Genomic DNA, 144,179 nt, shown 5'->3' with positions numbered 1-144,179 from the left:
ATCACAGTCCAGTCACATGCATACATTCACACACATTCATACCAGATATTGCTGATAATGGAGTCTCACACGCAACCTATTCGAGCCTCCATCACCAGCAAGATGACATCATCATTTTAAAGGAAAAACAGTTCCTTGTTTTTTGGACTGGATTGACTCGCTGCAATCCTTTTAGCCTCAGGACTTCTCATGTGATCAATGTCCCATATAAGTGAATTTCTCCCAAGCCCATTATAATCATGGAGAAAAATACTTTGCAACTGTTTTCAGTAAGAATGTTTTATAGCGCTTTAAAGTTCAATCTCTCAGGCCTGGATTAAAGAGCTGATTTGTTAAATCAGGAACTCACAAAATACCAAAATATCACCACCGGTGGATCACTCCTCTCAGATGTTCTTATTTCAGTGCACTGTAACAAAAGCAAAAACAAACGTAACCAATAAAATACTCATATAATAACAAATACTGGGGCCCGTTAGAAACATGTCCAAGCATAAAACCACATTTCTCTCTCTTAGAGAAAGAAAACAATCCAAACCTCACTGATAAAATCAACCTAGTGTTAAGCAAAACCCAAAATCAACCAAAACTTCACCAGAAAGTTTTTCTCCGTCCCGGGACAATATTGTGTAGGCATACAGGTACCGTAACTTCTTTTGCACTGACGAAAAACATGTTGGACTTATTTCAGTCAATAGTGGACACTAGTTGCACACAAATGTTTTGCTTTGGTAGAAACTTAAACAACTGAGTTAAATCAACACAACCTTTTCATTTTCAGTTAACCTGTGCATTTTGAGTTCATAAAACACGATTAAAACATTTTCAGATGGAGTAAGTTGAGCTCCTGGAATATTTTAATTCTTCACAATTCTGTCATTTTATTTCAACACTATTCAATAACTTTTATCCAAATTCTACTTGGTCCCTTAAATACTACATGTTGTCTTCATATTGCCTACGGTTCAACAAAGTCTAAATTCTGGTTACCATAAAAATTGAATGGGTCTACAACAACTACCATCCTCCTATCTTTATCCTGATTGCAGGAGGGCTGGGAAATAACCCTGGAGTGATAGGTTACGAGGCAGGGTGCACCCCGAACAGGTCACCAGTCTATCACATAGAAACAAACAACCATTTACACTTACATTCACAGATAATTTAGAGTCATCAATTAACCTAGCTCTAAGAGCTGCATGACTTTTCACTGTGGCAGGAAACCAGAATACCCAGAGAGAAACCACTGCAAACTAACCAGACTGTGGACTTGCACCCAGGACCTTCTTACTGTGGAGCAACAGCACTCACCAGCATGCCAACAATGTAGGAAATACAGGGAAGCTATGATTTCCTGTTGAATTTTGTACAGATCTTTAAAGCCTGAGGCAATTGTGTTAAATACACGTGGGATGCTTACGTAAATCCAAGGGCTGGCCCCCTTTTCTTCTTTTTATTTTTTAGTGTGTTCCTCCTTCAATTAAATCTCAATCACAAAAATGTGGTGCTCCGAAATAAGGCTCACACCGTTAATTCATCATTTTCACTCTGTACCACTGCTCCTTATCAGGCTGTGTGAAGCACAGTAAACAATTCAGTCGAGGCCTTGAGCCATAAACAGACATCACTCACAGACATTGTTTTCATAACCAAACTGCTTTAGACCCTGTCCCCTAAATCTACACAAATGCCCTCTGGGTGACATGAAATGCATTTAACCAATAAACAATCAATGGCTTCTTTGTGTTGTTGTAACAAATTCTGTATTTGGACGTTTGTGTGCAGCATTTTGCGTATCAGCATAGCATTTGTTAGTAAAGCATTCTTCATTGCATCAGCGTGTGTGTATCACTCTTCACTGCACAAACATGTGTATGTGTGTGTGTGTGTGTGTGTGTGTGTGTGGATCACTTCTCCGTGAATTGAATCAGCATTTCGATTTGTGTGCGTGTGAGTGTGTCATTTCTCAGTCAATCAACGAGTGCATATGTGTTCATATGTGGGTTTCTCTTGCTTCTGAGTCAGTGTATGTAGATGTGTGTGTCTGTGTGTGTGTTTGTGTTCATCACTTTCCTGTTCTGGTGTTCTGGGTAAACCATGGCCTGAAGCGTGCTCTGGGGTCCTGCCTCCCCCTTTTCAGTCCGTTTGGGTCCATTGGTGCTGCTGCCCAAAGTTCTGTCCATACTGGTTCTGGCCCCAATTGAGGCAGTCCTTTTCTCCAGTGTCCTGTATCTTCTCCTTAACTTGACCCTTTTTGCTTCTGCAGCTCCTTCAGGGTTTGCTCCTGGTGTTGGAGCTTCTCGTCAGGTTTGACAACCTCCTGCTCCAGCAAGCTCCGGCCTGATTTCAAGTCCTGTATCTGGGACTCTAAGCCTGACTGATGGGTTTGATTAGCAGCCAGCTCCTCCTGAGCCATGCTCAGTTTCTGCTCTGATGTCTCGAGCTCTCACTGAGGGCAAAAGCCTCAGAGTCTTTTCCGTACACGTCAGATTGAAGTTTATTGATGTTTTCCTTGCTTTGCTCCACGGCCTTCTGCTGTTCGGCTCTTCTCAGAGGTCAGCTCCTGACCGAGCCCCGACACCTGTGCCTTCAGCTTATGTTCTTCTGGTGCTTTTGTCCAATCTGAGGTGCCTCCTGACCTCAGTTACTCCTCATGTCTCTGGCACGCCCTTTTTGCTGCCTGATCATCTGTGTTGGTCCGTCACTGTCCTGCACAGGTTTAATGCAGAGTTGTTAAGGTCAGCCTTCTTTTGCTCGGCCTCACTTTTCATCTGGGCTTAATAGGCGTCTCGTCGCAGCTCTGTCAGCTGAAGCTGTCTGGAAATCTCCCCCGTGTAGTGAAACGGGCCTTGGATTTAAAGTTCTCCGTCTCCGCTGCATGAGATCTTTCCTGCAGCACTGTTGACATTTTCAGGTTGTTGTTGTGGGTCCAGCTGCTGTAGCATTTGGCCAGGGTCACATCAAAGATGGTAGAAGGGAGAGCAAAGATGGTAGAGGGGAGAGCAGGAGTCCAGGTCAGCCTCGGCTTTCCGGGCCGACAAAGCAGCCTGTAATTAAGCATAAAGAGAAAAAACAAAAACAAAACAAAAACAGACGAACAGGAAAATGATGTTGTTTTGGCTGTGTTATTCAGAGAGGGGCCAGGCCCTGTGTCAGCCTTCTCCCCCCCTTTTTTTTGTTTTTTCTCACTATATAATCAAGTCATAACCCACCAAGTTGACAGGACAACACAGGTACATGTTAAAATTCTTAAGATCATGTTTAATAACTCAAAAAAGGAATTTTATTTCATTCAGTAATCACTTGTATTAATCAATCAGAGGAAAACATGTCACAATTTGACTCTTTTAACCACTAAATTTGTTGTTTCATCACTGGTTTGTGATTTACCAGTGTCTGTCTTTTTGAAGTCAAGTTGTTGTCCTGCAACCCAGAGAGTTTATTTGTTAGTAGTAGATAAACTTTATCATTTAACAACAGGTGTATGTTAAGTTTCACTGCTTTAACCTTGCTGGAAAATCTTCACATGTTCATGAATGTAAGCTGTTTCTTCATTGCGTGTATGTGCGTTTGTGGGTGGGTTATTTTAACTTTTTCTCAAACAAGGCATTTCTCTAATTGTGTGTGTTTTTAATTTTGTTTCCCAAATTTTGATTTCCCACCTTAAATAACAGCATTCCATGTCTTCAGCCAGGAATTAGAGCTTGCTTGTGAGATTCAGGGACACATGGTGCCAAAAACAATTCAGTGAAAAACTTGCCTGAAAATTTCCAGTGATGGTAACCGATAACTGGAGGAGAAGATGTCCTTTAAGCTTCTTTTTCGGTTATGGACAAAGTGAGAGGTTAAGCTGTAAAATTTTGAGCCAGAGCTTGGCCTGTGTGTCGTCCCAATTTTGTTAATCTATCCTTTTGCTGCTGTACTCAGGTTTCCAGGTTGAGAGAAATCCACCTGTATTAAGAGACTAAAACATTCATTTACTATTTTTCTTACAACATCCATTTGGTTCATCTGCCTAGATTTTACTCTCTCTCTCTTGGTGCATAGTTCACACAGTCAGGCAGTTGCCTTTTATGGGCATGCAAATTTCCGGTCACTCACCCCCAGCAGCTGCAATGCCGTCTCTCCTATAGAGATTGAAAATGTGACGTCATTCAAGGGTAAAACAGCAAAGAATTCTGGGAACTCGTGGCAAGAGGTACTAGCGCACGCAGGCTTGCAATTGAAATCAGTTACACAGCGATAAAAAGAAACACAAAAAACTGTCAAGAAGCTGTTGTATTATTAACTGCAATAGCCGGTCGCATGACAGCCATGAAGCCGACGGGTAAAGAGATCGTTTTTTTTTTATCGGATTACGTCGTTGAAGAGAAATTATTCGAGCCATGTTTCCGAAGTAAAAAGAGGCGACAGATGGCCTGGATTGCAGCCATTCAAAGACCAAATATAACGTCCCAGAACACTCCAGCTCACAGGTTAGTCTGCTCCAAACATTTCCACAGTGGTCAGTGTTTTGTAGTAGTTAATAGTCATTTTTCATAACATAATTGGTGATATAGGTTACAAGCAAGTCTGGCGCTGAACAGAAATTGTGGCGCTATGCTATCACTAATTGCCCAGTACGATTACAGCATACAATATTATTGTCACTGCTACATTTCTGTAATGCGAACCAGAAATTATTTCCACTACTAATTAATTACCGTTGAGCTCAAAGGTCCTATTAATAAACGGTTAACGAATGTGTATTTATGAAGACGATTTGTGAGACTGGTAAACTTATGATACGTATGATGGTCTTTCGTTCTACACGGTGCATTTCATGGTCCTGTACCCATCCGTCGGTAAACTGTACCTGGGCTTGTTGCAGTGACCTGAAGTTACTAAACTTCATGAGTGTATGCACTCACTCCAAGAACCGTATGATTATAAATATGAGCGCGGTGAAAGTTGGGCAGCACGCTAACGTATGTTGTCCACTCTGTGTGCTCGTAAGGGTCTAACCCTTTCACTCCTTTGATTTTTTCCTCGTATCTTTTCTTTGACTTTTCATCAAGTCCGTCTTTGTACGGTCCGGCATTGTTCTCCTTCGTTTTGTACATAACTTTTTTGGGGGGCAAAGAAAAAGCAAGAAGGTATTGGAACCGAAGAATGAACGTTTTGCGGTGCTGCAAATGCTTGCATTTGATGCGGTACTTGGATTGTTTTGCCACGAGTTACCGGCATGCAATGCGCGAAAGTCACGTGGTCTGTCAATCTCTATATGAAAACCCAGCCAAACATTAAACATTCACCATAGTCATTCAAAACTTTATTTGTAATATTATAATCAGCAAAATCAGCGTTTTAATTACAGGCATGTATCATTGTTTGCAAATCATACTTATAAAACTCAATAACACGCTAAACAGGAAGTCCTCTGTGGGCTTCAAAGCAGCCACCTCATTTGCATGTTCACACAAAATAGCTCGCAGCGCTGCAGCGCGCTGTCGTCACACACACAGCCTCGTTTCACACTCAACTCTCTATCTTATTTTACAAAGACGTCTTATATTTACAATCACTCTCAGGCCTGACAGTTTTAGCGCCTACACAATTTTGACAAATTTAAGATAACGGGTCCAACCGAAGAAAGTCCAACTTTTTTGTAATCAATTAACCAGTATCAGCCTCTAACTGTATCTGGCCTCATCTCTAGAGTCCCTAACTCAATTTAAAGTGTCCAAAAAAGCGCAGATAAGGAGCCTCTAACTCCTAGCTTGTTCCAGGATGCCCTGTACCCCACAGTCAAGCCAACTGAACTAACCCTGTTCGCCGACAGGTCAAGGTCGCGCGTCCGCAGCCAGGAGGGAGCGTAACCTCCGGGCTATGCGCCTCTTAGTGGCCTCTAACCACCGTTCTCACAAAATTTATAATACTTTTAAACCGCCGTCAACCCTCTAAAACAAGAGTATGACTGACGCAGATGCAACGTTATGGACAATGGAGCCTCTAACTCTCAACATGGCCAACACAGATGCAATCCTTTAGACCAATGGAGCCTCTAACTCACAAAATGACCAATTCCCTATCAAACTACCTGAGCCTCTAACTCAGTATTATTTTCCTTTATCTTGAGCCTCTAACTCAGTATTATTTTCCTTTACCTTGAGCCTCTAACTCAGTATTGTAACTTATAAGCTTATTTCAAGTTTCAAAACTCATGAGATTTTTCATCAAAATCAAAACAGGCCTTCACCAGTAATTTCAGTGAGTAGACTTTTAATTTATACAGTCCAATTTGGCACAGTTTGGATTTACATTCAACAGGTTGTGCCTCACCTTTAAATGTGCCGGCTTGCCCACTCACGTCAGACCACTGGCTCGTGCCTGCCCGTTCAACCACCTCGGACCGTCCAAACCTCCAAAACTTCCATCCCAATACCACAGGACGAGCCCCCAAAACTGTTACGGATTCAAATATTGGGGATGGATACAAGAGGAAAACCCAAAATAACCACACTGGTCCGGCCGGGTCAAGTCAAACGATGATTTAATGAACACACGCGTGGGAGATGGACACCATACAGCAGACAGCATCAGATCTCAAAATGGTGGAGCCTTGATCAAACTCTTATAGCCTCTAGTGGCCCCCACCTAATCATAAAAGCCTAAACATTCACATTCTTTCTCACACAGCGCCTAAGCTACGACCTTGGCTCCCTGTTTATCTGCTCCTGATGAGATGGGGCAGTATGCTCTGTTCTCTTCTAATCAGACAAATAAGGCGATGACTTTCTGCGAACAGTATTTCTTATAACTCAGCAGTATAATGCATCATAAAACAATATCATTCATTCACAATAAATCAGCAGTCTAATGTAATGCAAATCAGTTTACCAAATGTAATAGTTATCACCTTCTTCTAATTCAGGAGCATAATGCAAACTAAAACTACATAATAATTCACAATCTTTAGTTAGGGGTCTAACATGGCATAAAATAATATCATAATCCGACACCTTCTTCCCTTACCGGCAGAAAAGTGCTAAAATACCGTCACTCCGCGCACTGTGTTGTGCAGAAGTGATTATCAACGGTGGACTCGAACCACCGTTCCCTGTGATGGACCGGTGTTTTTGCAATTACTCTGGCAGACAACTGCTTTTCTTTTGCACAACACCGGAACCGAACACAAGCCTGGGGACTCGAACCCCAGGATTTTCCCTCCGGAGACTCGAACTCCGGAGCAACAAGCACTTCACCGCTCGGCCAGACAAAAAAACTCCTCATAACTGTATACAAAGTTAGCTACAACTCACCCATCTGCAGCAGTCCCCTCAAAATCGATGATCTCGGTAGTAACTGAAACACACGGCTCCGTGACTCCTCCATTTCCTTTGCTTCAACAGCTGGTAGGACAAAGGTACCTTTTTCCTCAGGGGTGATCAGCCCGTCCACGGAACCGTAGTTCAGCGACCACACGGACCATCCCATCCTTGTCGCCATTTTGTTGTGGAAGTTTTCCACTTAAATAAAGCCTGCAGACGAGCGGTGAGCGGTAGCTAACATTCTTTAATCAAAGCACACAAAGACAACATACAACCAAGCTTGATGAAGAGCCTACATGATCACGGGGCAGGGTCTGCAGAATCTCCCTGAGCCTAGCATGGCTCTCAGTTAAATACCTTCTCCAGGAACAAAAGGCAGTACACAGCTGTTTCACACCTTAAGGTTCACACTCCCTTGCCACTTCCCAGAGTCCTCGAAGAGACAAAAGACTGGTCCTCTGGAGTTCCTGTTTCCCCCAACATCCTTACTACACCCCCTACCATTTGTCTTAAGTATGAGTGTCAGACATGTTAAAATCCAGTGGCACCAAGGCATTACAATAACATAATGTGATTAATACCTAGGTAAAAGAAATTCCTATACAATGTTGATGTCCAATTCTGGTGAAAATAAACCAGAATGAAGGACTTGTCACGCCTTCGCTGGCAGACCCGTGGAGTGGAGAGAGTGTGGACAGTGGCTCAGAGTAAAGCACTCCAAGGGGTCATTAACACCGCTCAAAGGATCACTGGCTGCCCTCTCCCCACACTGGAAGATCTACATAATACGCGCTGTATTAAAAAAGCTCAGAACATAATAAAAGATACCTCACACTCCCTGTTTGAACGGTTGCCCCCGGGCAGACAGTACAGAGCAATCAGTGTAATGACAAATGGACTCAAACACAGCTTTTACCCAACCGCAATAACATGTCTGAATGCTGCTTCTGAAAAAACCACACCACTTTTGTAATGATCTTGCATTGACAATCCAACACAATGGGCAGCACATTGAACACATTTTATGAGTGGTCAGAAACTTGTAAATAACTCATGAAAGAATAACGTTGATACCAAGCACACCATTGTTTTTCTTGTGACATTACCAATAAGTTTGATGTGTCACATGGGCCTCTTCCTATTGAAAAAAACTAAAGTTGTATCCAAGATGGCTGACTTCTAAATGGCCACCATCCATCTTGAGGAGTTTGCCCCCTCACATACGAGGTGGACAACCTCCTAATTGCAAAACCATGAAAGCACCTACTGTAAGACCTGGAGAAGAGTTTCATTCCAAGGATCTAGTGTGGAAACTCACTCCCCCCTAACACAAAGCCTATTAACTTTCTTAGGAAGACGCAAGTTTGCAGATACACCATACTGCCAAAAGCATTTGCTGGTCTGTCTTCCCACTCATATGAACTTGAGTGACATCTTATTCTTGATCCATAGGGTTTAATATTAATTTAACTCCCCTGGGAAGGCTTGCCATATTGTTTAGGAATGTGTTTAGGGGAATTTTTGAGCAGTCTTGTAGAAGCGTTCTTTTCACTAGATTTACGGGGGAAAGCCCAACTGAGAATCACCCCCACATAATAATCCCCCCCTCCACCAAACTTTAGATTTGACACAATGAGAAAGGGAGAGATTGATCGTTAAGACACAGAGCAAAGAACGACTGCATTCCAGCGTTCTTGTAGATCATCACCTTCACAACCAGAGAACTAAACTGGTGCCTCAATTTTGATTTGATTTTAATCTCAGAACTCTAAAAAGAAAAAAGGCATCACCCAAATGAGCTGATATTTTATATTTTTATTTAGCTATCCTAAACTCTTCTGCAAAAAAATAAGCCCATTTGGCAGGCCTAGTGTCAAAACCTGTTTTTTTCATGGTTGGCTGTGTGGCAGGAAGGCAGGAAAATGGATCCAAAACGCAGGACTCTCAGAGACGGACTTAAACTGAAAACGCAGCTTTATTGCTGAAAAACCTTCAAAAATAAGACTCACAAGAACAGAACAAAAACGCTGAACAGAGGTGCTGGAATACTGGAACACGACAAACACACAGCATGGAGAAAGTACGACGCGACAGAGAGCACAGGAAAACACAGGGCTTATATACATAGGAAAGTAATCAGGGACTGAGAAACAGGAGGGAGACACAGCTGGGAGAAATTAGGTCACCGAGACAAGGGAGAAGTAAAACTGAACACACTGACATGAGACATGAACTTTCAAAGTAAAACAGGAAACCAGAAACAATTCACAAAGATGCAGACTGAGAAACATGGACTTTACACAGAGGGACACACGAGCAGAGAAGACTAAGCACAGAACTAAACCTATACTAAACATGAGGGCAAGAGAACAAAGCCTAAACCAGAATAATTATGATAAATGTCAAGAGATTTATTCTAAAAAACACTTCTTCAGTTGAGAGTCTAAGAGTGAAGACACACACACGCTGCAGATTTTACTTGCAAGGGCTCACATGAGAGTGGGGGCCCTGTGATCAGTGCTCTGTTCTTGCACTTGTCTTTATTTATACACAAGAAAAATGAAAACATTTGTTCAGTGGAATGTTGATACGTGAGCATGTGCGTATGTGATTGTGTGTGTGTGTGTGTGTGTGTGTGTGTGTGTGCGAGGTCAGAATTGGGGAAGATTCAGATAGAAATATCAGAACACGTTTTATAAAGAACAATCAGTTCTAAGCAAGGAAAAGGTCATCATGCAATATTCTATGACATGTAAATTTATATCACTAAAAGCTTATACTGACTACTCAGTACAATTTTCCATTGACAATAATCAACACAGGATAGCTAAAGAATCAGAACATAAATATAATGAACATAATCTAGAAAAACACCAAAATAAAAGAAACCGAAAAAGCTGGGTCAAAATGACCCAGAACCGTGACAGTTTTCTTCTTATTTATAATTTACTTGAACAATGAGTGACATGGATGTTCCTAAACAATTCTGGTAAAAAAATAAACCAGAATCACATGTCTAGTGTCAACAACATGCATAGCCATTGACCCCTCAAAACTTTATTTTTCTTACTTATGATTAACTAGAGTGATATTTGTTGCCAGTGTGCACTCATTGGTCCACAATCTCTTCATACCTGCTGTCATAGAGCTGTAAACATAAACATAATATCACTGCAGGCTACAGTATGTTCTTTTGGATTTCGAAAGAGGGGAATCTCTAGGACAATTGGAAAATCGTGTCCTCAATTGATACTTAAGTGCATTATTATTTTTTCTGGACTATATAGTAAAGTGTAAATTCCCAGAAACCGATCCTGTGGGAGGAGCAAAGGTCTGCTCATTAAAGCAGGCCTGAAACTTTCCTTCAGATGAATCTGTGCTGGTTAACTGAATCAGTAATGGAGCTGACTGATTCAGCTCCGATACTTCTGCCGATACTTCTTGGCTTTCTTGCTTGTCTGGTCGGAGGGCTGTACCTTATCTGAGTGTTCAGACAGCAGTTTGACTCCTGCTGAACTCTTAACAGACATTTAAAAGGTGTTTGACTGTTGCACAACCTAAGGCAAACAGAAAAAAAGTTTGTTGCTTTCTGCTTTTTTTTGTATTCTGTTGCTTTTGCCAATAAAAATACACTCTGAGTTTCAGTCTGTCGTCACTGTCTTCATTTGGGTCCACGCTCGCTCCACTCCACGGGTCTGCCACCGAAGGCGTGACAAGTCCTTCATTCTGGTTTATTTTCACCAGAATTGGACATCAACATCACATGCTGTTCTAGTAAATTATAACTAAGAGGTAAACAGGTTTTAACACTGTTTACTTAACAAGGACAGAGTTTTTTTCTGGACTATTTAGTGAACGATTCCCAGAAACCCATCCTGCATGCTGGGGGAGGAGCAAAGGTCTGTTCATTAAAGCAGGCCTGAAACTTTCCTTCACATGAATCTGTGCTGGTTAACTGAATCAGTCATGGAGCTGCTGCTGCCGATACTTCTTGGCTTTCTTGCTTGTCTGGTCGGAGGGCTGTACCTTCTCGGAGTGTTCAGACAGCGGCGACCAGGAGAACCCCCCCTCGATAAAGGGCTCCTTCCTTGGTTGGGTCATGTCTTAGAGTTTCGCAGGAACACCTTGAAGTTCCTAGAGAGAATGGAGAAGAAGCACGGTGAAATATTTACAGTACAGCTGGGAGGGTTTTATATTACATTTGTCCAGGACCCTTTTTCATTTGGGGGGTTCATTAAGGAGAGTCGGGACAAACTGGACGTTCGAAAGGCTGCTCTGCATCTGGCGCACAGAGTGTTTGGATATAAAGCTGTTGAAGGGGGGCCCAGTATTCTCCGCATTTCAAGCAACAAGCATCTGAAGGGGGAAGGTCTGCAAGAACTGACCCAATCTTTTATGAGTAATTTGCAGAACATGATGTTGCACAACATTGGATCAGCTGCAGAGGACAGGACCTGGAAAGAAGATGGACTGTTCAGGTACAGCTACAATGTTGTTTTCAGAGCTGGATATTTGGCCTTGTTTGGCAATGTGCCACCCAAGTCAGAACAAAGTGAGGAGAAAGCCAAAGAAAAAGACAGAGCTGAATCAGAAGCTTTGTTTCAGGAGTTTCGTAAATATGACCAGCTCTTCCCCAGACTGGCGTATGGGGTCCTCCCACCGATGGAAAAGTTGTCTGCAGAGAGGTTGAAGGCATACTTCTGGGATGTTCTGTCAATACTGAAAATGAAAACCAAGGACAATATCAGTGGCTGGGTGTGGGACATACAGCAGGGTAAAGAGGAGATGGGTATCGATATGTCAATGATAAACAGATACATGCTTGTGCTTCTTTGGGCCTCTCAGAGCAATATAGGGCCTTCTTCATTCTGGCTGCTCCTCTTCCTCATGAAACACCCAGAAGCCATGAAAGCAGTGAAGGAAGAGGTGGATAAAGTTCTGAAAGAATCTGGCCAGGAGGTCCGGCCTGGTGGTCCTTTGGTCTACCTGACCCGTGAAATGCTGTTGAAAACACAGATCCTGGACAGTGCTGTCGAAGAGAACCTCCGACTCACTGCTGCACCCCTCCTCACCAGGGCAGTGATAAAGGACATGACCTTCAAGATGGCTGATGGGCGAGAATATTTACTTCGCAAGGGTGACAGAATTGCAATCTTTCCTTTCAGTTCTGTCCAACATGATCCAGAGATCCATCCCGAGCCGCACTCATTCAAATATGACCGCTTCCTGAATCCAGACGGGACCAAGAAAACTGATTTTTACAAAGCAGGAAAGAAGGTAAAATATTACACCATGCCCTGGGGATCTGGGGTCTCCATGTGCCCTGGCCGTTTCTTTGCCACCAATGAGCTGAAACAGTTTGTTTTCCTCATGTTGGTCTATTTTGAGTTTGAGCTGATGAATCCTGATGAGAAGATTCCTGAAACTGACCTCAGTCGATACGGATTTGGAACGATGCAACCTGTCAGAGATGTCCAGTTCAGATTCAGACTCAGATATTAAGCCAATCAGATAAAAATAAAACTGATTTTCTTTTTCTTTGGATCAATATGGTTTGATGAGCACATTATAGAAACTATGGAAGCAGATTTAAATCTAAAGTTTTTGACGTGTTGGTCAACTGTAACAATTCAATATGCAAATGCACTGATATTCTAGACATGTATATGTATATTGAACACAGTCTGATCATAACTCTTCTTCTTTAAGTAATTTGCAAATCAGCAATCAGATTAAACACATTAGAAATGATATTGATGGGCATTTTTTAAGATAACAACAATTATGATTATTGGTTATTAAGCCAATCAGATAAAAACAAAAGTCTTATCTTTAAACACCTTTTTTTTGTATAATTCTTTTGATGATACATGGAGACTTATAAAATGAAGCATGGGAACACATGTATTGCAGATTTTCTGTTACATTTTCCATATGCAAATTAAGTAGAATTTTTCTGAAAATCAGTGCCAGCCGTCCATCTCCTTCTATTTATCCAGATTTTTGAATTTTCTGTGATTCTGCTTCTGCACACTTTGTTACTCTGTGAATAAACAAGTCTTTAATTGTATTAAGTCTACATGTGTATTATATTTGTACTGGTCTCATTACATATGTATATCTGTTCATTTAGTCTGGTTTGTTGAGGTTAGCAAAGAGTTTCATATGGAGTTCTCTGGTGGGAAGCCTCCGGAACTGACCTCAGCACAGTTGTTTTTCATAGTATATGCATGGCTTTTTGGTTTTCTTTGATTTGATTTGTTATATTTGTTATTTCTAGGGCTTTGTATCTTCTTCAGTTTTACCCATTGCCATGCAGAACTGCACACATCTGCAAGCCACATGGTCTGTTTTGTCATTTGCATTATCTATAACTGAACTGACTCCTCCCAGGTGCCAGCTTCTTTATTTTGATAGTGCAGCAGTCAAGAGGGGAGTGAGAACAGGGAAAGACACACAGCAAAGGGCCAACATTGAGCTGTATAGAATAAGGTCACCTGCTCAGCCAGTGGGGTTTAATCTCAGAATTCAAAACAATAAAGTCATGACCAAACCTTTTTTATCTCTTGTGCAGAAAATGACCCAAATTGAAACTTGTTTTCTTAATAGAATGAACTAGAACAACAGCTGATGTCAATGTCCAACTCATTGCATACATATGCAATTACAAGGAGAGCATCCCATAATAAGAATAAAAAAAATTAAGTAATAAATATAAAATAATGTATTTATGATGATTCAATTTGTACAATATTTAAACCGTAGAGATACAATAATTTTACAGCTGAAAAATCATCATTTTGTTATATTTGAAATATAAATCTAATATAATCTGTATTTTCTTTCAAATACAGTGTGTGTGTGTGTGTGTGTGTGTGTGTGTGTGTGTGTGTGTTTGAATATCGTAATTATAGTAAGAGCTACAAACATCTGACACCCTTACCCAGTTAGCTAGCGGCTAATGACTACCACTACTTCTGTAGTTAATAAAAGGACAAGTAATGTTTTGTTGCCCTGTCGCTCAGTGCACATACAACAATGCTCATTTGTTTCAATTCATCAGTTGCCACAAGAGAATTTAACCACGTGGACATAACAAACGAATACTCCTGTGGGCTATAGACTATAGTGTACTCTTTACACCCTACCTCCTGGTTTTTGTTGCATCAGCCATCTCCCAATCAATTTTTGTGTTTCTTCGACAGCTCCGCACTGCCCAGGTAGCAAAAAAGGCACCAAGCCTGTTCCTGGCTCGCAACCACTTACGCAAGCCAGATCCTTTCATTTAGCAAAGTTGTGATTAATAGTTTAATGTTATTGTTGAGGCAGGACTCTACACACACATTTAAAAAAAGGCTCAAGAAAAGGGCACCCATCAGGAAAGGGGCAGATGCTCAAGCCCCTGCCGGCCCCCCTGCACGTGTCTGGTAGATAGTCGAGACAGTCTGCTGAAGTTCAAAAATGATTGACTGGCTTTGCATGTTTTTACATATTTGATAAAGATTTCATTTCATTTTCTTTTGCACTGATGAATCTGTGTTATTAAAAATGTCTTAACTGTTTTCATTAGTGGTGAGATTGAACTTTCCTGATGAGAGCACCAAAGGGATCGAGAAAACACGTGAAAGATAAAAATCGAAGTGGTGCAACATCGGGTCAAGGTCACAGAGTTCAGGGGGAATTGCACTCTCGGAGTGTTTTTGTTGGTTTTGCTAAATGAACCTTACAAAAGATGGTTCACAGCATCGGTCATAGACCAAAGAACACTAAAGGCAAAGGCAAACTAAAACATGTCTGGCTTACTCCAATTAGACTAAGAAACTGTCATGTTTTGGCCTAAAAGAGCATCACTGAGCTGAACCACAGAAGACAAACTCCTTGTTTTTTTTCTCCCCAGGCTGTCCTAGAGATTATCCATGTGTGCGTGTTTTATGGTTGTAAAAAAAATCTGACCCTGATTTGCATTTGAAATCAGACTTGCCTTGTGTGAATGACCTTGAAATCATTTCTGTTCATGATTAATTTGTGTTTGAATGTCAAAATCCTTCTTATTATAACCTTCTAAGTTATTAATCAGGCAAATGCATTTATTCTTACTGTTTATCTGCAACTTCAGCAAAATTCACAAGAGCATTTTTGTAACTGAGGTTTCATCACTAAAGTGGTGAGCCAGCCATTCTGTGAATGGAATTTTTAAACCTGTCAAGTATGAACAATAAAATAACTGCCAAAAGTTTCTAATTGTATTTTTATTTTTAAACTGGAGTACGTATTTAAACTCCTGACATTCATTTTAAAATAAATTAAATATAAAATTGCATATATTAGTTTTCATTTGCATCATTCTTCTAAGATTCTGTGTTTTTGTACAATTTATCGTTTATTTTAAAAACATCGGGAATGTGGGAATCTGCTGCCATCTATTGGATTTTGTTGTAGGGAACAAGTAAAAGAATCCATGTCACTGAGTTGACTGAAGTCAGCCTATAACTTTGTTTTTGTTTGTTTTGGTTTTTTGAGTTTTACAGGCTCACATAAAACTCCAAAATCTGACATTTACAAAAAAACATTTATTTTGGAAAAAACAAAAAGCAAAAACTTGTAATGTACATAGAAAATTGAACTAAAAATTGAAACTGACTACAATATACATGAATCGTCTCAATTTCTAAGTGTACATGTCACATCAATTACGGAAAAATAATTATACAAAAAAGAACATTCACAATAATAATTAATAACCAATAATCATAATTGTTGTTATCTTAAACAATGCCCATCAATATCATTTCTAACTGGATTTAATCTGATTGCTGATCTGCAAATTACTTAAAGAAGAAGAGTTATGATCAGAATGTGTTCAATATACATATACATGTCTAGAATATCAGTGCATTTGCATATTGAATTGTTACAGTTGACCAACACGTCAAAAACTTTAGATTTAAATCTGCTTCCATAATTTCCATAATGTGCTCATCAAACCATCTTGATCGAAAGGAAAAGAAAATCACAGTTTTGTTTTCATCTGATTGGCTTAATATCTGAGTCTGAATCTGAACAGGACATCTCTGACAGGTTGCATCGTTCCAAAGCCGTATCGACTGAGGTCAATTTCAGGTATCTTCACATCCGGATTTTTCAGCTCAAACTCAAAATAGACCAACATGAGGAAAACAAACTGTTTCAGCTCATTGGTGGCAAAGAAACGGCCAGGGCACATGGAGACCCCAGATCCCCAGGGCATGGTGTAATATTTTACCTTCTTTCCTGCTTTGTAAAAATCAGTTTTCCTGGTCCCGTCTGGATTCAGGAAGCGGTCATATTTGAATGAGTGCGGCTCAGGATGGATCTCTGGGTCATGGTGGACAGAACTGAAAGGAAAGATTGCAATTCTGTCACCCTTGCGAAGTAAATATTCTCGCCCATCAGCCATCTTGAAGGTCATGTCCTTTATCACTGCCCTGGTGAGGAGGGGTGCAGCAGTGAGTCGGAGGGTCTCTTCGACAGCACTGTCCAGGATCGGTGTTTTCAACAGCATTTCACGGGTCAGGTTGACCATAGGACCACCAGGCCGGACCTCCTGTCCAGATTCTTTCAGAACTTTATCCACCTCTTCCTTCACTGCTTTCATGGCTTCTGGCTGTTTCATGAGGAAGAGGAGCAGCCAGAATGAAGAAGGCCCTGTGTTGCCCTGAGAGGCCCAAAGAAGCACAAGCATGTATCTGTTTATCATTGACATATCGATGCCCATCTCCTCTTTACCTTGCTGTATGTCCCACACCCAGCCACTGATATTGTCCTTGGTTTTCATTTTCAGTATTGACAGAACATCCCAGAAGTATGCCTTCAACCTCTCTGCAGACAACTTTTCCATCGGTGGGAGGACCCCATACGCCAGTCTGGGGAAGAGCTGGTCATATTTACGAAACTCCTGAAACAAAGCTTCTGATTCAGCTCTGTCTTTTTCTTTAGCTTTCTCCTCACTTTGTTCTGACTTGGGTGGCACATTGCCAAACAAGGCCAAATATCCAGCTCTGAAAACAACATTGTAGCTGTACCTGAACAGTCCATCTTCTTTCCAGGCCCTGTCCTCTGCAGCTGATCCAATGTTGTGCAACATCATGTTCTGCAAATTACTCATAAAAGATTGGGTCAGTTCTTGCAGACCTTCCCCCTTCAGATGCTTGTTGCTGGAATTGTGGAGAACACTGTGCCCCCCTTCAACAGCTTTGTATCCAAACACTCTGTACACCAGATGCACTGCAAATTTTCGAAAGTCCAGTTTGTCCCGACTCTCCTTAATGAACCCCCCAAATGAAAAAGGGTCCTGGACAAATGTAATATAAAACCCTCCCAGCTGTACTGTAAATATTTCACCGTGCTTCTTCTCCATTCTCTCTAGGAACTTCAAGGTGTTCCTGCGAAACTCTAAGACATGACCTATCCAAGGAAGGAGCCCTTTATCGAGGGGGGGTTCTCCTGGTCGCCGCTGTCTGAACACTCCGAGAAGGTACAGCCCTCCGACCAGACAAGCAAGAAAGCCAAGAAGTATCGGCAGCAGCAGCTCCATGGCTGATTCAGTTAACCAGCACAGATTCATCTGAAGGAAAGTTTCAGGTCTGCTTTAATGAGCAGACCTTTGCTCCTCCCCTCTGACAAGCCCAATGGGTTTCAGCTTTCCTGGAACTGATTAATATAAATAGTCCTGGAAAAAAAGCAAAGGTCTCATGAATACAAGCAACAATTCACATTGTGTTCAATCAACAATGTACTTTCACGTAAGAATAATTTTCATCTTAATTGCTTATAATTACCGTTATGCAATCCGATAACATTCAAACATCCTTAAAATCAAGACCAACAACCCGTAAATGGCCTTTGAAGTGTCAAATTTCTCTGGAACTGAGTTGTTCAAACAGTTAACATCCGGCATGCAGCAGAATTCCATTCTCATCCGTTTATTCCCCGACGAAAGATCGGACGTATCGAGGCCAGCTTCATTACAGACTGAATGTTTCATAGCACCAAAGAAAGAAAGAAAGAAAGAAAAACTGCAGATTTCTCAAGGCAAGCAAAACATGCCAATACTCAGAAACTGTTTTGTCCAAAAGGGAAACTATTGAGCTGAAACATGTAGGAAGGACGCGTTTTACAGATTTTCCTGGAGATTATACATGTTCTAGTTTTATGGTCGCGATAACTCGAAAGAAAAAAGAAAAAAAGTGGATTTCGGCCTGCATTTGAAATCTCGCATGCATTGTGTGACTGACCCTGAAACCCATTACCGATCATAAATGATTTGAGATTTGTCCTTGAACGTTAAACTCTATTAATTTAATTGCACGCTGATCTACTGAACTCAGTGGGAAGGTGGCGCCATCTACTGAACTTTTGTTTTAATGGCGAACAATAAAAAGAATCAGCATCATTGAGTACTTGACTGTTTTTCAGCTTGCCATTTATTTTATTTTTATTTTATTTTTTAAAAGAAAACAGCACAGGTGTTAAACTAAACATCAACACAAGTGAAAATGTGGCTTAGAAGCAGGGTATGCTGCTATATCAACTGTTTAAAGTAGCATATATGAACTGTATGTGAACTACATTAATTGTCTGCCATTAAACACAACTGTGCACATTTCTGTGTTACACTCTTCAACCGAAATTAATTTTATTAAAATAATCAAAAAAATATTGATTATTTGCTTGCTTCCTACTTCCCTGCTGGTCTTATGTTGTGGACTGTCTCATCTTTGCACAGCCTGAAGCTTGGTTTTTTTTTTTTCCTGCTCTATAGATCAGTGTGAGTTGCTCTCTGAGTATTCTGGCTAAACTCACCTCTGGGTAATCTGGTGATCTGTCCACTGTCTGAGTTTGCTCATGCTCCTCAGTACTGTCATGTGCTGTAACTTTTTATAGCTACATATTACAACCTACGACTGGGTATGAAAAAGCTTATTTTTCCTGTTATTGCCAAATAACTGTTAGAACAGCTTTCCAGTCTGAGTGTACTCTGTAGTTTCTTAAAACTGATATAGTTGTTATTGATTTGCAGCCGACCACTTCCTTCCTTACCCTATTTTTTTTCCTATTGACTTATTGTTTTGGTTTAAACTGTAACATACTTACCCTGTATTTCAGTGTACTTAGCATTGCGCAAAAAGAAACTTTATGTACGAAGGTGTGCAAGTGTATGAAATTGTTCAAATAAGTTCTTGAAATTCTTTAACACTTCTTTTGGCTTATAATAAAATATCTCCAGGATTAAATGGTCTGGCCCAGGGGCGATTTTAGCCCAGTTTTGGAGGTGCTTCAGCATCCCCAAAATGAATCAAAGCACCCCCAAAGATGTCTTACTTTTTTTGAAAATATTTGCTGTTTGTGGGACACACTACTAAAAGTATAAAAAGCATACAGTACTTAATTGAGATGGAACATTTTAACAGCAAAAGTATAGATAACCCCTCCCCCCTCCCAAAATGGTTTGTTCCAGCTCGGCTCTCTCCTACTTGCTTTAGCGCCGTTGCTGCCAGAGCGATGGTGGCTGAGACGCAGCGGAGCAGAGGTGGAAGTGCCTGGCTTAAAACAAGACATATTAGCTGCATTTAACTTTCAGTTACTCTTTATATAGTTAGGTAGGAGTCAGACCATGTTTCTTTTTAACTGAAAAACATTACACCAGGTAACCTGCTGTGTTGAAAATAGGGCTGCCACGATTAGTCGACTAGTCACGATTACGTCGACTATCAAAATCATCGACGACTGATTTAATAGTCGACGCGTCGTTTGAAGCTTTGTAAGATCACAAAAGACGCACGAACAAGTAGTAGAATTTAAGAGTGTAATAACGGACTGAAACAGAAGATGGCAGCACTGCATGTACAAGGATGCCAGCTGCCGTTAAACCCGAAGAAGAAGAAGGAGCTGTGTCCCAGAATTCATAGCGCAGCCCAGCTCAGTTTCCAACAATGGCAGCAGCTAGTTAGTTTTAATATTACTCTTATTATTCTTTCTGGGTCACAAAATAAACGTTTAGCATATTTTCAGGCGAGAATGTAGCTGTGTAAACCTCAAATATCTGCTCAGTTTATCAAGACACCTCATATTTTCAAAAGCGCTCCGACGTTTTCGGAGACGTCTGTTACCCACTAGCTTGATAGCTAGCCGAGGGCAAGGCTCTCTAGAGCCCGTGAGAACACCAGACTCCGGCAAATCGTTTTCAAACCCACTGCGGTCTTTCGCTACTCAGGTTAAACATATATAAGTCACTTAGATAACTTAAAAATGTTATTGTTTGGCTTTTTTTAGTATTTTATTTGTTCCTGAGTAAATCGGTTAGGCTGAGATTAAAGTTATAGTTTTTACACAGCTGAATAAATGTCAAGCAGACAACTGATTATCAGAAGTGTGAGATGCTCGAGAATATACTCCGGTGTCCCGTTATATTTTAGATAACAATGAGTTTATTAAACTTCACCGAAACAATCTGCAAATTTCATTCAAATTTAATAAAAGAAAAGCGTGGAAGCTGTCCCAAGGAAGCTGTCCCACTCAGACCCATAGTCAGTAGCATAAACTCAGCCACTTATAACATTGCAAAACACCTTGCTACCATCCTTGCTCTTCTCGTGGGGAACACCCCACACCACATCAAGAACTCCACCGACTTCACTGACAAGGTCCAGAAACTTACCCTGGATCCAGATGAAACTATGGTGTCCTTTGATGTAGTCTCTCTCTTCACTTGCATACCCACCACGGAGGCCGTGGAGACTGTCAGAAAACGACTACAAGAAGACAGCTCCTTGGAGGACAGGACCAACTTCACACCCGATCAGATTTGCACACTGTTAGACCTCTGCCTTACCACAACATACTTCAAATACAACGAAGGCTATTACAGACAAAAACATGGCTGTGCCATGGGCTCCCCCGTGTCACCTATTGTAGCCAACCTTTACGTGGAGGAAGTGGAAAGGAAGGCTCTTGGCTCTTTCAAAGGAAGAGTACCCAGCCACTGGTACAGATATGTAGACGACACCTGGGTCAAAATCAAGACACAAGAAGTGGAATCCTTCACTGCGCACATCAACGCTGTGAACAAAAACATCAAGTTCACCAGGGAAGACACAAAGGACGACTGTTTGCCTTTCCTGGACTGCGCTGTGCACATTGAAGAGAATGGCAACCTCAACATCGAAGTTTACCGGAAGCCCACACACACAGACCAGTACCTCCTGTTTGACTCCCATCACCCTCTGGAACACAAACTTGGAGTAATTAGGACCCTACACCACCGGGCAGAACATGTTCCCTCTAAGCCTGAAGGGAAAAAGAAGGAACACACACATGTAAAGGAAGCACTCAAAACGTGCGGCTATCCTAAATGGGCATTCTTAAAGTCAACAAAGAGGCACAGAAAAGAAGATCAGACACCAGCGAGGGAGGATATGAAGGACAAATGCAACAACATTGTCATCCCCTATGTAGCCGGTGTATCAGAAAAACTCAGGAGGGTTTTCTCCAAGCATGACATCCCGGTGCATTTCAGACCTAGCAACACGCTCAGACAAAAACTGGTTCACCCGAAAGACAAAACGCCAAAACACAGACTTAACAATGTGGTGTATGCCGTACAGTGCAGCGAGGAATGCTCAGACCTCTACATTGGAGAGACCAAACAGCCACTTCACAAGCGCATGGCACAACACAGAAGAGCCACCTCCACAGGACAAGACTCAGCTGTCCATCTGCATCTTAAGGATAAAGGACACTCTTTCGAGGATGCCAATGTTCACATTTTGGACAGAGAGGACAGATGGTTTGAAAGAGGAGTGAAAGAAGCCATCTATGTCCACTGTGAGCGACCATCTTTGAACAGAGGCGGTGGTTTACGACACCAACTCTCTGCCATCTATAATCCAGTTTTGAGATCCCTTCCCAGACGCCTTAACGCCCACTCACACCCTGGGCCATCTGACCTCAGGAATTCGCATGTTAAGGTGGGGCCAGGTTTCACAATGAACTCACCCGAAACTCTGGCTGATTGGGACCCACACCCAGTTCCACACCTTGGCTCAGGCGATTAGAGGATCATCAGGGGGTCCTTTTGTCCCTCTGTGGGGGGACACTCCCACTAGGTTTATATCTGGGACTCCCCACCATTTGACCTTAGAACTGAAGAAGCTTCTCGGATGAGAGGTGAAACGTCTTCAAGTAACTTAAACTACGATGACCTGGATGACTGAGAACCTTCACAGACAAATTTAATAAACTATCATCTTGTCTTTATTTTTAGTTAGCACATACCTTAAACACTTAGAGCTGTAAGCTAATGATAGTTATATGAGAGCAGATGCATGCTGGTGCAATAAGCTGTACGCTGTATATCCAATGGATGCATGATCTGATTAGTCGACTAATTGCAAAAATAATCGGTGACTAGTCGACTATCAAAAAAATCGTTTGTGGCAGCCCTAGTTGAAAACGTGTTTTCCGACAATGTTTGCTCTGTAGTAAAATTAGCGATATTTGACTGCCCTGTTGATCTCATTGAAATGTATACAGCCTATTTAAAATCTAAAACTTAACATTGTCCGTAGCCTGCTGTTGTTACCACTGTCCTGTTTGAAATGTAATGAGAGAAACTGGTTATTTTGCCATATGTGCATGTGCCGATATTGAACCCAAGGTACTAACTAGCTAACTGACTGGATGCCCATTAACCTTATAACTCCTATTGTGTGTGTGTGTGTGTGTGTGTGTGTGTGTACAGATTGTCAGTCCAAAGAGGGAGAGAGGAAAGAGGGGAACGTGAGGACAAAGTACAAGATCAGGAAGTACCAGGTAAGAAAACAGACAGGGAGTATTAACAGGCAAAACAGTAACTGTTTAACTGGCAAAGAAAAAGAAAGACAAACAACTCATACAATCTGGAAGTTGTGTTCTCCCTATATTAAAGCTGCTATACAGAATCTGCAAAACAAACTGGGTTGTCAGCCCTGGCACTGCATTACCATATAGAGCTTCAGTCAGAGGAAGTCACGGTTGCCAAAGATTTTATAAAGCTCAAGAGTGAGGCTGGTGCCATTCCAGATATGTTAACATTGTACAATCTTCTGGATAATCAGATCTTCCCCAAACTGAAAACTGTTATTCAGGTTGCCCTAACAAACCCAGTTAGCAGCTGTAGCTGTGAAAGGTCTTTTAGTGTCTTGAGTCAGCTCCATACCTGGCTGAGAAGGACCATGGGTCAAAGCAGACTCCAGCACCTGGCTGTGATGTCAGTTGAGAAAGAGATGCGTGAGAGACTTGACCACCAAAATGTGATAGACAGATTTACCAACCTCAAGGTGAGGCGACATAGGTTAAAAGAAAAGAAAAAATCTGCAGAGCCATAGTAGTATCTGCAGTAAAGATATTTTCATACATTGTATACATTGTACCAAAGGCCAAGTGTCTCCATTTTCTAATAATATTTTGTATATTTCAAGGACCCTTCTATTTTTGGTGTATTTTTTATGTATCTGTATTGTATTATACATACACTTTAGAAGTGAATCTCTGTCCAAAAAATGCACACAGTTTACTTTTTACTCACTATGAGCATCATTTATCATTTTTCCCCAGTAATTAAGGTTAGGATATGTATATTTTTTTAATTCCAATCCATTCTTCTTTGGCAGCATTTTAATAACCTTGATCAGATTTGATGGTTTTGTTACAGACTTTTCAAAAAAGTGTTTTGCTATTCTTTCAAAAAATGTGGGGATTAAATTGTGTTAAAATGTACAAAACAGTGATGTCATGTTTTGTGACGAGGACCCAGGCACAGAGAGACTTGATGAATTTAAGAAACTTATGATTTAATAAAGAAATTTGCAGACTTGCACAGAGAGGGTAAAATTATGATGACTGATAATGGAGATGAAGACAACAGACGATGAGGACAGGGAGGAACAGGGGTTTAAATGCACCAAGGAGGTAGTCAGACAGAACTCGGGACAACTGGAGGCATTTAGGGATGCAGGGACTGACAGAGACGGGGAAGAAGTCTCATTGTGATGAGTAAAGTTTACCTTGCCTGGATGGGCTGCTCTCTGGGTGCTCAGCACCCCCAAAGCTCTGATCCTAGAATCGCCCCTGCCTTAAAGCAGGTAAGAGGGAGTCCTCTTCAGTTCGGTGGAAGTGTCTTTACGTGCTTTTTAAAGTGTAGCTCATCTTAACTCTCGAGTTGTTGCTTTTCTACATTTTTCTCCCACACCACACGGAAAGGCCTCGCAGCTGAATAAAAATTCTTCCCTTTCAAAATATATAATATTTAAATATAATACTACTTAAAAGTGTTGCGTCATATCAGGCACAGTTGTTTAATGTTAGGTCTGTGAAAGATAGGTCTAGTCCATGCCCTTCATCTGTCATCTCTGAAGTTTTCATGTCCTGTTAATAGCGACTCTCGGACCTCTTTCGTGGGAACGACTTTTAAAGCCTGATTTTGGAAAACATTTTTGTGTGAGGCACAGCCTGATACTTCCTGACATGTTTCTCTATGCGTTTTATTGGTTTCTATCAGCACTGAATTAGCTTGCATGCTGTACTGCTACACGGCCAACAAACGGTTGAACTCAGTCGACCTCGTTCTTGTTTCAGGTGAGATGTCTTCTTATGAGGAGAGTGAGTCCAAATTCTGGCGAAAGGCAAAGGAGAATCCATTTGTCCCAGTCGGTGAGTACATATTATGACAAGGACAAATAAAATATGTGCTCACAAACACAAAAGTTTAAGTTTTGGGGTTTATTGAGTGAGTTTTTTAGAGGATTTGTGGGATATGTTGCTGTCTTATTTTTGTTTTAATGACTTTTGCTTTTTGCAAGGATGGCTGGATTTGTTGCTATTGTTGGCTACAGGCTGATGAAAATGAAAGAGGCGTGGAGATACAAAAATGTCGGTGCACCTGATTTACATGCGTGTAGCTGCCCAAGGCTTTGTGGTGGGAGCAATGACTGTTGGTGAGTCATCTTTCAGTTCTTACTGCCAAACTGCAACCAGTTCTTTATTTTGGATTTGTGGTTTGAACCTGAAATCATAATACTATAAACACGGGTTTTTCCCATGCTTCTTTTGTTTTGTTGTTGTTTTCAGGTGTCCTGTTCTCCATGTACAGAGAGTACTTTGCAAAGCCTATTGAACAAGAACAGAAAGGAACCCAACCCAAGTGAACATGGCCTCTTGGACTCATATTTTATGTCCCTTAGTATTGCCTCATATTAAGGTGTGCACAAGATTTGTTTCACAGATGTCCTGATGAGAAAACAATCTATATAGCCATTATTTTGAAACTGTGTGGAGACAAAGGCTTTAATTCTGTAGCTTTTATGCAGTTTCATTGCATATGCCAGCTGTACTGTAAATATTTCACCATGCTTCTTCTCCATTCTCTCTAGGAACTTCAAGGTGTTCCTGCGAAACTCTAAGACATGATCTATCCGAGGAAGGAGCCCTTTGTCGAGGGGGGGTTCTCCTGGTCGCTGCTGTCTGAACACTCCGAGAAGGTATAGCCCTCCGACCAGACAAGCAAGAAAGCCAAGAAGTATCGGCAGCAGCAGCTCCATGACTGATTCAGTTAACCAGCACAGATTCATGTGAAGGAAAGTTTCAGGCCTGCTTTAATGAACAGACCTTTGCTCCTCCCCCAGCACGCAGGATGGGTTTCTGGGAATTGTTCACTAAATAGTCCAGAAAAAAACTTTGTCCTTATTAAGTAAACAGTGTTGAAACCTGTTTACTTCTTAAGTTATAATTTACTAGAACAGCATGTGATGTTTGTTGTGGAAGTTTTCCACTTAAATAAAGCCTGCAGACGAGCGGTGAGCTGTAGCTAACATTCTTTAATCAACGCACACAAAGACAACATACAACCAAGCTTGATGAAGAGCCTACATGACCACGGGGCAGGGTCTGCAGAATCTCCCTGAGCCTAGCATGGCTCTCAGTTAAATACCTTCTCCAGGAACAAAAGGCAGTACACAGCTGTTTCACACCTTAAGGTTCACACTCCCTTGTAGGGATGGGTATCGAAAACCGGTTCTTGTTGAGAACCGGTTCCCACTGTTTCAATTCCTTGGAATCGTTTGCCATTTTTGCAAACGATTCCCTTATCGATTCCAGTCGCCCCGAATGACGTCACCACGTTGCGGAGCGTCATTTACCTGGCAGGAAACATGGCGGCTCAAACGCTAAAAAGTTTGGTTATACTTTACGAGAACGGATGACAACAGGGCAACTTGCAATACTTGCAAAGTAGATATTTCATTTAAGGGAGGAAACACTACGAATATGCAAAAGCATTTGCTCACAAAACGCGCGATAACCTTAAATGTCGTGTTTTTAATTCCGCTCCGGACTCGTGAATCTCAACCCAGCAGCAGCGGTAACGTTTGCACGTCCTCTCCCGTTAATACGGCAGGTAAATAATCAACTAACAGTGCATGTTATGTTAGCGCGATCTGCCTTATTACAAAACCTGCCATTACTGTGCATTTAGGTGACCATGATGAGACAGACAGAGTCTGGCTCACATGCTGGCAGTTCTTGCTGCAGTCTACCGGTAGCGTCTTCTTTCAGGCCAGGATAGACGAATGTCACCGAGCAGTGACTAAGTTTGTGGTAAAAGGCTTGCACCCATTTGCCACAGCAGATGCCCCCGATTTTCGGTAAGTGAATGTGTTTAATTGTAGGCAGGGACATTATTGGATATTCTTGTGTAATTGCTACAGAAGAATATTTATTTTATTATTTTACATTTACAATTTTTTTTCCTGGGGACCCTGTGACACCCCATTGAAGAGCCGTAGGTTGGATCTGTTAAGATCTCACTGTTGGGTTTGTAAGGCCATGTTACTCCTAAATTTCTATCTTGTTCAAAGAGAAGATATAAAACAAAGATCTAAGCTAATTGACCTTAGTGTTCTCCTTTTTTAAAAAAAAAATAATCGATAAGAGAATCGATAAAGAATCGAATCGTTAAACAGAATCGAAAATGGAATCGGAATCGTGAAAATCTTATCAATACCCATCCCTACTCCCTTGCTACTTCCCAGAGTCCTCGAAGAGACAAAAGACTGGTCCTCTGGAGTTCCTGTTTCCCCCAACATCCTTACTACACCCCCTACCATTTGTCTTAAGTATGAGTGTCAGACATGTTAAAATCCAGTGGCACCAAGGCATTACAATAACATAATGTGATTAATACCTAGGTAAAAGAAATTCCTATACAATGTTGATGTCCAGTTCTGGTGAAAATAAACCAGAATGAAGGACTTGTCACGCCTTCGCTGGCAGACCCGTGGAATGGAGAGAGCGTGGACCCAAATGCAGACAGTGACGACAGACTGAAACTCAGAGTGTATTTTTATTGGCAAAAGGAACCGAATACAAAAAAAAAGCAGAAAGCAACAAACTTTTTTTCTGTCTTTCGACAGAGCCACCATCGAGTGTGTAATAATCTATTGCATCTGGAACACTAGCTGCACAGTGGCTCAGAGGAAAGCACTCCAAGGGGTCATTAACACCGCTCAAAGGATCACTGGCTGCCCTCTCCCCACACTGGAAGATCTACATAATACCCGCTGTATTAAAAAAGCTCAGAACATAATAAAAGATACCTCACACTCCCTGTTTGAACGGTTGCCCCCGGGCAGACAGTACAGAGCAATCAGTGTAATGACAAATGGACTCAAACAGAGCTTTTACCCAACCGCAATAACATGTCTGAATGCTGCTTCTGAAAAAACCACACCACTTTTGTAATGATCTGGCATTGACAATCCAACACAATGGGCAGCACATTGAACACATTTTATGAGTGGTCAGAAACTTGTAAATAACTCATGAAAGAATTACGTTGAAACCAAGCACACCATTGTTTTTCTTGTGACATTACCAATAAGTTTGATGTGTCACATGGGCCTCTTCCTATTGAAAAAACTAAAGTTGTATCCAAGATGGCTGACTTCTAAATGGCCACCATGGTCACCACCCATCTTAGGAGTTTGCCCCCTCACATATACTAATGTGCCACAAACAGGACTTTAATATCACCAACCATTCCCATGTTATTACAGTGTATCCATATAAATGGCCCACCCTGTAGTTTTATTTGTATGGAGGATCCATTTTAATTAGGGCTTATGTTGAGTTTTTAACAAAGGACTGGACTGGAAACCACCAGTAGGAACCTGTATGCTATGGAAGTCTAAGGAGAAAAAAAAACCTCATGTGCAATTAGGAGGTGGACAACCTCCTAATTGCAAAACCATGAAAGCACCTAGTGTAAGACCTGGAGAAGAGTTTCATTCCAAGGATCTAGTGTGGAAACTCACTCCCCCCTAACACAAAGCCTATTAACTTTCTTAGGAAGACGCAAGTTTGCAGATACACCATACTGCCAAAAGCATTTGCTGGTCTGTTTTCCCACTCATATGAACTTGAATGACATCTTATTCTTGATCCATAGGGTTTAATATTAATTTAACTCCCCTGGGAAGGCTTGCCATATTGTTTAGGAATGTGTTTAGGGGAATTTTTGAGCAGTCTTGCAGAAGTGTTCTTTTCACTGGATTTACGGGGGAAAGCCCAACTGAGAATCACCCCCACATCATAATCCTCCATCCACCAAACTTTAGATTTGGCACAATGAGAAAGGGAGAGACTGATCGTTAAGACACAGAGCAAAGAACGACTGCATTTCAGCGTTCTTGTAGATCATCACCTTCACAACCAGAGAACTAAACTGGTGCCTCAATTTTGATTTGATTTTAATCTCAGAACTGTAAAAAGAAAAAAGGCATGACCCAAATGAGCTGATATTTTATATTTTTATTTAGCTATCCTAAACTCTTCTGCAAAAAAATAAGCCCATTTGGCAGGCCTAGTGTCAAAACCTGTTTTTTTTCATGGTTGGCTTTGTGGCAGGCAGGCAGGAAAATGGATCCAAAATGCAGGACTCTCAGAGACGGGACTTAAACTGAAAACGCAGCTTTATTGCTAGAAAACCTTCAAAAATAAGACTCACAAGAACAGAACAAAAACGCTGAACAGAGGTGCTGGAATACTGGAACACGACAAACACAGCATGGAGAAAGTACAACGCAACAGAGAACACAGGAAAACACAGGGCTTATATACATAGGAAAGTAATCAGGGACTGAGAAACAGGAGGGAGACACAGCTGGGAGAAATTAGGTCAACGAGACAAGGGAGAAGTAAAACTGAACACACTGACATGAGACATGAACTTTCAAAGTAAAACAGGAAACCAGAAACAATTCACAAAGATGCGGACTGAGAAACATGGACTTTACACAGAGGGACACACGAGCAGAGAAGACTAAGCACAGAACTAAACCTATACTAAACATGAGGGCAAGAGAACAAAGCCTAAACCAGAATAATTATGATAAATGTCAAGAGATTTATTCTAAAAAACACTTCTTCAGTTGAGAGTCTAAGAGTGAAGACACACACACGCTGCAGATTTTACTTGCAAGGGCTCACATGAGAGTGGGGGCCCTGTGATCAGTGCTCTGTTCTTGCACTTGTCTTTATTTATACACAAGAAAAATGAAAACATTTGTTCAGTGGAATGTTGATACGTGAGCATGTGCGTATGTGATTGTGTGTGTGTGTGTGTGTGTGTGTGTGTGTGTGTGTGTGTGTGTGTGTGTGTGTGTGTGCGAGGTCAGAATTGGGGAAGATTCAGATAGAAATATCAGAACACGTTTTATAAAGAACAATCAGTTCTAAGCAAGGAAAAGGTCATCATGCAGTATTCTATCACATGTAAACTTATATCACTAAAAGCTTATACTGACTACTCAGTACAATTTTCCATTGACAATAATCAACACAGGATAGCTAAAGAATCAGAACATAAATATTATAAACATAATCTAGAAAAACACCAAAATAAAAGAAACCGAAAAAGCTGGGTCAAAATGACCCAGAACCGTGACAGTTTTCTTCTTATTTATAATTTACTTGAACAATGAGTAACATGGATGGAAACAATTCTGGTAAAACAATAAACCAGAATCACACGTCTAGTGTCAACAACATGCATAGCCATTGACCCCTCAAAACTTTATTTTTCTTACTTATGATTAACTAGAGTGATATTTGTTGCCAGTGTGCACTCATTGGTCCACAATCTCTTCATACCTGCTGTCATAGAGCTGTTAACATAAACATAATATCACTGCAGGCTACAGTATGTTCTTTTGGATTTCGAAAGAGGGGAATCTCTAGGACAATTGGAAAATCGTGTCCTCAATTGATACTTAAGTGCATTATTATTTTTTCTGGACTATATAGTAAAGTGTAAATTCCCAGAAACCGATCCTGTGGGAGGAGCAAAGGTCTGCTCATTAAAGCAGGCCTGAAACTTTCCTTCACATGAATCTGTGCTGGTTAACTAAATCAGTCATGGAGCTGACTGATTCAGCTCCGATACTTCTGCCGATACTTCTTGGCTTTCTTGCTTGTCTGGTCGGAGGGCTGTACCTTCTCTGAGTGTTCAGACAGCAGTTTGACTCCTGCTGAACTCTTAACAGACATTTAAAAGGTGTTTAACTGTTGCACAACCTAAGGCAAACAGAAAAAAAGTTGGTTGCTTTCTGCTTTTTTTTGTAGTCTGTTGCTTTTGCCAATGAAAATACACTCTGAGTTTCAGTCTGTCGTCACTGTCTGCATTTGAGTCCATGCTCTCTCCACTCCACGGGTCTGCCAGCGAAGGCGTGACAAGTCCTTCAATCTGGTTTATTTTTACCAGAATTGGAGATCAACATCACATGTTGTTCTAGTAAATTATAACTAAGAAGTAAACAGGTTTCAACACTGTTTACTTGAGGACATAGTTTTTTTCTGGACTATTTAGTGAACAATTCCCAGAAACCCATCCTGCGTGCTGGGGGAGGAGCAAAGGTCTGTTCATTAAAGCAGGCCTGAAACTTTCCTTCACATGAATCTGTGCTGGTTAACTGAATCAGTCATGGAGCTGCTGCTGCCGATACTTCTTGGCTTTCTTGCTTGTCTGGTCGGAGGGCTGTACCTGCTCGGAGTGTTCAGACAGCGGCGACCAGGAGAACCCCCCCTCGATAAAGGGCTCATTCCTTGGTTGGGTCATGCCTTAGAGTTTCGCAGGAACACCTTGAAGTTCCTAGAGAGAATGGAGAAGAAGCACGGTGAAATATTTACAGTACAGCTGGGAGGGTTTTATATTACATTTGTCCAGGACTCTTTTTCATTTGGGGGGTTCATTAAGGAGAGTCGGGACAAACTGGACTTTCAAAAATTTGCAGTGCATCTGGTGTACAGAGTGTTTGGATACAAAGGTGTTGAAGGGGGGCACAGTGTTCTCCACAATTCCAGCAACAAGCATCTGAAGGGGGAAGGTCTGCAAGAACTGACCCAATCTTTTATGAGTAATTTGCAGAACATGATGTTGCACAACATTGGATCAGCTGCAGAGGACAGGACCTGGAAAGAAGATGGACTGTTCAGGTACAGCTACAATGTTGTTTTCAGAGCTGGATATTTGGCCTTGTTTGGCAATGTGCCACCCAAGTCAGAACAAAGTGAGGAGAAAGCCAAAGAGAAAGACAGAGCTGAATCAGAAGCTTTGTTTCAGGAGTTTCGTAAATATGACCAGCTCTTCCCCAGACTAGCGTATGGGGTCCTCCCACCGATGGAAAAGTTGTCTGCAGAGAGGTTGAAGGCATACTTCTGGGATGTTCTGTCAATACTGAAAATGAAAACCAAGGACAATATCAGTGGCTGGGTGTGGGACATACAGCAAGGTAAAGAGGAGATAGGCATGGATATGTCAATGATAAACAGATACATGCTTGTGCTTCTTTGGGTCTCTCAGAGCAACACAGGGCCTTCTTCATTCTGGCTGCTCCTCTTCCTCATGAAACACCCAGAAGCCATGAAAGCAGTGAAGGATGAAGTGGATAAAGTTCTGAAAGAATCTGGACAGGAGGTCTGGCATGGTGGTCCTATGGTCAACCTGACCCGTGAAATGCTGTTGAAAACACCGATCCTGGACAGTGCTGTTGAAGAGACCCTCCGACTCACTGCTGCACCCCTCCTCACCAGGGCAGTGATAAAGGACATGACCTTCAAGATGGCTGATGGGCGAGAATATTTACTTCGCAAGGGTGACAGAATTGCAATCTTTCCTTTCAATTCTGTCCAACATGATCCAGAGATCCATCCCGAGCCACACTCATTCAAATATGACCGCTTCCTGAATCCAGACGGGACCAAGAAAACTGATTTTTACAAAGCAGGAAAGAAGGTAAAATATTACACCATGCCCTGGGGATCTGGGGTCTCCATGTGCCCTGGCCGTTTCTTTGCCACCAATGAGCTGAAACAGTTTGTTTTCCTCATGTTGGTCTATTTTGAACTTGAGCTGATGAATCCTGATGAGAAGATTCCTGAAATTGACCTCAGTCGATACGGCTTTGGAACGATGCAACCTGTCAGAGATATCCAGTTCAGATTCAGACTCAGATATTAAGCCAATCAGATAAAAACAAAACTGTGATTTTCTTTTTCTTTGGATCAAGATGGTTTGATGAGCACATTATAGAAACTATGGAAGCAGATTTAAATCTAAAGTTTTTGACGTGTTGGTCAACTGTAACAATTCAATATGCAAATGCACTGATATTCTAGACATGTATATGTATATTGAACACATTCTGATCATAACTCTTCTTCTTTAAGTAATTTGCAGATCAGCAATCAGATTAAACACATTAGAAATGATATTGATGGGCATTTTTTAAGATAACAACAATTATGATTATTGGTTATTTAGCCAATCAGATAAAAACAAAAGTCTTATCTTTAAACACCTTTTTTTCATACAATTCTTTTGATGATACATGGAGACTTATAAAATGAAGCATGGGAACACATGTATTGCAGATTTTCTGTTACATTTTCCATATGCAAATTAAGTAGAATTTTTCTGAAAATCAGTGTCAGCCGGCCATCTCCTTCTATTTATCCAGATTTTTGAATTTTCTGTGATTCTGCTTCTGCACACTTTGTTACTCTGTGAATAAACAAGTCTTTAATTGGAATAAGTCTACATGTGTATTATATTTGTACTGGTCTCATTACATATGTATATCTGTTCATCTAGTCTGGTTTGTTGAGATTAGCAAAGAGTTTCATATGGAGTTCTCTGGTGGGAAGCCTCCGGAACTGACCTCAGCACAGTTGTTATTCATAGTATATGCATGGTTTTTTGGTTTTCTTTGATTTGATTTGTTATATTTGTTATTTCTAGGGCTTTGTATCTTCTTCAGTTTTACCCATTGCCATGCAGAACTGCACACATCTGCAAGCCACATGGTCTGTTTTGTCATTTGCATTATCTATAACTGAACTGACTCCTCCCAGGTGCCAGCTTCTTTATTTTGATAGTGCAGCAGTCAAGAGGGGAGTGAGAACAGGGAAAGACACATAGCAAAGGGCCAACATTGAGCTGTATAGAATATGGTCACCTGCTCAGCCAGTGGGGTTTAATCTCAGAATTCAAAACCATAAAGTCATGACCAAACCTTTTTTATCTCTTGTGCAGAAAATGACCCGAGTCGAAACTTGTTTTCTTAATAGAATGAACTAGAACAACAGCTGATGTCAATGTCCAACTCATTTGTCCTCATTTTCCTGATACCTGCCGTCTGAGTTGTATGTTTTGAGAGAGGCGAGACAACCCCCCCAAATTGCATACATATGCAATTACAAGGAGAGCATCCGAAAACAAGTTAAAAAGGGTCACATATAACCAGGCTGAACAACAACAACCCAAATTCATCAAGAATCTAATATGGAATCGCGTCATACTATATCACTGTCATCAGGTGGGGTCAATGCAAAGCAAACGTAGCCTATGTTTCACCTGATGGGGTAAAATGTTGCTGTCGATCTGTGACTGTAGACATTAAAAAGTCCATAGGAAAGATGGTAGTTGATTAAACAAGTGCACACACGCATGCACATACAGTGACATTTTATACCTTCTCCAGAAAACTGTATATACTATGGCCAAAAGTTTGGATCATGATGCTGATCCAGAATTCTTCCCTTATTATTTATTCCTAGTGCTATACAGATAAAGTAATAAGAATAAAAAAAATTAAGTAATAAATATAAAATAATGTATTTATGATGATTCAATTTGTACAATATTTAAACCGTAGAGATACAATAATTTTACAGCTGAAAAATCATCATTTTGTTATATTTGAAATATAAATCTAATATAATCTGTATTTTCTTTCTAATACAGTGTGTGTGTGTGTGTGTGTGTGTGTGTGTGTATGTGTGTGTGTGTGTGTGTGTGTGTGTGTGTGTGTGTGTGTGTGTGTGTGTGTGTGTGTGTGTGTGTGTGTGTTTGAATATCGTAATTATAGTAAGAGCTACAAACCTCTGACACCCTTACCCAGTTAGCTAGCGGCTAATGACTACCACTACTTCTGTAGTTAATAAAAGGACAGGTAATGTTTTGTTGCCCTGTCGCTCAGTGCACATACAACAATGCTCATTTGTTTCAATTCATCAGTTGCCACAAGAGAAATTAACCATGTGTACATAACAAACAAATACTCCTGTGGGCTATAGACTATAGTGTACTCTGTACACTCTACTTCCTGGATTTTGTTGCATCAGCCATCTCCCATTCATTTTTTGTGTTTCTTCGACAGCTCCGCACTGCCCAGGTGGCAAAAAAGGCACCAAGCCTGTTCCTGGCTCGTAACCACTTACGCAAGCCAGATCCTTTCATTTAGCAAAGTTGTGATTAATAGTTTAATGTTATTGTTGAGGCAGGACTCTACACACACATTTAAAAAAAGGCTCAAGAAAAGGGCACCCATCAGGAAAGTGGCAGATGCTCAAGCCCCTGCCGGCCCCCCTGCATGTGTCTGGTAGATAGTCGAGACTGCTGTCTGTAGTCTGCTGAAGTTCAAAAATGATTGACTGGCTTTGCATGTTTTTACATATTTGATAAAGATTTCATTTCATTTTCTTTTGCCCTGATGAATCTGTGTTATTAAAAATGTCTTAACTGTTTTCATTAGTGGTGAGATTGAACTTTCCTGATGAGAGCACCAAAGGGATCGAGAAAACACGTGAAAGATAAAAATCAAAGTGGTGCAACATCGGGTCAAGGTCACGGAGTTCAGGGGGAATTGCACTCTCAGAGTGTTTATGTTGGTTTTGCTAAATGAACCTTACAAAAGATGGTTCACAGCATCGGTCATAGACCAAAGAACACTAAAAGCAAAGGCAAACTAAAACATGTCTGGCTTACTCCAATTAGACTCAGAAACTGTCATGTTTTGGCCTAAAAGAGCATCACTGAGCTGAACCACAGAAGACAAACTCCTTGTTTTTTTTCTCCCCAGGCTGTCCTAGAGATTATCCATGTGTGCGTGTTTTATGGTTGTAAAAAAAATCTGACCCTGATTTGCATTTGAAATCAGACTTGCCTTGTGTGAATGACCTTGAAATCATTTCTGTTCATGATTAATTTGTGTTTGAATGTCAAAATCCTTCTTATTATAACCTTCTAAGTTATTAATCAGGCAAATGCATTTATTCTTACTGTTTATCTGCAACTTCAGCAAAATTCACAAAAGCATTTTTGTAACTGAGGTTTCATCACTAAAGTGGTGAGCCAGCCATTCTGTGAATGGAAGTTTTAAACCTGTCAAGCATGAACAATAAAATAACAGCCAAAAGTTTCTAATTTTATTTTTCTTTTTAAACTGGAGTATGTATTTAAACTCCTGACATTGATTTTAAAATAAATTAAATATAAAATTGCATATATTAGTTTTCATTTGTATCATTCTTCTAAGATTCTGTGTTTTTGTACAATTTATTGTTTATTTTAAAAACATCGGGAATGTGGGAATCTGCTGCCATCTATTGGATTTTGTTGTAGGGAACAAGTAAAAGAATCCATGTCACTGAGTTGACTGAAGTCAGCCTATAACTTTGTTTTTGTTTGTTTTGGTTTTTTGAGTTTTAAAATAGGCTCACATAAAACTCCAAAATCTGACATTTACAAAAAAAACATTTATTTTGGAAAAAACAAAAAGGAAAACCTTGTAATGTACATAGAAAATTGAACTAAAAATTGAAACTGACTACGATATACATGAATCGGCTCAATTTCTAAGTGTACATGTCACATCAATTACGGAAAAATAATTATACAAAAAAGAACATTCACAATAATAATTAATAACCAATAATCATAATTGTTGTTATCTTAAACAATGCCCATCAATATCATTTCTAATGTGTTTAATCTGATTGCTGATCTGCAAATTACTTAAAGAAGAAGAGTTATGATCAGAATGTGTTCAATATACATATACATGTCTAGAATATCAGTGCATTTGCATATTGAATTGTTACAGTTGACCAACGCGTCAAAAACTTTAGATTTAAATCTGCTTCCATAATTTCCATAATGTACTCATCAAACCATCTTGATCCAAAGAAAACGAAAATCACAGTTTTCTTTTCATCTGATTGGCTTAATATCTGAGTCTGAATCTGAACAGGACATCTCTGACAGGTTGCATCGTTCCAAATCCGTATCGACTGAGGTCAATTTCAGGAATCTTCTCATCAGGATTCATCAGCTCAAACTCAAAATAGACCAACATGAGGAAAACAAACTGTTTCAGCTCATTGGTGGCAAAGAAACGGCCAGGGCACATGGAGACCCCAGATCCCCAGGGCATGGTGTAATATTTTACCTTCTTTCCTGCTTTGTAAAAATCAGTTTTCTTGGTCCCGTCTTGATTCAGGAAGCGGTCATATTTGAATGAGTGCGGCTCAGGATGGATCTCTGGATCATGGTGGACAGAACTGAAAGGAAAGATTGCAATTCTGTCACCCTTGCGAAGTAAATATTCTCGCCCACCAGCCATCTTGAAGGTCATGTCCTTTATCACTGCCCTGGTGAGGAGGGGTGCAGCAGTGAGTCGGAGGGTCTCTTCAACAGCACTGTCCAAGATCGGTGTTTTCAATAGCATTTCACGGGTCAGGTTGACCATAGGACCACCAAGCCGGACCTCCTGTCCAGATTCTTTCAGAACTTTATCCACCTCTTCCTTCACTGCTTTCATGGCTTCTGGGTGTTTCATGAGGAAGAGGAGCAGCCAGAATGAAGAAGGCCCTGTGTTGCCCTGAGAGGCCCAAAGAAGCACAAGCATGTATCTGTTTATCATTGACATATCCATGCCCATCTCCTCTTTACCCTGCTGTATGTCCCACACCCAGCCACTGATATTGTCCCTGGTTTTCATTTTCAGTATTGACAGAACATCCCAGAAGTATGCCTTCAACCTCTCTGCAGACAACTTTTCCATCGGTGGGAGGACCCCATACGCCAGTCTGGGGAAGAGCTGGTCATATTTACGAAACTCCTGAAACAAAGCTTCTGATTCAGCTCTGTCTTTTTCTTTGGCTTTCTCCTCACTTTGTTCTGACTTGGGTGGCATATTGCCAAACAAGGCCAAATATCCAGCTCTGAAAACAACATTGTAGCTGTACCTGAACAGTCCATCTTCTTTCCAGGTCCTGTCCTCTGCAGCTGATCCAATGTTGTGCAACATCATGTTCTGCAAATTACTCATAAAAGATTGGGTCAGTTCTTGCAGACCTTCCCCCTTCAGATGCTTGTTGCTGGAATTGTGGAGAACACTGTGCCCCCCTTCAACACCTTTGTATCCAAACACTCTGTACACCAGATGCACTGCAAATTTTCGAAAGTCCAGTTTGTCCCGACTCTCCTTAATGAACCCCCCAAATGAAAAAGGGTCCTGGACAAATGTAATATAAAACCCTCCCAGGTGTACTGTAAATATTTCACCGTGCTTCTTCTCCATTCTCTCTAGGAACTTCAAGGTGTTCCTGCGAAACTCTAAGACATGACCCAACCAAGGAAGGAGCCCTTTATCGAGGGGGGGTTCTCCTGGTCGCCGCTGTCTGAACACTCCGAGAAGGTATAGCCCTCCGACCAGACAAGCAAGAAAGCCAAGAAGTATCGGCAGCAGCAGCTCCATGACTGATTCAGTTAACCAGCACAGATTCATGTGAAGGAAAGTTTCAGGTCTGCTTTAATGAGCAGACCTTTGCTCCTCCCCTCTGACAAGCCCAATGGGTTTCAGCTTTCCTGGAACTGATTACTATAAATAGTCCTGGAAAAAAGCAAAGGTCTCCTGAATACAAGCAACAATTCACATTGTGTTCAATCAACAATGTACTTTTGCGGAAGAATAATTTTCATCTTAATTGCTTATAATTACCGTTATGCAATCCGATAATATTCAAACATCCTTAAAATCAAGATAAACAACCCGTAAATGGTCTTTGAAGTGTCAAATTTCTCTGGAACTGAGTTGTTCAAACTGTTAACATCTGGCATGCAGCATTCCATTCTCATCCGTTTATTCCCCGACGAAAGATCGGACGTATCGAGGCCAGCTTCATTACAGACTCAATGTTTCATAGCACCAAACAAAGAAAGAAAAGAAAAACTGCAGATTTCTCAAGGCAAGCAAAACATGCCAATACTCAGAAACTGTTTTGTCCAAAAGGGAAACTATTGAGCTGAAACATGTAGTTTTACAGACTTTCCTGGAGATTATACATGTTCTAGTTTTATGGTCGTGATAACTAGAAAGAAAAAAGAAAAAAAGCGGATTTCGGCCTGCATTTGAAAGCTCGCATGCATTGTGTGACTGACCCTGAAACCCATTACCGATCATAAATGATTAGAGATTTGTCTTTGAACGTTAAACTCTATTAATTTAATTGCACGCTGATCTACTGAACTCAGTGGGAAGGTGGCGCCATCTACTGGACTTTTGTTTTAATGGCGAACAATAAAAAGAATCAGCATCATTGAGTACTTGACTGTTTTTCAGCTTGCCATTTATTTTATTTTTATTTTATTTTTTAAAAGAAAACAGCACAGGTGTTAAACTAAACATCAACACAAGTGACAATGTGGCTTAGAAGCAGGGTATGCAGTATCAACTGTTTAAAGTAGCATATATGAACTGTATGTGAACTACATTAATTGTCTGCCATTAAACACAACTGTGCACATTTCTGTGTTACACTCTTCAACCGAAATTAATTTTATTAAAATAATCAAAAAAAAAATTAATTATTTGCTTGCTTCCTACTTCCCTGCTGGTCTTATGTTGTGGACTGTCTCATCTTTGCAGTGCCTGAAGATTGGTTTTTTTTTCTGCTCTATAGATCAGTGTGAGTTGCTCTCTGAGTATTCTGGCTAAACTCACCTCTGGGTAATCTGGTGATCTGTCCACTGTCTGAGTTTGCTCATGCTCCTCAGTACTGTCATGTGCTGTAACTTTTTATAGCTACATATTACACCCTACGACTGGGTATGAAAAAGCTTCTTTTTCCTATTATTGCCAAATAACTGTTAGAACAGCTTTCCAGTCTGAGTGTACTCTGTAGTTTCTTTAAACTGATATAGTTGTTATTGATTTGCAGCCGACCACTTCCTTCCTTACCATATTTTTTTCCTATTGACTTATTGTTTTGGTTTAAACTGTAACATACTTACCCTGTATTTCAGTGTACTTAGCATTGCGCAAAAAGAAACTTTATGTACGAAGGTGTGCAAGTGTATGAGATTGTTCAAATAAGTTCTTGAAATTCTTTAACACTTCTTTTGGCTTATAATAAAATATCTCCAGGATTAAATGGTCTGGCCCACTTATGTCCCACACCATGTAAAATGAGTTAGACATCCCTGACCTACAGCAATGACAATATACTAAAATGAAACAAAACCAGAGCACATTAACACATACAGAGAGTGCTCCAGCATATCCTTTGTAGACACACATTACTCTAGGTCACACTGGGTCGTGTTCCACATGTTGTGAAAATGCTAACAGGACCTCATCCGCCTTCTTGAGCTTGTAGGTCCAAGGCTTTCGAAGATGTTGCCTGTATTTACTACATTCTCTTGAAACGTGAACACAGTACAGCGGTTGCTGACGTTAGCCATGCGTACGAGGGAACTGTTATGTAGCACGCAAAACTGTATCACGTAGATGCCGGTTTATTACTTCCTCCATAACTACAGGCTGCTGCTCGGAGGAGACGTAGATCTCCGCGGATAATTCTTTCACTGGTGCTTCCAGCTAACGACACCTTAAAGCAGGTAAGAGGGAGCCCTCTTCAGTTCGGTGGAAGTGTCTTTATGTGCTTTTTAAAGTGTAGCTCATCTTAACTCTCGAGTTGTTGCTTTTCCACATTTTTCTCCCGCACCACACGGAAAGGCCTCGCAGCTGAATAAAAATTCTTCCCTTTCAAAATATATAATATTTAAATATAATACTACTTAAAAGTGTCGCGTCATATCAGGCACAGTTGTTTAATGTTAGGTCTGTGAAAGATAGGTGTAGTCCGTGCCTGATACTTCCTGACATGTTTCTCTGTGCGTTTTATTGGTTTTTATCAGCACTGAATTAGCTTGCATGCTGTACTGCTACACGGCCAACAAACGGTTGAACTCAGTCGACCTCGTTCTTGTTTCAGGCGAGATGTCTTCTTATGAGGAGAGTGAGTCCAAATTCTGGCGAAAGGCAAAGGAGAATCCATTTGTCCCAGTCGGTGAGTACATATTATGACAAGGACAAATAAAATATGTGCTCACAAACACAAAAGTTTAAGTTTTGGGGTTTATTGAGTGAGTTTTTTAGAGGATTTGGGGGATATGTTGCTGTCTTATTTTTGTTTTAATGACTTTTGCTTTTTGCAAGGATGGCTGGATTTGTTGCTATTGTTGGCTACAGGCTGATGAAAATGAAAGAGGCGTGGAGATACAAAAATGTCGGTGTAGCTGCCCAAGGCTTTGTGGTGGGAGCAATGACTGTTGGTGAGTCATCTTTCAGTTCTTACTGCCAAACTGCAACCACTTCTTTATTTTTGATTTGTGGTTTGAACCTGAAATCATAATACTATAAACACGGGTCATTTCCCATGCTTCTTTTGTTTTGTTGTTGTTTTCAGGTGTCCTGTTCTCCATGTACAGAGAGTACTTTGCAAAGCCTATTGAACAAGAACAGAAAGCAACCCAACCCAAGTGAACATGGCCTCTTGGACTCATATTTTATGTCCCTTAGTATTGCCTCATATTAAGGTGTGCACAAGATTTGTTTCACAGATGTCCTGATGAGAAAACAATCTATATAGCCATTATTTTGAAACTGTGTGGCGACAAAGGCTTTAATTCTATAGCTTTTATGCAGTTTCATTGTAATGGTGAAGTTCTTTTATTTATTTTTTCACTTCAATTTAGCACTGGCTTCCGTGGAACATCTATACACTGTGTAGCAGCCTTCTGTTTAAATAGTTGCCTTGTGAAGTTATTCTCTAAGCTAAGTTGTGCACAAGTACAGGATGTCATTTGAGAGTTGTTGTTTTTTTTTTTTTAAGTGTTAAAGAAAAAAGGTTTTTGTGTTTGGATTTTGGTACCTTGATGTGTTTTGACTGTTAAATGTTGTCTTTGTGCCATTATACTGTTGTTGATCACCCATCTTCTGGGTTGTGTAGTACACCTACAGCAGCTAAAACATTTACAGTTAACAGGAAAGGCTCAAAACACTGTAAACTAATGAAGTCAGCAGCATGAAAGGACAGACTCTACAGTGATCACAAAGTTCTCCCCAAGTTTGAACCACAATATAACATTGCAACTTTTTGTTGTTGGGGTCTTTTTTTAAGCTTCTCGCTGATGACACACATTCTAACAGGTAATCTTCTAACTCTTTCCAATTCTACCAAATAAAGCTTCTTTTCTTTGCTCAGTCATATGCTGTTTCTATTCACGTTCTTATCAGGGAATGGCTGCCAACATTTTAAGCTGGAAAAATGCTTTGTCGTTGTGAATTTGGAACCAGTGTGTAAACAGGCATTTCAATAATAATTAATAACCAATAATCATAATTGTTGTTATCTTAAAAAATGTCCATCAATATCATTTCTAATGTGTTTAATCTGATTGCTGATTTGCAAATTACATATGAAGAGTTATGATCAGAATGTGTTCAATATACATATACATGTCTAGAATATCAGTGCATTTGCATATTGAATGGTTACAGTTGACCAACACGTCAAAAACTTTAGATTTAAATCTGCTTCCATAGTTTCTATAATGTGCTCATCAAACCATCTTGATCGAAAGAAAACGAAAATCAGTTTTCTTTTCATCTGATTGGCTTAATATCTGAGTCTGAATCTGAACTGGATATCTCTGACAGGTTGCATCGTTCCAAATCCGTATCGACTGAGGTCAATTTCAGGTATCTTCGCATCCGGATTCTTCAGCTCAAACTCAAAATAAACCAACATGAGGAAAACAAACTGTTTCAGCTCATTGGTGGCAAAGAAACGGCCAGGGCACATGGAGACCCCAGATCCCCAGGGCATGGTGTAATATTTTACCTTCTTTCCTGCTTTGTAAAAATCAGTTTTCCTGGTCCCGTCTGGATTCAGGAAGCGGTCATATTTGAATGAGTGCGGCTCGGGATGGATCTCTGGATCATGTTGGACAGAACTGAAAGGAAAGATTGCAATTCTGTCACCCTTGCGAAGTAAATATTCTCGCCCACCAGCCATCTTGAAGGTCATGTCCCTTATCACTGCCCTGGTGAGGAGGGGTGCAGCAGTGAGTCGGAGGGTCTCTTCAACAGCACTGTCCAAGATCGGTGTTTTCAACAGCATTTCACGGGTCAGGTTGACCATAGGACCACCAGGCCGGACCTCCTGTCCAGATTCTTTCAGAACTTTATCCACTTCTTCCTTCACTGCTTTCATGGCTTCTGGGTGTTTCATGAGGAAGAGGAGCAGCCAGAATGAAGAAGGCCCTGTGTTGCCCTGAGAGGCCCAAAGAAGCACAAGCATGTATCTGTTTATCATTGACATATCCATGCCCATCTCCTCTTTACCCTGCTGTATGTCCCACACCCAGCCACTGATATTGTCCTTGGTTTTCATTTTCAGTATTGAGAGAACATCCCAGAAGTATGCCTTCAACCTCTCTGCAGCCAACTTTTCCATCGGTGGGAGGACCCCATACACTAGTCTGGGGAAGAGCTGGTCATATTTACAAAACTCATGAAACAAAGCTTCTGATTCAGCTCTGTCTTTCTCTTTGGCTTTCTCCTCACTTTGTTCTGACTTGGGTGGCACATTGCCAAACAAGGCCAAATATCCAGCTCTGAAAACAACATTGTAGCTGTACCTGAACAGTCCATCTTCTTTCCAGGTCCTGTCCTCTGCAGCTGATCCAATGTTGTGCAACATCATGTTCTGCAAATTACTCATAAAAGATTGGGTCAGTTCTTGCAGACCTTCCCCCTTCAGATGCTTGTTGCTGGAATTGTGGAGAACAATGTGCTCCCCTTCAACAGCTTTGTATCCAAACACTCTGTGCACCAGATGCACTGCAAACTTTCGAAAGTCCAGTTTGTCCCGACTCTCCTTAATGAACCCCCCAAATGAAAAAGGGTCCTGGACAAATGTAATATAAAACCCTCCCAGCTGTACTGTAAATATTTCACCGTGCTTCTTCTCCATTCTCTCTAGGAACTTCAAGGTGTTCCTGCGAAACTCTAAGACATGACCCAACCAAGGAATGAGCCCTTTATCGAGGGGGGGTTCTCCTGGTCGCCGCTGTCTGAACACTCCGAGAAACAGCCCTCCGACCAGACAAGCAAGAAAGCCAAGAAGTATCGGCAGCAGCAGCTCCATGACTGATTCAGTTAACCAGCACAGATTCATGTGAAGGAAAGTTTCAGGTCTGCTTTAATGAGCAGACCTTTGCTCCTCCCCTCTGACAAGCCCAATGGGTTTCAGCTTTCCTGGAACTGATTACTATAAATAGTCCTGGAAAAAAGCAAAGGTCTCCTGAATACAAGCAACAATTCACATTGTGTTCAATCAACAATGTACTTTCGCGAAAGAATAATTTTCATCTTAATTGCTTATAATTACCGTTATGCAATCCGATAATATTCAAACATCCTTAAAATCAAGATCAACAACCCGTAAATGGTCTTTGAAGTGTCAAATTTCTCTGGAACTGAGTTGTTCAAACATGTAACATCTGGCATGCAGCAGAATTCCATTCTCATCCGTTTATTCCCCGACGAAAGATCGGACGTATCGAGGCTGTTATATTCTGATCTCATCCACGACAGACTCCAGAATATCTATTTCCTACCCAACGGGGTAGTAAGTTTTATTAACAAGTCATGCGACTCAGATTGGTCCTGTGCCATGTACAACAGCAACATACAGCCTAACAATCCTTACTTGTGTGTCACTCTAAAAACGTCCGTGCAGCAACACAATCCATTGTGGAACAAACCATCTTGCAAACAATAATTCACATTATTACATCCCTTCTCTTTTTTTTTTTTTGTTGTTTGGAAAAAACAGAAGTCCTTTTTTGTTTTGATTTGTCCTTCTTCTTACTGAGGGAGAAAACAATATGAAACACTCAAAGAATACAAAAGCATTCCACTATTCAAACATGTACATTTCTGTAAGCTGTAGTGAACATCAATTTCCACAGAATACACAACTCTTCCCCTCAAACAATAAACAATAAATCCTCATTATGTAACATAGTCCTTGTACCGAAGTGGTGGAACCACTTTGCGGCCTGACCTTGTCCTGACACCCCCTGATACCTCGTCAGTCTTGATCTGCTGCTCACGAGTTTCCGAAGGAGCTGTCACTGAGCTGCTCAGTGCCCCAGTGTCTGTCATGGCATTTTCTTGATCCATCACACCTGCATGTCTCAGGTGCCTCCGATTCCTCCTCAGAACACTTCCAGAGTCCAACTGAACCTCATAGGACCTCGGGTCAACAGTCCCAATCACCACTCCCCTGCTCCAAGTGGAATGGCGGTCAAAAGGCTGAACTCTGACACTGTCCCCTAGCTTCAAAGAGTCCATGTCTCGTGCTGATCGGTCATAGCACAATTTTTGGCGCTTCTGTTTCATCTCCAAGTCCCGCAGGGCTGGAATGACTTTTGGCCTTAGCAGACTCGTCCTGGTTGGCAAAAGCGTCTGTGTCCTCCTGCTGAGCAGCCTCTGAGCTGGGCTGGTCTCCAGGCCTTGTGATGGTGTGTTGCGATGGTCTAGAATCGCAAGATACGGGTCCTGCCCCGCCATTTTTGCCTTTAGCAGCAGCCTCTTTGCTGTTTTCAGTGCTGATTCAGCCTTCCCATTACTCTGAGGGTAACCTGGTGAAGATGTTTTGTGCTGGAAATCCCACAGTCGACTAAATCTCAGAAACTCACCGGACGTATACTGTGGTCCATTATCTGAAACAACAATGTCTGGGATGCCCTGTCTGGCAAAGTGAGCCTTCAGCTTTCTAATCACTGTGGTGGACTTAGTGTCTGGGAGATAGTCAATTTCCCAGAAGTTTGAATAGTAGTCCACTGTGATAAGGTAGTCCTTGTTGTCAAACATAAACAGGTCTGAGCCCACCTTAGCCCATGGTCTAGTCGGGATCTCATGTGGGACCAAGGTCTCTTTCTGCTGTCTGTAGTCAACTGACCTGCAGATGTCACACTTAGTCACATAAGTCTTAATTTGTTCATTCATGCCTGGCCAATACACACACTCTCTGGCTCTCCTTAGACAACCTTCTACACCTAGGTGTGTCGAGTGTAGTCTAGCGATGATCTCCTGTCTCATGGTAGTCGGGACAACAACACGTTCACCTCTAAACACAAGTCCATCCTGACTACTCAGTTCATCCTGGAATGAGAAGTATGGTCTGATGTCACCATCAGTGTCTCTTTTGTCAGACGGCCAACCTCTGTGAATTGTATCTATGAGGATCTGTAGTGCTTTGTCCTCTTGTGTAGCAGTCCTTATGCTGTTTAGTCTGTCAGGTGAGATGGGTGCATGAGTGACCATGTTAATGCTCTCTATTTCCTCCTCTATGGAGCCCTGTGGTGAGCACTCTGGTAGATATGCCCTACTCAACGTGTCTGCTAATAACATGTCTTTGCCTGGCACATACACCACATCTATGTCATATTTCTGAATGCGCATAAGCATCCTTTGCAACCGTTTGGGTGCGCTCAACAGCGGTTTTCTAACAATGGTCTCTAAGGGTTTGTGATCACTCTGTGCCACCACTTTACGACCATATGTGTACTGATGAAACTTCTCCATACTGAAAACTACAGCCAAAAGCTCCTTTTCGATCTGGGCATAACCTTGCTCTGTACGTGTAAGTGCTCTACTCGCAAAAGCCACAGGCTTACCCTTCTGCATGAGTGCCGCACCTAACCCTTTATCAGAAGCGTCACATTGTACTGTCAGCTCTTCCTCTGGGCAGTAGTATTTCAGGACTGGAGCCTCTGCTATAGTCTCTTTCAGTCTCTGGAATGCGTCTTCATGTCGAGTCGTCCAGTTCCACTCACTGTCTTTGTGTGTCAGTGGTCTCAGTATGTCGCAGTGATCAGACAGATGTGGGCAAAACTTTGCTAAGTAGTTCACCATACCTAACAGTCTCTGTACTGCCTTCACATCTGTAGGTCTGGGCATTTGTTCTATAGCCCTAACCTTCTCTGGGTCTATTTTCAGACCGTTGCATGTCAGCTGATGTCCAATGTACGTAGTCTCCTTCTGTTTAAGTTTAAACTTGTCTGCGTTTAACTTAATGTTTTTCTGCCTGCAACGAGTCAAAAACTGTCTCAGCTTCTCGTCATGGTCACGAACTGCTTCAGCATCTGTGTCCCCCTGACCCGTGATCAGCACATCATCTGCAATGATGTAGATCCCTGCCAGTCCATCCAAAGCTTGTGTGAGCTTCCTCTGGAACACTTCCGGAGCTGGACTTATCCCCATTGGCATCCTCAGCCATCTGTAGCGTCCAAACGGAGTCGAAAATGTTGTCAGGTAGCTCGACTCCTCCTCCAGTTTCACATGCCAGAACCCACTCTTCACGTCGCAGACAGAGAACACTTTAGCCTTTGACAGATCTGGTAAAATGTCCTCAATGGTGGGCAATGGGAAGTGGCTCCGTTGTAGGGCTTTGTTTAAGGGTTTTGGATCTATGCACACCCTTAAGTCCCCACTCTGCTTTTGGACCACAACCATCCCACTGATCCAGTCTGAGCTGCATTCTACTGGTGTAATGATCCCTCTGCGCTGAAGATCTTGAAGCTCCTTTTTTAACGGCTTTATCATTGCAATAGGGACACGCCGTTTTGGTAACTGCACTGGTTTCACAGTTACATCCACCTCGAGCCTTAACTCTCCCTCCAAACAGCCATCTCCTGTGAAGACATCGGCATACTCTGCTTTAATCTGATCCATGTTCCACTCATTGGCTGTTGGGTGCTCTGAAGTAACGATGCTGTCCAGTTTCAAGATGTTTTCATAGTGCACTTTTATGAGTTTCATCGCTTCGCTGGCTCTCTTGCCCAGCAGTGGTACTTTACAGTCTTTGTCAACCACTTGAAACTCCAACCGATACAGTTTCTGATTTCTCGGGTTACGTAGCTTAACTTTGCATTTTCCCAACGGCTTTATCTTACTTTTGTTGTACATCATCAACACTGTCTGTGTGTCCTCCAACTGTGTGTTCGGGCTTAGCATGTGGATTGGCATTACATTACAACTGGCACCACAGTCAATCTGAAAATTTACAATCTCTTTGCCCATCAGCATGCCTGCAAAGAGTTGAGTGCCTCTCACTTTGTCAGTGTTCTTTGTAGTTGAATCATGTGTGTCAGCCTCTGTAACACAGAGAACGTCCTCATATTCATCACTCTCACATGCTGTCACGTTGTGTACATTCGTCCTTCTCTTCTGCTCTGAATGTGCCGTGCATTTAACTGCAAAGTGGTTTTCTCTGCCACACTTTTTACATTTCTTCCTGTATGCTGGACATTTTTCTTTCTTTTTTTCATGTGTTCTGCCACAAAACTTACAGTCCACTGCGTCGCTGATCCTTTTCTGGCGCGCAGCTCCACGCACAGCATGCACCTCCTCCACTGCAGCTCCCGAAATGGTTTTGCAGCTCCGCGGCTCTGCAGTGCTGTATGCATGCATCCAGTGTCATGTTTTTCTCACGCAGCAGTCTCTCCCTCAAACCCGGGTTGTTAAGTCCACATACAATCCTGTCGCGAATCAGTGAGTCCCTTATTACTCCAAAATTGCACGTTTTTGTCAGCAGCTTTAACTCCGTCACATAGCTGTCGATCGTCTCACTGGCGCCTTGGTTTCTCGTGAAGAACCGATAACGCTCCACAGTTTCATTAACTACAGGATTGCAATGATTATCAAACTTCTCAATAATGTCCTTAACTGTCCACCGATCTCTCGCCGTGTCGCCCATTAGCGTGTCTAGCAGCTCCCTGCCGCTCTCACCAACGAGATAACTGAACAGGCTTACTTTTTTCTGTTCACCGTCTGAGTCCATGGTGAGCTCCAAATAGAGCATAAACTCGTCCCTCCAGGTCTTCCATCTCCGTGATAGGTTACTGGAGTCCAATACCAACGTCGGCGGCGCTTTAAGGCCCTCCATGCCTCGCGGCGGTGCTAACTCGATTAGCCGCTGGTTGCTCACCGCTCCGACAGGCGTCTCCCGGGAGTCCACTCCGGCCGTGCAGCTTACTCCGCTACCTGCTCCGCTGTCCGCTCCGCTGCCACCATGTTATATTCTGGTCTCATTCACGACAGACTCCAGAATATCTATTTCCTACCCAACGGGGTAGTAAGTTTTATTAACAAGTCATGCGACTCAGATTGGTCCTGTGCCATGTACAACAGCAACATACAGCCTAACAATCCTTACTTGTGTGTCACTCTAAAAACGTCCGTGCAGCAACACAATCCATTGTGGAAAAAACCATCTTGAAAACAATAATTCACATTATTACAGAGGCCAGCTTCATTACAGACTGAATGTTTCATAGCACCAAACAAAGAAAGAAAAGAAAAACTGCAGATTTCTCAAGGCAAGCAAAACATGCCAATACTCAGAAACTGTTTTGTCCAAAAGGGAAACTATTGAGCTGAAACATGTAGTTTTACAGACTTTCCTGGAGATTATACATGTTCTAGTTTTATGGTCGCGATAACTAGGAAGAAAAAAGAAAAAAAGCGGATTTTGGCCTGCATTTGAAAGCTCGCATGCATTGTGTGACTGACCCTGAAACCCATTACCGATCATAAATGATTAGAGATTTGTCTTTGAACGTTAAACTCTATTAATTTAATTGCACGGTGATCTACTGAACTCAGTGGGAGTGTGGCGCCATCTACTGGACTTTTGTTTTAATGGCGAACAATAAAAAGAATCAGCATAATTGAGTACTTGACTGTTTTTCAGCTTGCCATTTATTTTATTTTTATTTTATTTTTTACAAGAAAACAGCACAGGTGTTAAACTAAACATCAACACAAGTGACAATGTGGCTTAGAAGCAGGGTATGCAGTGTCAACTGTTTAATGTAGCATATATGAACTGTATGTGAACTACATTAATTGTCTGCCATTAAACACAGCTGTGCACATTTCTGTGTTACACTCTTCAACCGAAATTAATTTTATTAAAATAATCAAAAAAATATTGATTATTTGCTTGCTTCCTACTTCCCTGCTGGTCTTATGTTGTGGACTGTCTCATCTTTGCAGGGCCTGAAGCTTGTTTTTTTTCCTGCTCTATAGATCAGTGTGAGTTGCTCTCTGAGTATTCTGGCTAAACTCACCTCTGGGTAATCTGGTGATCTGTCCACTGTCTGAGTTTGCTCATGCTCCTCAGTACTGTCATGTGCTGTAACTTTTTATAGCTACATATTACACCCTACGACTGGGTATGAAAAAGCTTCTTTTTCCTATTATTGCCAAATAACTGTTAGAACAGCTTTCCATTCTGAGTGTACTCTGTAGTTTCTTTAAACTGATATAGTTGTTATTGATTTGCAGCCGACCACTTCCTTCCTTACCCTATTTTTTTTCCTATTGACTTATTGTTTTGGTTTAAACTGTAACATACTTACCCTGTATTTCAGCGTACTTAGCATTGCGCAAAAAGAAACTCGATGTACGAAGGTGTGCAAGTGTATGAGATTGTTCAAATAAGTTCTTGAAATTCTTTAACACTTCTTTTGGCTTATAATAAAATATCTCCAGGATTAAATGGTCTGGCCCACTTATGTCCCACACCATGTAAAATGAGTTAGACATCCCTGACCTACAGCAATGACAATATAGTAAACTGAAACAAAACCAGAGCACATTAACACATACAGAGAGTGCTCCAGCATATCCTTTGTAGACACACATTACTCTAGGTCACACTGGGTCGTGTTCCACATGTTGTGAAAATGCTAACAGGACCTCATCCGCCTTCTTGAGCTTGTAGGTCCAAGGCTTTCGAAGATGTTGCCTGTATTTACTACATTCTCTTGAAACGTGAACACAGTACAGCGGTTGCTGACGTTAGCCATGCGTACGAGGGAACTGTTATGTAGCACGCAAAACTGTATCACGTAGATGCCGGTTTATTACTTCCTCCATAACTACAGGCTGCTGCTCGGAGGAGACGTAGATCTCCGCGGATAATTCTTTCACTGGTGCTTCCAGCTAACGACACCTTAAAGCAGGTAAGAGGGAGCCCTCTTCAGTTCGGTGGAAGTGTCTTTATGTGCTTTTTAAAGTGTAGCTCATCTTAACTCTCGAGTTGTTGCTTTTCCACATTTTTCTCCCGCACCACACGGAAAGGCCTCGCAGCTGAATAAAAATTCTTCCCTTTCAAAATATATAATATTAAAATATAATACTACTTAAAAGTGTCGCGTCATATCAGGCACAGTTGTTTAATGTTAGGTCTGTGAAAGATAGGTCTAGTCCGTGCCCTTCATCTGTCATCTCTGAAGTTTCTATGTCCTGTTAATCGTGACTCTCGGACCTCTTTCGTAGGAACGACTTTTAAAGCCTAATTTTGGAAAATATTTTTGTGTGAGGCACAGCCTGATACTTCCTGACATGTTTTTTTTTTCTGTCAAACAAAGTTGTTTTTTTGTTTTTTTTACATGAACTTTATTTATAACAATAACAATGACAATCTCAAAGAGACAAGCGACATATTGAATCATTCAGAACAGAATCACACCTCCTTTTTCTTTTCTACCAATCAGAGGAATACACATCACTGCCACAGTGCAGTTGGTATACCACAATGAAATCGTCAATAACTGAAAGCAACCATACATACATACACATACATATATATATACATACATATACACATATGTATGTATGTATATGTGTATATATATATATATATATATATATATATATATATATATATATATATGTATATATATACATACAGTATGTGTGTATATATATATATATATGCATGCACATACACATGCATACACACACATCTATACACACACATCTACATAATAATAATAATATAAAAAGATGAATAACCAATACAAAAATAAATAAATAACAATAAAAAAGAATGAAAAACAAGGAACAGAAATAAAGGAGACAAGAGGGATCATAAAATCTCTAAAAGTGAGGTTCCATAAACAAGACACATAACTTAAATAAGGGGCTAAGAAAAATCAAACTCTTCTAAAAGTCTATGCAATTTGATTGCTTGGGGCTTATTTATGAGCTTAAGAGATTTACGGAACAGGGAGAGTTCGTTTTTAAGAGCAGGCCATGAAGGGGGGGATTTAGCATATCGGCATTTATGAATGTAATACTTTGTTATACTTCCTGACATGTTTCTCTATGCGTTTTATTGGTTTCTATCAGCACTGAATTAGCTTGCATGCTGTACTGCTACACGGCCAACAAACGTTTGAACTCAGTCGACCTCGTTCTTGTTTCAGGCGAGATGTCTTCTTATGAGGAGAGTGAGTCCAAATTCTGGTGAAAGGCAAAAGAGAATCCATTTGTCCCAGTCGGTGAGTACATATTATGACAAGGACAAATAAAATATGTGCTCACAAACACAAAAGTTTAAGTTTTGCGGTTTATTGAGTGAGTTTTCAGAGGATTTGGGGGATATGTTGCTGTCTTATTTTTGTTTTAATGACTTTTGCTTTTTGCAGGGATTTGTTGCTATTGTTGGCTACAGGCTGATGAAAATGAAAAGTCGTGGAGATACAAAAATGTCGGTGCACCTGATTCACATGCGTGTAGCTGCCCAAGGCTTTGTGGTGGGAGCAATGACTGTTGGTGAGTCATCTTTCAGTTCTTACTGCCAAACTGCAACCACTTCTTTATTTTTGATTTGTGGTTTGAACCTGAAATCATAATACTATAAACACGGGTCATTTCCCATGCTTCTTTTGTTTTGTTGTTGTTTTCAGGTGTCCTGTTCTCCATGTACAGAGATTACTTTGCAAAGCCTATTGAACAAGAACAGAAAGTAACCCAACCCAAGTGAACATGGCCTCTTGGACTCATATTTTATGTCCCTTTGTATTGCCTCGTATTAAGGTGTGCACAAGATTTGTTTCACAGATGTCCTGATGAGAAAACAATCTATATAGCCATTATTTTGAAACTGTGTGGAGACAAAGGCTTTAATTCTGTAGCTTTTATGCAGTTTCATTGTAATGGTGAAGTTCTTTTATTTATTTTTTCACTTCAATTTAGCACTGGCTTCCGTGGAACATCTATACACTGTGTAGCAGCCTTGTGTTTAAATAGTTGCCTTGTGAAGTTATTCTCTAAGCTAAGTTGTACACAAGTACAGGATGTCATTTGAGAGTTGTTGTTTTTTTTAAGTGTTAAAGAAAAAAGGTTTTTGTGTATGGATTTTGGTACCTTGATGTGTTTTGACTGTTAAATGTTGTCTTTGTGCCATTATACTGTTGTTGATCACCCATCTTCTGGGTTGTGTAGTACACCTACAGCAGCTAAAACATTTACAGTTAACAGGAAAGGCTCAAAACACTGTAAACTAATGAACTCAGCAGCATGAAAGGACAGACTCTACAGTGATCACAAAGTTCTCCCCAAGTTTGAACCACAATATAACATTGCAGCTTTTTGTTGTTGGGGTCTTTTTTTAAGCTTCTCGCTGATGACACACATTCTAACAGGTAATCTTCTAACCCTTTCCAATTCTACCAAATAAAGCTTCTTTTCTTTGCTCAGTCATATGCTGTTTCTATTCACGTTCTTATCAGGGAATGGCTGCCAACATTTTAAGCTGGAAAAATGCTTTGTCGTTGTGAATTTGGAACCAGTGTGTAAACAGGCATTTCAATAATAATTAATAACCAATAATCATAATTGTTGTTATCTTAAACAATGCCCATCAATATCATTTCTAATGTGTTTAATCTGATTGCTGATTTGCAAATTACATATGAAGAGTTATGATCAGAATGTGTTCAATATACATATACATGTCTAGAATATCAGTGCATTTGCATATTGAATTGTTACAGTTGACCAACACGTCAAAAACTTTACATTTAAATCTGCTTCCATAATTTCCATAATGTGCTCATCAAACCATCTTGATCCAAAGAAAACAAAAATCACAGTTTTGTTTTCATCTGATTGGCTTAATATCTGAGTCTGAATCTGAACAGGACATCTCTGACAGGTTGCATCGTTCCAAATCCGTATCGACTGAGGTCAATTTCAGGAATCTTCTCATCAGGATTCATCAGCTCAAACTCAAAATAGACCAACATGAGGAAAACAAACTGTTTCAGCTCATTGGTGGCAAAGAAACGGCCAGGGCACATGGAGACCCCAGATCCCCAGGGCATGGTGTAATATTTTACCTTCTTTCCTGCTTTGTAAAAATCAGTTTTCCTGGTCCCGTCTTGATTCAGGAAGCGGTCATATTTGAATGAGTGCGGCTCGGGATGGATCTCTGGATCATGTTGGACAGAACTGAAAGGAAAGATTGCAATTCTGTCACCCTTGCGAAGTAAATATTCTCGCCCATCAGCCATCTTGAAGGTCATGTCCTCTATCACTGCCCTGGTGAGGAGGGGTGCAGCAGTGAGTCGGAGGGTCTCTTCGACAGCACTGTCCAGGATCGGTGTTTTCAACAGCATTTCACGGGTCAGGTTGACCATAGGACCACCAGGCCGGACCTCCTGTCCAGATTCTTTCAGAACTTTATCCACCTCTTCCTTCACTGCTTTCATGGCTTCTGGGTGTTTCATGAGGAAGAGGAGCAGCCAGAATGAAGAAGGCCCTGTGTTGCCCTGAGAGGCCCAAAGAAGCACAAACATGTATCTGTTTATCATTGACATATCCATTCCTGTCTCCTCCTTAACCTGCTGCATGTCCCACACCCAGCCACTGATATTGTCCCTGGTTTTCATTTTCAGGATTGACAGAACATCCCAGAAGTATGCCTTCAACCTCTCTGCAGCCAACTTTTCCATCGGTGGGAGGACCCCATACGCCAGTCTGGGGAAGAGCTGGTCATATTTACGAAACTCCTGAAACAAAGCTTCTGATTCAGCTCTGTCTTTCTCTTTGGCTTTCTCCTCACTTTGTTCTGACTTGGGTGGCACATTGCCAAACAAGGCCAAATATCCAGCTCTGAAAACAACATTGTAGCTGTACCTGAACAGTCCATCTTCTTTCCAGGTCCTGTCCTCTGCAGCTGATCCAATGTTGTGCAACATCATGTTCTGTAAATTACTCATAAAAGATTGGGTCAGTACTTGCAGACCTTCCCCCTTCAGATGCTTGTTGCTGGAATTGTGGAGAACAATGTGCTCCCCTTCAACAGCTTTATATCCAAACACTCTGTACACCAGATGCACTGCAAACTTTTGAAAGTCCAGTTTGTCCCGACTCTCCTTAACAAACCCCCCAAATGAAAAAGGGTCCTGGACAAACGTAATATAAAACCCTCCCAGCTGTACTGTAAATATTTCACCGTGCTTCTTCTCCATTCTCTCTAGGAACTTCAAGGTGTTCCTGCGAAACTCTAAGACATGACCCAACCAAGGAATGAGCCCTTTATCGAGGGGGGGTTCTCCTGGTCGCCGCTGTCTGAACACTCCGAGAAGGTACAGCCCTCCGACCAGACAAGCAAGAAAGCCAAGAAGTATCGGCAGCAGCAGCTCCATGACTGATTCAGTTAACCAGCACAGATTCATGTGAAGGAAAGTTTCAGGTCTGCTTTTAATGAGCAGACCTTTGCTCCTCCCCTCTGACAAGCCCAACGGGTTCGTCAGCTTTCCTGGAACTGATTATTATAAATAGTCCTGGAAAAAAGCAAAGGTCTCCTGAATACAAGCAACAATTCACATTATGTTCAATCAACAATGTACTTTCGCGGAAGAATAATTTTCATCTTAATTTCTTATAATTACCGATATGCAATCCGATAATATTCAAACATCCTTAAAATCAAGATCAACAACCTGTAAATGGTCTTTGAAGTGTCAAATTTCTCTGGAACTGAGTTGTTCAAACAGTTAACATCTGGCATGCAGCATTCCATTCTCATCCGTTTATTCCCCGACGAAAGATCGGACGTATCGAGGCCAGCTTCATTACAGACTCAATGTTTCATAGCACCAAACAAAGAAAGAAAAGAAAAACTGCAGATTTCTCAAGGCAAGCAAAACATGCCAATACTCAGAAACTGTTTTGTCCAAAAGGGAAACTATTGAGCTGAAACATGTAGGAAGGACGCGTTTACTTTCCTGGAGATTATACATGTTCTAGTTTTATGGTCGCGATAACTCGAAAGAAAAAAGAAAAAAAGCGGACTTCGGCCTGCATTTGAAAGCTCGCATGCATTGTGTGACTGACCCTGAAACCCATTACCGATCATAAATGATTAGAGATTTGTCTTTGAACGTTAAACTCTATTAATTTAATTGCACGGTGATCTACTGAACTCAGTGGGAATGTGGCGCCATCTACTGGACTTTTGTTTTAATGGCGAACAATAAAAAGAATCATCATAATTGAGTACTTGACTGTTTTTCAGCTTGCCATTTATTTTATTTTTATTATATTTTTTAAAAGAAAACAGCACAGGTGTTAAACTAAACATCAACACAAGTGACAATGTGGCTTAGAAGCAGGGTATGCTGCTATATCAACTGTTTAATGTAGCCTATATGAACTGTATGTGAACTACATTAACTGTCTGCCATTAAACACAACTGTGCACATTTCTGTGTTACACTGTTTAACCGAAATTTTTTTTTAACATAATCAAAAGAATAGAATATTATAGGGATACTTAGCCTAAGATGTGCAAGTGTGTTTGTACTTTGATAGTTTGTATATCACAAAGATATAAAAGTGATATAAGTGAATGATATCAGTTTCCCAGAGGTGCAGATAGTTACAGGTTAAATCTCAGCCACCGTCCCCAAATAGCTGAGGATTGCCTTAACAACACAAAACCTTTAGGTCTGGCAACCATCTGTTTTTTAAGGTCAATATAGAATCCTGATAGCTCAGCAGGGCAGTTTCTCAGTACCAGATGAAAATCGGTTGAATGTATGTAAATTCCAATTCTTACATATGATGAATTTTGGATGGAAATTTTAAATTCATTCATTAATTCTGGGGATGGCCATTGATAAAGCCCTTTTCAGAAGAAATTCCCAATGTGCAAAACTCTCAAAATTTGAAAAGAAAAGAAAAGAAAAGAATTAATACTAAGCTTCCCTTGCAGTTTTCCAATTCATTATTAGGAAATATCGATTTTCAGATGAGACGTCCTGATGAATGCATATTTGGTGCTCTGATATGTGTGTAAAAAAGCATTCATGTGATATTGGTTGCAAAGGAGGAAAAGTTGATATACTGGCCACAGGACATTAAATATTGGGCTGCCAAGCAGAAAGAAAAGAAATAGACCACAGAGATTCATGGATGTAGTGATAAAGGACATGCAGAGGGTTGGTGTGACAGAAGAGGGTAAGATGAAGGCAGATGATCCACGGTGGCCAACCCCAAAGGGATCACTAAAAGAAAAAGAAGAAGAAGAGAAATCTAAAATTAGTTGGAGGTTTGTACCTTTGGGATTTCAAATCCATAAATAGGTCTTCCTCTGCACTATGCCATAAACTTAGTTTTGCCTAGCTTGCTTCCTACTTCCCTGCTGGTCTTATGTTCTGGATCTTTGCAGGGCCTGAAGCTTGGGTTTTATCTGCTCTATGGATCAGATATGTAGCCTCCATGCTACTCACCAGGCTACCCATTTCTAACCACTGGGAGGATCTCTTGATGTCACCCACTTCAGCTTTTGAGTCTCACAGAGGTGGAGATATTCATTAGTTACAGGATCTGATAAGAAACCCTTAAGTTAAATTTTGCACAGGGTCCCCTTGTGGTTGAGACAACACAACACGAGAAATTTAGTTCTGGCATTTGTCTCATTTATTAGAGATAATATAAACGATTATGTCAACCACTTCCACTACGTCCCAGTGATATATCCCAGAGACTTGGTTTTCCACTATATTTTTTATTCCTTCCCATCATCATCTGTCATCCCTCTGATGAACTCCTTATTTCATCCTCCGTTGTGGATCCCACCCTTGCTAGTCCTTACCCTGTCTCTTTTTTTATTGCAACAATGTATAGTCTTAGGGTGCTGGACTTTGCATTATGTCTTCACATCTGTTTTATCTATGTCCTCCTGTGGCTGGTAGGCCATATATGTAAGGCTGACTAAGCTCACTGAGCTGACTTCACATCATCCGTTTTACCTTCAGGAGATGTTTGTATCTAGCTGACGTCCTCAGTATCTCCATCGTGATTTTCACTGACTTGTGGTCTAGGTACTTGTAGCCATCTACTGTAGGAAGGCTTTCTGACAATTACCAGAGTTACTATATCTTTAGGACATCCTGATATCCTTGCAGTAGATCCTGGTGAGGTCGATTTGTGATTTGATGTCTTGTTTCCCCCTTGTGTAAAGCTTGGTGTCTGCTTCTAAATCTGTATCTGTATTGAGTCTTTGCAATGAGCTGGATCACGGGGTTTAGGTCTGTGCTAAACAGCATCAGTGACTTGTCCTGGTTACTGATAAGAGTTATAGTATAATAGTATATTAGTCAGTTGTTCTTAAAATAAATCTTTTTTGAAATCATTAGAATCATGAGAATCTTATGGGTTGTATAGCACAAAGCACTTCGGACTAAAGCTCTAAAAGGAAATGGGAATAAATATGAACCATGTTTATTTAATTGTGCTGTCATAAGGTTGTCTGGAAGGCCGATTGCTGCTCTCCCACTTTTGTATCTTTACTTTAATCTCCTGTGTACACTCTGTTCTGGCATATAATCAGTGGTAACTGGACCATAATTGCATGAAGGAAATACCACAGGCTCATTAAGACTTGAAAGATTCTTTTGATGTTCATTCTCAAGAAAGCTGAACACAGCGCAGAAGCTTTGGGAGAGGCACGGCCAACTACTATTGTTAAGAAACAAACAATTTATTCCTCTGCTTCGGATAACTGGCTTGTTTGGGGTGTCATTTACAAAAAGTAAAGTGCAGTGAAATCTTTTACATCAGGAATATAGGCAACTATTTTTTTTTGATACAACAACAAACCAATCATAGTATATAAATTGAGTTGACGATATTAAATTCATCATAATAAGTAATTTTCTAATCAAATACTGTGATTTATTCTGGCACAGTGAAGCCTCCACAGTTCTCGTTCTCAGTGTATTGTTATTAGATGGAGAGGTTGAGTTCTTTTTCTTTCCTTTTTTTTTTTTGTTCCAGGAGCATCATGGAACAGCATGTGCAGCACATTGCAGGCGTTGCACGTGACTTGAGGCCACAGTTACGTCATCCCCGAGATTAACACGAGAAGCAAAAGGATTCCCTTACATCTACTTCCGCGCTCGGTTAAATAGAGATTAGTTCACACCATACAGTTCTCTCGCTTCGTTAAAAATGCAACCCGATAACCCACATTTAAAAAAACAACAGGCAGAGAGCTATTTTGCATCATGTGTCCCCATTTTTACTTTTTATTCAAATGCGTTTTACCGAACTCACGTTGCATTTAGGACACCTCGGAAACAAAACGTTTCCTTACAGCAATTCAGTGAATTAGTGTCAGGCGTGGCTCTTTTGTAGCCCCACCTCCGCCAATCTACAACCCCACATGACCAGGAGAACAAATTGAGTGGGAGGGGTCATCATGATGCACAGATGTCTATCATTGGCTATTGAATTTACTACTCTATGTAATGTTTATACATCTCTCGCTCTCTTTAAACTTTTAGTTCTTGTTAGCCGAGCCACCAGAGTGCACCAGCTGTCCTTGTCTTTATATAGTCATGGAGCCTCTTATTCAGAATTCATTTAAGCATTTTCTTTGTAATCTCATCAAGATTTTCGATTACTTTTACATTACTAACCCCCCCCCCCCCAAAAAAAAACCAAACAATTATTTTTATTTAAATTATAATAATAATACTAATTAAATAATAAATAATTTATTTAAAAACAATTAAAAAATGATAAAGGGTGGCATGGTGGTTCACAGCAGGTTCACTGCTGTGTGGCGCTTACATGTTCTTCTAGTATCGAATGACTTATCATTTCAGTTTAAACTGTAAGATACTTACCCTGTATTTCAGTGTACTTAGCATTGTCCAAAAAGAAACTCGATGTACAAAGGTGTGCAAGTGTATGAGATTGTTCAAAAAGGTTCTTGAAATTCTTTAACACTTCTTTTGCCTTATAATAAAATATCTCAAGGATTAAATGGTCTGGCCCACTTATGTCCCACACCATGTAAAATGAGTTTGACATCCCTCAAACACAGAGGAGCTCCATGACTCTGAATTTTAAAACTGTCATTTTAAAACTGTATATATACTGTATATTCTGTGTATTTATTATCTCACTACTATTGCCTGTTTATGCCCTGTCCTTATCTTCAACGTCATGCTGCTCTATTGTGTCTTAATTGCCCCTTGGGGATAAATAGTCTTTCTGATTCTGATCCCTGACCTACAGCAATGACAGTATAGTAAACTGAAACAAAACCAGAGCACATTAACGCATACAGAGAGTGCTCCAGCATATCCTTTGTAGACACACATTACTCTAGGTCACACTAGGTCGTGTTCCACATGTTGTGAAAATGCTAACAGGACCTCATCCACTTTCCCCGCCTTCTTGAGCTTGTAGGTCCAAGGCTTTTGAAGATGTTGCCTGTATTTACTACATTCTCTTGGAACGTGAACACAGCACAGCGGTTGCTGACGTTGGGCATGCGTACGAGGGAACTGTTATGTAGCACGCAAAACTGTATCACGTAGATGCCGGCTTATTACTTCCTCCATAACTACAGGCTGCTGCTCGGAGGAGACGTAGATCTCCGCGGATAATTCTTTCACTGGTGCTTCCAGCTAACGACACCTTAAAGCAGGTAAGAGGGAGCCCTCTTCAGTTCGGTGGAAGTGTCTTTATGTGCTTTTTAAAGTGTAGCTCATCTTAACTCTCGAGTTGTTGCTTTTCCACATTTTTCTCCCGCACCACACGGAAAGGCCTCGCAGCTGAATAAAAATTCTTCCCTTTCAAAATATATAATATTAAAATATAATACTACTTAAAAGTGTTGCGTCATATCAGGCACAGTTGTCTAATGTTAGGTCTGTGAAAGATAGGTCTAGTCCGTGCCCTTCATCTGTCATCTCTGAAGTTTTCATGTCCTGTTAATAGCGACTCTCGGACCTCCTTCGTGGGAACGACTTTTAAAGCCTGATTTTGGAAAACATGTTTGTGTGAGGCACAGCCTGATACTTCCTGACATGTTTCTCTATGCGTTTTATTGGTTTCTATCAGCACTGAATTAGCTTGCATCATGGGCGTAGATTTGGCGTGGACGGAGGGGACGTGTCCCCACCAATATCCAGCGATTATTGAATTGTCCCCATCAATAATTTGATCTCTTCGAGTAAAGAAAAACAAACCCGATAGTAAGAAAAAAAACGATCTGTCAGCGTCTTATTCAGCGAGCGGTGCAGAAAGAGTTAAATTACGTTCTCTACTGGAGTCCTACGTCATGTGACAAATATGGCCAATGTGATTGGCTGTGCCTTTCAGGGAGCTCTGTTTAGTTTCAGCAGCGGCAAACCTGCGCTGCGAGGAGGATGGCAGCAAAGAGGAAGAACCTGGATATAAAAAAGTATTTTTCAAAGAAACCTGTAAGTCACTTAAAGTCAAGTTCACTCACTAAATCTGTCCGTCACAATAACGTTACAGGCTATGCTAGGACATACATGCCAACCCTCCCGATTTTTCCGGGGAATCCCGAATTTCAGTGCCCCTCCCGAAAATCTCCCGGGGCGACCATTCTCCCCAATTTCTCCCGATTTTCCACCCGGACAACAAAACCTAAAACCATATTCCAGACTGGCCCAGCCAATTCCAGTTTCCAACAATGGCTACTAGTACTGCAGCTACTTAGTTTTAATATTACTCTTATTTCTCTTTCATGGTCGCAAAATAAACTTTTAACACATTTTCAGGCGAGAATGTAGCTGTGTAAACGTCAAATAACTATTGACGTTAAATAATAAATAACTAATAGCCTCTGAATTTGGACACCCCGGCCTGTTTCCGGTCGGACAATAATAACGGTGACATTTAACTTATTTTATCCGATAAATAAACACTGTAAGATTCAAGTTTTTTGTATATATATGTACATGTATACCCCCCCGCCCAGCCCCTTTGAATGTCTCCCTAATTCTGAGGTCTCAAGGTTGGCAAGTAGGTGCTAGGCTTGGCCCACATCAGTCTAAAATTGTATGTAACCATGAATAATGTGATGCCATGTCCACCAGGAGAGACTGGACAGTATAGATGTAAAACCAATATGCCAGCAGTTCATTTCAGCTAACGAGAGGAGCAGGCATGTGTTTGTTGTGTGGGGCATGTAGTCCATGTCTGTTGCTGTAACAGTAGTTCATGTTTAAAATAAAACATCCCAGCTCACTGATCTGATCGGGGCAATAGTGCCTAAAATGTTGCATAATGTTGCTAAGAGATCTTTTACTTTGTGGTAAACTTAGACGAGTAGTTTTATGGACAAAACCCACCAGGTCATTCAGTGTTCCCTTAGTGCTAATGTGTCAGAGATGTTGGTGTACTATAGCTGAAGTAATGTTGTTAAATCCTTAAAGTCATATTCTTTTATTGTCATGACTCTATTTTTATTTTTATATGATACCTGATTTATATGGAATATGGCTGAAGTAAACTAAAGTCTAAAATACTTAGTCAATCATTTGTTTAATAGTAATTTAACATTATATAATTCACATATAAAACTATGAATTGTAATTTTAAACGGTTTAAAAGCAGGTAGAATAGCATATGTAAGCAAGTATATTTCTCCTTTTATTAAGAAGCAAAAACAAAAAGGAAAAAATAAGAAACGGGGCAGGGGTCGATGGTTGAATCATCCGTCCCCACCAATGCCACAACCAAATCTACACCCTTGGCTTGCATGCTGTACTGCTACACGGCCAACAAACGTTTGAACTCAGTCGACCTCGTTCTTGTTTCAGGCGAGATGTCTTCTTATGAGGAGAGTGAGTCCAAATTCTGGCGAAAGGCAAAGGAGAATCCATTTGTCCCAGTCGGTGAGTACATATTATGACAAGGACAAATAAAATATGTGCTCACAAACACAAAAGTTTAAGTTTTGGGGTTTGAGTGAGTTTTCAGAGGATTTGTGGGATATGTTGCTGTCTTATTTTTGTTTTAATGACTTTTGCTTTTTGCAGGGATGGCTGGATTTGTTGCTATTGTTGGCTACAGGCTGATGAAAATGAAAAGTCGTGGAGATACAAAAATGTCGGTGCACCTGATTCACATGCGTGTAGCTGCCCAAGGCTTTGTGGTGGGAGCAATGACTGTTGGTGAGTCATCTTTCAGTTCTTACTGCCAAACTGCAACCACTTCTTTATTTTTGATTTGTGGTTTGAACCTGAAATTATAATACTATAAACACGGGTCATTTCCCATGCTTCTTTTGTTTTGTTGTTGTTTTCAGGTGTCCTGTTCTCCATGTACAGAGAGTACTTTGCAAAGCCTATTGAACAAGAACAGAAAGCAACCCAACCCAAGTGAACATGGCCTCTTGGACTCATATTTTATGTCCCTTAGTATTGCCTCATATTAAGGTGTGCACAAGATTTGTTTCACAGATGTCCTGACTTTTATATGCACATGTCTGCTGTAAATAGTTGAAACTATTTGATGACACTGTGCATAGTAGGAGTTGTACTGATCCCGTCAGATTTTTCTTGGTGTTATTATCCCTGATAGTTTGGGGGCATTACTGAAAGTTTATCTGCTCTTGCTGTGAGTGAAATATCTACAAAATATCAAAATGAAAATGTATAAACTTTGCTGAACGTGTGTGTTACTAAGTTGGGCCTGGATTAAAAATTAACCACCAAATGCTACATATTTATTTTTGTCTCGTATCAGCTAACCATCCCTGTTCATTTCCTGTACTAATACTGGGATGTTTGCCAGATTAAAATTGATTGCACCTGAGCTCATATATTTCTAAATGAGCATCCCAATGCATTTTGAGTATTTAAAGCCGTTCACAGCACTTGACTGTCACATGGAGCAGAGCCCTAAAGTAAAAAATAATGATAGTGATAAAATAACTGATACTGGTGGTGTTGAGCTATATTATCCTATAGAAAAAATCTATATAGCCATTATGTTGAAACTGTGTGGAGAAAAAGGCTTTAATTATGTAGCTTTTATGCAGTTTCATTGTAATGGTGAAATTCTTTTATTTATATTTTCACTTCAATTTAGCACTGGCTTCCGTGGAACATCTATACACTGTGTAGCAGCCTTGTGTTTAATTAGTTGCCTTGTGAAGTTATTCTCTAAGCTAAGTTGTACACAAGTACAGGATGTCATTTTAGTTTTTTTTTTTTTAGTTTTTTTTTTTTTTTTTTTAAGTGTTAAAGGTTTTTTGTGTATGGATTTTGGTACCTTGATGTGTTTTGACTGTTAAATGTTGTCTTTGTGCCATTATACTGTTGTTGATCACCCATCTTCTGGGTTGTGTAGTACACCTACAGCAGCTAAAACATTTACAGTTAACAGGAAAGGCTCAAAACACTGTAAACTAATGAACTCAGCAGCATGAAAGGACAGACTCTACAGTGATCATAAAGTTCTCCCCAAGTTTGAACCACAATATAACATTGCAGCTTTTTGTTGTTAGGGTCTTTTTTTTTTTTTTTTGAGCTTCTCACTGACGACACAGTTTCTAACAGGTAATCTTCTAACCCTTTCTAATTCTACCAAATAAAGCTTCTTTTCTTTGCTCAGTCATATGCTGTTTCTATTCACTTTCTTATCAGGGAATGGCTGGCATCATTTTAAGCTGGGAAAAATGCTTTATCACTGTGACTTTGGAAAGTGTGTAAACAGGCATTTCCTTGATATTCTACCTGACACGTGCCATGTATCGTGTTACATCCTGTACCGAAAAGAGCACGCCTATCAATGGCATGCGTAAACATGCACAGATCCTGCTGTTATCTTCATTTAGTTATCTTGCACAAAATTATGCAAAAACAGCATCAGTAAGAAAGGTGGTAGAGTAGAGTGGTGACCTCAAACAGACTCCACATCTGAATGTATGTGAAGTGACACAGAGTTAGGGTCCCGTGGCCCAAATCAGCCTGGCTCCAATCTGGACAAAGCTATCCAGTGGGATTCTAGAAAATGCCAAGGAGTGCATATATTTTGAACTACAGAAGTTTTAATGCTTTGCCTATTGTTACAGATCCACACCACCTAGTGTGATCCATAACATACCAAAGTACAATAACATTTTTTATGAGTTCATAAAAAGTTTATATAATAAATTTATAATTGCAACAAAGTCTGAGCAATAATCTACCAGAACCTTTTCTGTAACATTACATGTTTATAATGTAGTTTACTGGTCCAGCCCACTTCACATCAAAGTGGGCTGTATGCAGCCCACGATGTAAAATGAGTTTGACGTCCCTGCCATTTGGGAATCCCTGCCAAATGATCTCTACTAAAAACATGGACTGGATGTAAATACTGGAAATCTTCCAAATGGAAAAAACTAAATAAACATGTTCTTGTGTGTTACCTGTTTCAAATTGCAAAGTCACATCACATTTACCTCTAACAGTTCAACAAAAACTGCTTTGTATAGCAGCTCCGTTCATATATTCACACAGGATGTTGCCTAATGACGGCCTAAAGCAGTGGTCCACAGAGGCCCACTGGTGTATGAGGAATGTCCGAATGGGGGAGGTGGGTGGGTTTGTGCAAGCTACAGGTCTACATTATAATTATTAATTGACAAAATCAGTTCTTTGTATGCAACAATTTCCCCCCCAAAACTCTAAACTACCGCTAATACCAGAAGGAACCCAGGGGGTGTTATGAAATGACATATCAAACAGCAGTAAGGATAGCAAATGATTAATGAAACGCTTTCTGTGTGGAGCAAACCACAACTAACTACCAGGGCAGATGACCCCACCGCCTTAAAAAAATAACATAGCTATGGTAATAACGTATCAGTTTTATGGAGATGAAGCAGGATTGAGCGTAGTGCAATACAAACATACAAGAGCAACTCTGGCTGTTATTAAAGCTACATTTACAAAACATGTTGATAATAATAACAATTTAAAAAAATACTATAACGTGCCTGGCTATACTGTATGCTGACAGGCCATGGAAAATTATGAAATGCTGATGATCCAAAGGTAATCTTGTACACTGGATGAAACTTTTCACTGGCTGTCCAATTCTCTTGGTGATTGGTAGTTCCCTGCTCTCTTGGTGGGCAAGCTGCTGTTAGGGAACAAACAGCAGACCAAGAACACTCTCAGTCATGGATTGGCCTCCCCAGAGGGCGGTGCTCAACACTAATGAAGCAATGCAAGAAAACGGAGCAAAAGCCAGCCAACATTCACAAGGGTTGTGAAGAAGAAGCCTGGAGACCTTTTCCCAAAGACTACTTAAAGAAATGACAAGAAAGCTTGCCTAAGAGAGTCATTTAGGGATGTTTGCCACATTCACATTGTTTGCACCTGAGCCCATTTATTATTAAATGGGCATCCCAGAACATTTGGAACATTTGAGGAAGCTTTTCACAACATTTAGCTTTGTAGATTGAGTAGAGCTCTAAAATAACTGGCACTAGTGGCCTAATATTAACCCGAAGGAGACATTTATAAAGTCGTTACAGTAAACTGAAACTGGAAAAGAATTTGAGATGTAATTCTGTAGCCTTTGTGTAATTTAATTATAATGAACTCTCTTTTTAATTTTTTTCAATGATTTTAATTTTGTTATTTGTGCTACTTTGATATTATATATATACTTTGTAGTAGCCACAAAAATGTTGTTTAACCTGTTTTGTGCTTTAATTGATGCTTTGTTAAGCTATTCCGAATATGTCATTTCTGGTCTTCTAGTTTTTCCATTTCTATCAAATAAATCTTTTCAACTCTATTAACTGATACACTATTGTATTATTTGTATTCATTTTTCCTCTAAATGGGGAATTAACTGCATCATTTTGAGGTATGAAAATGCTTTGTCACTGTGACTATGGGGCTGCTGTGAAAATAGGCATTTCCAAGATATCATATAAAGTCTACGTGTATATATTATCATGCTTCTTTACAACTACATGAATGTACTATTGCTGTGTGATTTACTACTATTACTGAAGGTTACTCTCCATACCAATACCAACTAGATTTTTTAATCTTAATATAAAATGAGTAACAGTATGGTGGATATTAGGTAAGGCTGCGCTTTTGTGTACAAAACCCCCTCAATACTGTGTTGTATACTCTGACTGCTGTCAGGATGAAGGACCTATGATAGCGCTCAGTCCTACATTGTAGCTTTAACAGTCTACTGCTGAAGGAGCTGCTCAGGGTGAGAGTTGTTGTCCATAATGGACATTAGCTTGGCTAACATCCTCCTCTCATCCACCTCTTCTATGGAGTCAAAGTGTCATAAAAGGTCCTTGTAATGTTCTGCACCTCTCAAAAGGCTTCAGCTGACCAGCAGATGAAGACAACTTTGGCCCTTCCTGTACACAGGATAAGAGTTATGACCACTCCAGTTTACTGTTAAGATTTGTACGTATCTATCACTTCCAAAACTATCCAATCCGTGGATGTTACAGTTACAGGCCTACATTATCACTGCAATATACAGCTAAGCAAAAAGTTATGCCTTTTTGCTTAGCTGTATAGCAACATGAAACAACAGCAAGGATAGGAAGGGGCCTGCCAATTCAAATATGTGGAGCTAACTGCTGTGCTGACCTCTTGTGACTAAAGGAGTAGCTCAAAGTAGCTTTGATCTGATTGATCTGATCGCATGCTTAAACACCATAGAAGAGTACCTCTGGCTGTGATTAAAACCACATTTACAAAAGATCTTAATTAAAATTAGTTAAAAACACTATACTGTGATGTATGGTGACATAACATGAAACAAATTGAGCCTATCCAAGCTGTCTAAGGGCAAGAGCTGGGGTACACCCTGGACAGATCTAATGTGAAATATATTAAACTAACTAACTAACTAAATTAAAATTTCCAATTACATTTTTTGTAGTGGTGAACAATCTACAATCCACCGGAGGGAGCTGCAGTACAAGTAGCCTCCTTATTTCCCACTACACTGGAAAATAAAAACAAAAGAGCAAAAACAATGGAAGTTTCGCAAAACCTAGACTATATTGAACGAATACTAGCACAGTGCCCAATAAGTTAAGAAGCACTGCAGATGCAGACGGTGCTTTTATTTGTCAGTGCAGTTAAAAAAATGAAGTGAATACATTTGTGCCATAGAAAGTCAGACTTTAAATTAAAGGTGACATATCCGGGGCACCATAAAAAAAAAAACATGTTTTAGCCTTTAAAAGCGTCCCCTGGTCTCTATGACTACATTTCTGCTCCCGCGAGATGTTGTTTTAAGCTGAGCTGAGTCCCCGGACGGCAGTTGCTATGGATACAGGAGTTGTCTTCACCTGTGGTGAAGTTTAAAACCAATTTGTTTACACGGACCCGACTAATTAACAGGTGAGAAATTTTCTCTTCAACTTAATCCCTCTTAAAGGGAACTTTTCGCTTAGGCTCAGAGAATAGTCTTTCGGTACGTACGTACGGTTTACGTACTGTAAACGTCGACTACAGACATCGTATTAAGGGCATTCTCTCTGGATTCATGGTTTGTTTATCATATCACGTCTTGCCTGACTTAGCTTCTCTGTGAAACAATAACGAAGGCACGGATCATTCTAAAGAACTTTGCTTTTACCTGTGTCAGATAAGAAGCGCAACACGACATAATAGTTTAAGCCTCAGCATTGATTCGATTATAATATCAACCTTTAACTTTCCAATGCCATAAATCAGAGATCATGGAGTCTGAGGATCAGCTGAACGAACTGCGGCTTCAGTTTCAAGCACTGCAAAAACAGCAGGAAAAAAGGAAACAGGAGAGGAAAAAGGAGAAACAGCCAGACAAGCTCAATGACAGTGGCGCTCAGGATGATTTGGATCTGTCTAACCAAGGTGTTCAGGCAAGCTGTGATGCTCCCCAAAACAGGTGAGACTTAAACTGCGAAATTAAATGTTTTTCAAGGTATTTTCCATAAATGTTGCTACATAAACCGCTATGAAGGAATATATATTCAAGACTGTAAATCTTTGTCACCTGCATGCAGTCATGTGAAAAACTAAGTGGCTTGCAGCAATAACTTCGAGTAATCATTTTCTGTATGTTGAATTTTGGCTCACTCTTCCATACAACAGTGCTTTTGTTCTTTGAGGTTTGCAGGGTAGGTCCCATGGCCTGATAAGTCAGGCTGAGGTCTGGACTTTGACTTGACAATTGCAACACATTCTTTTGTTGTTGTTCAGTCAGATTTGCTGCTGTGGTTGAGATCATTGCCCTGTCATTGCATGACCAAATTTCAACCAAGTTTTAGTTTTCAGACAGATGTTCTCACATTTGACTCTAGAATACTTTGGTACTGTATACAGAGAAGCTGATAGTTACTCAGTGACTGCAAAGCGCCCAGGTCCTGTGGCTGCAAAACAAGTCCAAATCACCACCCCTTCACCACAATGTCTAACAGTTGGTATGAGGCGTTTTTGTGCTGATATGCTGTGTTTGGTTTTCACCAAACATGTTGCTGTGCATTATGGTCAAACACATCCACTTTGGTGGACATTGTTCCAGAAGTTTTGTGGTTTGTTGAGATTCAACTCTGCAATGCCATGCCATGTTCTTTTTAGAGAGAAAAGGCTTTCTCTTGGCCTTTCCAAACAAGCCATACTTGTTCAGTCTTTTTCTAATTGCATTGTCATGAACTTCAACATTTAACATGCCAAGTGAGGCATGTAGATTCTGAGCGTTGCTAAGCTTGTCCTTGGGGTGAATTTGCTGGGACACCCACTTTTTGGAAGATTGTGGCACCTGAATGGTCCGGACCAGTAAACTGCCAAAATTTCTGCTTTTCATGGCGCTCACACTTTCTGATGATCAGTTAATTGGACATGGCTGCCACTAACCCATTTAAAGGTAACCACTAAGGGTGGACTCAATTGTTCACAGCACTGCATAGAATCCCACGAAAACTGTCATTTTCACATGGTTGTAAATAACCATTCTGTCATGTTACATTCATCCTTGTTCATTTTGTTTTCCATAGGCTGTTGCACATTCAGAATAAGGCCCTCCTTGACCAACTGAGAGAGCTAAAGGATGAAAATGGTCGGCTCTTCAAACTTCTGAGTGAGAAGGATTTTGAAATTAAGCACCTGAAGAGGAAAAGAGACGAAGAAAGACTGGCTTTAGCAGGTATAATGTAAATTGTTTTACTCTTTTTTTTTTTCTTTTTTTTTTTTGCATTGAGATGTTACAGACATGTGACAGCTTCTTCCTGCTTCATCTACTCATCTGTTTAGGTACTTCAGGCTTGGCAGGAGCTGTAGCTGCCACCAAGATTGTTGAGCTATCCAAGAAGAATAGAGAACTAACTGCTGAAATTGAGCAAGAGAAGATTAAATGTAAGCAAAACGGCAACAGAATCAAAGAGCTTGAGAGAGAGGTAAAGTTTTGCTTTATGTGTATCATTTGAAATAATTTGATGCATGAAAATTTGTCCTTCTCAGAAAAACTGTTGTGACTTTCTGTAGCTGCAGGCCATGCTGGTACATGGTGTACCTGGGCAAAAAGTCGATTCAAAGTCACCAGTTAAGATCTCATCTGAAGAATGTGAGGTAAGGAATAATAACAAAAGGAACATTTTTCTGTAGGGTCCTAACTAAAATAATGGCATCACTGAAAGGATCATTTATGACTTGTTTCTGAAAGCAGGAAAGTGCACTGGTTAAATCTCTGCAGGAAAAATTAGCAACTACCCAACTGAAGGTGACCGAGTACCGCAACCAGGTGCAGTCTGCCAAGCAAGAGTTGAAAATGGCACAGAAGGTAGGAGACTTACTTTATTTTCTGTCTTATATGCAATCACTCAAGAAGAATATTTTATATCTGACTGATTTTTCACAAGTGACTTATAGATTCTAAAATATGAACTACTTCAGGTTCTGATTAGTGAGATTGGAGAGGAGGTCAACCTTCAGCAATTACTAAGCTGCCCTGGGAGCTTTAGAGGTCGAGCACAGCAGATACTGGCTCTGCAGACAAGGGTAGGTTCAAAATTGAAGTTTGATTTTACATAAATGTATTTTAAAGTTAGAACATTATAGCCAACAAAGTCCTTTTTAAAATAGTGAGTTCACAGGAAAGCATAAAAAAAAACCCTGAAATTGAACTGATGATGAACAAAACTTGAACAACAGGTACGAGAGCTTGAGCAGCAGCTGAACAAATCAACACAACAAAGGCAGTCAAGTGTTCTGAGTGGAGAGGAAGAGTTTCTGGGCATGGGTTTTCTTCAGAAAACTCCTCGTCAGGAAAGAAATGTCAACTACATCCGCACTATCGAGAAAGAGAAGAGGGTAGCCCTTGAGGTATGTATAGCCACAACCGCAGAGGCCTGCAGACCAACCATCAATTGCTTGGCGAAAGTGTTTTGTTTTTTTTTTTTTGTTTTTTTTTTACCAATGCCAGCCACTTATTAAATGAAAATTTGAATTTCAGAGATATATCAAAAGTTCTTATTTCAAACTGACTATGAGAAATGGGTCCATGCATTTATATTAAGCAGGTTAAACCACTGTATTACTGTAAGAGAGTCCTTACACATATGCTGCAAGTTCAACATTTTATTAGCACTCAAGGACCGAAGTCACAACAGTGGCTCCAAGTTCAATGCAGAATTACATTTAAAACCCTTCTATTAGTTCATAAACCTCTCAATGGCTTGGCACCCCCAGTACATCTCTGACTTGCACTGCGCAGCCTCTTTAACCCAATTAGACCTCTCAGGTCAGCAGGTGCAGATCTTTTAGCTATTCCCAAAATTAGATTTAAGTGTGCTCAGGTGCTTCAGTTACTGTGGTCCTGTTGTTTGGAACAAGCATCCCACTGACTTGAGGTCAATTACAACTGTGTCTACATGCAAAAACAGACTCAAATCATGTTATCCTCACAGGCTTACAGTTAATAATTGTGTGTGTGTGTGTGTTGACTTGTATTTTATGTCTCTGTGTTTTTATTCACCTTGAGCCAGTGCAAACCTACATATGTTTTTCTGATTTCATTTCTTATGTTAAGAACACAGACTTTACATGTAATCAAAAAAAGAAACTGCCATTTAGTGGCTGCTGGAAGTCACGTGCATGTTGGATTGCGAGAGGGTTGTTGACTGGTGTCTCTGTCTGTTTAACTGGGACTTGGGCAATGATTTTAAATGAACATAGACATTACATTGTTAATGTGCTAAGGCCCTTCTCTCCTTCCACAACTGTGTAGAAGCTCTCAGTGGATTATGAGGCGCTCTTGAAAGAACACAAAGATGTGAAGCAAAAGCTGGAAGCCTCTAAAGCCAGGAACAAAACTCTATCTGCTGAAGTCAAAACTCTGAAGCATCAAATATCAACGCTGATGGAGAAGGGGAAACACGATGATGACTTCGTGGCTGCTTTGATGGTAAGAAATTAGACTGGAGACAAATATCTGGTTAGACTCGTATAGATTCTACCTTTTAATAAATGTGTATATATTAATAAGAAAGTAGGTATTGTAAGACTTTAAATAAGGTATCTCATGCATGATTACACCATTAATAGTTTTGTTAAATACCATGGCAGTTAGTACCAATTTCACTTGACATTTATGAGTTGAAGTCAACATACTGCAAAGCAGAGGATATCCTGTGATGTGTCCATGCTTTACTATTACTGTTCCTATAAAGTTTGTATATCTTTTCTACCTCTGGCAGAAGCAGCAGGCCCAGATGCAGATGGTATTAAAACAACTCAGCCAAAAGCAAAACGTACAGAGCAAGGTGATGCAGCAGAGTGTAGGACAACAGCTGAGCAACATACCTTCAGAGCACAGTGCTATCATCCAGAGATTTAAAGAGATACTTGCTGAGAAAGATGCCATTATCAAAAAACTACAGAAAAAACAGCAATTCTCTGATAAGGTAATCAAGAAATAATTACCAGGGTTTTTCTTTGTTTTTTTGTTTTTTTTGTGCATTCTCCGAAATTCAGCATGAGATGTCTGTCCAGCAATTAAACGTGTGTTTATAGGTGTTGAAGAACGATGATGTGCACAGACAGCCCAGCATCAGGATAACAAACTGTACTTCTGCTGTTTCCCCAGAAGAGGGAGACATTACCAAAAGAATTCCATCTTCAGGGTACTTGTGCTGGTTTAATATCTGATAATCATTAAAATATGCTTATTGTTAGTTTAGCTGTGGGATATGGATCCATTGCACGTGGTGAGAAATAAAATATTTAAGCAAAAAATTACTTTAGTAAAATTAAGCTGGGAACCTTTTTTTTAGGTTTGAGAAAGAATTATGACGTGTTGAGTAAGAACTGTTTTAGCTTCATACAACTTTGAGAAACCCTGATTTACCTCTTCAGGACAGATAATTTTTGTTCATCTCGTCTTCTGTTTTGCACTTGAAACCAGCCTCTGAGGCTAAGTGTCACACGTAGCACTGATATCTCTCGTCTTGTCTAGAAACATAAGGCTAAATAATTACCTAAGGTTAACGTTGGGGTGCACTGTTATCGGCGTATTGATGACTGTGATGTTAAACACTTCTGTATTCCTGTGGGATTTCTGTTTACCGCCTTCAAATGTTTTGTTTTTCAGTTCAATTTCTAAATTTGGTCACAAACTGGTGCTGCCAGCTGTGGGAAGTGGCATAGAATTCACGTAAGTTTAATGTGTACCATGTCTGCTCTGTACTGACATGGGCATCACTATGAAATTAGTAAACAAAATTCCTGACTGTGACATGAGCACAGTGATAACCCAAGTCCTCTTTGTGGAGAAGGACTAACAAGCTTGAGAGGTCTGTAGAATATACTGCAGATGTTCTTTTGTAGTTGTTGTTTTGTTTTGTTTTTCCAATCTATCGCTCACAGTGTAATTCTGTCAGTGGGACAGGGTTGTGAAATGCACATCTTTGTGTAAAAGTATAGATCAAAAAAATACCACTTCACCTGAAGGCTTAAAACAGTTTTGATTGATTCCTCCAAAATACCCAGACAAAAAAAATAGATAAAAACATCGAGCAAGCAGCACAGGTCACAAAATGTCTCCAAAAGCGAGATTGTTTTCATTTTCTTACAGAGGATCCAGATTGCTGTAGCTAACAGCTCTCCAGCTTGATCTGGAACGGCATCTTTATGCCACTGCTGCTGGCTTTCTTACTCGTCGAAGATGGTGATGAAGGAGTGCTTTATTGGTGAAAAAAGGCCACTTGAGTCGATACCCATGCGCTGGTTGTTGGGGGTTTTTTTGCCAAATGAAGTGGTCGGATAATTCACACAAATGTTCTTTCTTCACATTTCAAGTTTGCACGTTTGCGTACTGCACAAAGCTAAAGTAGCCACTTTTATTTTCTTGTCAGTGTAAAAATTAAATGCTATAATGCTGCACAACTAAAATGTTAAATCAGTTTGTATATTTCCATCCCAAGATTACAAACACAGGGAGGCTATTTCTGTTGGTGTTTGTTCATTTTATTTATGCAGTGCACACCACAGTAATGACTGTGGTGTCGACTAATGAGAGCGTGGTGGTTTATTTTACAGTTTTAACGTCAGAAATTTAATGGTGCAAAAATGAAACTTTTATATAAAATTACACATATTTATCAAGCTAATAGCTTGTCTGGGTAAGTATAATCTATATTTGTCACTCCAAAGCTGTGTCTATTAAGAAGAATTCCGTTGCATTAACTCTAATGCAATCCAACATTTGTCTGAATCTTCTAGAGAGAAAGTGATGAGCCACACATGTTTGGAGGCACAAGCACCAAGAGGAGCACCGCAGGCCAGTGATCCTGGAGGAGTTTGAGAGGCCAAAATTAGATTAAAGTAAACACTGTGCATGCAGTATGGCTAGGACTGATATGTCAAGGTTCAGTGACAGCATGATGTGACAATATCAGGATTTTCTTCTTCTTCTCTTTTTTTTTTTTTTTCTTTTCAATTTCCCCCTTATCTTTCTTGCTCGTGGCTATCACAGCTCTGTCGGCAGGAGCAGAGTCCCTGAGCACCATGGAGTTTCTGAGCAACAGGAACTGTCCACAGACAAACCTGAACAGACTGTCCAACATTCCAGCATTTGTAAACACTTTATTTCTTTGACAACACTGCCTTAAACTGGTTCTGGTTCAGGAGTTTTCTTTCTCCAACCATAAGATTTAACCAGACGACAGAAATAATGATGTGCGGCGGTAGACACGCTGCAGACAGCAGTGCTCATTCTGCCCGTCACATCGAGGTTGCACGGAGATGTTCATGTTGTTCTTGTATGTTGTCTCTTGGCTGGTCATTCAGCTGGAGGAAACGCGGGCGCTGAGGGCATCCCTAAAGAGCACTCTCCACCATGACCTGCAGCTTTCAGTGACGTGATGAGACAAGTCAGGCATGTTTTCCTGGAGGCTCTGTGACAGCACAGACAAGACACTAACCAGGGGAACTGGCTGGTCCCTGCTCAGCCTCACTTCCAGCTGAGCCCTACCTTCTCCTGTCACATGTGACAAAACAACAGCCTGCAGGAGAAAGAAAAAAAAAACTCTCCTCTTCAGCCACACAAACATTATATGCATCTCTGACTTTCTCTCCATTTGAGTCCCCGAAAGACAGTTTGCAACGTAAGGTCGGGTGACCTCGGTTTAACGACTTAAGTACCTTGAGTAAAATAGCTTTCAACTTAACCCTGATGGCATCAGACAAGTGTCCCGGGTGATTGCAGGAGCGGTCGGTGCTGATAAGACGTCTCCCCGTGGTTTTACATCTCGTCTGCTCGCTGTTTTATAAATGTCACTGTCACATTTTATTAAATATATGTTTGTCTTTCCTCGGTTGGTAACCTTAAATGCATTACAGGTATCGAGACCAATGCTGTCTGTTTTCAAAGTAAATATTTTCTGTAAACCAAAGAAACATCCAAATTAATCAGTGAAAAGGAACCGAACCCTCAACAAATATTTTCAATACATTGTTTACCTTCATGGCGATGACTTTGGTTGATTTTTTTCTTTCTTTTTTTAAGGTTTTTTTTGGCTCCATACAGTTGTAAATAAATGTGCGACAGGCCAGGCTAAATAGTAATCACCACAGTTAAGTTCCCAAATCGTTTCAATATTCCTATTAAATATTAACACTAATCATTTCTGACTTGAAACCAGTTTTGTGGGAATAGTGGTTGAAAATAACTGCAAACTCAAGCTGCACAAACTCCCACTGTAGTCCTCTATACATTCCCCAGAGCAGGTCACACATGTACAGTATATGGCTCTTAATCCAAAGGTTGTCTGGATATGCCCAGTGGGAGTGGCCCTTACATTCATACTAACATCCGAGTTATTTTCTTCCGATGTAGCCAAAAGGGTTTCAGCAGAACATCCCCCCCCTTTCCTCCCTCTCCACATCACGCTTAATTTAAAACCATGGCTGAGTTAGTGTGCTGCTTCAAATACCGCACTATGTCTTCCAGGACCCTGTGGGAGATTGGCAGGTCCCCATTGGACTGAGCGAGAAAGTGCCACAAGACAAAAATATCAGAGTTTGGACATGATGAAGAAAGCCTTTATGCTCAGAGTAACAAAAAACAGCTTGTGTTTGAATACCTCCTGGATGGAAGGTGAGGCGCTCTTTAATGCAACAGAGTGAGACGTGTCACCGTAAGAGCAAGATGAGAGACGAGCAGATGAAGATTGCCAGATACGTATCAAGTGAGGAAATGTGCGTCAGAAAGGGTGTTGATGGAGCAAATGCTTGTCACGGTCCCTAACTGCGTCTGATTGCCAGGAAAGCGTTCAACTTCATGTGGTTTTTTTGGGGGGTCATTTTCGAACTTTGCCACAAAACTGTACTTTATATGAAGCCAACGTTTGAGCATTTTCTCAAACCTGTAATCGTATATAATTTTAACGCAGTGCATGACTGCAAGAGGGACATCATTTCCATCCTTTTTCAGTGAGCTTTTCTTTTTCAGACATGTTATACTGAAGTTTCAGTTGACCTAATATCAGGGATTAATGTGACTGCTCATGTTGACTTCAGTTATTTAAGAGTGTCATCACTTTCAAATAAATTACACCTTGCCAGACAATTTTATTATTGTTTTATGTAGCTGTATTACGCAGAAAGGTGTAGATTTATTCCAAAATGCCCAATAACCCACCAAACCAAACACAAACTTATGTAAACACAGCATACGTAAACAGCCTCACCTATTTGTCATTCCAAGTTTGAATGACTCCTTTCTCCATCCTTCTCCTCAGAGGTATTCCCTCGTTCTGGACCAATGCTTCCTGCAGACCATTGACTGCATCCAGAAACTAAAGTAAATAGTGCAGCTGTGAACGCAGAGGTTAAAGTTAGCCATCAGTATATGAGGGATCTGTGAACTTTGCTCAGGCCAGAAAACGGTTTGGACCTCTATGCGTCCATTCATCTCCCAGTCCCTCTCATTTACATGTAATGGAAAGAAAATAAACAGCAGGGTCCTAATGTGCTCATTTACAGTAAGTAGAATTAAAGTAATGAGTTTTTATCTTTTCCAGGTGCCGGTGAGGGAGGGGGTAAAAATCAAAATGTACGGGGTGAGTTAACGACACTGAAACTGATTTTAAAAATCAGGTGCGGAGGTGTTCACTACAGGCTCGTGAGCAGATCACCTCAGCATGATACTCATCTGTGCCTCTTGCACCCATATTTCAAACTTTTTGAGTCTTTTTTTTGTTCATTTTCTAAACTCCTTCCTTTGCTTACACTTCGTTTATGTACAGTGCAGTGAGTCAATACTGCGTGAGCCCTGTAGTAATTTCAGTTTGCTCAGATATGTTTAAATACAAGTAGCATCACTAGATGGCAGTGTGGTCAGTTAAGTACAGTACTTGATGGCGACTCCTATGTTTTGATCTGAAGCCAAAAATTAAATGGATCCTGCAGGATTTATGTGACACTAACAGCAAATATGTGCATTATCAGTTCATAGAGCAGAGTTTAATTGCCGTTATTGGGACACAGTTGTCATTTAATCATTGATTTTTCCAGCTTTTGGAGTTGATAAAAAGAATGAACACAGTTATAATACAGAATTATTAATACTGGAGACTAAACCAACTGTGATGTTTTGGTTGAGATACTTGAGAGGACAACACAGTGATTCTGGATCGGGGGACTGCTTACAAAAATGCTGTCTTATGAAAAAATGTAGCTCTTCACAATCTGTGCTCAAAGTGCTCTGTCATTGAAGGCTGCGTTCCCCCCCTCCCCAGTCGCTTTAGTAACCCAGTGTTGTCCTCGACTCATGGCTCTTCTACATCTAATCCTCCCGGCAATTTTCTCACTCTAAATTGAATTTCTCACCATGTTGTATCAAACTTGGAAATAATCAATTTCTTCTGGAACCACTCCACCTTATATCCGATGATGGTCATGGGGAATAAAAAAGGGATAAAAAAGCTTCTTGGTTTCATTCAGTATTATTTGCCCAACTGCTTTTGAACACGCTTGTTTCGTCATATGTATGCATCACCACTGGTGCAGATATCCTTTATATTCCTGCAAGCAGACTTTCCGCCTGATTGCAGCTGCGTGGCAGGAGGTCCTTTAACAAGCAAAAATTGTTTAATAAGTCCCTTAACGAATGCTTCCATGTTAGAGTTGACATTTTGCTCACAGATATGATCACGGTTAATGAGATCTGCAGCCTTCTGGAGATGTGTGCGAGAGCATCACTGATAACAAGGGTGTGATATTTTTTTCTAGTTTTACCTTTGTCTGAACATTTTAAAGAAAGAGAAGAGAGATGGAAATAATTGGGGGAGACAAAGGGGAATGACACACCAGCTGAGATGCTGTGAAGCCCCAGGAGGCCAGTTGCTCACAGAAATGCTGTCTGTGTATGTTTTCTGAATATAAATGTATGAATATTTGTTTTGACACAACGGTCACATCCACTAATTAACACTTAACAGGTCCTCAAGGTGTCTGTGCAAAATCATATACTGTAGCATTATGTAGGCGTGTAAGGGTGGAAAGTGGTTGAATATTCTCAGGCAAGACAACAGATACTCTCTAACTCTTTTCAGCTAATCATTCTGATTATGACTTCATATTGAATTAGTAAAACACCACCCTGTGTGTTGTACTACTAACAGTTGCTTTATTTTAAAAAGCTGACACTTTTTAAGAAACCTGATACATAATAAATACATAAATATATATATATATATATATATATATATATATATATATATATATACATATATATATGTGTGTGTGTGTCTGTGTGTGTCTGTGTGTGTTTTACCATTGTTGTTTTCTACTACCATAGCATAATGTCTCTGGGCATGTTTCCTCTTTTGCACTGAATCTAGTTCAGCACATAGCCATTGGATGAAAATGTCAAACATTTTGGGAGACCTTTTGACTCCCTGCATAATAATCAGATGAGCCATTTGACCTTTTCTGAGGCATGAACATGCAACAAGTCATTATTATCATGTTTTTGACCAACACGAAGAAAGCAAAAACAAATCAACGTCAAACAGTAAATAAAATGGGCAAGTGAATTAATTTTGGTGAAAATATCTGTTTGTCTTCTGCAGCTTATCTGGGTCGCAGGGGCAGTTTAAGCTGAAATTCCCAGACCTCCTTCTCCCCAGCCACTTCTTCCAGCTCTTCTTGGAGGACGCAGAGGACAGCTGAGAGATATAATTTCTTCTGGGTCTGCCCTGGGTCGCATCCCAGTTGAGCATGCCTGAACTGCACTGACTCAATGTGGTGGAGATGTGGCTCTATTCTGAGCCCCTCCCAAATGATCGAGCCCCTTACCCTAAAAGAGAGCCCAGCCACCCTTGGACGAAGCTCATTTCCGCCACTTGTGTCTATGATCTAATTGTTTGTTCAGTACTCACAGCTTGTGCTGCCATAAATTTCCTTACCAAACTTATGGCCGCATCCCCATTACTACAGATACTGCACCAATCCATCTGCCAGGCTTCCTTTCCCTCCCTCACTTGTGAACAATGCCCCTGGAGTGGATGCTGTGCCTCTGAGGTGGATACAGAAACTGTGACAAAGGACAGTCCTGGATCCTGAGTCCAACACCCACTGGGAACCAGCATGACTTCTTGCTGGGAATGCAAACTAAAATCTCACAACAGTTGTACAGGGACCAAATAGCCCATAACAAAGGGCCTGACACTCCATACTTCCAAAGTACCCCCTACAGGATATATCCTTCAGGTCACCCCAAAGGGTCAAATGCTCTCTCCAAGTCCACATAGCACATATAAACTGATTTGTCAAATTTTCACACAGCCCTGCATATCCTCAAGAGGATAAAGAGCTGGTCCAGTGTTTTCCAGAAGGAAAACCACATTGTTCCTCCTCAGTCCACAGTTTAATAACCAGTGAACTCTCTTCTCCAGTACTCTGACATAGACCCTCCCAGGGGGCCACAGAGTGTAATTCCCTTTAAGTTGGAAGTGACACTGCTCCCTTTTTTAAAAAGGGAGGACCTTCATCTCAAATTTGTCAATCAGTCCAGGACTTCCATATGAGGCATGTAGAACAAGACAGTTCAACAAGAGCCTTAAAGGTACATTAAGTCATTTTTTAAAGTTATTTAACAGAAAAAAATAATATTGTACTCATGAATATACATTTATTACTGTGTAATTGCATCTTCCAACATATGATCCATTCCTATAAACTTAAAATTAACACATTTTTTTAAAAAAAAAGGAGAGGACGCCGGTTTGTGGAAGCTACCATGTAACTTTGCTATCTTGAATACGGTGGCTGAGATGGACATCGCTGTTCTGCCTTATCACAGTCTATGACCAGCCAGTTACGTAGGATGTCTTATAAGTTACTTTTAATTTCATGATCACAAATAGCTTTTTAAAATACTATATGACCATTTAACATTTGTGAGTGTATCTTTTCATCATTTCTTTGTGATCATGTCTTTCTCCTCCTCCACCACTGCTCTCTTTTCTCCCGTATTTCCATGTCTTCATGTTCTTCTTTCTCACCTCAAACCTCAAGCCCACCTCAAGCAATACTACTGTTATCTTTAGTCACAAATGGCAGCGCATTCAACAATTTTTTAGCACTTTGTTAAACTTCAGAAATAATTAGGCAAGAAACACTTCTAACAAGCACCATTGCACTACTTTAACACGTATGTATCACCCGTGATTTTGCCACTTTTGCAGGAAGAATAATACACATCTTTGAAGGAATTTATAGTTCTCTTGGAAGTACAAAAAGTAAGCAAGTGTGCCAGCCACCACGGCTATATAGATGGCAATATTGTACTGTTGAGCAGTTTCCTTTTCCTTCCCTTTGTTTTCTTATTTTTGCAATTCATGCTCACATATATCGACACTAACAGTGTTATCTCTAAACACAGATTAAGTGACGTGCAAGAAAATCACTTAGAATAGATGCACCATGGTAGAGTTAATCCAAGAAGCCAAAAGATCCCTGAAAGCAACAAAACCAAGAAAATGATGTTTTAATCATTGCATTGAAATGAAATAGCATGTGTATATTATCATAAATTAATTAGCTTGTGACTTTGTTTTCTACCATTGTCTGTGAATTTTAACCTGTGGGATTTTTTTGTGTTTGTTGCAGGTAAGTTCATTTCCTTACACTTTTCCATGATTCATTTGATAAGAGGGACCACAGGAAGTCTCATCTAATGCATTTGGCACCAGTGTATCAATATTCATTAGAGAAAACAAAGCGATATGTTGTTGTATAAATATTTTTGCTCACCATCAATTATATATATATATATATATATATATATATATATATATATATTCTGTGAGGGGAACACAATTTCAAAGACTTCTTTTAAACTGCCTGTGAAATAACATTTTTTGACGAATAGCAATTTCATGGCAAAAATAAAAAACAACAACAAAAAAGAAGCTTTGTGCAAGCATATTGCATTAAACAACAAGAAAGGCTCTTTCATACGCCAGTGGTTGGACCTAACAGATCCTACACTGGTATAGTGATTACATCCTACACCTCTGTCAGAAAGCCAATCACAGGGAGCTATTTCTGACTAATTCTGCATGCAGATAAGGGTTCTCATTATCACCGAAACCCCCTCAGGGTGGGGCTTCTGCCTTCTAAAGTAGTGTACTTTTCTCAGTGATTTTGATCAGGGAAGTCAGATTCAAGTGTGATGGAGGAACAGAAGTGTGTGTTCACCCATCAGTTTAAATAATACACGATGTCCCTGTTTCTTTGGTGATTACAGGGACAATTCAGACTGTTTTCAGCTATAAAGAAAACATTCAAAGACAAGGTACTTTGTCACTGTTAATTAAAGACTTACTCAGGAATGTGAAAAAGGCCGGATGGCAAAAATGGAGCTATAATGACACTGAATCCACTTTGACTAATGACATTTCATGTCAAAGGGCCTATTAGACGTGCCCCGAGACATCAGTATGATACTCGAATCTATTTGGAAAAGCATCCCTCTGCAGTCAGTCAGTCTCTTTGCAGTCATTTCACACCTTTATGTAATGTGTAATTTTCCACTAATAAAGCGGTATATGTGAAATTTGTGAAAATTCACGTTTACAGCAGAAGCGGATGAGAGCTAGTGAGATAATTGATAATATAAGACATCTTGACATTATGTTCCATTAGCAATGAAAATGACGACTTACAAAAACAGAAAACCAGATATTGCTGTGGAAAGTATTAAATGTGTTTGCTTGAGAGCAAGATCAACAGCCAGTCTAATCAATATTTCATATTAACAATCAATCAGTTGAGTATGTGTTATCCAAAGGTTCTTGTCTGCAGAGGACTATCATATACAGTTTATTCGCCCAGGCTCCACATGGGGTATTAGCATCATTTGATTTTCACATCTCTTATCTGGTTTACTTGCCAGCTGCAACATCCAAAAACAAAACTGTTAAGAGGCAAACTGAGCATTCAGCAGAACCAGAGCATCACATTCTCTCAGGATTTGATGGAGACTAAAGTAGAGCTACAATAAAGGCAATATTGCACTAACAAGGTTGCTGGACAGCAAAGTTTAAAGCTCTTTAACACTGCAGTTGGATATAGAGTTAATGTAGGTTTGTGGTGTTGGCTCTTTTCTCGAGTATTTACCCTGTTGTGTTCATTTTCTCACATAGAAGTCATTCGTTTTTCCTCGGGCAAGTCCAACTTGAAAACGGCAGCTTGGCTCGTCATCTTTTACCACACTGAAAGGATGAGGCTGTGAGGATTTTACACTTCAGCCAGGGGCAATAAAGGCAATGACTCACTCGTTCGCTTCTCTGTGTCTGTGCAGGCCAGCCTCATCCTGGTCAACTGCACCACCCATCCCCCCCCCCCCCCCCCCCCCCTCCCCCAAGTCTGAGTTAACAGCCTGTCCCCAGCAGGATGAGCTGGCTGTAAACCACACCAGGTCTGTTAATTAATTAATGTACCCTAACTGCAGGGCTGGTTCCCTCCATTCTAGTGGAGCAGTTTTCAGCTGGCTGCACTGGTGACTGCCGGTGCTTTTGGGTTCCTGCACTGGTGTGACATGGCAACAGATAGACATGACCGTGGATAGGAGGAAGACTTCATCACCATAGTCACTATTAATCACCCAGGGCCATTGTGGTCCTGTCCTGTAAACAGCGCAAGTGCAGGCAGAGAAAGAAGAGAGGAAGAGGGGGCAGGGTGGCTGCAGGGAGAAAGAGGGGAGAGAATGGTTGGGGATCAGCCTGTATGCCCGCCTCAGCTCCTACTGCGGGGCTGGGGAACAGTGCTGCTGTCTCAGTGTTTGTCCTCCGTGTTCTCCCAGATCCCGGATCCTGAGGTAAGAACCCGATACATCACCTTGTCCTCCACAGGTTCCTCTCAGAAAGAGCCTCGAGGTTTCTAAGTGACGAGTGCAGGTACATCGGCATTTTAAGGGGAAGCCTAAATGTGTATGATTAATGCTCCTTTGTATTGTCGCCGTAGTTGTGTCTTGCCTTATTGGATGAGGAGAGGGTGAACCTATGTTGAACCCTGATATATTATATGGGCTGACATGAACAGCCATGTCACACATGTTTAAATGGGTGCTCTTAGAGGGGAGCTAGGGTGACTAGTACTCGAAGGGTTTTCGTTCTTTTGATCAGGATAGAGGAAAAAGAGTTACATTCAGAGAATTTGACTAGACCTGGCTACAAAAATGATCTGAAGTCCATTTTCTTAGGTATGAAACAATAAATGATGACTGCATGACTAAACATTCTTATAACATCAAGTCAATCAGTAGTAGTCAACTACAGGAACATAAAAGTGAATGAATTTTGTGTTGAATACTAATAGTGTGATATTTAATGTGTTACACAAGGAAACAATATACCAGTGTTTATCTATGACTCATTTTTGCATCAACATCCTCTGAACTTCAGTTTGCAGCAAACAGGTTTAAGAGAAAGATGAGAGAAAGCACGAGAAACTTCTAGTAACAGTCTCCCTCTTGGTGTTTGTGTGATGCCTTTTAAGAGCTTGAGACAGAAGATGGTTAATAAATAATAATAATGTTTGTTGTTGCTGTAGAGAAGAGCAAAACTGTTTTCTAGTAAGCATGTGCTAAATGTAGAATTAAATATAAGGCTTTAGATTTCAGGAAATTGTTTGTCCATATTCTTTGTGCATAATATTGGTCCTGTACTTCATTACTTGAGTAATTGGCCTTTTGCTCTTATATGTTGAGTCATTTTTAACCAAGTGCACACTTTTCTATTTTTAGGTATTAATCCCTTGTTCTTATACTAATGTTCCTTGATTAGTCCCCAGAGGTTTTCCTTAGCGGAACAAACCAGAACTATTATTTGAGGGAGAATATTCAATCAAAGCTTTGAAGATTTAACATACCAACTAATCAGCCAAACATCCAACAAATAAAAATGTTTTATAGATTTGGGTATGTAATCATTAACATTGGGGTTACTTGAGGTCATTTTGTGCTTGTTGTTTCACTGAAAGAAAAAAAAGGCAAATAAATAATTAATAAAATAAGAAATGTCCTCAGGAAGAAAGTACTTAGCATTACACAGTCACTCTTAAAGAAAAACAGTTGTTTTATTAGATGTGCAAAATATCCTCAATAAGTGAGTTGCCTGAAGCCGTGTACACTGTCACATTTGGCGTGTTTGCTTGTTATCAGTTCTTTATAGACTGGAGTAAACAAACTGGTCCTTTTGCACTGGCGCTTTTAAAGAAAGCAGAGATATCCTGGGAAGTTGACGAGTGCTTGTTTTTAATTTCTAGTATGATAGTAACATCTCTCATCCGTTTTAGTATTTTAACTGACTTACCATTCCTATCAACTGTTTCTTTTTCATCTCATCCTATGCTGCTGCTTATCACATGTATGATATCACCACTTTAGTGTATTTTTGAAACTTTGTTTTTTTGTGGTTCACCTCATAATTGTGTTACACATAAAGGCAACAAATGCAATAATGTCCATTTTCTGATCTGTTCTCTGTTGGTTTATGGACTAAAGTGTAGAGTTTCCAAAACAGCCTTGTATCATCAAATCAAGTGATCGATACAGAGGAGACAGGGAGAAATCTACTCAGTAATTTTATCAGGGAACCGGCCCTCTGATGGCTGTGGTAGTACCGATCCAAGTCATTGAACTAGCAGGAAGACAAACACATACTACAGCCAGTTTCTACACTTTGTTGTTCCCTAATCCACAGCTCTGGAGAGAGCTTTGAAATCACAAAATAGTTGGTCTTGGACGGTAACAAGAAAATCTTTGTACAACATGCGAGACATCAAAGAACACTAAGAAAGTTTATGGAAAGCAGTCAACTTGTGCAACACATTCACTGCTGTCACTGTGGGTACTTGTTTGTAAGGGGGACCATGTAAGTTCACATCTGGCATGAAAACATACAGGGGGTTTGGGGGATTTCCTTAAAGAAATACTAAAGATCCTTTTTATGGAGGACTGAAAGTGTCATTAAAATATTAGAGTGCAGTCACACTAACAGAATGTACAATATGAAAACATACATTCGGAATAAAAATTGATCAAAACTTAAATATTTGACTAAATTACATATTACTTTTTAAAAATTATAGTATATGAGATTCAAAAAAGATTTTGAATATGAAGCCAACAATAAATACTTTGCATAAAAATACAATTTGATCATCTTAAAGTGTTACAAATAAATCTAAGAACATAATGAAAATGTATATTAAAATGCAGTTTTTAAAAGAGAGCTACAAAACATTCACAAATTGTTTTAGGAATGGAGCACATGGATCAACATGTATAGGAAAGACTAAATGAGAGGAATACAGGAACAGGAAGCAGGGGGTTCTGTTCAATTTCTCTTTTCAAACTACATTTTATTATTGTAATTAATTATTTACTCACTACATACTTATGGGTGGCTTTATGTTTAAATTTAATATATTTTTCATTTAATACATTTGGTTTATTAATATTATTAATTTATTAATTTATTATTATTATTATTAATACATCTAGTTTATTTAATTTAATACAATTTTTCATTTTAACAACATGTTTATGGATTAATATATTATTTGAAAATGATTTCAACAATTTCTGTTCCATTCACTAAGTTAACAAGGGAATTAGTTTTTATTTATAGCTATTTATTTTCTATTTATTTACTCATTTTCCAAATCCATATATTTATGTCTTTTTATTTATTTATTTTATTTTCTTAGCCTTTTTATTTGTACGATAATTGATTAAATAATTTTTGTGTCATAAGTCATTTTATGACACTACAGGTCCTCCATACATATCTGCCTTTTTATTTTTATACTTTCTCTCTTTGTTAGAAAATGCTCTGATAATTGTTTGCTTTGTCTCTTGGGATTTTCTTACAGTACATCTATATATCAAATGTACTGCATGCGTGTGGCTGTCAAAATGTGTTTCTGTGGCACAGTGAGTGTGATTTCACAGGTGTCATCAAACTGAAAGAGTTCAAAGATAAGACTCAGTACTGCCTACTAATGGAATAATGTTGTAATGACTACTGTGTACTCATGAGTTGGTGGTGACGGCATTTAGGGTTGATACGATCCCAGCACCAGATGGTGTCTAGTTAGTAATTATATGAGTTCATTATATGGGTTCATTTTGATATCAGCTATAAACCTTTAATGTTTTATTATCATGAAATTGTGTTAAGAAAATCTACAATCTGTGGACATGTAAACATTTGCCAAAGTATCCTTGCCAGGTAAATACAATATGAGCTACACTGTAGTTGTTGTTAATAACTGAAATGATGTTGAGGCGCTAACATTGCTCGGAATGAAATGTGAGGCTGTACAAGGACGTTGGCTGCACACTTGTAGTAAATTCAGTGAAAGGAGGCAGAAATTATTCCTTAATGCTTTGTCCAGCTGTATTCTGCAGAATCAATGCCCGTCTGACTTCAACCCTTATGTCTTATCTAAATGGTGATGCTTTGAGACAATATGACAGATTCAAAAACTTTTCATTTTACTTTGAGTCAGAAAAGATTGCAGAGTGACTGAAAACTCGAACACCAAGTACTTTACTGACATGCTGCATTGCCTAAAGAGTGAAGTATCACAGTGAAAACTAAAATTAGTTATCTGAAATTTGAGCTCTAAGATCGTGTTGCTCCTTGAGCTTTGCACTGTTGTTAATCCTTTTTTTTTTGTGAAGATTTATTTTTAGTTTGTGTGCAGATATATAAAAAACTGTTGATGCTCTCTCTCTCTCTCTCTCTCTTTTTTGCCCACAGCTTTTACCCACAGATCCCCCAAAGAAGCCCGACCCTGTCACTTCAGAGACCGTTGTTTTCTGGGGGCTGCGGTTATGGCAGGTCATTGGTATCTTTTCCATGTTTGTTCTGGCAGTTGGTTAGTATATCTCAGGAAATCACTTTGTTGTCACCTTCACAAATCATTCATAAAGAAAACAGCTATCTTGAGATGTAGCCGCAGAGTGCAAATGTCCTCAATTATGAGTTCACAGTGTGATAATCAAGCACAGTGGGATTAGTTGTAATACTGATATTATGTCAGCAAATGGAACAATTTTGCTAAGCAGCTGATAAGAATAACTGCAGGATGAGGGCAGAGATACTTTTGTTTGTTTGTTTGTTTGTTTTATTCTGGCAGATTTGTTTCAGAAAAAAAAAAGAAATGTCAGTTCTACAGTTCAAGTCTTCATTCTTATCTGCATTTTGGCCTGAATGGAGTCTTTGGCATGCTCACATTGGCAGTGGTAGCATAATGACATTTAGCAGGTTACACATTTGTTCCCTAATGCAGTCAGCCAGGGCTAATCATTAATTGCATATTAAAAAGGAATACTGTAGGGGAGACACCACATCATTTGCTTTTGAGATACTTCACCAATCATTTATTAGAAAACATTTAATAATTTTACCACATCCTAAAGAACTTGACTGATAAACAGTCCTAGTGCCACTGTGAAACATGTCACTATGCGAGGAAAAAAAAAATATATCCTGCTTTCATGCATGCTCTTGGTGCCATGACGGGTTATCATGATCACTGGCCTTAGACGTAAAAATGCCATGGGCCTACTTACCTACTCATGCAGAGAGTAAACACTCCATGTGCCCTTTCTGAGAACATGGATTTTGGTTGCACAGTAACACAAGGAAACTTACAACCACGCAGAATGTGTTATTTTGACCTCATAGTTTTCATTTTGTAATGTAAAAATCTGTTATTTTGTTATGTTCTATGTATTCTGTATATACAGTATATAATATTTTACAGCACGGTTTTGCATCTTAAGGATTCAGACATACTTTAATTGAAATAAAACTGCCGGAAGAAATGTCTGACTTAAAGCATTGACTTTCTTCTGGGGTTCTTCTGGGAAAAGTCACTGCTCAAATCAATCAAGTCCAACTACCAGATCATAAGTGATAGGCTGTTTGGGTGTGTTTGTCTTATCCTTAGATAGTTTCTAACATTGTGAATATTCGCCAAAAGGACTGTTCTCCTTGAAAGGCCCTGATAAGAAGCGACATATTGTTATTATTAGCAGCTTTTTTCTCCACTGGAGTTGTCTTTATCCCTCTTAACCCTATCTGGTAGTGCCACCCCAGGCTTCACCGCTATCACTCATCCCAGAGCTGCAGTCCTACTGTAAACTTGGGCTAGCAGCATCAGGTCCTTCAAGGCAGACAGGACTGTAGCACTGACAGAGCAGTTGCTGACAGTTTAGGGTTTGTCCACCTACCAAGTCTGCATTCAAACGCTGAATGTTATTTTTGATATAATTACAGTAAATAACTGTAATTTGGCATCTCAATCAAAAAACAATTCTGTGCTTTACTTTTTTTTGTGTTTGTTTTGAAAATTAATGGACAACAGCAGTAATTCTATTTTAGCATTAAAACTATTATTGGTATTAAGGCGTTTCCACATACTCATGGCTCTACTTACACCAACCAAAATATTTTTGGTAACTACCAATACTTTTGGTATTGGTATAAGGCATAAACCTTATACTGAGGGGTGATCTCATAAATCTGTTAAGCACTTTAATTCATTAAATTGTCTCCTCCTTAAACTTTTACATGTTACTATATTAAGTCTTTACATCATTATTATTACACATGCATTAAAATAAAAACTGTATTTAATGTGATGTTTACAACTTATGGTTATTAACAGCGATTCATCTGCTGATTATGTTTTTCTCAATTATTTGGTTTGAAATTATTTAAAAAATCTCAGGGCTCAAAGTGATGTCACCCCAGTGCATGGTTTTGTCCAACCAACAGCCCAAACCTCACAACATTACCCAATTAATGAAAAGCAGGTTTTAAAATTGTATATAAGACATGTCATCTGCAAAGGCATTGATGGCATACTCAAATATTTTTGCAATATTTGTGGAATTTCAGTGTCCAGTAACCGTCTCTAAAACATGATTGAGACAAACCAAGAAAACAAGAAGCTGGTAACTTGCAAAGTGGGGCTAACTTGTCAAAGCAGGTGATAGGGAACAAGTTATAGCGTAATGACACATTATTAGCTATTTGATAACCTAATCTACACTCGTTTCATGTGTCCGTGCATGTATCAGAGCCCACTTGCCCTTCATGCATGTGTCATCAAAGAGACTCATGGGGAAAAAGGTACAACAAGAGTGACTGTTCCTCCATGGTGTCTGCAGTCGCACATGCATACTTCCTGAAATGAATATAATCTCCGCCTGAGAGGCTCTACTTTTATATTTGGTTGTGGGCAAAAGACGCAGGGAAGAGGCGCAGATTAATTTGCATGTTCATCGATGTGCGTATACAAAATGAGCCAAAGGTGTTGAGTTACAGCTGAGCCTTTTTAAGACATGAAGGAATTATCCTCGTGTACATAAATAAATAAGTTAAAAAAAAATCCTAAGTATATACTTTGGATCTTTAAGAGTTTATTGAGTGCCTGGAGGGTGGCTGTTTTAAAGCTAGGACTATCGTTTCATGCATGAAATGTTATGGTTTTTAAAAATTGTTTTAGAAAATTAACTAGATAGTTGCTAATTAATTTTGTGCTCAATCAACCAAACATTTTATCTCTACTTCTATAGACAATGTAATCTGTAAAAGGGCTCTACATGCATGGCTGCTTCTGCTTCAGTAACAAACATAAAAGCATAGCAACATTTTAACAATACAATATACAAATGTGAACACAGCGGTTTACAACAATAGAAAGCCTTTCACAAACTTACCTTTACACTCGCACATGCAGAGACCCAGACGGGCAAATATGACTAAACCTAATCTAACATTCTAACTGGATTCTTCATAACCAGCATTTTGGTAAATAAAGATTAATTATGGATGTTTCATTCACCGCTCCCTGCTGAGCATGCCATGTTTGAGTGATGAAAGAGAGAGCAAGACTAGAAGTAGCATGCAAGATGTAGGATGCTATTAAACATATCCTGTGGCTTTGTACCTTCTCTCCAGCTAGAATTACAAAAGAAAAAGAAAATACACCAATCAATGTTAAAACTGTCACCAGTAAGTCCAATGGATGTGGGGAACTAACAAATGGTGTCTGCGGGGAAAATGAGGCACAATTAGAGGGACAAAATAAATAAATTTATCACCATTTTAACTTTAAAAAAACATGACCAAGCAACAACTGTCATGAAAAACAGAATGAAATCCTGCAACAGACTTTGAAGCTGATCAGTTCAACACATCAATCCAGAAGAAAATTCACATTCACCAGGGAGTAGGCAACAAACACCACAGCTCAGTCACTGTCAGGACAAGGCTCTCTGGCACTGGCTTTCTCCTCAGCTTAAGTACTACCACAGCTGATTGCTGAGTGGAAGGTGGGCTGTACCGAGACCAGGAAGAGCAACACAGCAAAACTACAGTTGGCCTGCTAAACATGTAACACAGTTACACTTCATTATGCAGCCATGTGGCTGTGGTGCAACTTCATCACACGTCAGCATCGGTTTCAGTCAGTTAGTCATTGAGGGATGTATTTAGAACAAGAAGCACTCACGGCCGTTTTTTAGACATTTTCTCCCTCTTGGTTTGCATCTTTGTGTAGAGAGATTCATACTGCAGCAGGATCATGAGTCCAAGTGAACCAGGATTAAGGAGCACTCATGGACTCCTCAGTAGCTCGACTTTACTCACCACTGAATATTTGAGGAAGCATTTGTATGCTGACAAAGCCAAACATGTCACGAAACATTCTTTGGAACTTTGTCCGGTAATGGTAGGATAGGGTAAGGTATTTTCTTGCACACACCTCCAGCTTGATTGCTTTCTGTCATCAAAGAATGGGAGGAGGACGACCAAAACACCAAACAAATACAAAGATATTCTGAAATCTATTTATTTTTTAAACATTCAGTCAGAATGTTAATATATATTGTATGTTGCTTATATTCATTTGTAATGTGAAATTTATAAAAATGTACCTTAGCTAGTATTCTCAGTCTTTTGGACCCCACTGTATATTGTGACTGCCACTGCCCCTTAAGTTCTTATTGATCGTGTAAGGTGTTATTAAAATGTCTTATTCAAATAACGTCACCCTGTCTTTATCCTTGTTCTTCTCTCCTGTAGTCATCACTCTGTGCTGTATATTCAAATGCCGAATTCCCAGAACAAAAAAGGAAATTGAAGCAAGGCATGCGCAAAGGCAGGCTGCCAAGAAATACGCCAACACATTAGAGACAGTGCCACCTCTTAATGAGCTGACTGAGATCCCAGGCTGTAAGTACCCCTCTCTCATATCTTTCAAATATTAATATGATAGCATTACATTGGTTTTAATAAGTGAGTTATAATTGAAAGCAGGAGCTTGAACTCTCATACCAGCTGCAGAAGTTCACAAGAACTGTCCTACTCCTTAAATACTTCAACTACCAGTTCCTTCAAATGAGAGAAATGATGGATAACTGCTTGAATTTTCCATGCATTCCTCTTGAACCATTAGTGAAGTGCACAGAGATAGAGAGAGAGACATCAGACTCCCTTAGACCAAAGCACATCACAAACAGGGATTTTGGGGGGTGGGGGTGGGGGGGTGTAACACTGGTGACTTCAGTTATGTATGGATGAGTTACAATATGAATTTGGGTCTCTATCTACAAGCACAGAAGTTTGTTAAATATAGTTTTTTCTCTCTCTAGTATTGCAGTTCTGCTTTGTGATTAAGATCAAGGACAGCTCTCTTTTTACATAACTTATTTTCTAGGATAGCTTTGATTTATTAAACTTTTGCTGTCTCTTTTTTTCACCTCACAAAATGTTTCACACTTGGTTAAAGTCTTCTTCTGATACTTTCATGTACTAAACTCTTCTCTTCTCTTCTCTTCTCTTCTCTTCTCTTCTCTTCTCTTCTCTTCTCTTCTCTTCTCTTCTCTTCCAGCTGCCCCTGATGCTTCTGCAGTACAGACACTCTCTGAGCAGGTTCAAACTCAGAGTGCTAACAACAGTCAGCCCTCAGTTGTTAGGATCAGTGAGGAGCATCCCAGCTCCCTCACTTTGCCAGAGACAGCATGATATTTTCCCCTCCTTTTCTTCGGCTCTTATCTTCCTTCAGACACTCCTCTAGGCTAAATCGCTTTAACAAAAAAAAAAACATAGCATGCACATTGGCAGCTGCTCTAAAAGTCCCCTCCTTGCATTTATCACACATGCATTGGCCTGTTCGATATTTAGTACATCTGGTTTTCCTTGAATGAAATTTAAGAGAAGCTCAACCAGAAAAGAGCATCTCTCATTCAGCTGCTTACCTCATCACTTTTGAACTAGTCAGAAAATAGAGTGCAATCTAACTTCTCCAAACTTTGCTTGATAGCGAGTTTTAATGGAGCTGAATAGTAGGTATTGTGCTGCTTCTGTGAATGTAACTACTCGGGCTCTATAGGGCAGCTTCGCTTTTGTAGTCCATACTGTATGTTCTTGTGTACTTATGTCCCAATATTTTTTTGCTTCATGTTGATGAAAATGTGGATTTCAAGACAAAACGGATTTGATCAGAAATTCTGAAGACAGGATATTGCTATTACAAAATCATTGTAAACTGTAATGAACGTACCACGCCTCGTATCTAATGTTTGTGCTCTGTGTTTGTCCCCGTCCCTCTCTGTATGTTTTCTTCTCCAAAGTGGTTTTAAATAAAGCAAATCAAGCACTCTCTCTTTTTCTAGTGTAAATGGACGATCTGCACGGCACTCCTGGGTTTAATTATTTGAACGATTAAGTGTTCTTATTCTTACAAATGTTCTTTGGTGCGTTGCCTCAAAGATGGTGCTTTCTTAGGTAAGAATAATGGCAAATAACCACAGACAGCCGTCACTTCCTGTTCCTCTAGGTGCTATATCATGTAACGGTACATTAACTATTTATTGTAAAAATCTGAAAAAAGAAAAAAACAACACAATCAGCAGTCACTGAGTTGCCAGGTGATCATTTATTAAAATAAGACCTGCATTTGAGCACATGATGACTCTGCTGTGGTCAAAGCATCCAGAGTTTTATACTCTCTAGTGTCAACCAGAGAGTTGGTCCAATATGCACTGGAGTAAATATTCTGTTATTGGCTATAAACTGAGTGACCATATGTCTTGAAGTGGGGCTGAAGGGAAACAAAAGAGTGAAAACATATATGCTTGTGCTAAAAAAAAAACCCACCATAGTACACTGTTTACAAAAGAGGAGCACTAATACACAAGCAAACATGCAAATTGCCGCCTCTCTCCGGGGATTATAACCAGCTGACACAACGCTGAGTTTTTAAGCAGTAAAATCTGACAAACCAAATGACCCTGTAAGTAAAGAAAATAAAACGAATCCTGTGTTGCTGAATGTAAGACAGCAAATATATTAATATGAAGCTCAGGATTAAAAGTTTTGCAAGTTTTTTCCTCTACAATGAGGTTTTGATTATGCAAAGCAACATCAAATTCATGAAATGCTCTCTCGAAGTAGGCTAATCGGTAAAAGTAGCACTGAATTATTAATTAAATGTTACAAATGAGGATCAAGAAGTGTCCACTCCTATTTTTGGATATGTGTGTGGATATCAGATCTGTTTACAAATCAGGAATAAAATAGGTTCATTGCATAAAAGTAAAAAAAACAAAAAGGCAGATATTGTGAGCATCTGTAAAATGAGCCGAGTTGGTTTTCGCGCCACTAAAATGTCGGGCATCCTGTGTCATTTGCATGCACCTACTAGCTTGAAGCATATTGGCCCCAAAAATGAAATCTGTGGAAAAAAAGTAGTGAGCATCTCTGGCTTCACAGCCTGTATCTGTTTCAACTACTGTTACAGAGAGAGAGATGGAAGCCTCAGAGCGTTAGCTTCAACTTATTATCTCTCTCTCCCCATCTCTCTCAGAAACACTCACAGAAGACAGTTGTGAAACAGTTCCTCCAATTTGTCATCTTCGCTTATCTACCATCATCTCTCATCCAGAGCTGCTGCTTCTGGAGCTCAAAGTGAATAGTTTCAAGTAGCTGGAAATGAAGACATCCCCGTGTGTCAGCCAGTAGTTGTCTTTTGTTTGTAAGGAATCAAATACATTTCTCGCACGTCTGCCCCCCTGCACCTCAGAACAGACAGTAAGGAAAACATAGTTTGATGCGCAAAGACTTCCAAAAACAACTTTAGTCTTATTACAAGCCCATCTCAGGGCAAGATAAAAAGTTATTGTTCTTAAACACTCACTGTTTATGTCTTTGTGGCCACTTTTAGCTGAATTTGTCAAAATGTTATTACACTTATTGAGATGGAACTCACTTTTTAATTTTCTAAATGTCACAACTCTAAAATTCACTAAGCCTTCATGTTTTATCAAAAATTGTGCCAGTTTTATCCACGCTGAACATCTGACATTTAATAGTGAGAGTCAGAGCCTTTCTTAACCTTAAACTAACCCACCGCAGTAAGTAAACAACAGGACACTGGCAAAATGGCACAAAGCCTACATGTCTGACATTGGAATTTAAATGACATATGAGTCTGATGGACGTGGGATCAAAATGTTGGAAATTGAAATGCTTGTTTCTGCTCGCCAGGTTCAATCATAACCCGTCTGATAGATCTAGAAGAAACCAAGAGAAAAGAGCTTTACAGTCGAGGATAATAGCAGAAGACAGCTTCAAAATATGGAAACACAAAGAAATCTATTCACAGACATTCTTATGGTTGCTTGATTATTTTAAGTCAGCTGGATTCACCCACTTCAGCTAAACGGGGGACTGAATGATCTTAGGTTTACTCCGAGTCCCTCTGGCAGCTTTTGACATTTGGTGTGTGTTTGTCATTTGGTTTCTTGGCCTTTGATTATATAGCCAGTGTTTTTTGCAGCTTTTGGAAAAATCATACAAAGAAGAAAAAATAGAAGAAACCATATTTCACTCCAGCTCGTCGTCTGTATGTCCTTTGAGGAATTTTCACAGTTGTTCCTAATGAGTGTTACATTGTTGGGTGCCCATCAATCCTTGTTAGTGGAGTTTATATTCACTTAGTGTTGATAATGTGTGATAACCTTGGATATATCCTTGTTTAGTGTCTGTCTGAGATTAAGATGAGGAGACTTATACCAGCAACAGATCTGGCAAAAATCAAGCAAAGACGAGGGCTCATATATAGGGCTAGCAAGCCAGGCAGGGTGATATTTAAGATGAGACAAGATAAAAATACATTTTATTTTACTCAAATGTATCGTTCTCGAATACTAAACAGCTTTTTATGCGATATGCATCTTCAGTAGCTGTGTTGGCCTCAGCCTCAAGATCTCGCCTCCTGAATAACAATGAGCAAAAACCTGATTGTTAACTTTGGCTCTCCTGTTCTCACCTGTTAAGCACTTCAAACAATCCCATTAAAAGAACAAACAGACAATGGTTATTAGAAAAGGTGGAAACAGATGCGCCTTCATTATATTCAACCTACTTAGGCCAACACTCCGCTGGATTAAATTTTCCCACCCAATTAAAATTAGAGGCAGAGAGTGTCGACGATACCTGATGTCGCTGTGAAGCCTTTAACCCTTTTTCTTTCTTTTTTTTCCTGCAGCTGCAAAAGCAGAAGCCACTGAGGAGGTAAAAACAGTTTCTGGGAAGGTGGATGGTGAAAAAGGAGAGAAAAAGACCAAGGAGGGCAAGAAAGAGGGCAAGAGTGCCAAAGAGGGGAAAGGAGATGAAAAGGACGCATCTACAAAGAAGAAGGGTGAAAAAGGCGAGAAGGGAGCATCCAAGAAGGAAGATGGGGAGGGGAAAGGGAAGAAATCAGGAGAGAAGGGAGACAAAGGGGAAAAGGGAGCGAAAGGAGGGGCTAAAGGAGGGGGCAAGAAAGCTCAAAAGTAAACTCTGCTTTTCTGTAAATACCGGGAGAAAAAAATCTAATTTTTTCACTGGGCACATTTTGAAACTCTTTTTCTAAAGTGAAATTTGTATATTATATTGATAATAAAATATATGCTGATACATTGTTACATTATTGATGTTTGTGTCTTATTAGGATATGAAAAGACAGTAGAATTATAGATTTATTATCTTATTCACAATTCACTGATGAACAATAGAGATCAGAAAGCATCCTCCAATCTCATCTGAAGTTTACACTGGTATCTACAACATGCCTACATCACAAAGGAGTGAAGAGAAAATGACTGAATGATGTGTCACTGCCCGCATTACAGTATCTAAAGCATAAAGACTATAAAGTCAAGTCCACTGAGTACACTTCGGCACAAGATAAATAAATGACAATGGAATACACATTATACTTCCATGAGAGGTATTTGAAACAACGAAATACAACCTTAGCTCTACGATTATTGGCCCTATTGTACACTTGATTCCAAAACACAATCTTTTTACATAATACAATCAGAACAAAACACCATATTAAAGGGTATTAAAGTGGTCAAAGAGAATTTTCCAAGTGTTCTTGATTTACAAAAAAAAAAAAAACATTGCCCGACCTCTGAGTGAAAAACTGGATTATGCAACAGTAACACTATATACTCTTTGATGGTCTGCAAATTAGGCTAACTTTCACTTGTCACAAGCCTGGGAGAAATGCATTAAATTACCCATTATAAAGGATACAGATGGATGATAGATATTTAAATCTTCTGTGGCAGCAAGGTACGGTAACATGACTTTATAAAGGTTTCCCTCAGTCTGTCTTTTTCTATTTTCATCACTGCGGCATGCAGCCACCTGTAATTACTATTGTAGTCAATCCAGTCAAGCTTACGTCATAATTATAGCAGAATGAAAATAATCCTCTTGACTGTCAAAAGCAGCTAGGAGCTCTATGGCAAACGGGAATTTGTTCCACACTGAAATTGTAAGTTCAATCATTCTTGGTTTTGGTCTTTTATATATAATAGCAAAATATGAAGCATGTTAAAAACATTAAATACTTGCTAAAAGAGTAAAGAGTAATTTCATTCTGGTGCTATTGGATCCAGTTTGTACTGTAAGCAGTAACTTGAACAGATCAGGCTTTAAGTTAAAGAGGTGGCTAACTAAGTGTGAAATGACCCAAAGAGCCATGCAGGGGAGCTTACAGTTAAATAGTATTTACTTGAGAATATGTAGAAATTTGGCCAGCTGCTGCTTGAAAATTTTGTGACATTCAGAATCATTCTAATGTTAGATCTTGAAACATAGTTTCAATGTTAAGGATTTAACAACAAATGTAATATTAAAGGCGTTGGTCTGTTGTTACTCTGTGTCTGGGTGTTTTGAATCTTTCACTGCTATTTACATGAAACGAAAGATTTTTTTTAAAGACAAGAAAAAAATAAAATATTACTGCAAAATTAAGACAATCTGGTCACTGTAAACGTGATGGTGGAGGATAATACAAATAAAATCTTCAGTATAACCTCTTCTCTGGCAGCTTATCATGTCTTTTCTCTTTGGTATAATAGATCATGTGAGCTACCCTGCCAATCATGCAGGCTAAGTATAGTAAATTACAAAGATATTCAACTGTTCTGTTTTGGCCTATGTACATAACCAAATATTGCCAACATCCCATAAACCAATACATGAAAAAAAAACATCAAAACAGCTTTATAACATATAACATATCCATACATAGGAACACTTTAAGCTCACAATTAGAATGTATCTCTGATTTTTGTAAACATCGTGACTCGTATATACATCATAGAAGCAGCACAACACTGGACTGACTACCTGTAAAAAATACTGTGTAGTAGTAACTTCAGGTTTTTTTTCTCTATAGCATCACAAATATCACTCCTGGAATCCCACGGGGAATTTAAGACTCTTCGTTTCCTCCTTAAATTAATATTCCACTGGAATATTAATAAGACTGCTGCCTGCATCCTGTGCCTTCTAATAGGGCTTCATCTTTTGACAACTTTGAGAATATATCCAGTATATACAATTTTCCTTTGAGTTACATGACGTTACTCAAAGAAAAAGGTTGTCTGCAAAGACATTCTTACTTTGGTGTTTTTAGTTTGGCCGTGTGAGTATTAACATTTTATATGGACAAAAAACTAAAAACTAGTACATTCATTTTAACCATTCAAAATCTGTGGAGTTAGAGGGCTGAATACTGGGTGGGGGGAGGGGTGTGTGAACAGAAGAGAAACACAAAATAATCTTTTATGACACACATGGATCCTCTGGAGCAAAAAGCTGACTATGCTAAAACACCACTTGAACAGTATAAAAATAGGTGTGCAACAACAGAGGACTTCAATTACCTGAGTAACTTCCCTTTTACGCTGAAGTGGATTTAATCCAATGCAGAACAAATGAGATTCCACACCAGGAAACATGAACACGTCTCAACAAGTAGGATTAATAGTTTTAAAGCCACACTTTATTCAAAACTTCCTGATTAAATTGCCCACATTTGTGCCTCTGAGAGCGCTCAGTACCCACCTGGCTTTACTTTGGTGATTAAGGGTATTCTTGGCCATTGTAGTAACTACAAAACCCCAGTTTTTACTTATGCACAAAAAAATGACCACAAGACGATTGCTTCCAGAGGAAACATAAATGAAGGATAACAACAGTTATGGCAGTGAATAAGAAGTAAAGAACGGCAGTCCTCTTCTCAACATTTTACACATTCAGTGTGGCAGGCGGTTGGTGAAAGAGTTATTTGCTGCAACAACGACAGTCATCACCCATCAAATAAGCCCGCAAAAGCAATACAGCTTTTCTGCCTCGAGCCTCATCGCTTGGCAATGTTCCGGCTCAATTCACAGGAGAAAAAAACTGGCAGTGTCGATGCATGCAGCCATCCCCTTCGGACCATCCTGAGACTGTTTCGTGATGATTTTCTTTCCTCGATTTTCACCGACAAAGACAGCGTCCTGCAGGTCACATGACTGTCTCCCTCTCCTCCTCAACCACGGGCGAGGGTTTTTCGTCCTCACAAGGCCGCGTATGCGCAGAATGCTCTTCAGCTGGAATGTGGAGCTCCTGTCCCGATGACGGTATAGAGTTCTCTGACACGGAGCCATTTTTCACATACCCAGGGAGGTTCCTGTGCCCATTCACAGGCGCCGGTCCCAGCCTCGTGGTGAGGTGGAGGCCCAGCGGTCCTCTGGCAGTGACATTGGTAACACTGGTGTGTGATACCATAGGTCCATAGCTGTAAGTGTTACTGCCGCTTCGAGCTTTCCTTTTGAAGTCCAGGGCTAGAGTTCTCCTGCTCCAGGATTTTTTTATCTCAGCTTGCACCTTAGAAGAGAAAATACTTTTTTTTTTTGATGCATAAAAGCAGAAGAGTCAAAAATGTGTAAAAGGCAACATTTCTGAGTTCTTACCTCTCCATTGCAAAAGCAGTATATAATTGCCACTAGGAATCCCTGCAATATAGTAAACAGTGATTTTTACTCCCATTATCCGTGAGTGAAATATCTTTGCAATGCAAAGCTGTAAAATTTGGCATTTTGTTTGATATTTTCAGTCATCAGCTACTCCTGTTGTTCTTTTAATCTTGAATAGGATCTAACTATAACTCAAGAACTAAACAATAAGCAACAACTGGACCTTCACTAACTGTTTTTTGGTGATAAGGTTAACCCTTGGGACATTTCAAATCCTGAAAAATCAAGCCTATTAGATTTTTTGAGCATGTCATTATTTATGTCAGAATAAAAGGAGATTTTCATCACAGCATTTTTACCTGGAAGGAGTTAGAGAGCATCTCGTAATGCATTTGGATCAACCATGGAATCCCATGCACCTCTGTATATGGCATGGCAATGAATATGATGTAGTGGACGCCAAACAGAGGCATCAGCACCAGCGTGGACTTCAACAGTTTTCTGTAACAGAAACATTTCACAATCGTAACACAATACTTTATAAACATCTCATTTTGATAGATCAACAATAAAGATGAGTTGGTGGATTGAAGGTTAAAGTAATTTGTTAGCAAAAAAAAAAAAACACAAATCAAGCTTAATTTCCAGCTTTTTACATGCAAGGGTTTGATGATTTTTCTCTATTTAAAATCATTTGAAATTGAATGCTGAACAGTGCGGAACAGTTGGAATGCAATTTGAAGATGACCTTGTAGTCTGTGTTGAGAATTCCCCACGTTTTAATCTCCCTGTGTTTGTGTGGGTTTTCTCCCACATTTGTAAGACTTAGGCTATGTGGTGAAATTCGCTGCAGATAAAAGTATAAAAGTGTGTGGTTTAGGGTTAGGTGTGTTTGTACGTGCACTGTGATGGACTAGAAACCTGTCGAGTATGTTCCCAGGATTTATTTTACTTTGACAGTTGGGATAGACTGTCACCCCGAGAAGCATAAATGATTACAAAAACACATTATATGGACAAAGGGGCTGGGTCACCTCCACATTAGGCGTACAGGAGCTGCTCTCCCATGAAGTCCTGGGCGCACAATTTTTGTGCTGATTTTAATGCCAGAGGAGGTTCCGAGCTCTGCAGTTACCGAGTCAGCAGAGCTTTGGTGACTTTTACGCACTAAACCCCTCAGCGCTTAGCAACCCTGCTCTTCCACTTTGCAGTAATATCACTTGCAGTTAATCGCAAATATCTAGGAGGAAAGAAATGTCACAAACTGACTTGTTGCAATGGTGACATACTATTACAGTACCGACCCATTAATTCACAAATGCCTGTAAAGGCAGACTGCATGGCTAGATGTTTGATTTTACAAAGAGATGCGGCCCAAGATTTTTGTCCATATAGTGTGCATCTCATGATGTAGCTAAATGTTACCTTTGCTGGTTCCAGCATTAAATTTCAAATGAATCGTAAAATGAAAAGAAAATATATAAAAAAAGAAATAATAATTTTGCACTTCGCTAGTACACAGCACCTGTACTGTTGTCTGGTGTCACACCTTCTAGCATTTGTTTCTCGCAGTTTAGTTGCCAGGACTCGGACGATGTTCAGAAATAGCAGAAAGTTAATCTGAAGAGGAAATAGAAACATAATGTTAGAATTAGATGTAATTGGAATCACTGAAATGTGTCTTATCCACCAGCTGTGATGCCACAGGTGCAGCGAAACACTGTCATTTCGCACACAGTAGGGGGAAGTTGAAATCAGCACGTACTCACCACTACAGCAACCACGATGGGCATTTGATATATCCATTTAAAATTGCCTGCGCTTAGGTTCCAACACCTATGATAGACAAATAATAACAAGGCATCAATAAACAAGTGATATGAAAACCCTCTTTTTTTTTGGGGGGGGGGGGGGGGGGGGGGGGGTATTGTTTTCTGCCATCATGTCGGATATACAGAAAGGGCACAAATACAACATCAGGTCATGTTTTATGGCTTTCAAAGAACTTTAAAATTTGCAAGGCTTTGAAATACAAAATCTGCTCTTTTTATTTGGAATTAAAAGTTCACTTGACCCCAGATGTCATTTCAAAGATTTATAGACAATGCACAATGACAGCATTTGATTTAGGTTAAGTATGGTATTAACCATAGGCTGGTTTTACTGATAGATTTTAAGCCATATGGATATTATTATGTTTACTCAGTTTCCCAAATATATTGAAAAGGTACATGCTGTGGTTATCATCATGTATGGTCGGTTTTTTTTGCTAAATCCCCCCCCCAAAAAACAACCCAGACAGGAGGCAGAAATCTTCTGCTGCTCTCCCACTGACAGAGAAGAGAATTATGTGGTTTAGTTCCACTCTACAGCTGCTGGATACTAGCTTAGTCGCGAGCTCCCAGCTGCAGAAACGTCATGTTTTACTGTGGTACAGGACCAATGTGGAAGCTGCAGATAATGGTAGTTGGAGGTGGTTGAGGTCCCACCCGTCTGGTTTGGGAGTTTTGGCAGTTTTGACCCAGGTGAAGTTGCCCATTTGTAAATCGAATCTGAATACACTGATTTCTGGCCACTTTAAGCTTTATTGGACACACTAATACCAAATATGTGTGGTTAATTCATACACAACTGTACACACACACTTAATGGGAACGTAGTGAAACTAAATTGCTTCTATGGATCACTTACTCTGTGTCTGCAAACATGGCTCTCACAGTTGCCCAAATGGTTACAAACACAGCTGGTACACCTGCAAAATAAAATAAAAAATGTCAAACTTGGTATCATAAAAAATTTATCAAAAAGACAAAAAATAATTGGCTGATGTGAGAAGAATCCGGGTAGCACAGCATCCACATTGTATGCGCTGTGCTTATGACATTTATACGCACAGTGTGTACAATGCAGGAACTGTAAAGCCCATATTCAAAATCTTTTTCTTTTTTTTGAACCAGATGAGTCACTCTCCATTGTCCTTTCTTATTTATGAGAATTTCATCAGCAAATATGGAAGTACCTCAAAGTGTTCCAACTTATTTGCAAGCTAATTACACCATCAAAAATTAAATTCCTTTGATAAGAGCTGCGTTGCAGGTCATTGGATCTACTGAACATGCATGTACAATGTAAATTAAGCAAGCAAACTCACCCCATCCAATCACAGTAAATCCCCACAGGCACTTTCTATTGGAGAAGAAGGTCATAAAAATGAGACTGTGGAGGTAGAGACCCTCCACGAGAATCCAGTAGTAATTAGTTGCCAGGAAGTACATAAACAAGGTCACGACCACCTTACAGGTAATCTATAGAGAGAAGAAGAAAAAAAAGCAACAGATAAAAAAGATTAAAGTTTAAACACATACCTTATAACTCTAACATACACCTACGGTACTCTGATTTCAGCTACAGGTGATAAACTAGAAGGGCACTTTCAATAGGTTTTTATGATGACACTGACATGGATTGTGGGCCTCTACAGTTTTCTCATGCCAGCGCTGGTTTCCTATGTGCCACAGAACTGAAATTCAAATACTGCTTGGTTTAAAGACCACTGGCAGGTTTGGGTCCAAAATACATTTCATGCCTGCTGATACATTATGGACCATTCACACCTCTCAAGTTGTCTGGGTACGGTTTTACTCGCTATCCCCCAGGGTCAGGACTAAGCATGGAGAGGAAAGAATTTGGTTTTTATGCATCGCACAGCTGAGCAGAAAAACACTTTGCACATGTATTTCATGAGACAGGTGAATATGAGCGGGGGAAACTGATCTGACATTGCAAACAAAGTCCTGCACACTGTCTAAATTGCATTGAGAAAGTTAAGAAATGAATATATTTTTGCAATATTGTGCATCAGCGCTGAAATGAGCTCCCAAAAAATCCAGATAAAATGAAAAAAACTCAGCAGGACTGCTCTATGGCTCCATGGCTCATGGTTCAGATTATTCACCACAGGACAGCGGGCATGATTATTTTTCAGGCAGGATTCACTCCTGCTGCTTTTTGCCACACCGCTAATTGTTGAGCAACTTTAGAGGCACGAACGAGGTTAAAATCTTGTTAGTTGACCTCCAGCTAGTATAAACATGAATGATATATTGGCAATTTACAACTCTGATAGATGTCAAAAAAATGAAGACTCTCTCACCTGGCATTTCATTAGGTATACCTTTTCAACTGCTTATTATTGCAAATCGGTCAATCACATGACTGCAACTCAATGCATTTAGGCACAGAGATATAGTAAAGATGACCTGCTGAAGGTCAAACTGAGCATCAGAATGGGGAAGAAAGGTGATTTAAGCGACTTTGAATGTGGCATGGTTTTTGGTGGCACACAGGCTGGTCTGAGTAGTTCAGAAACTGTTGATCTACTGGCTTGTGGAGAACGGTCCGAAAAAGAAAAAAAATCCACTGAGCAGCAGTTCTCTGAGTAGAAATGCCTTGGTGATGCCTGAGGTAAGAGGAGAATGGCCAGACTACTTTGAAGTGATAGGAAGGCAACAGTAACTCAAATAAGGACTTGTTATAACCAAGGTATGCAGACGAGCATCTCTGAACGCACACCGTGTTAAGCCTTGAAGCAAACGGGCTACAGTACTCTAGCCCACATCGATCTCTAATCACATTTTCTTGTCTGTAATTACTGCAGATTGGTTAGCGCACAAAGTGCTCACAGATCCTTGTGATGAAGGATGGTTCTGAACAAAATAAAGACTTTTACTGGGAATCATGGGACCTCTTTCTTTTTATCTAAGTGCGGTCACAGCAGCTCGAGAGGAATCTTCGTAAATCTTCTGACTAGCTAAGTGAGAAATTTAGCCAGACAATGTGACAACTATTTACTCATAGCAGAACAGCTGAAATAAACAAGGTAACTTTATGAGATTTCCCCATCTTCAGGTGTTCCTTTTCTTTAGGACTGTTAGAGTAATTGGACATATTTTGACAGCTGGGTCATATGTTGTGAAAGCATGGGCAAATGTAATGTAGTTCAAATCTTGAATAACAGATAAAAGTTTCTCATTATCATTAGATGTAGCGCTACTGTCATTGCACCCACCCAATGGGAAAATACTGCTCTGAACTACATCTGTAACCGAGTTACAATGCCATTTTGTTACTGTGGAAACAACAGATTTTGCTCGTGGATCACTGTGTGAGTTTAGGCTCATTACTGTATATGTTGGTTTTTTAGCCAGACTCTTTTTCTGATAAAAATAACATGTCTTATTTTTTTTACGGGTGGGGGGAGTAGTTACAGAGATATGACTCCTTCCCAGACATAACCCAACATAGGGTGCTAACAATCCATTGTACGCATTTGAGCATTAATGGATTGCTGTTAAATTTTGTTGGTCCCCAGAGGGCGGGGATCAATTTCCTCCCACCACCAGCAAGTATACGTTTTCTCTTATTAAGAAAGCTTCAAGTCCCAAGCATCGTGGCCATCTGCCTTTCCCATTATAGGGTTGAGATTCTTGATTACAAAATTTAGCAATTATTAGATTATTAGATGGTTATCAGTGGAATTACAGACAAAAAGAGGTTAGCGTCTACCACGACTGGCTTTGGTAATCTTTTGATTTTTTTTATCTAGTACCTTCATAAGTTTCCATGTGATCAGTAATTGTCTATTTATTTATTTGCTTGATTATTTTGATCATTTCTAAATATTTAAATAAAAGTAAATTGAATAGAACTGAGTTTGTTTATTTTTAACAGGGACAGTGTACATTAATAAACATTGCTGTAATTGTACTAGAGTTAGCAACAGGTTAATATTCATCACCTGCAAACTAACAGTATTTCTGTTAACCTCTGCTGTGTTATGTTTGTACTGTAAATGAACCAAAACATCATCATGCTAGCGAGTTAAGACCAGATGATAAGTCTGGTAAATATGCTGCATGTTAAATAGCATGCACATTAAAAGCATGCAGACAGCACATACAGAGTCCACTGTGGAGTTTTTTCACAGCATCTGCGCTTCATAGTTATAGTGTTATATGGTCGACCAATGGATTATTATTGCAGCTTTCTGAAATGCATCTGTTTTATTAAAACATTCAATTAAATAATAATTTAATTAAATGTTTTACTTCTTTTTATCTATATATATTTCTACCACAAATAAAGAGAATGGATGTAGTTCACTGGCTTAACTCAGTTCTTACGCATGTCTAATTATCAGTCCCAAGCGCACTAATCCACAAATGTTGTTCCTGTGTTATTCGCAGCCTCTTATTTTCTGTGTCCATCCCAGTGTCTTAATCCATTATCTGTATTTGTGTGGAACAAAGCTTTTGAACCCACTGTTTCAAAGTTCTGAGTGAAAATGTTTTACAGAATAAAGTTTTGAAACTAAGTGAGTTATCACCATGCAACATACGGGAAGCACATTTTATATGTGAATGATCGGTGTCTCTCATGACAATTGTATTAATCTTTAAAAGCAATGTGACATAAATGTATCAATAGACTACCAACAGAATTAACCGCAAACACTAAAGTTGGGGCTCAAAGCACAGAGTACTGCACACAACTCAAAGGACGAGCAAGTGTTGTGTCTACAATTAACTTGCACTTAGCAAAGAACCAATTTTAAACAGTATCATTAAACCCATAATTTCTTTCCATTTCTTTAGTTGAATATACAAACAAAAAGTACACACATAACACAGTCTGACAGGTATTTGTGAACCAACAGGTGATTCCCAAAGCTGAAAACTTGACATATTTCAACTGGTTTGCAGTGTGTCAAAGATTCTGCAGCAATATCTTCACAGAGAACAGAACAAGCATCCAAATAGGAATTTTGGAATCTCTTTAAGAAGCCTAGGGGACTATTCATGAAGACTACTTAAAGAAAACACAAGAAAGTTTGAGTAAGAGAGCTCAGACTGAGTTGAGCTTCCATACATCCTTAATAAAGTGCAATAAATTGCTGCACCTAATTCCCATTTTGCTATAAAGAAGAAGGCTTTGGAACAGCATTATATACACATATTCAGCCCGTGATTTCTGCAGGAGCGTCAGACCTTTTGTGATTGGACTGGTCTGTGGTTCAGACCTTACATTTTCTTTTTCTTAATTAAGAAAACAAGTGGTTCAAAAAGGTTATTTGCTCCATACATAAAATTATGAATTATGCCAGAGTACACACACCTAAGTTCCCTCATTGTGTCACACACAATATTTCACCTACTAAGCAGTTTGAATACAGTATAAGTCACTTTGCAGAGATACAGAGGATGAAAGATATCCCTAAATATATAGTGTAAATTGTTTGTGTATTAAAGCATCCGTGAAAAGTACACAGTCTTTACAAATTTTTTCAGACTTGACTCTGCTCAGGAAAGCCAAGTCCTGGCCTAGTAAAACCTTGGCACGGTGACAAGCAGTACAGTTTATTTGCTGCAGTACTGGAAAAGCAACTGAGACTCCTGCAAAACCTACCTAACACTTCCCATGCGGAAACACAACTCTTCACACCAAGCAACACTAATCAAATTATGTGTACACGTAAAGCAAACAAATCCTGACATTATATTTTTTTGTGAGTACTGCACGTTCACTGACTATGACAACGACTTTATCTGCTGCTTCTGTTTCTATTTGGTTTACTTACAAAATGCGTTTTGTCGGTTTGTGAGGCTTCAGAAATGGACTTGATGTCTTCCACACTGACTCCTTCCATGTCTAATGTCGATCCGGAGTAGAGAACAACGTCTTTTACAAAAATGCTTATAGCTCTTAGCATGTAGGACACAAAGAGGTGCATGTGGATGTAGTTCCTGGTACAGTGTAACCGTCTAAAAAAGAGAGAGAGAAAAAAAGAGTGGTATGGTCAAATATCAGATATGTGAGACATTTTTCCTATTTTTACTTTTTTTTAGACAGTTGGTACACCTCAATGTTAAGTTTGTGCTCGACTTTTCACACGCACACAAACAATACGCATCCTAATTAGAGCCAGCTGAATTCCACGCTGACTACAACACATTCTCGAGAATTAGGAGCTTGAAACACACAAATATTAAATCGTTACACTCAAAGTGAGCAGTAAAAACCAAATTGCAAGCATGTGTTGAAAGGGATCCAAATTTGCTTCCACGAAAGCACAAGTTTATCAGTCAAAAATTCTTCATTCTTAACATCTGTAGAAATGTTAAATTTTGCAACTGTGAAGTGATTCTGGCACTGTGCTCCAAAGGGAGCTGCAGAATCAATAGCCATAAAGGCTACATTATTGCAGTCAAGACAAAACATCAATGCTAAAATTTCTTGAATATTTACTAGTGCAAAAAAAAAAAAGATCTAAAAGGCATGACAGTTTAAAGTCTAAATTTGTCAACATTTACTTGACGCTGACATTAGATCAGTGTAATTTCTACCCATTGTTTCTTTCTCTAAAGACTCTTTAATGAGCTGAATTCTTTGACAAGCAACCCTCAGAGAGCTATTGATTGAGAAAAACTAATCTAGCGTACATTTCCCCAGTGAAAAATTCTGAACACAAGTGGTAATGCAAAATATCCCCTCTTCTCTCTCCCTGGAAAACATTTATGAGCTTTCCTGTCTAAAAGCTGATGTGTTAAAGAGGAGACATGGCTCGAGCGCTCTGAGCACAGAGCCAGAATGTCAGATGGGCCCCTGGGACAACTTATTAAACTCATTTTGCCCGTAGATTTCCTGGTGCCAGTTGGGAGCATTCCTAAAAACCTTCTGACTGCCTGCCTGTACAGTAAGTCACGCCGGTTGGAGCATTGGTAAACAGTTCCTTCCCATTGATTAGTGATAGTCCCTGTGCTCAACTAAATAAGCAAATAATAACAAATCTGCCCTGTGTTAATCAAAATGATTTAAAAAAAATAGACATTTTCGGACTGAATTCAACCTTGTTTTAAGGTTTTTTTCCTTTTTCATTTAAGAAAGTAGCCCTAAGGTAAGGCTGATACCTCTTATGTTTGTACAGTAGGAGGAGAGCTTTTCAAACACAGCACTTGGCTCTGAATTCACTCCCTTCACTCCCTTGTTTAGATGTTTACATGTGGAAAAAGGTGGATGTTGATTAGGAAATGTAATCTTTGTAAGCTGGGAGGAATAATAAAAAATAAAAAAATCAGCATACACACTTTGGTTGTGTGTCAGCAAAATCTGAAATCAGCATGAAAATAACAAAGAACCTAAATGTCAGGCAATGAGGCATGCATTACAGCACGCCTGAAGGCAGGGTCCTCCTCAAAGGCAGTCATATCATAGTCTGTTAAAAGTCAAAGTAAAAGTCAAAGGTAATGCTTGATATAGATTGTGTGCTCCGTGCCGTCGCTGTGACACAACACATATATTGCGATGCACGATTATCCGATTATCCAGCATGCCATCATGCTGTGAATCATTTGGACTCCCTGTTTTGATCCCTTCTCCAATTGCTCTAACCTTAATTTCTGACCCCGTATCAAACGCCCTCTCTTTTGGGAACATTTGTAGTTAAAAGTACTGATTGAAAAAGTCCAGCAGCAGCATCGACTCACCGAAAATATCCCAAAATGACGACAGCCACCATGAGCGACCCCAAAGAGACCGAGTAACCAACCGTGTAAATGAGATACAGACGGTGAAAGACGTCCTGTTGGAAAGGATAATTTGTTAGAATATCAACAGACACATTATCCCCTCCTAATTGCATTGTTTGATCCACTGTATGTTTTAGTCAGACATGCTAATCTCTCTGTTTGTTGGAAAAATTTATTTAAGGATGTCTCCAAATAACCTGGTTTGTCACTGGAAAGCATCAGTACACTGGGCAGTAGTTTAATCCTCCAGCAGAAGCCTGGCTGCAGGTCACCAAGTTAATAAGTGCCAGGACCTCCTTGTGATGTAAGTTGATACTACACTGCTGTTATCATTTAGCATCAGGATCTTGTGCCAGAAAAAAACGCGCGTCTGCAGTATTGCTGTTTGCTATAGTTCATGCGCACATATTTATCATTATCTACTGCAACTGCTCCTCTGTTGGAACATCGATCTGAACATTCGACGTCATACAGATAACAGCGGTATCATATCACTTCAGGCCAGAAAAGGGTGACGATCAAAGCATGGCAGCCTTTGAAAGTTTTCATTTAGCAATATTTTTAACAAGTTTTTCATCCTTCTTACAAGAGCTATTTACCGCCAGCACTGACATCTAACATCCCGAGCGATGATAGAGGAACTCTGCACAGGCACCTGCGATCAAGGTCACATCTAGCTGTCAGTCCCACTGGGTTGTAGTAGTTCTTCTTCTTTTAACTGTTTCCACATGGTGCTTTGCAGTGTAATGGTGCTGTTGGTGCTCATGGTATTACAGATTATGCAACACATAATCCTCTTTATTAAGGTTAAAGATGTCCATTTTGTAAGACGTGTACGCCCGCTTAAAATGTGCAACTGTGTCAGGATCCACAGCAAAGAAACACTATCAGCTGACAGGTCTGCTATGAAACAATGAAACAAATACAACAACTATAAAGACCTCATTATGATAATTAATTATAACGTCAGGTAAATGACAACAAAGCTCTAACATTAAAACATTAGCTGAGCTAAATATACAACACACTCCACCCTGGGCCTAAGTATGTCAATTTTTATGGTTTGGCTTTAGAGAAGAAAAATTCTACAGCATAAAATGGTCATAAGCAATTACCTTTCACTGTAATAGCCTCAAATCAATAAAATAGATTGCACTATAGTATGAGGTGGTGCAACTTCATTAACCCTTTCCAAACCATCCTAAAAAGTTTGTTAAAACCTTCTCAACTCTTCACTCACTGACTTTTATATTATAGATTTCATGCACACACTTGGAAATAGCATATTATATATTTATTTATATGTGTGTGTTGTCTGCCTTTTAATGAATAATTCTGTGCTTTGCTGCTACGCTGTACTATTCTGTTGTCAAATGTTCTGACCTTTTAAGGGGACTACAGATGCAAAATAACACCACGGTGACATTAAGCTGTCGTAAGCCTGTTAAAGTAATTAAAAATACTGCACTTCTAACTGCTGTGCCTCAAGCACTGGAAAACAGTCCCTTCTTCCATGTGTAACACACCCCACGATCCAGGTGGGGTTTCCTATAGAAATAAGCAGTCAGACATAACTGGCCCACACAGGTCTGGCCCACCCTGACATATATCCTATCAAACACCTTGAAGAGACCTGTGATAAGCTGGACCCCTGACTAGCATCCAAATCTCGTCACCTATCAGTGATGCTGTCAAGGTTATATCAAAGATTTGCAGCAAAGTCTTCCCAAAATGGTCGAGGCTGTTGTAAAAGCATAAAAATGTTTGCTAATGCTCCACACTAATGGTTTTCAAAGAAGATGAAAATCTAATCGGTTCTTCCTTAATCCAAGAGAACATTTGTGCAAGATTTGACAATACTGCATTCACAAGAAAGGATGCATAAAAATAATTAAAATCGACAAATGAAGCTGCGTGACTCAACTGCGGGTCTTATTATTGTTAAGTAAGTCAACTGAGCCATGTCTGGTGAGTTCTTAGTGGTCTTAGATTTGCGAGGGAATGACTCAGTTCAAGACTAATCTGGCACTGTTTTCATTTTGTATTATAACATAAATTTAGCCAGTTAAAGCCATTTTATCACAAAGCGACCACATGACTATCCTTTCATTATCCCCTCATCATCTTCTCAACATTTCAGTAAATACGATCAGACTTTATTTGCATTGCACATTACTAAGAAGGCATGCTGTTGATTTGTTACGCATTTCAAAGAAAGTATAATTGCAGGGTACATTTTTTTCTTAAATGCCTTAAGTGAGACAATTTGCTATGGTGCTGCTGTTAATTATTTTGGTGGGAGACAGTGTCAGTATGTAAATGGAAATCAGATGGATCTTACCATTTGATAGCTTGGGTTATATTCGGGGAGGTGTTTTGAACATTCAGTATAATCGGCCCATGTTCTGTTGGCTGCTGCCAGCTGCCATATCCCATTGCTGTCACACCGACGGTGTGCTAATCCTAGAAATCAACAAAAGAAGTCTATTTTAATTACAGATTTAAAGCTGCATAATTCAATAAATTGCCAAAGCGGGTTCAGAGAGAGCTCGAGTTATGATTTGCAATGAGTTTGCAGAGCGCAGCTTAACTCATTTTAAAATTCAGGGATTTAACTGCTTACTGTATCCAGGGCCAAGCTTACCTTTATGGTTGAAGTCAAAGATATACTCTGGACAGGGAGTGGATATTTTTCCAGGAGGCCCTTCAGGCCAACAAACAATGCCATCCCAATCTGGTGAGCAGAAACCATCTGCAGAGAAAAGAAAAGAGTTGACTTAATACCAAATCCTGTCATGACTATAGCACTGCAGTAATGGTCAGTAGGCATTTCCAAGATCTGCTTGTTTTCAAGGTTTTTGTTTGAATTTTAAAAAGCAGACACACGATACATAAACAGCACTGGAATGGCACTACAAAAGCAGCCTTGTAATTTCATGTGTGGCATAACTGACCCCCCCCCCCCCCTTTTTTTTTTTTTTATTCATTTTTGTTCTACTTGTGGGAAACATGGGTCACCAAAAGAAAACACATGCCTGTCCACTTCCCATCTATTGTCACATAATTAAGACTTGGAACCATGGAATTTCCCGCATGCTGACAACAAGTTGTCCATTGAATCTGGTGTGTTCATTAAGGCTTGTTTGTTAGCTGCTGGATATTTCCATAACTGCTCCGTTGTTGATAACACAACAACTATTATAATGTTGTATGGAATTGGTTTTAGCACGGATCTTATTTAAAGACTTTCTGCAACACTAGCTGCATTGTAGTGCCCTAACTGGCAAATTATGGTTAAATAACAGCACCATATTATATAATTCACTTTCAATATGTATCATATGTTTTGAGTCTTTTTTTAAGATGGATCACATTCAATTAATTAACAACATCCAATTTGATTATTCATTTACAGAGTTATGTCTTGCTAGGGTGAATGAAATTTTAGAGAATGGGAAAAAATGCTGATAAGATGTAAAACAAATGTCTTATTTGGCCAATCATTATACCCAATGCAGCAATTCTATGTATATTGTGTAATGTAAAATATTTATTTTAAAATATTTAATAATTAAACATTTTTAAAAAGTTGAAAAAAAAATTCAAGTTCTCATCACAATTTACAGTCCTCAACATGTTTTAGACCACCACCGACTAAAAGGTTTGTGCCAGTCCTTCCTTAAATTAACAGTATTTATGATTACCAAAATATTTTTTATGTTCTATAAGAGCTAATCCAACAGTACAGCTGTGCTATTTAATCAAAATCACATTTTTAGTGATTAAGTATAGTTATTCTTACTATACATGAATTTTCAGATTCACTGTTTTTCAAAACAACCATAATAAAATAGTAAAACATGTAATTTTGTAATAAATGGTTAATTTATGGTTCTCAGAATTCTCAGTTTTTTCCTGTTCAAACTTAGGTAAAATTTGAATTCGGTCATTTTTAGTTTTTAGGGTTGCTTGTTTTTATGAGACGTGGTCTAATAAATGTGTTAGGAACTAAAAAAATTTATCAGTCTGGACTTAGGTGACCATAGTGGTTTGGGTGATTTCACTTTATTAATAACAATAAATTATCTAGTAAAGAATTGACTAATAATAATAATAATAATCATAATAATGATGATCATGATCATTATTATTATAAGGTTCCTTTGTAAGTGAGCATGCGCCATTAGCGTGCTGCCTGCTGTAACCCTAATTTCCTTCGGGATTAATAAAGTATTCTGATTCTGATTCTGATTCTGATTCTGAAATCCCATATTTGCATTCATTTTTGTTACATATAAAAATATCACATAAAAAACAGTTATTGTATATTTCTCTTTGAACAACAGAATTGGTTAATGATAATAATTCTCTCTCTCTCTCTCTCTCTCTCTCCCTCTCTCTCTTTTTTTTAAATGAGGCTGATTATGAATGCAAAATGTTTCCCAGGAATCATTAAAGCAAAAAAAATTTTCTCCACACTTTTCACAGATTTTTACAAGATGCATGGTGATCCCAATGATCACAACAGAAAATGTTGTGTCAAATTATTAGCAAAGACTGTGCTACATTAAACTTTGCCATAATGCATCTGTGCTAAGTTCAGACAAAGAACTTTACGTTCAAAGTGGGGGGAAACCTATGAGTGCACACAGTCCCCTAATTCTCAGCTAAACCGTGGAACAGAGCCTGCTGATAGTGTGAGCGGAGTCCCTTTCACCACAGATTCTTGGCAAAACCTCTCTTATGGCTTGGCATTTATGTTGTATTATTGAAAACATCTGCCCCACTTTGACCACTAATAAGTAGGTAAGCATAGAACTAAAACTCTCCTCTCTTTGCAGTAGATCCATTATTTTCTCATTCCTGTAATCAAACTTACAAAGAAACATCTGACAAAATGACGACTTGCTTTTAACTGCTTGTCACTGGGAGCACAAAATTAAAGAGTAGACTGAGTGGAGCTGACTGATTCTTGCAGATGCACGGTGGGAAAAAAAATGCGTTTAGTTTTGAAAATCACGCTGACCACACATCCTGGGAGTAAAAGTAGAATTGCTGCTTGCTTTTGCCATAGGTTTTACTACCATAGGACCACCTACTAACAGGCTTAAATTAAACACACAAACACACAGACACACACACACATACAATTTCCTGTAAATTTCTTGACCGCAATTTAAATATAAACGTGCCTACGGGGGGACTTTGGTATTTGTGATGTCACTGGGGTTTGAAGAATGTTTTTTTCTCCCCCAACTCATTTGATTCTGACCTGCAGATGTCAAAACACTCACTGCAGTTCCTCCTGATACATGCAGCCTTTTATAATGATTCCCCAAGTTATTCTACACCCAGACCACAAGCTTGAAGGTTGAGCTATTTTCACACTGCAAGGTCTGGGGATTTGAACCCACATCCCTCCACTGTCCTCCCCAGGCAAACCTCACTGCATCCCTCAAAGAAAACCTTGTCCCAGGCATCAAATGGTGAATTTTACACATTTGAAGCCCAAATGAAGAACAACGGCTTTTCCTTTCAAGCAGCACTCAAAGCTTTCTTAATTAACACATAATTTTGGATAGTTTTTCTACACTTTCTGCATTTTACTCTGCTGCCATTTAAAGCCGTCGTCATTCCTAATCTCCTATAATAGTTCAAAAAGCCACAGGATTACAGTTAAAGAGCCAGAAAAAAATCCTGGGAGATTAGGCAAGACAATTACAGATATAAATCTAAAGCTAGTAGTTGGTGCAATCAGTTTATATCAACCCATGGTTTGAAGTTCACGCCACAATGCAAAAAGGAAGGAAAATGTCTCTTAAAAAGTGATTTCTGCTGAAATCTTGATGACTTTTTCAAGGAAAATACTGACATCCTTCATCAGAAAGCGCAAGTTAGGTTTTCTTTGAACTTAATGGCAAAATCTTGACAATATCTATAATTTTACTCAACATCACAGCAAACCCACTACCCAGATTTTAAATGACTTCCACACTGCATAATTACAAACAGACAGATGTGGCTCTGGAGTTCAAATCAAATCGAAATGAAGGTTTGAAAATCTCAAATCAAGCACATGCAAGGAGCACGTATGTGCTTCTCAAGCCGTTAGTCTCCACCACACTGGGGGACTTAACTGAGGACTCTACTCTTTATTAAGGTAACAGGGTTATTCTAATTTCTTCAGCTGTAATGTGATTGAACAGACATGTGCAACCTTCCAAAAGAGGTCAGCAAAAAACCACTACATGCAGGATGAGTCACATTCGGCACACCAGCATCATCAGGTATGCAGGTCAGCTCTCTTGTGCTGATGTACCCCCTAAACAGCACCTCAAGCATTTCACAGAATCCCAGTCAGGCATTCCTGATGGGCTCATTAGAGTCCAGATTGAGTCTCCCCTAATGTACAGACACAGGAACATGCGAGTGCAATAAGGCCGTGGTTATCAACTATTTATACCAGATTAAAATATAAATGTACATATAGTCCCATATGTCTAGTCAAGATAGTGCAAAATGTTTAATTAGAAATACAGGACGTTAATGTGTTATCCCATTGTAGTTCGTACTGAAAATAGCATGCACTCGGAGGTGCATACAGACATGTGACACCAACCTTTCCTGTCACTACAACATGTCAGGATAGATTCTCGTCTGCGAGATCTCTGATGTTTCACTGATTGCTCTCCTCTGCATTGGCGCCTATAGCCCTCTTGTTAAGCGTGCTGTAAGAGCTGGAACATAAACCCTAAGCAAATAAAATCCGCTGCTCGGCCCACTGCAATTCTAAAAAGTAGCAATTCTGACATTTTTTTTTTAATCTAATTTGAGCTAGTGGATATTTATCAAAACCATGAAAAGTTGGGACATACCACATGGGTAATGTAACTACAGGGAACAGTCAACAATAGCTTTTGTGTTCTGAGCCAGGAAGTAAACGTTTTTAATTATGTGTTTCATTTACAAGGAGTATCGTTTGGAGGGCAAAGAATTTCATGTGACCACAATGCACTGGGGTTAAAGAGAAAATAATATGATTGGTTTGGCTGTGGAATTCCTCTCCAATCAACTGGGAGAATGACAGCAACCACATGACGATACAGTGTGCTGGGGTCTGCAGGAAAATGGCGTTCTTCAGATAGCCATAAATATTGAAAAACACCCCAGGACCAGGTTTGCCTTCGAGCTCAGCCTTCGGAAAGCCACAGAGAAGACAAAGGAAAAAAGCTGAGGTTTTAAATGTAACCATCAACTTACAGTTCACAAAAAATGTCTTGAAACTGCTCCAAGAATGGTCCGTGATTTGAACATATCAGCGAAATATAGGCAAAACGGTCCCTTAAATTTAAATATTTACTTATTATGGTGAAGTATGAACAGCATCAGTTGATTAGCTTAAGCTCTTATAATCAACAGTCACTCTCAAACAAGTCACCAATCACATTCAATCAACATAGCGTCTCGATGCACTCTTTACTTTCAAGCTTGTGTTCATCATGTTGCTGGTTATGCAGTTTACTTCCACAGTTCTTGGTAAACCTCACTGTCGATTGGTTTCTCCCTCCATACACACAGCCTTCTCTCGGTACACCTCCCGTGTCTGATTATATTGCCGACACGGCAATATAATCATGGCTGCCGATATTTCAGCTCGGCAGCCATGAGGCGCTGCTCTGTGCAGCCTCTGGGGGATTTACTGCACTCCACATTGAACCTCTAGCTTCAGCTAGAATTCACTGGGGAGCTTCCTCACAAGTGGAAAGCCCCAAACTATTTTTAAGTGATAACGCCTTTGACAAATGTGCCTGTGACAAATGTGCCTGTGACAGAAATCTTTTAACTAAAAAACCTTTAACAGGTGGTGGAAAATCACACTATTGAAAACCAATAATAAAAGGCAAATAAAGCAGCACCTTCCAAACACATGATCCCATTTCAATTTCACGCATTCCACTTGATTAGTTTCCTCCAGTTTTTAGCTATTAGTTATCTTGTAATAATAATCTGTAGCTAAACAAGACATGTTATTCGATATACAGAAGCTATTAGGGACGAGCTTATGGATTTGTATCTGTTATCTCTCTAACACACCCCTTTTACTGGGTGATTTGCATGACAAACATTGACTCTGTAATCCCTTTGTTACTCTGCTTTGGTATGAGGAGAATCACAATCCTGCTAACAGAGCAAACAATGAACCAAAAGCAACCAATGTCCTGTGCATGCGCTAAATGTTAATCAAATCTGCAATATCATGCACACGCACACCTGGAGGCAATGTTCCCATTTTAAACCACAGCACACCTTGATAAGTGCATACATGTCCCACACCCCACTTTCACCACTTTCCCCAGTCTACAAAATGTAAGGGGCTGGGTTCAGGTGTGCAGATATGCCATTTAACTTAGTTTGGTTTTTTTTGTTTTTTTTTACAGATTTCAGCTTTTGCAAGAGAAGCGGTGCACATCCATTCCAAGCCCCCGGTTAAAAATGAGTCTCCAGCTAAAAGACATCCTACAGGCGATTTAAGGTTTAATTCTGGATTTAGGGATCTGTGATTTTTTTTCACATGACTGCACTCAATCCACAGCTGTAGCACACAATGAAATATGTGAACAAATATTAAAGAGCCATGCTGGTTTATACAGATATTCCTCCGGCCCCCTGATGATGAATCCTACTTAAATCTCCTATGTGGCTGTTGACTATTTTGCCATGAAATTCAATACTGAAAGTTCAAGTCCCCCTGAAGAATAACAGTATTGTCATTACAGACTCACAAAGCCACTCATACGGCTAAAGACTGAAAGATTTGTTTCTGTACTCACCAGGAATCCTCTGCTTTGCCTTGATGATGGCCTCACATTTTTGCTTGGCTCTGTACAAAAACTCTAACTGTTCCTCTTTTGTCAGCACATCATCGGTGTAAACCTGCAAATCAGGGGGAAAGCCGCAGAGTTAACGGAAGGATATGGAAGCGGAAATAGGAATAGTGTGAAAAATAGATACTTTCAAAGAAAATTTCCAACACCAAACATCTATTACAACTCAGCTACATGGCAGTTAAAATGACAAGAACAACATAAAAGTATTTCGCTGCAGATGTAGACTCTCCTCTGGATCTGAAATGAGCATGAAAATCAGTTCAGACTTAGACATTAATTTCTCTTTGCAGCTTCTTCAAAACTGTCAAACTGTCTGAAGCCCTGCCCGTGGTGCTGTGGAGAAAAAAAAAATTTATCCAGTTTCCTTCCTCCAAAATTCATCGGATATGAGTGACAGTAATACAGTGGATAAATATTAGAAAGTCCTGTACTTTGACAACATCAGTGGATTCATTGAAGAAATCAGTCTCACTGTGATAAAGTGAAAGCTAAACTTCCCTTACTCAACAGCATCAGTTTCACTTGCAGCATGCAGGCTTATTCCAGCGGTAAACTGATCGACATGAGGAAAATTTTAACACTGACAAAAATTACATTTTATTCCCTGCAGTTTTTTTTTTTTTTTACCCCTTATATATTTTCAGCTTCTGAACGTTTTATATGAGGGTGACGTGGTAACTCAGGTGTGGTTTTCCAGTCAGGGAAACTTTTTCCATTCTAATAGGTCACACTGACTGACTTGCTGTTTGCCTGTGGATCACTTTCGGGCATTGACAAATGTGACTGTATTAAAAACGACAACATTCATTTTTAACAGAACATGACAAGAAGAGTGGAAATGAAAAAACAGGCCGCCTAAACTAAAGGCTAGATCACCAGGATAGTTAATGCTGTCATGTAGGCACTATCATTGTTCTCTGAGCCACACTGCAGCAAAACTATAAGACACACACCATGAGACATAAACTAACACGTATGCCGTACAGAGCGCCTGGAGGTGCGGCTAAAAAAAACCCACACACACACAGTCTTGTTTTTTTGGTCCAGTGATCCAGAGCAAATAGTGCAAATTAAAGACAGACGTTTACTCAGAGCAGCTGACTGCCTGGCTGCAGTTGCATCTGTCGGTTTCAGACACAAATTACATGTCTGGATGTGAAGAAATTGAATTTTGCTTCTATGAAAGCAAGAAGCAGAACACTTCAAATAGTAACGAGTAATTGTTTTACCAATGACCAAGAGACAGCAGGGAGAACAAGGTAAATCTATGCATAAATAATTCACCTTTCTAAACATTTATTACAGTCATTTTGGATCTAGAATATGTATTTTTTAAACGTGACACAATGGAGTATATAACCATAGACAGATATCTGCAGATACAAAGTAAAGGCGGTGTGGAGACTTGCTTGTTGAATCTCATTGTGATATAATGATGCCTGATTCTATCTCTAAATATAAGTAATATAATTGATTTTCTCTTGTTGCCCTGAAAAATCTTATTTTAGTCTCTACAATATTTGTTAATTTGTTCAGACAGATGTTAACTAAATAATTTGTGTACCTTATTTTTAAGGTATGCTTGTTATATCTAATCAGTCAATCACATGGCACCAACTCGGTGTGTTTAACCAAGTAGCCATTATCAATTGAGCATGAGAATGTGAAAGAAAGGTGTTTTCAGTGAATTTGAATGTGCCAGATGGGCTGGCCTGGTTAGAACCTGCTGATCTCCACAGAAAATATCCAATGTTGATGTCAGAGATCAGACAAATCAGGACTACTTTGAGCTGATAGAAGACAGCAGCAATTCAAATGACTACTTGTTACAAGCAAGGTATGCAGAAGAGCATCTTCGAATGCACAACATGTTAAAGCTTGAAGCAGATGGGCTACAGCACCAGAAGACTGCACTGGGTACAGCTCCTGTCAGCTAACAACAGGATACCGAGGCTATAATTCACACTGGCTCACCAAAATTGGACAACAGACGATTGGAAAAACATTACCTGGTCTGATGTGTCACATGAAACAACATGAAAGCTGATGTTTGCATTCTAATATTTGTGTTCAAGCCTCTAGCTATAGATAAAGACATCTTATGGAAAATAAGTTTTAGTAATAAGACTTTTACTCTTAAACTCTTTTTTGTGATTATAGAAATACAGGAAGTGAGCTTACTCATTCTGCAACAGTATTTTATATTGTATTCTTCTTATTTATAATTTAGTACAGCCAATTGCGGTGGTGTTTATTTAAAGTATATGAAATGCTGAAATTTTACAGCAGTAACAGCAGTATAAATGTTGAGAACCAACCATAGAAAGGACAGTACCAAAACACTGCAGTACTGAAATAAATTACAAGAATTTTACACCGGTTCCCGAGTACAACATTTAAGAGAATGTACTTATTTACTATAACAGTTACTATAGTAGATGTACAGTCTACTAAGAAGTATTTATATTTTTGCAGTTGGCAATACAACTCAGTATAGGAACCTACTGTTGTATAACCTTTTTCAAGACTTTTTCAGCCGTCTCTTGTGCCTGTTCATAATGAGAAATATAATAAATAAGTACAGATAGGAACAAAGACATGTATACTTTGTTTCTAACAGAAGTACGCAACTTCACGAGGTTTAAATTTAACTGTAAATACCAAGCCGTTGTGGGTTTGCTCCATACAAACCCACAATACCTCAATCCATCAATATTTTCACTACTTTCAGCCCTGAAATAAGGATGTCCAGTCTGAGAACTGAATAAGGTTACAGAATGAAGACGTTTATGGCTTTGCACAGTAAACAACCACAGATGGAATAACATTTTACCGCAGGCGAACAAGGATAGATACTACCTGTTTACTGTACTAACTAAGCCAATATAGAATATTCCACTGACAGCTTCTGAGCTGTTCACACTATTTTCATCTAAAAAGCTGCCTAGTCTTACTTTAGGTAATGACCAATAGGTAATCAGAAACAGTGAATGTGGAAGTTATTCTGGTAAGAATAACACCACTATCATTACTCTTTCTATTTGCGGACAGGTGACAAATTAAAGGAAAAACACTGAATGTCTAACCTCTACATTAAGGGGACTGTTATGCTGCAGAAGGCGTTATCGTGATCAGCTTTATCTTGAGATCATATATTTCTTTTCCGATACGAGAGATCACTTCCTGCATATTTATAAAGATGCAGTGGCATTTCCAGTCACCAGGTTTTAAGGTAGTTATAGCCTTATGAAAGAATTTGTACTGACAGATAATTTTCCTCACCACTACCGTAAAACACCAAATGAGGGCTTTTTGGGGAGAAGAGATACTGAGATTTGGAGAATAAGTGACAAGGCTAGCTGAAGCTGCATAATGTATTTTCACCATTTAAATAATTGCATGCATCATGCTGATATATGTTGAATTTTTCCACACACTTCAAATCAGTGTGAAATATTACAATTTCTCTAAGTTATTTCTGCCATTTGAGTGAGACTGCTGTTCCAGCACATTAAGAACAAACATCCCAGCCTTTATAGCGGTGTTTAAGCCCCTGTGAAACATTAAACCAAAATGAGGCATGGAGTTTCAGCTTTCTATCTTAAAAACCAGACTCCTGCATCCAGGGATATAGAGGAGTATCGTTTACCATTTCAAGAGGAGAATCTTGGGTAATATGTATGCCCCGTGATTATTTCTGAAAACTATTCCTCCTCCACTGGCCAGAGTCCAAACCTCCAAAGTAAACACACCTCTCACAGGGAGAAACGCGGACATTCTTATTTACTGCATTTCATTCAAAACACAGTATTCTTTTTGTGAAATGCTTTTGAGTTTGTGCCAAAATGAGAATTAGAAAAATACACAACATATAAATATGTGTGTTTTCATCACCGGTCGCTAGAATACAAACTCCACTTAGATAAACCACAAGTTTCTATTTGTCTTTGCAAACTGCAGCTTGATGACTTAAACTGCAGCCCTCTGCAAGAATATAAGACCAATATTGAGAGAACTGTATTTAGGGTGCTCAGTCAAGAGAGTGTTTAACCGCTAGGATGAAATACTAACATTATACAGTGTGGGAGTGAAGGCACATTTACAGTTTAGTTTTAGTTTTCTATTTTCAGCATTTGGTCATTAATGCAAGTTGTATTTATCTGTCAGAGATTGATTTGTCTGGCATGACAGTTAAATATTTTCAGTGTCCATTTGTTGATTTTCAAATAGTTTGCACCAAAGGTTAAAAAAAATTCTAATAAACTGTCCATCAGAAATGTGTCATATGGCTAGACGCCATGCATACATTGAGTGGAGACACTGGGTTTCCACTGCATAACCAACAGCCTTCATTGCGGACTGCTTTGCGCTTTTTATTTCTTCTTCTTTCTTTTTTTGAAGAAAGTTGTGGCTAACCAAAGTCATTTCCTGTAATGTCCTACACAGAATTTGAGAGTCAAATGCTGGAGCTTGTGAGGTAGACTTTCATTAGAAAAAACAAAACAAAAACTCGAGTATCCAAAAAGTTTAAATGAACCACAAAAACCACTGGATTCAGTGGAGTATAATTATCTGCAGTGAGTCAACAGTGTATTTGGATTCAAAATAAAGCTCAGTGATCTCATTAGTACTATCTCAGACCATGAAAAAGTTCTATCAAAAACACAACATAAAGCGAGTTCCAAATATCATGACGGCAAAGACGCAAGCATTTTTGAGCAAAACACTACAGCTTCGAAGTGGCTTGAACTTTGTACTGATCTCCCAGAAAGTTGAATGTAGGGACAATTCCTTTGCCAAAATTAATATACTTTATCCTCAAGCTAAGATCAGTGGGCAATATAAAATGCATCCCCACAGCTTTGATTATTTTCAGAAGTTTGTTAAAACTGAATTGTTGAAATCCTGTCTATACACGAGCCCCCTCTATGCATTTTGGCTTTTAACATGCATGCAGAAGGTGTTGTAGGTCTCTGAAAAACTTCTTCCATGGTTAAAGATGTTCAGGCGCTCCATTTCAGCATTTACATTTGAAATAGACACTGCAGATTTTAGCTTTCAATATCAAAGGTGTGCATTTTTATCTTCTTTTTTAACATCAGACTGTCTTCCGTGTTATTGTTTAAAAGGCTTATGAAAAGCCAACATTTCTATAGAGTTGGGGTTATATCCTGTTTACACTAATAAGACAACAGTTGAAGAGAAAGGATTAATGATCTGCAAGAAATTATCATCGGCCAGATTTTTATTTTTTTTACTTTTTTTTTAGTGACAAACAAAAATTAAATCCAAATGTTCCAAAGCAAGAACTCAATGCATGGAGGTAAACAGAGACTACATAAACAAGCTATGAGCTTTTTTTTTCCAAAACCAGAAGAGTTTTTGATTTAATATAAATGAATGTTTATAAATATATGTTAGGTCTGGACAATTGTTAAATATATATATTTTTGTGAGTAATGTCTTTGGTGAAGGTGAGTAAAAATGCATCAATATCTTAGCTATTCCTAGAACTGTACTCTTCTGCACAGCGGCCTCTGATGTGCCTGGAATCTGCTGGAGCCACTCTTCCAGCTTGGGCGTTATTGGTCTTATTGCTCCTATCATTGTGGGGCCACTTTGGTCTTTACCTTTCACATCTGCTCCAGTTATTCCTTCAGCCCCTGTTATTTCCCTGTTTTTTGTGCTTTTCTAGCCACTAGTCAGATTACTTGATGTCCACCACTTCCTCAATCTGTCCATGATATATCCAATGCAGTGGCTTGGTATTCCATGACAGTTTCTCATCACTGTTGTGTCTTCAGATATCTGAGGAAATCTTAGAGCAGCTTATCCCTGGGGTCATCTTTCTAAAGCATTCATTGATTTTTCATCTTTCTTCCTGGATTCTGGCTCTGCCCTCCTACTTTCTGTTGGCTGTAAAGCCTCCGCGTGTTGGACTTTGGGTAAAAAGCACCATATGTTGTAAGGGGTTTTTATGTCTTGACATCAGTGGCATTTATGTTCTCCTGTGGCCAGCTTATTATTCCAGTTGAGTAACAGTCTGATGAGTGGTAGGTTATATGTATTGATAGTTCAGCTCTTATTCCTACTGCTACCTTCTCAGGATCTTTCTTACCTACTGAGATATTTGACTGGGGTGGATCTTCATGGATCTTTATTGCAGACCCTGTTGGCTTATAGGATACCCATGTATTTGTAGCTGTCCTGTATATCTGCTATTATACCTTCTGGCATATTAACCCCTTCAGCCTTGATCATGATACCTCTCTTTGCAATTTTCTAGCCACACCTATCCAGCCAAATGGCCTCAAATGTTGTCTTCCACTGAGTCCCTGATTGATGTTATGAACACACTTTACCTTGTATAGTGCCAAATACTGCAGTATCAACGTGTGGGGCATTGAGTCGTATGTTTTCTTGTAGTCCAACCAGACAGTGCTGAGATTATTCTCCCTGGTCTTACAGCCCTGGTGTAGTGCTCTATTAACCAGCAGTTGGTGTTTTGGCCTTCTGGTATTATTTTCAATTCCTTCTGAGCTGTGCTTATATGTTGACTCATGTCAAGCCTACTCAGCTTGGTTGCTATGATGCCTTAGAGGAGCTTCCATATTTTAGAGAGAGAGCTAGTTGGCATGGTAGTTTCATGGTGTCATAAACTTGCAGGGATCTTTCCTGATTGTGTTAGCAAGTCAAGATGAGTACCTGCTACTAGCAGCCTGCTTCTTTGTGTTGCCAGGTGTTGATGGAGTACCACTTCTTCAGCCAGTTGGAGTGGATATCAGATCCTGGTGCTATCAGCATTTCATTCTTGAGACACCTTATAAGATTTTTGCCTTTGTGTTGTTGACTGGTTCTTTTTCTGGGAGGTTGCTGCTGGATCTTTGGCAAACAGACCATTTATTCTCTTGGCCTTTGCTTCTCTGGTGTATCTCTTCAGCCTAGTCACCATAGTTATAAGTCTTTGCTTGGTAGTTTGTAGAGCCCCCAATTATGGACATTTTTTGTCATTCCCATCCATCCAGTACCCACATCTCATAACTTTTATAACATCCTTTCAAGTTTCCCTGATTTTGGCTTCCAGCCTACCTTTCCATAAGGGCTTTCTCTATATGTATTCCTGATCTTATACCCAAGTGTATCTAGGATTACTGTAGCAGTGGCATATATGAGCTCATTGGTTACAGTGATTTCATATTTAAAAATACTACCAAAATTGTGGGTGAAACCTTAACAACCATGAAAGCAGAAGAAACTCTGAAACAAAATTTCTATAACTATTATTAGAATTATTTTAGGCCAAACATCACATGACTTTAAAAGCACTGGACTCACACACATTCTGTGTTATTTCAGTTCAGTGTTTGCAGATGTTTTCACTGTCAACATAGAACCTCTCATTACAACTCTGGCAGTGTTTTCAGTGGAAACCATATTAATTTTTCTATAAGTTCAGAGACATCCAATAATGCTTCTTTGTTAGACAATCCCTGTGCGAAGATAAGGTTTTTTAGGTAATGGTCATAAGTAAGGCTTTCCATTCCAGATCACACTTCATCACATGAATGATAAATACTACACATATAATATTTACTCTGGTTGCTGTGAAGCGTCTCAATTTTAGGAATACAGCTGAATGTTTGTTTTATGTACTTGTTTTGGTCATTTGCCATTCTTTACACCATAGGCTAACATTCACTTCCTTGTTGTTGGCATGTGCTCAAAATTTGATCCCAAGGGCTTTTGGACTTTCCTGCATGTTTTTTCTTCACAAAATAGTAAGGTTCTAGAAAATTATAACTGCGCTGAATCTAGTGTTTAATGGGCTGTCTACTATCTGGAAAAAACATGAATATGTTACTTTTGACATATTGCGCCGCATGAATGTTTTAGCGGATGAGGTTCCTGGATATTATAAACTCTATGAGTCAGTGCCACTCCTCTTCAACTGTGCAATTTGCATTTGATGATAAAAACCACAAACCACAAGACTGGTTGTCCTTTGGAAATGCTCGCAGACCACATTCTGACTTAAAGCAGCATTTAGTTCCTAATTATACCCTGCTCTGGTCGTAAGCCTGAAGAACAGCACTTTTGTCCTTGATGGAAACATTGTGTGTACTCTGAGAGGCTGCACACAAGGCAGATAGCTGTGACTGTTGTTCTCACAAATTAAAAAGGGATCATTCTTGCATTATATAAGTGATTTAATACAGCAACTACAGACTGTTGCTTTAGGAAAGCAATATAAATGCACTATTTTAATTTTCATCAAAAGCTTAAAAACTACTAATGGTTATGCAACAGTCAAATGCAGTAGACATTTCATAATGTCTTAACGGATGTCACAAAGCAACTGATGAAACAAACAAAACAACGCTCACAGGTCACTGGGTTTCAATAGCAGAATAATGCACTGCCATAAATACAACTTTATGCATAAAATAAGAGGATTATAGGTTAAAATATACATTTTAAAGTAGATTTAAAACCCATAAAAGGCTTTTTTTGGATGTGTTTTTCAGACCTTACATATGTAGCTTTACAGTGCAGATCGGCATTAATGGATTATGAGACCATCTCAGTCACAGCTTGGCATTACAGCTATTACCCCTTTAAATAACATCAGCTGATGTAAAACATTAGTAGGAATTAAATGCATGACTGAAAACAGGCTTCAATCAGTCAAAATTTATTATTCCGTTTTTGTCATCTGTAACAGTAATGAATGATGTCAGGTTTGTGGGTCAATCCAATCATATACCTGCAAATAGCCTTGCCCTAGAGTAATTGTAAAAACTAACTATGTGAGGTTGCAGAAAGTAGGATTATGCAATATTTATTACAATGGACAGCAGAACAGACTCATCCATTTTTAAATGAGATTCCCCAGAAAACTACATACTGTAGCAAGAATAAAAATCACATGTTAAACTTTGAAACATCTCAAAACTTTCTAAAGGTAAGTTTATTCAGCCATTTATGAAAACGTTTCATCAATGAATAATGACAGTGAGAATACTCAGATGAGTTGTCCAGCTGTCCAGTGAGTGTTTTTCATTCAAGTCAACTCACTCATATCAGCATCTTTTCTACTGCTATATTTGTTTTGCTGCTTGATCCCATAATTAACAGTGAATTCACATAATACGGAGAGCCTTGTCTATCTCGCTGTCAATATTATGCCTACAGGGAGTTTTTCAATTAGTATCACAAAGCCAACTTTTACAATTCCAAATGAGTGTGAAGCACTACTGAGCAATCTCAGCAAGCATGCTGCAAGTAATGCAGACGATGTGTCAACACCAAACAATGTAATACTGTCTGTTTAACACAGTCAGTTAGGGCTGGGTAAAGGAGTATCTATCTATCTATCTATCTATCTATCTATCTACATATATATATATATATATATATATATATATATATATATATATATATATATATATGTAGATAGATAGATAGATAGATAGATAGATAGATAGATAGAGAGAGAGAGAGAGAGATAGGGCTGTAAGATATATATATAGATAGATAGATATAGATATATTGAGGCAAGGAAGCTTTGTCTAGGTGAAAAGGGTAAGACAGCTTATCCTTTTAATAAGACAAAAAGTAATTTATGGACATGCTAGAATTTTCACAGTCTACCTTGAATAACTTTGAATTATTATAATTTTAGTGAGGAAGGGGATGAATACAAAAAGACAACACATACAGAGGACAGCACTTCAATCAGCCCCTTTCCACTGTTAACCAAAGGGACACCAAGGGGCCCGCTGCCCGCTGCCCGCTGCCCGCTGCCCGCTGCCCGCTAAGAACTAGGACAAGGGCACTTTTTGTATAAGACCCCTCATCATAACTGCCTTCCCAATAAAAAGCTCCAAAATTGTGAACTAATTAGGCATAGCTTAATCACCCAAGGTGTCTGTCTTTGCCTGTTAATATTGCACTCTTCTGATTTGCCAAAGGGGGCCACTTAGAGTGAACCTCTTGCAGATGGTCACCTTGATTGAAGTGCTTTTCAGAGCAGTCAATCTATTACAAAATAATTTCAAATCAAAAGCAAAGGAAAAGCCATGCTCTCAAATTTAATAGAGCCGCACAGGGAGTAAGAATTATACTCCACGCTAATAAACTAACAATCAATATCAAATACGTATTCAGACTGTAATTATGTAACCACACTAAAAGCAGTGGAATTATTTCTAGATCAAGACTACATAATGTGCATTTTTTCATATTTCTGCATTTCTACAATGATAATAATCAAATCTGACAGCAGTAAATTTTCATGACCTGCAATATGATAATTAAAATAATCTTATGTTGCATATACAGTTGTAAGAGTTGAAATAAAAGCCGACAAGGCTTCCAGGAAAAATACCTATACAGCAAAAACACAAACTATTAAGAAAGACTGAATAAAATTCAAACTGCATTTTCAATAAAGCCGTAATTCATACTCCTGAATTTTCTAAATACATCAAAACATTTATCTAATTTCTCAAATTTTAACTTCACTAGAAAATGCCTGAATGGGTTTTCTGATTCTATAAAACCTTTAAATGAAATGCAAATATATTTTATTACGGACTTATTGGCGATAAACATATACAGAGGATCTCTTTAGTAAAACATTTAAGGATTTAATGTATTTTTTAAACACTAACATTAATGCACGTGAATAAGATGCACTTTATTTAGCAGGGAAAATTAAAGCAGACACAGGCTACACTGTTTGTGCTGTACTCCAGCTGAGAGGCCTGCAGCTGACCTGTCAGCATGAGCCTTTCACACTTTCTTACAAGGCCACTGGTGCTGAGGCCTTCAAACCAGGCTCCTGTTTCACTAAACATTATTTGAAACTGTGATTAAAAGGCCTGTGGCAAAACAGAAAAAAGTCAGGATTGTCATGGTGCTGAGTTTTTGTTAAGTAATGGTTTAATTTGTCTAATTATATGTTTTCTAGGTGTGTTTGTGCTTGAGCGTGTGTGTGTGCGACTGCAGGTTTTCTCTCTCTTCCTGTCCTTTGTCGGCTTATCTGTTCATCTGCATGTGTTCCTACTTTAAGTGGTGATTATACTCTGTTGTGAACATGGGAAGCTGGAGGTCTTGTGTTGCTTCACTAAAGCCTGACTGAATGGCACTTATCTAATAGCTGAATTTTAATGTAAACACGAGTTGTTACGGTCACAGAAAATTTGGTAGCATGTGGATGTCCCCTTATAACCTAGGACTCGCTGTTTGATAACATCACTTGGACCAAAGTGAACCATAGCAGACTCACAAACATGGGTGCAGATTTAGCTTAGTTGGACGTGCAGCCAACCATATGGCGCATGGCCGAGAGCAGCCGGCCCGGGTTCGAGTTCGACCCGCAGCCTGATTATCTACTGTATTTTGTTATCCTGTATTCATACATGTGTAATGACAATTAAGTTTGAATCCTAAAGCTAACTATAACATACCTTTTAGTTGCTGCATGGTTGTTTCTGTTCATCTGGACGTAGCGTTTTCAGTGGGAGAAACTGGAAACGCTACGTCCACATGAACAGAATGAACCTTTTAGGATTGCTGTAATATTATTCTCACTGTAATGTTATGTGTTTTATATATATTGCAAAGACAAAACTCATCATTCAGTTATGAGTAAGGTGACCCCAAGCTCGACTTCAACGCTAGTTTACTGACTTTGTAAAAGAATATGTGAAAAATAAACAGATCCAAGAATATCAATTCCCTGAATTTGTGCTTACTATTAGAATAGCCAACGTCCACGGGACATACATAAAAAAATGAACATTTTTAACCAAAGTTTTTGACTTAGACTCATTACAGCCCAGTCTGAGACTCATTACTGCACTTTTCTGTCATCCTGTCACACACAAGCCACAAGTGAAGATTGGCAATAACAAAAGTAAAAGCATGTGGCCAAGAAAGAGACACTCTTCGAGGTTTTCATTGGTGTAAACTCACTTGAACACATGTTTAAAAAAGCTTACAAAGAAAAGCTGGTTTAATTGCTGCAAAGCAAGCACGAAACTGAACTCTGACGAGATCAACCCCATGTAGCATTTTGTCACTGACAAACTGTTCTTTCAGTCAGGATTGGAGCAATAATCAATCTAAATATCAAATTGGTACTTCACCAGAAAACAGCAATAGAAAGTAAAAATAAGTTCATAGAGATAAAAGCAACAGTTGTGCTGCACATAAAGAAATATATATATTTTTTGACCACTTTATTTTGAAGGAGACAGCCACTCAGTCCAGTTCTGAACCTTCGAACCTTAAGCTAAGTTTGAATTGTTGTGCAACGGGAAAAGGCTCACATCTTTGAATTAATTCCACCTACTGTTGCAGTGCAGTGATGAATTAAAGGACAGCTGATCCTTTGCATATCAATACTGTTTTCAGAGTTTTTCTCTTTAGCTGATATCGATCCCTTTCAAATTCATCCCAGCATGTGCCCTGTCACATGCTCTAAACTGAAACCAATATTTTCCATTGCAGATCAGATAAGCTTAATTGCCCCCCCAGAAACCTTAAAACTTACATTTTTATCTTTAAAAAGCACTCGTCTGATTTGCTATTGAACTCCTCTAAAAGACAGACAATAACAACGGGCAAATCTTATTCATTATGGGTATGCTTCTTTCTTGTCAAAAATTGGTTATTCAGTCAGTGTGTTGTGTTTGTAATGGCTAATGTAGCTTAAAACAGTGAGTAAGAGCATGCTAAATAAATTATGTAGACCCTAATGTCTACATTATTTATTTCTCACTATAATAAACAGCCTTCCTCGCCCATCAGGTCAGCTCAATACTATCAGCTATCACTCCAAATGCTTGTATGGGAGTATGTATGATTGAATGCAAGACTGAGACTAACCCTGACCCTCGACAACAACAATACTGCCACACTTGTTGGTTTATTTTGTTTTCTCTTTGTTAAAAAATGGCTGGTTGAAATATATGTTTCTTACTTAAATAATTGCTTGTTTGTTTTTTGGGGGTTTTTTTTACAAAGAAACACAATTTCCCAGGAGAGAGGACACGTGCATATCTCTTTAAAATGAGATAGAAATGAAATGATTTTATGAAAAGAAGGTAAATGTATTACCTTCATTTATTTTTGATGTATTTTAAATCTTCATTGCACCATGTTTAAAGTATAGTATAGCATTTCTGCAGCCATGAATACAGCTACATCACACAAGGACATTTTGTAGAAATACACTTTGAATATGGAACAATAAAGCTGTGAATAATAATCAGTGTATATGGAGATCATACACCATGCTACATGTTTAAAGATTACATTTTAAATATTGCATCCGTTCAAGTTAGTCCACATATGGATGCAGACAGTTCAATGACTGAGTGCCAGCTATGCACCATCACCCGCTGTAGGACTCATACAGTGCACTAATTCAATATTTTTGGTGTCTTTGCAATTTTAAATATTTAATAGTAACTGAATCCACCAAAATAAAACAACAAATAATTGTAATAAAAAAAACTTATAAAAAAAAATCTTTTAAATGTAATTAATTTTTGCTATATTTTATTTCTATTCGTTACATTAATAGGGCCACATTAATCACAGTCTAGCAAAGAGAGACACAGTGAACCTTAACCAACGAGCAATAAGCTATAATGCTGGAAGAAGAATTCATGCAAAATAATTTGTGACAAAACTTGAAATTAATCATGTGTCTGACCTTCACTACACAATGAACGGTACTTTTTGTAAATGTCAGTCTGAAAACATTCATTAAATCTCTCCACGACCAACAAGTATCTTATACGAAGCACTCAAACTTGAGATCTGTGATGACTCAAACTATAACTTTTTAACCGCATTGAGAGGGGCTTGTCTTTAAATGCCACCAATTTAACACAGAGAAAAACCTCCACACTGTTATCTGAATTTAAATTGGCTGAGATTTCCCCCTGTACTGCAGTGTAAGGATTTTTTACTTATTGCTGGAAAATCTGGAGCTGTGAACTGCATACTTACAAACCCATAAGCCCCTGAGTTTTGCAATGAAACTAATAAAGGTCCTTTTAAGAAATCCAGCCTCCTCTTAGCCATAAGCCATGTGCCAGGGGAGTATTCCTACCCGAAAGTTGAACCGCTTCCAAATTACGCAAACAACTGAATCACGTGTGAAATCCTACCCTCTGTGCCCACAGTAATTAAGGAATTGACTTGGAACTGTCTACCGACCTAATTTGTTGTTGCATTTAAAAGGACAGAATGAGACTGGAAGAGTCTGTATATTTGAAATTCAATCCGTTCGCTAACAGTGGGGGTAGGGCTGAGCTGAACTGTCGGTCAATGGCAAAGGCATCTGCATAGCTGAGAATTTTCACATGTCAACTCAACGGAGGTGCTCTGGGATTCCAAGCATATTGCCCGTAAGGAAGTCTGCACCACAATATTGATACAGCGGGTAACTGATGAAAAAAGACTGCATAGGACTCAAACTCGTCACAGAGCTGACAATCAATCAGCATGTCCCTGACTTCTAGCAATGTTGAGATTATAATACACTGTTGGTCTTAGGTCCAACAATTTCTAGTTCCAATGCTTAAATAAAAACAATGTTCATATTGGTCATTCTCAAGATTGTTTGCATTTTAATTTTGCACGGACTTAATCTTATCAGAAACCAACACGAGAGAAAGGACTATCGCAATGAATTCGAGTACTTCAAAGATTCAGCTTCTCTTTGATAAGCATCACCACAGTGCATGATGCTGTTAGTCAGCTGAAACTCCACAGGAAGAAATAAATAGAGGTTAAATGCAATGTGAAGCATCACTGACATCACCAGCTGGTTTCTTGTCAGTATCTTTGCATAACTGCTGCTCACAATGCTGTTGCTTTTGAAGAAGCATCAAGAGAAGCATCACTGAGTATAAAGAAGCAGATTTTTACGAGTTGCCATGGCTAAACAAATGAAGCTGGAGTTTAAAAAATAATAAATAAAACAAAATGTGATGTTTTCACTACAACACCATATTTTTGTGGGTGCTAAAGTCCACAGAGCAGGAAAAATATCAGTGAGAAGTGTAACTTTTTTCATTGAGGTGTAAAAGTGGCATTGAGTTACACATATTCTGGCATTCTTCAAGTGGAAAAGTTAAGAAAAAAAAAGCAGAGGTCATGGTAAGTCAAGAAAACAACCCCTTTCCTGAGTCAAATACTGCCATGGTGTTACCTTACCATGCTGGTGAAACTGAAGACTCGCGTATTAACACATGCGTTCTGGGTCTGACTCACAGGCCCTCTGAAAGTGAGCAATGCATCGGTCAATACGCCACACAGATGAATGCACTCCTGAGAGAAAGTTACAAGAATTAGATTATTTTGCAGTTATCTCAGGAGGTGGTGTCAGCTACTGAGAGTAAAACTCTCAGTGTGAGGAGAGTATGTGTGTGAAGGTTATTTTTCCCACTACAAGTTGCCTCTGTGAGGTAAATCTCGTGCTGATCCCACGAAAGTTCAGGCAAACATGCAAACTGACGACAGCAAGCGCATATAGCAACGAGCGCTTACTGAGGTTACACCTCCATACTGCTTAAATCTACAACACGTGCTGTAAAAACCAAATTACAAAACAGGATGTCTCAGATCTGCCAACCGCATAATCTTATTAGGATGGAGAAATTATATCCAAGGTGGGTATAAATACCCTCTGTGCACTAGAGTACCCGTTCTTAAGTCCTTCAACTTCATGTGCTACTGTTGATTTTTCAGTCCATCATGCACAATTACACGATTCTCTCTGTTGTTTGAGGTATAAATGTGTTATTTTTGGTGTTTTCAGCGACTCCACTTAATCAGACTGCAGTGTCACTGAGCCATCTCCACTCAGCCCCATACTTCCTGTGGTTAGAGCATCATCCATGACTACACCTCCAACACAAGTATAAAAGCTTTCACCTTGCACTGTCATCAAGTCAGTGGTGGAAATCGCTGCACTTTGTCCAGTAAAGCTAAAACAGTTCAAGTGTGAGCTTTAAAGCAATGACTTGGACTTCCATCCAGACTTGGATTAAATGTTAAATTCTAAGCAGGACTATGAAATGTTGGGTTTATATGAAACCATTTCAGATGTCCAATGTTCCTTCTGGCAACTTCTTATCATATCATAAAACCCTTCAGATATTAGATTACACTACCTCATACAGCTCTGAGTTTTAGTCTGCAGTAGGGCTGGGCTATATCATACCGTTCACTGTAATATCGGTGTAATTTTGGGCAACGATAGGAAAATGAAATATCGCGATAGAATATGGGTAAAACGCGCATGTGCAGTGCCTTTGTTTACATACGCACATGGCAGCGACGCAGAATGAGAAGAGCGAAAGTGGATCGTTGAATGAAACGGATGAACCAGAATTGGTTTGTAAAAATGCTGCAACTTCAGTGGTGTGAAACTGGTTTAGCTTTCGTCTGTCAGATACACAACAAAGCACTATTTTTGGTAGAGCATGCTAGCGGGCCGTCGTTATTACCGTGTTGTTTGGAAAATATGGCACACTTAAAATCAATCCTTTGATTTTTCTGAAAATCGACAGTGCCCCTTATAATCCCGTGTGCCTTATGTATGAATTCTGGTTGTGTTTACTGACCTCGAAATGATTTTATGTACACGGCCCTCGAAAATCTGTCAAATGTTTTAGTACGACTTTGCTAAGCTACGAAGCCACACCACTTGATGGATTGTCGGAGCATTACGGCTGTCGTAGGCAGGAGCCTCGCGGAGTGATACGTACTGTGCTTCAACATAATATTACCGTATTGTGTGTGTATAAGCTTTTTTTAAGTTTTGTGGATATTATACATGGTTATGCTGAAGATTTCCACTGGAAATGCCTTTTGGTTAAGCTGTCAGCAAGGAATTTGCATTTGCACTGTTACGTTTTCATATAACTTTAATGCACATAAAAAACAGCTGCTTGTTTAAGTGAAAATACATTGATGGGGTTTTTTGCACTAATAAAGTTGTGGAGTTGTAAAGTATTTTGTCTACTGTCAATTATATCGTCAGTTATATCGTTATCGCAAATTTACAAATGTATGTCGTGATAAATATTTTGTTGCATAACTCTCTTATCCCTCTTAACATTACAATAACGTGAATACACTGAGAGAACCAACACTTGTCCAAACAGGCTGCTCTCATGCTGTCTCCTTTAGCACGATAGGAGGAGAATGGACACATCGGCCTCTAACTTGTGCATTCCTGTCAAGAGCCACAGTCATCTCTAGCATGGACAAACTGAGGGAAACAGAAAGGGCAGAACTAGCTGAAAAGCTTGACCACCAAATCCACAACACAGCTGATAAAGCCCATTATATAAAGAAAAGGGGGGGGAAAGCCATAAAGACTGTGTTCTTGTGATTTCACCATCTTGAAACAAAGAAGCATGATGCTGAGTGTGCGCAAAACATTTTAAGGCTGTAAAAAAGCAGTGAAACATTGAAAATAAAGTAAGAATACATGCCCCAAAAGCTGAAACCAAAAACTGGCCTGCTGTGGCTCTCATGAGACTGATGATTCTGATCCTTCCCTCACTCTCTGTTGCTCACCTCACTGCATATTAAATTCAAAATCAATGTATGAAAAAAGATTTGGTCACACAGTGACTCGCTCCATACTAACACCAGGTTCCAACAGCAAGAAATCCATTATTTCCCCCACTTTGTTGCTCTATAGCAAAGATCCAATGCCCAAGAGAGGAGTAATGCATTTAAACTCACTAATTAGAACAAACATTAAAGGGCTTTTTCACTAACTAGATTATATTGTTTTGCCCTGTGGCCACAGACAAAAGGTAGCAATTTCAGAAGCAAGTAATTTGTAAAAGGTATGAAAGTGAAGCAAAAGCAGAGAGGCAGACTGAGAGCACACACAGTGCAGCACCTCGGTTAGGTGTGGGCACACAAGGCACAGTGACTGATGTTTAGAGATTTCATGTAGCACACATAGTGCCTGGTTAGAAATTGGGTGTAACTCAGAGAGGTGCATTAAATGATCACCAGGAGCTCACTTCAGTGACGACCATTTAAAATGGCTCCTTATCTCGCCTTTAAATGCAGTTATTTTCTGCAAAGCTGCACTTCCAGTGATGAAGAGAACAAGCTAAAGTGGATCCAATATAAAAGATTCTGTGTTTGACTGGTAGATGGTGGCGCATCACAAACTCATGTGAACTCACGTGCTAGATTATTAATTAGTGTTTTGTTTGTTTGTTTGTTTGTTTGTTTTCCTCAAATGGATTTTAATGGATCCACATCGCTTGCTTGGCAGTCCTCCTTTAGCCTGTCCAGTAGTTTTTGATTCGCTCATGATTAGGAGCAATTAGCAAATCCCTCCACTAAGCATAAGCTGCTGAGTTTAAACTAACTGAAAAAGTAAGATGTAAACTGTGTTAAGGCTCAGTGACTTCCTACGGTTATTTTTCTGAGTGCTAAGCAGGTTAATTAATAAGCACTTTATCACAAATCCCAGTGAAAACGGATGAACTCGAGCATAACGGTAGTGCTGTAATGGATTACTTAAAGAAACCCCTTTGTTGTAAGCAGCAGTCATTTCTTCATTGTGTGTAAGGTTAGATAACAAAGCGTGTATCACATGATTCAGGTGTAGTCTGAAACTGGGTAACAAACCTGAGTAAATTTTCATGTTAAAACCTCACTTCACTATTTAATCATTGCTGACACACCTCCTACTTCCTCTCCCCGCCATCTCGGGAAATGTAAAGGTCAGAAAGTCCAGCCATGCATCAAACACACACACACATTTCCATGCCTATGTTTGTGAGGACACTTATTGACACGATGTATTCCTTAGCTACTAATCCAAAGAGTAAAAGAATGCTGCACAGTGGCCCTGAAAGCTCGTTGTACTGCAATTTGAACAAAAGCCAAAGAAAAAAATATTTTAAAAAAGCAAAAAGATAACACGCAAGCAAATTAAGACGACATCTTCAATCTTTCATCACATCACTGCAACATGTTTTGCTCTTCCATTGTGTTTCCTGTAATTGAAGCCTTTTATTTTCTAAGTGCTGCCTCTGTGTTGGCAAATTAGTTATGATATGTTCTTGTGCTTTTCAATTTGGATTTGTTTTCTTGAGCTGCAGTGCCTTTAGATCTCAGGGCTACCTCAATAACTAAGTGTCTATATAATCACACCCCTTGCTCTAATGTACACCGCATTCCAGCTCGAACTCTAAATCCAAATCTTAACCCTGAAGTAGGCCTTTGAAAATTTGTCATCAAGAAAAAAAAACAAGCGAGCCTTTCATCATGAAATATTCAATATATGAAGTATAAGATATATATATAAATATATGACAGGAAGGTGGTTTTTCCATATAAAATGGCTTCAGTCTGGCACGCGGTGGACACTTGTCAGTGAGGTGTCCACTGACATGTGTAAATGGGCCCTGGCAGGCTTTGTTGTCCCTCTATGACCTAATGGAGGCTAAACAGAAAAGGCATCGAGATCAAAGCCGCATCCAAACTGTTTGAACTCCCTGAGGAAATGAAATAAAATAGTGGCCGGTGAGGCCAGCATTTTTATAACACTCAGTGCACTGATGGTAATATAAGCAGAGAAACACACATGCAGACAAATATTTATACACTCACTGGCCTCTTTGTTAGGTACACCTGTTCAATTGCCCATTAATGCAAATATTCATAAATGACGCGGCACCAACTCAGTGCACTTAGACATGTAAACATGGCCAAGGTAACCTGCTGAAATTCAAAGTGAGCGAAAGAATGATGAAGAAAGTCACTATGAACGTGGTTGTTGATGGCTAACAGGCTGCTCTGAGTATTTCAGAACCTGCTGATCCAGGGGGATTTTCCTGCACAGCCATCTCTAAAGTTTACAGAGAATGGCCTGAGAAAGAGAAAATATCCAGCGAGCGCTCCCAATAAAAATGCCTCGTTCACACCAGAGGAAAACCTGAGCTGATAGAAAGTAACTGAACCATTCATTACAACCAAGGTTCACAGAAGAGCATCTCTAAATGCGCATGTCAAAACTTGATGCATCTGGGCTAAAGCAGCAGAAGACCACACCGGGTACCACACACACAGCTAGGAACAGAAAACTAGTGACTACTGTTCACATGGCCTCTCCAATATTGGACAATATTGTCTTGACACAATACCATTAAAGCATTGGTTACACACCACAACCTACCTGAGTAACATTCCTGAACATGTCCATTCCTTTATGACCACAGTGTATCCATCTTCTGATGGCCAATGCACCATATCACAACACTCAGATCTCAAATTGGTTTCTTGAACATGACAGTGAGTTCACTGCAATCACATGCCCTTCACAGTCACCAGATTTCAATCCAGCAGAGCAGAGAGGAAATACAAATCTGCAGCACCTGTGTGATGCTGTCATGTCAATATGGAGCAAATGTTTTCAGCACCTTGTTGAGGCAGCTGTGAAATTAAAAGGCAGTTACAGTACAAGCAAGATGTAACTAATGAAGTGGCCAGTGAGTGTGCAGATGCAGACAAGCTGAGTGTGAAGAAATAACTGACACAAACTATGAACAGTTGGTGAAAACACGCAAAAAACATTGTCTCTATATAGTATAATATAATATAGTCAATGAAATATGGTACAATGTATGAAATGGAAGGAAAATCTTGCGCCAGATAGGCGACATACTGGCTATACAGGCTATACTGTTTTTGGTAGATGATGTACATGTGAAAACAAATTCAAGGAGGCGTTGGTAGGACACCGACAAGGAGAAACAATGCAGAGACATTTAAAAAGAAAATGTGTGCCGGATTATATTTTATCGTTATATACATTAACACTTCAACATCAGAGGAAACAAAGTTTCTTGAACGATCACCTTACACTGGCTGCAGAAGTCAGCCAATTCCCAAAATAGTGTTTTGGTTTTGGTTTTGTTTTTTTGTCATTGTAGCTCATTTTCCCTTTGTGACTTCAAAAACTGATGCTACATCATCCATTGTGTTAACCGTTTCTCCAATGCACTCACGCTACTTGAGGGATGAAGCACTGTTCAGTTTTCACTGAACTATTCCAATTTAAAACAAAGACAACAATTTATCAGCATTTATTATTAATTAACAATACATAGTGAATAAATAGAATTACCACACTGCATGGCTCTTATCGGAGAAAGTTTGGAGGCTAACTCTGTGCGTGAAGCTGCATATGAAGTAGAATTAAAAGCAGCAATCAAACAGTCTGTAGTTTCAGTAGTTTTCTCTTAATGACTAAGTGAAAAGCACATTTCTGGAATAAATTTAGGAGGACGGTTCATTTCATGCATCTTCAGACACATATATTCGCGCAAACACAGACAAGTGGGAGAAAATTATCATAAGTCATATTTGAGATCAGTCAAACGGGTATGCAGAAATGAATTTCAATAATAAAGCCTATTTCACAGATGCAGCAGCAGTTCATTTGAATCAGTAAGGCGATATCTGCTGCCCCTAATTACCAGTGACAGATTGGGATGAGATTATCCGCCACTCTAATCTATGTTATGAATCTCTATTGAGGATGATTCAACAGAGATGGATAAAGCTACTTTGAATGATTATTGGGAAGGGGGGGGGGGGGGGGGGGGGGGTATTCATTGTTTGCTTTTTGGGGGGATCAGTAACTTTAAAGTCTTTTAACTGATGACACAGAGGGTACTTTATTATGAAAATGTATTTTCTGTGTGCTCTGCTCTCCTCTTGGATTTGGCTGTCGACCACAACCGTGATCCCTTGATTTCAAATTGATCAACCATGTCTATGAATATCAATTGAGCTGTTCTCTGGTGAGGAAAACACGGACGTCGTTCATCTGTGGGGAATTTAAGAGTTCTGCATCAGTCAGTTCAGTTCGGTATGACTTTGAAAAATATCCTCAGGGAAATTGGCGGTTAGTCTCTGGTTTAACACAACATTGATTGAACTACTTAATCTAGAATTTTAGCCACAAGGAAAACTGCTGATTCTCTGCACAAAAAAGAGGGGGGAAAAAGAAACGAAAGGAAAAAAGTTTTGGCTAAAAATGTCAACAACTGATATTTTCCACACCTTGTGAAACTAGTCACAACTGCCTTGTGCAATACTAAACATGACAGCCGTCACAGTCAGATTCTGTCCAGAGCTGACATAAACCTTGACAATGTCATGCAGATGCAGTTACAGTTTGAGTTCTTCCAGTTAGGATCCGAACACATGCAAGTCATCACAGAAGGAAAACACAGTCATGAGGTAAAACTTAAACGCTCACCAAGCTTTCCTGAAAGCAGTGCTGCCTCTTAATAAATGTAATAACCGAGTAAGTGAGGCAGGCAGTCACACTGAACAAAGGCTCTATGAGGCAGTGCTTTGTCTCTCAGCTGTCACTACAGCTTGCCTGCTGCGGTGTAAAACACAATTGAGATATTCCTTATCAGTCCCTGTATCAGCCAATTTCGTTCAGATAAAAATAGCGAGTACGCATTTTGATATTTGTATTTTCAATACGAGGATTCGCAGAGCCTCTGGGAAAGTTGTAAAACGCTGTATTTTGAAAACAGCATGTCTCAATTTTTAAAATATTCCTTCATATTCTTTCTTCAAACACAGACCCAGATTTTTCCGCTCTTAGTTTAGATTCAGTGAACATCTACATCCCGTTTGGTTACAGTCTGGAAAAAAATAAATACTTTTTTGTGGAGAGGAACACTAAGCAAACACCAAACTTAAAAACGGGTAAACACCATTCACAGACAGAGCCTTTGAACGACTCAGTGTTGAATCAGCTATAAATACACAGCTATGTTATAATTGTTTTCCTCTGCCATCTAAACCAATGAGCCTAGAGGTCCTGCGGTACAGTGATGGACCACATCACTGGGAAAATGCACTGTACCTCAGAACCTGGGCGAACTGCCTGTTGAATGCACAACAGTCTCAGCCAAAACACACAGAACCAACTTCGTGTGCTGCTCTGCCTGCACAGTGTGTTTGTGTGTGTGTGTCCCTGTGTATGCAGACATTCTAAATACAACTGTGGCAACGTTTGAAAGCTCAATACTTGATCACCGTGTTGGGCGAGTTGTTCGGCCGCTGCTGCTGCAGATGTGAATGAAAATTTCTAGCCCCATTTTGACTGCACGAGCTGCATCAGCTCATGCGGGTCAGAGCTTTTCCGAGCTTACAGCATGAAACGTGCTGTAGTAAAACACAATGCTCTGCCTTTTAGGGCAGCTAGGTTACTGTGTGCTTACACAAACCCTAATTGTACTGTTAGGGTGGGAAGAAGCACTTAATGGAACAAGAGCGTAATCACTAATCACAGCTGCTTTTTGTTAGCTGCCATGTCCACCTCTTCAATCCTGTTAGGGAACTGACAATATGTCTGTCATTAGTCAACCGTCTCTCTTGAAATTTCAGCTTAAATGTGTTGTTTTTTTTTCCACTGAATCTGGCAAAACAGCCATGTGGTCCTATAAAGCAACAATTTCAAGAGTTTGACTTCCAGCGCAGAGACAATTAAAGGTTTTGAGCAGATGCGAGTAAAAAGCTTTTGACAACAGAGCCACTTTGTCTCTTATTCTGGAGGACGCACTCACTCCTTAACACTGAACACATGCTTCCATTTGCAAAAGGAAGCAATGAACAAATTTTGCGGAAATCAGAGTGAATTTTGCAGATTTCATCAATATGGGATGCAAAAAATAATCATCCTAAAGGAGGTACTTGAGTTTTACTTGGCACACAGCACATGCAGATATCTCTCTGACAACCTCTCAGTGATCTGTGCACACTTTACCAACATTAAAGCAGCATCTTGTCTATCAGGCAGGGTAAATGTGCTTATTGCACTTTTATTTTCATTTTGAAATTACTTACCAGGCATAAACCGCTGAGTAGAGAGATGAGTAGAAAGTCCAGATTGCGGAGAAGCAGAGAGGATCCCATCCCTGACCTGAGGCAACTCTACCTCCAAGAGTCCTTGCAGGGCTCAGACAGATGCTGATTGAGCTCGGATGAAATTATTTAATCTACTTAACTCTCTTCAAAGTGGAACGAGTTGTGTTTTTTCACTCCATCTGGCCTCTCGATGCTTATGATGGCTTGTGAAATCATAACTCTGTAATCGCCTCGCTCTGCCCTCGATTTAATTTCCTATAATCTACTATATGCTCCGGCTCAGTCTGCTCTCTTTATTTCTCTGCATCTGTCTTTTTTCCTCTTCTGAAATTACATCCACATGTCAGAACTATTTATGTCGCCCTAGCTCTGCGGTGGGAAGTTCAAATGATTCTTTGTAGGGAAGAAACCGACGCTGTATTTTTAGGTCTTTTAAATTTCCCCCTCAGACTAACTTAAACACTTCAGTATGGAGCTGTGCGCCTTGCGGCTTATTCCAGTATTCTTTTCCAAGCCTTAGATCAGCGTTGTACAAAAATAAGCCCGAAACGTATCATTCCATCACCAGTCGCTGCTGAATTTCACAACTTTAATCCTGTGACTCATGTCACCATCAACAACGCACGGATCTATCATGCAGGGCGGCAGTGGAGCAGAAGGATCGCAGACAGGGTCTACTTTGTGCATTTAACAGTAAATGGCAGCCAAGTGAAAGAGCGGAGCGTGAAATTTCAAACTTTTAATAGAAGTGTCTGATTTGCGTGTTTCAACTCAATCACTGAATGCGTGTTCGCTACCCCTGGTTACCGGTCTTTTTTCTTTCTTCTTCTTTTTTTCTTATAAATTAATAAAAGCACAAAACGGTAGTGTATCAGTTGTCATGTGCAGAAACCGTGCCGAATTATAAATCTATCCACCGTGACAGTTAGACAGAAACGGCATGTATGGAACTCTATGGATCTGTTTAAGCTACCGATGGTGATGTGAAAAGCTTCAGAAAGGAGGAAAAACGCCAACTTGGTCTGAATAATTTAGGCTACTTACTATCAAGAGAAACCCAAATTCACCCTGACGGACAGATAATTCGCAAACGCGTGTTTGTTCGCGGAGTAAGCGCAAAACTTGAAGTTCCTCGTGTTGAGAAAGCGTCTCCAGATGTGGCAGGAGGCAAGT

The 144,179-nt window shown here is 39.5% G+C and overlaps 10 protein-coding genes and 2 long non-coding RNA genes across 15 annotated transcripts; 7 read left to right on the top strand and 5 right to left on the bottom strand.

Annotated features, from left to right (window-relative positions):
* Positions 1–11,236: 11,236 nt before the first annotated feature.
* LOC148097730 (7-alpha-hydroxycholest-4-en-3-one 12-alpha-hydroxylase-like) lies at positions 11,237–13,380 on the top strand. The gene has a single exon (XM_087832166.1). The coding sequence runs from the start codon at positions 11,247–11,249 to the stop codon at positions 12,810–12,812; it is 1,566 nt and encodes a 521-aa protein (XP_087688292.1). The 5' UTR covers positions 11,237–11,246; the 3' UTR covers positions 12,813–13,380.
* Positions 13,381–15,915: 2,535 nt separating this feature from the next.
* LOC148097729 (5-beta-cholestane-3-alpha,7-alpha-diol 12-alpha-hydroxylase-like) lies at positions 15,916–17,913 on the bottom strand. The gene has a single exon (XM_087831522.1). It carries the CDS (start codon positions 17,911–17,913, stop codon positions 16,348–16,350), a length of 1,566 nt encoding a protein of 521 aa, XP_087687648.1. The 3' UTR covers positions 15,916–16,347.
* A 7,023-nt stretch (positions 17,914–24,936) lies between these two features.
* On the top strand, positions 24,937–25,674 carry LOC148097728 (uncharacterized). The gene is made up of 3 exons (XR_015716815.1): positions 24,937–25,037; positions 25,187–25,321; positions 25,455–25,674. It is a non-coding gene; the product is annotated as an uncharacterized LOC148097728 (long non-coding RNA).
* Positions 25,675–31,325: 5,651 nt separating this feature from the next.
* LOC148097727 (5-beta-cholestane-3-alpha,7-alpha-diol 12-alpha-hydroxylase-like) lies at positions 31,326–33,438 on the top strand. The gene has a single exon (XM_087832212.1). It carries the CDS (start codon positions 31,330–31,332, stop codon positions 32,893–32,895), a length of 1,566 nt encoding a protein of 521 aa, XP_087688338.1. The 5' UTR covers positions 31,326–31,329; the 3' UTR covers positions 32,896–33,438.
* A 3,071-nt stretch (positions 33,439–36,509) lies between these two features.
* Positions 36,510–38,506, bottom strand: LOC148097726 (5-beta-cholestane-3-alpha,7-alpha-diol 12-alpha-hydroxylase-like). Its single transcript, XM_087832211.1, has one exon. It carries the CDS (start codon positions 38,504–38,506, stop codon positions 36,941–36,943), a length of 1,566 nt encoding a protein of 521 aa, XP_087688337.1. The 3' UTR covers positions 36,510–36,940.
* Positions 38,507–40,481: 1,975 nt separating this feature from the next.
* On the top strand, positions 40,482–42,286 carry LOC148097725 (uncharacterized). Of its 2 annotated transcripts, none has more exons than XR_015716814.1 (4): positions 40,482–40,617; positions 40,995–41,069; positions 41,252–41,334; positions 41,469–42,286. It is a non-coding gene; the product is annotated as an uncharacterized LOC148097725 (long non-coding RNA). The 2 variants fall into 2 exon arrangements; XR_015716813.1 differs by having other exon boundaries at positions 41,219–41,334; positions 41,469–42,285.
* A 379-nt stretch (positions 42,287–42,665) lies between these two features.
* On the bottom strand, positions 42,666–44,243 carry LOC148097724 (5-beta-cholestane-3-alpha,7-alpha-diol 12-alpha-hydroxylase-like). Its single transcript, XM_087832210.1, has one exon. It carries the CDS (start codon positions 44,241–44,243, stop codon positions 42,681–42,683), a length of 1,563 nt encoding a protein of 520 aa, XP_087688336.1. The 3' UTR covers positions 42,666–42,680.
* Positions 44,244–53,775: 9,532 nt separating this feature from the next.
* Positions 53,776–55,622, bottom strand: LOC148097723 (5-beta-cholestane-3-alpha,7-alpha-diol 12-alpha-hydroxylase-like). The gene has a single exon (XM_087832209.1). It carries the CDS (start codon positions 55,609–55,611, stop codon positions 54,046–54,048), a length of 1,566 nt encoding a protein of 521 aa, XP_087688335.1. The 5' UTR covers positions 55,612–55,622; the 3' UTR covers positions 53,776–54,045.
* Positions 55,623–60,716: 5,094 nt separating this feature from the next.
* higd1a (HIG1 hypoxia inducible domain family, member 1A) lies at positions 60,717–64,826 on the top strand. The gene is made up of 4 exons (XM_006792091.3): positions 60,717–60,881; positions 63,028–63,102; positions 63,247–63,381; positions 63,516–64,826. Exons 2-4 carry the CDS (start codon positions 63,033–63,035, stop codon positions 63,590–63,592), a joined length of 282 nt encoding a protein of 93 aa, XP_006792154.1. The 5' UTR covers positions 60,717–60,881; positions 63,028–63,032; the 3' UTR covers positions 63,593–64,826.
* A 3,679-nt stretch (positions 64,827–68,505) lies between these two features.
* On the top strand, positions 68,506–76,645 carry ccdc13 (coiled-coil domain containing 13). 3 transcript variants are annotated; one of them, XM_087832316.1, is made up of 14 exons: positions 68,506–68,595; positions 68,932–69,124; positions 70,233–70,381; positions 70,489–70,631; positions 70,720–70,803; positions 70,898–71,014; positions 71,128–71,232; positions 71,386–71,556; positions 72,461–72,637; positions 72,930–73,136; positions 73,246–73,355; positions 73,823–73,885; positions 74,953–75,054; positions 75,206–76,645. In XM_087832316.1, exons 2-13 carry the CDS (start codon positions 68,937–68,939, stop codon positions 75,032–75,034), a joined length of 1,596 nt encoding a protein of 531 aa, XP_087688442.1. In that variant the 5' UTR covers positions 68,506–68,595; positions 68,932–68,936; the 3' UTR covers positions 75,035–75,054; positions 75,206–76,645. The 3 variants fall into 3 exon arrangements, with proteins under 3 accessions (XP_087688442.1, XP_006792157.3, XP_087688441.1); XM_006792094.3 differs by having other exon boundaries at positions 70,901–71,014; positions 74,953–76,645; XM_087832315.1 differs by having other exon boundaries at positions 74,953–76,645.
* A 7,103-nt stretch (positions 76,646–83,748) lies between these two features.
* On the top strand, positions 83,749–97,106 carry tmie (transmembrane inner ear). Its single transcript, XM_006792095.3, has 4 exons — positions 83,749–84,058; positions 88,011–88,128; positions 92,349–92,498; positions 96,817–97,106. The coding sequence occupies exons 1-4, from the start codon at positions 83,948–83,950 to the stop codon at positions 97,104–97,106; spliced, it is 669 nt and encodes a 222-aa protein (XP_006792158.2). The 5' UTR covers positions 83,749–83,947.
* Positions 97,107–98,219: 1,113 nt separating this feature from the next.
* On the bottom strand, positions 98,220–143,106 carry pth1r (parathyroid hormone 1 receptor). The gene is made up of 13 exons (XM_006792392.3): positions 142,986–143,106; positions 118,989–119,091; positions 112,802–112,909; positions 112,499–112,620; positions 110,116–110,210; positions 108,210–108,393; positions 103,725–103,878; positions 103,265–103,325; positions 102,343–102,409; positions 102,099–102,193; positions 100,933–101,074; positions 100,571–100,612; positions 98,220–100,484 (listed from the first exon to the last, which is right to left on the bottom strand). Exons 1-13 carry the CDS (start codon positions 143,052–143,054, stop codon positions 100,122–100,124), a joined length of 1,605 nt encoding a protein of 534 aa, XP_006792455.1. The 5' UTR covers positions 143,055–143,106; the 3' UTR covers positions 98,220–100,121.
* Between the last annotated feature and the right edge of the window lie 1,073 nt (positions 143,107–144,179).

Source organism: Neolamprologus brichardi, chromosome 18 (genome assembly GCF_056152115.1).
Source record: "Neolamprologus brichardi isolate AB-2024 chromosome 18, ASM5615211v1, whole genome shotgun sequence".
Lineage (NCBI taxonomy): Eukaryota > Metazoa > Chordata > Actinopteri > Cichliformes > Cichlidae > Neolamprologus > Neolamprologus brichardi.
This window is presented reverse-complemented; position numbering and strand designations above follow the sequence as displayed.

Coding starts and splice junctions, on each gene's coding strand:
- tmie (XM_006792095.3), top strand. CDS start 83,948: ATGGTTGGGGATCAGCCTGTATGCCCGCCTCAGCTCCTACTGCGGGGC. Junction 84,059..88,010: donor CCCAGATCCCGGATCCTGAG/GTAAGAACCCGA, acceptor TTTTGCCCACAG/CTTTTACCCACAGATCCCCC. Junction 92,499..96,816: donor GCTGACTGAGATCCCAGGCT/GTAAGTACCCCT, acceptor TTTTTCCTGCAG/CTGCAAAAGCAGAAGCCACT.
- LOC148097726 (XM_087832211.1), bottom strand. CDS start 38,506: ATGAATCTGTGCTGGTTAACTGAATCAGTCATGGAGCTGCTGCTGCCG.
- LOC148097723 (XM_087832209.1), bottom strand. CDS start 55,611: ATGAATCTGTGCTGGTTAACTGAATCAGTCATGGAGCTGCTGCTGCCG.
- LOC148097724 (XM_087832210.1), bottom strand. CDS start 44,243: ATGAATCTGTGCTGGTTAACTGAATCAGTCATGGAGCTGCTGCTGCCG.
- LOC148097730 (XM_087832166.1), top strand. CDS start 11,247: ATGAATCTGTGCTGGTTAACTGAATCAGTCATGGAGCTGCTGCTGCCG.
- LOC148097729 (XM_087831522.1), bottom strand. CDS start 17,913: ATGAATCTGTGCTGGTTAACTGAATCAGCCATGGAGCTGCTGCTGCCG.
- pth1r (XM_006792392.3), bottom strand. CDS start 143,054: ATGGGATCCTCTCTGCTTCTCCGCAATCTGGACTTTCTACTCATCTCT. Junction 112,910..118,988: donor GGCAAAGCAGAGGATTCCTG/GTGAGTACAGAA, acceptor TTTTCTCTGCAG/ATGGTTTCTGCTCACCAGAT. Junction 103,326..103,724: donor ATTTACTGTGATTGGATGGG/GTGAGTTTGCTT, acceptor TTTATTTTGCAG/GTGTACCAGCTGTGTTTGTA.
- ccdc13 (XM_087832316.1), top strand. CDS start 68,937: ATGGAGTCTGAGGATCAGCTGAACGAACTGCGGCTTCAGTTTCAAGCA. Junction 69,125..70,232: donor TGTGATGCTCCCCAAAACAG/GTGAGACTTAAA, acceptor TGTTTTCCATAG/GCTGTTGCACATTCAGAATA. Junction 73,356..73,822: donor AAAAGAATTCCATCTTCAGG/GTACTTGTGCTG, acceptor TTTGTTTTTCAG/TTCAATTTCTAAATTTGGTC.
- higd1a (XM_006792091.3), top strand. CDS start 63,033: ATGTCTTCTTATGAGGAGAGTGAGTCCAAATTCTGGCGAAAGGCAAAG. Junction 63,103..63,246: donor GAATCCATTTGTCCCAGTCG/GTGAGTACATAT, acceptor TGCTTTTTGCAG/GGATGGCTGGATTTGTTGCT. Junction 63,382..63,515: donor GGTGGGAGCAATGACTGTTG/GTGAGTCATCTT, acceptor TGTTGTTTTCAG/GTGTCCTGTTCTCCATGTAC.
- LOC148097727 (XM_087832212.1), top strand. CDS start 31,330: ATGAATCTGTGCTGGTTAACTGAATCAGTCATGGAGCTGCTGCTGCCG.